At 39.4% G+C, this 130,948-nt stretch overlaps 1 protein-coding gene across 3 annotated transcripts; it reads right to left on the bottom strand.

Annotated features, from left to right (window-relative positions):
- Window positions 1-50,249: 50,249 nt before the first annotated feature.
- Window positions 50,250-101,104, bottom strand: LOC126457846 (translational activator of cytochrome c oxidase 1). 3 transcript variants are annotated; one of them, XM_050094487.1, is made up of 5 exons: window positions 101,063-101,104; window positions 94,948-95,060; window positions 89,355-89,488; window positions 63,971-64,124; window positions 50,250-50,519 (listed from the first exon to the last, which is right to left on the bottom strand). In XM_050094487.1, exons 1-5 carry the CDS (start codon window positions 101,082-101,084, stop codon window positions 50,319-50,321), a joined length of 624 nt encoding a protein of 207 aa, XP_049950444.1. In that variant the 5' UTR covers window positions 101,085-101,104; the 3' UTR covers window positions 50,250-50,318. The 3 variants fall into 3 exon arrangements, with proteins under 3 accessions (XP_049950444.1, XP_049950442.1, XP_049950443.1); XM_050094485.1 differs by lacking the exon at window positions 101,063-101,104 and adding an exon at window positions 100,617-100,866; XM_050094486.1 differs by lacking the exon at window positions 101,063-101,104 and adding an exon at window positions 97,593-97,656.
- Between the last annotated feature and the right edge of the window lie 29,844 nt (window positions 101,105-130,948).

Raw genomic sequence — 130,948 nt, forward strand, 5'->3', positions numbered from 1 at the left:
TGTGTGTAAAATCTTATGGGACTTAACTGCTAAGGTCATCAGTCCCTAAGCTTACACACTACTTAACCTAAATTATCCTAAAGACAAACACACGCACCCATGCCCGAGGGAGGACTCGAACCTCCGCCGGGACCAGCCGCACAGGAAGGAGTCGAGAAAGATGGCGGTCGAATTTAGGTTTGTTCTGCGCGACTACGTCACGCGTTCTCCGGTAGCCAATGAGCGTTCAGTAGCGTTCTGAGTGCTCTGCTATGAATGTTGTAAGCAATGAAAGCATTACACGCGATTGTTACATTTGTTGCGGGTTGTCATGGCTGATGGTGGTGGTGGACGACAAATTCTACACAAGCAAGCGTGGGACATGATTTGCGGCTTACTCGCTTTCATCAAGCGCAAAGCAAGTGTACGCGCATACCGGAACTGTCTCTTGGAACCGACAGCAATGCAATCCCCGTCCTTGTGTCACCTACGCGAACCGCCATCATTCGTGGATCGGACTAAATATTAATAACAAATGTGTCCTCCTTTTACTTTAATGAGCTTCTGAACACGTTGTGGCACAGATTCGACCAGATTGTATAAAATATTTCGTGGTTCGTCGTCATAAAACCACACTTTTACCACATTTATCATCATGCATTCTTATGTTGAACAGTCCATTTTACCAAGACGACTTTGCGCAATACCCCACAAATTCTCGATGGGTTTTAAGTCAGGTGAATTACCAGCCCACTGAGAAACATTAATGTAATTTTCTCCATGAATGTCTTGACTTCTTTAGAAGTGTGGTAAGGGGACAGATCATGTTGAAACGCTCCTCTACCATCTGCAAAGGTGTAGGAATGGTACAATTCTGTGCCTAAGGATTTCCATATATTTGGTTGAATTCATCATTCCATCGACCGGAAGTAAGGCCCCATGGCCACTTGTAGTGAAGAAGCCGCAAAACATTTTTTGGGAGGGTATTTTACAGTCTGTTCAAGGTACTCAGCTCTCATACCTTCATGGACTCTTCGTCTGACAATCCTTGCTCGGTATCTTTCGTTTTTTCCTCGTGGTAGGTATTAACAAAAGCTTCTTCTGGCCACCTGGATCCTCCTGGCCACAACCAAGAAACCTACGCTGTACTGTTGAAAAGTCAGTTTCAACCCCAGTAACCAACACAACTCTCTGAAGGTCCTTGGTTGTCTTGTGAGGATGAATTCTACTATTTGTAAGTAGAAGTTTGTCAGTCTAGGGGCGATTTTTCGCTTTTGTCTACATCTGCCGTTTCTGTTTGGAGACAATGAGGCAGTATAATAAGGGGAAGGTGGAGTAGTATCTGACGGCAGGCTATAGTCGACAAGTGATGCTTCTAATTTTTGCTATGTGTAGCAGCACCAGTCAAGGTCATTGCAGTCTTGTCTGTGAAGACAAAGGGGAGGTTACGCCATCTTGTACCGTGCCGACTTTGTGTATGGAAGTAACGGCGCATTTTCTGTTTTGTGAGTCTTTTTTGTGACGAAGATAACTTTAGAGTGCTATACCCAGATTGAAAGTATTACAAGGTCATTAGTATCAATAAGAGGTATTGTGCTATATATTTTAGGCAGTAAATATGTTTAGACTTATTAGTAAGCACGCGACAGTCGAACTGTGTTCTCATGTCGGTCTGGTTGTATCGGATATAAACATTGAGGGTTGTATTGGACAACAATCATAGCCAACTAAAACTAAGTTTTGAAGGATCTGTTTCATTTTACAGGCGAAACGGGGAAAGTGGGGCATACTTAGAGAGAAGAAAATATGAAGACGGCTATAGAAAAAGTTCATTTAAAGGAAATGACAATTTAAGAAGCTAGTGAGCGTTTTTCAGTCCCAAAAAGTACACTTGGTGACCTGCTTAAGAACTTTCCGGACGGGAAGGAGGTAGAACTGAAACTGAAACTAGGAAACTCAAAAGATTTTCCTACAACTTTCAGTGATGAGCAGGAGCAAGTACTCTAAGCCCACATTAAAACTCTAGACAGTCAGCTAATGCTACTAAGCAAGGAAGAGTTTTTGAAGCTTGCTTATTAATTTGCTGAGAAAATGAAAGTAAAACATTGGTTCAATAAATCAACAAGTTTACAGAGAGCAACAAGTTTTAACAAAGAACAAGTTGACCGATTTTTCTACAGAATTTCTGAGTTGATGGACAAGTATTAAGTTCAGCTTCTCCAAGGTTTTTAACGCCGACGAAACTGGCGTAACGTCTGTTCATACCAACAGACTGGAAGTAATGTCAGTTAAAGGTAAAAAGCAAGTTCGAAGACTGACCTCAGGTGAGAGAGGCATGAATGTCACGATTCTTCTCTCAATTAATGCTGCAGGAGATGTGTTTATCCCACCGCTGTTTGTCCTCCCCTATGTTCGAATGGACAATGATCTGAAGAAGAGTAGGAAGTATTTCTGATGCCCAACCAAGTGGCTGGATCACTAAGGATGGTTTCCGCAAGTGGCTTGTTTTGTTTGCAGAACGAGTAAATCCAACTGAGAAAACCCTTGCATTACTAATTGTGGATGTCCACTCAAGCCATAAGGACTTGGACGTCATAACTTTTACAAAGAAACACTACATTCACATGTTAAGCCTACCTCCACACACTTCCCACAAACTACAGCCACTGACAGAACTGTTATGAAACCTTTCAAAAATGCTTATCATGAAGCATGCTCGTACTGGATGTGACAATATTCTAACATTAAGGTAATCTTGAAGGACATAGCAGGTTTAGTGAGCTCAGCTTCCTCAAGGATTTTCGGGATGGAGTTGGCAAAGTCTGGCTTTGAATGCATATGCATTTCTCCCCTGAAGCGAAATATTTTCAGTGACTTGGATTACACTCCTTCACTAAACAAGAACAACGAATCAACTGGTACCTCATCCACCAGTTCTGGAACTGACTCCTCCTCTGCCATGTATTTACCATGCCCATCTTCTGTCATGTCTTTACCAGGCTCCTCATCAGCTACCATGTCTTTACCAGGCCCCTCATCTGCCATATTTGCACCAGCCCCCTCACCTGCCATATCTTTACCATGATTTTACCAGGCTCTTCATCTGCTGCCATGTCTTTACCAGGTCCCTAATCTGCCATATCTTCTTCACCAGCCCCCTCGCCTGCCATACCTTTACCACACCCATCTTCTGTCATGCTTTTACCAGGCTCCTCATCTGCCGTAGGCCTGTCTTCACCAGCCTCTTCGTCTGCCCATCATTACCTGAATCCTCGCTCCTTGCCTGCATTACCAGAGTCCTCTAATCACGACCCAGCAATTGAGTCCCCTAAGACATCTCAGTCTCAACGAATTTTAGTGGTAATTTCCCATCTCCCCTGTCATTCTTCTAGTAGATTTGTATCAAGGTAGAATCGTGGAGAAAAGAGTGAAATTTTGACTTCAATTCCATACAAAAAAAAAACTGGAAGTAAAGAAAGAAGGACAGGAAGAGAGAAAAGAATCAGCTGAAGCTAAGTGCAAATTTAGGGGAGAAAAACGTTAATTGAAAAAATAAAAGGAAAAAGAACAAACCTCAAAAAAGCCTATAGGCCTATCTAGAGCCAAACTTTTGACCAAAAGAAAAATTGGATGGTGTAACAGGAAGGATAGTTCTATAACAGAAATGGAAAAATCCAGCGAAAATGCTAAGAAAAAACTAAAATTTGACGATGAAAACACAAGAAGTGATGGCGTTACTCACTGCATTATTTGTGACGAAACTTTTGAAGATGACTGGATCCAGTGTTGACTGTGTAACGGATGGGCCCACGAAAACTGCGCAGATAGTGAAAGCAGCGCTCTGTACTGTGAATGCGATGGCTGTTCCTTGAAGAAAAAATAAAAATCGTGTTCAAGATGAAGTAAAATTAATTGTTAAGTGTGTAAAATGGCAGAATTATTATTTTTTTATCATTTAGTGACTATTTGTGAACCTAAAATTATTAAAATCACTCAATTCAATAAACGTTTACCATTTGCCTTGTATTAATACCAATAAACAAATGTTTTGTGTGAAATATTTGCTTATTTTCTGTAATTTACATCCTGTCTGATACAACCCTCGAACCTTTCTCCTTAGTTAAAATTCAGATAAATTTTAGAAACCAATAGATAATAGCAGTTATCCTCTCTAAGAGTAAATTTTACGATGTTTGTTTTATGACTTATGATAGTACATTATGGTGGTTATTGTTTTCATATTAATCCATTAATGCATTCAAAATTTGAAAAAAAGCTTAACCGTTCGATACTACCCGACCTTCCGCTACATGCTCTAATAAGTCCTGAAACACTTGAATTTCCTGCAGCAACAACAGAGGCAATGTCTCTTGTAGTCATACATGTGCTTCCATGAAGAGCAACCATTTTGGCCACTTCTTAGGGGAAATGCCAATTTCATCACTAGCATAAAGTTTTTCTGTCGATAACACAGAAATAATGCAAGCTGTTGCTTCACATAACTCAACAAATAGTTGTTCAGAGTCAACAATAGGCCGCCAAGCGTCCAACAAATGGGCGAATAAAAATGGTTACAGCTAACGAGCTTCAATTCCTTGTAAACTATGAGATTGTCCAATTAATTTGCACACTACTGTACATGCTTGGCTAGTACTTCGCCGCATCTGCACAAAGAAGGTATGAGTAATGGCACCTACAGTTTGTACATATTCAAAATCCACATTTAGATGTTTGGTGTTCGGGAAAAGATCATGTTAAGTTTCGTGTAAGACGGAGAAACATCTACATAACGTGTCGGAACTCATCAGCTGCAGGACTGTAGCCTACTGAAACCCAAGTTTATCGTTCAGCTATAATGCCGCTGGAGGTGACTGGGATTCCACTGCTGTCGTGTGAATACGGAAACTCGACGTCATGCAGAACGTCATCGGTCCCACGCGGCTGTAAAGGACAGACATATTGTTCGCTCGACCGTGCAGAACCAGATAGCCATGACACGTACATAGTCCGTCCAAAAAATTCCGAGATTGATTTTACTCCCGGCCTGCAAACGACGCCAGTGCAGTTAACTATGCTGGCAATTTGAATTAACATCTGTAAACAAGAAACGTGCATTCGACCAGTCAAATATGCGCAAGCAGTGTTAAGTAGTGGACGTGCGACCGCAGTGTGTCAACGTTGTTGCGTCACAAATCGAAATGCAGCAACTTCTCTAAATCAAGTGTTCAAGACATTCTCCAGAATTTTTTGAAGAAGAAAAAAGTGTGTGCAAAGTTTGATCCACACATCTTCACTATTGAACAAAAATGACCGTGCGTCGATGCCTGCAGTGACTTGGTTGAAATGCAACACGCGGACAGTTCTTTCCTGGGAAAAGATCATAACACGTGACAAGCTTAGTGTTATCAACATGAAACTATCGCAAGAGGACACAGCGCATTAATTCACGTGAAGGATCAATTCTTTGACGACGTAACCGACATTCAAGCCAATGTGATGCACGTGTTGCACAACATTCCAAAGGAATTCCAACACAATTACTTTCCAACAGCTTCGCGTGGTTGTATGAACGTTCCGCGCGTTGTATTCAAGTGGGGGGAGGGGGGGGGCGACTATTTAGAAAGCCACCGTCTTAACTTTTCTCTCTTTTTGGAATCCCATCTCGAGAGTTTTTGGAGTAACCGCGTACTTTGTGTCCAGAAATGGGTTTGTTTGCTGCAAGACAAAACAGTTAATTTTCCACGTGGGCAGTGTGACGACGGGTGGAACACCTAGGACCGGTTCGAGAATATTGTACCTCACAGGCGAGCTATCAGTTGGTGTCTTCGTACACTTTCACCCATGCCAGTTTTCGCTACTAATTGTGATACGCACTGCGTAGATATCTTTCACTTGGGAGCTCCTAGCACCCCTCTCAATGGCGACTTGTGTTGCTTGGGCCTCAAACTGGCCCTGGCAACACCAAGGACCGTCGCCACGGTCACAACTGCAACTTCCATTGACGTGGTCGTAAAACAATGGTGCGCCCAACTATAACAGTGGATACAGGATACGGTCGCAGGTTCGAATCCTGCCTCGGGCATGGATGTGTGTGATGTCCTTAGATTAGTTAGGTTTAATTAGTTCTAAGTTCCAGGCGACTGATGACCTCAGAAGTTAAGTCGCATAGTGCTCAGAGCCATTTGAACCATTTTTTAAACTCATAGTAATTTTCTCCACATAGTACGTATCGGTAATATGCGTAACAAATCAGGCGAAATTACAGCAGGGCTTCAAGAGAAACTCCGAAATAAACGGACATGCATTCGTTTAAATCTACTCGTAATTGCAACTCTCCGCACGAGTTATGCATTATTTCCGCCTCTGAACAACAGAATTAATTGATATCTGACGTTGTCTGACACAATCATTCTGAACCAGACCGAGGTTGCACTCGGCAACAGCACATATTAAATCCACTTCCCGTAAAATTCGAACTGCAACCTCCGCTGTAGGAGTAGCGGATGTTTCCCAGCGGCTTTTACTCATATTTGCGGGGCACCCGTAGAGTTTGTTGCCACTTCCCGTATCATTTAGTCCCTAATTAAGTTCATTATTTTCATCACAAGTTGTTTGCAGTATTTTATCCATTTGCATTTTCACAATCATTTTTTAAAGTTAAAGGAACATTTTGTTCCGTAATTCTTTGTACTTGTTGTGGCAAATACACTCCTGGAAATGGAAAAAAGAACACATTGACATCGGTGTGTCAGACCCACCATACTTGCTCCGGACACTGCGAGAGGGCTGTACAAGCAATGATCACACGCACGGCACAGCGGACACACCAGCAACCGCGGTGTTGGCCGTCGAATGGCGCTAGCTGCGCAGCATTTGTGCACCGCCGCCGTCAGTGTCAGCCAGTTTGCCGTGGCATACGGAGCTCCATCGCAGTCTTTAACACTGGTAGCATGCCGCGACAGCGTGGACGTGAACCGTATGTGCAGTTGACGGACTTTGAGCGAGGGCGTATAGTGGGCATGCGGGAGGCCGGGTGCACGTACATCCGAATTGCTCAACACGTGGGGCGTGAGGTCTCCACAGTACATCGATGTTGTCGCCAGTGGTCGGCGGAAGGTGCACGTGCCCGTCGACCTGGGACCGGACCGCAGCGACGCACGGATGCACGCCAAGACCGTAGGATCCTACGCAGTGCCGTAGGGGACCGCACCGCCACTTCCCAGCAAATTAGGGACACTGTTGCTCCTGGGGTATCGGCGAGGACCATTCGCAACCGTCTCCATGAAGCTGGGCTACGGTCCCGCACACCGTTAGGCCGTCTTCCGCTCACGCCCCAACATCGTGCAGCCCGCCTCCAGTGGTGTCGCGACAGGCGTGAATGGAGGGACGAATGGAGACGTGTCGTCTTCAGCGATGAGAGTCGCTTCTGCCTTGGTGCCAATGATGGTCGTATGCGTGTTTGGCGCCGTGCAGGTGAGCGCCACAATCAGGACTGCATACGACCGAGGCATACAGGGCCAACACCCGGCATCATGGTGTGGGGAGCGATCTCCTACACTGGCCGTACATCACTGGTGATCGTCGAGGGGACACTGAATAGTGCACGGTACATCCAAATCGTCATCGAATCCATCGTTCTACCATTCCTAGACCGGCAAGGGAACTTGCTGTTCCAACAGGACAATGCACGTCCGCATGTATCCCGTGCCACCCAACGTGCTCTAGAAGGTGTAAGTCAACTACCCTGGCCAGCAAGATCTCCGGATCTGTCCCCCATTGAGTATGTTTGGGACTGGATGAAGCGTCGTCTCACGCGGTCTGCACGTCCAGCACGAACGCTGGTCCAACTGAGGCGCCAGGTGGAAATGGCATGGCAAGCCGTTCCACAGGACTACATCCAGCATCTCTACGATCGTCTCCATGGGAGAATAGCAGCCTGCATTGCTGCGAAAGGTGGATATACACTGTACTAGTGCCGACATTGTGCGTGCTCTGTTGCCTGTGTCTATGTGCCTGTGTTTCTGTCAGTGTTATCATGTGATGTATCTGACCCCAGGAATGTGTCAATAAAGTTTCCCCTTCCTGGGACAATGAATTCACGGTGTTCTTATTTCAATTTCCAGGAGTGTATATTGTATGTTTTAATATATATTTCAGTTCAGTCTTCTAATTCATTTAACAAACGAAGAAATCAGTGATGTTGCCTTAATTCCTGTGATAAAAGCCTACAGCCACTAAATAGGAGCAAATATAAATCTGAGGACCGAAAACTTTCGTCTCATTTCGGTCAACGGAAAAGAATAACAAATCAAGAACTGAGAAGCGAGAACGTAGAAACAAGAACCATGGAGTGAGAACTTGCAAACGAGAACTGAGCAGCGAGACCCGAATACCCAGAACTTAGAAGCGAGAACTGAGAAGCGGGAACTACGAAATGAGAACGGAAAGCTGACAAATCGTAAGGTGATTGTCATACGAATATTTAAATATAAATTCTTGTCGCATTCTGGACAAAATAACGCAAGAGAAGATTTAAACTAAGGAAAGGGTTGTGATCAGAAATTAAAAAGGTATTTTTAAATCAATCAAGTGAATAAAAATAACGATAAAAGCCATTTCGATAAATATTAAAAAATAAAAATTTTAATGCACTCAGTGCAATTCAAACCCATGACTGTTAACACGAATTCAATCTAATCCCCTACACTGCGGTACAGTCTTTGGTTACTTTATTAAATTTAGTCTATAAACACAATGCATAGCTAAATGGCGCATTACCTGTGATTGCACCAGCGGTAGGAGTATAAACATTTGTGTCAGCAATTTTCTGAGACTACAAAGCGCGAACTGAAAACTGAAGTCGGATCTTTAGAACAAAAAGAACTGTCTGGAATAGAGAACTTTGCTGTTCTCAGTTACCGCTTCGCCCATCATTACACTGGTGGACGTTCCAGCTGCCACGGTGGGCGGTAGGCAGTAGGGATTTTAAAAACATTTTCATTACATTTTCATAAAATTTTGACATGAAGTATTTGATAAGCTTTAACCTGCTCTAACTCTACAAACGACAATTACTTTGGAACTAATGTGCGGTTAGAAAATCTTACTACTAACAGCGAGGCAAAACACGGCTCTTGGGAAAAACGGTTGACTACCCCTGCCTTACTCCATAACGATAGAGGTAACCGTGTGAGAAGACTCGTCATCGCCAAATGCGCTCAGCATCAGCGCGATTGGTATCGAGTGTCACTGAGTACACAATACTATTACCTCTGGTTCGGATAGCTGGTGATTTGTACACTAGACGGCACATTTCTGACGCTTTAAGACTGGTGGCTGTTCCCAATCTTCGACGTCTCCGTGATGTAGTCTTTCAACAAGACTGAAGGCCATATTTTGGGCATGCTGACCTCAGCACCTCGATACAGTGGGTGTTCGACTGTTGGCCTGGCGAGCACGCTCTCGCACCCACTGATCATGGACTGCCAACAGATTGACAAGCCTGCACCCGCCTTGTACTGCCAATGAGATGCATGCTGTGGCACAGAGTTGAAGCGGTATGGTAAGGCACACCTGCATCTGTAACAGTCATTGGATCTCGACCAACGCGAGCAGCAATGTCGCGATACGATAAATCGCAATCACGATCACTTTGAGTCGATTCCCAGCTAGCTCTTTAGGTCAGAGTCATTGTCACTGCCAGAGGTGGCAGCTCAACGCAGGAAAATTTCGTACTACTTATGTCAGCAAATCACTAAAATTTAATCACGTATTGTTCCTCCTATACTATGTGAGCAAAACAAGTTAAATTTTGTTATTTGGCTCCTTCCTGGTTTACAATTTTAAATGCTAGCAGTATACTTGTGCTAAGCTCTACAATTTTCAGTGTTACGTACCTCAATCGGTAAAAAAGAACCCTTGTAGGATAACTTTGTTGTCCATATGTCCGACTGTTAAAAACGGTTTACCGAAGGAATGCATACACCTATTAAATTGAAATTTAAGTCAAGTACTCAGGTTTACAGTCCTTTGGCGGTGTACAAAGTTGAACCATCAAAGTCATTGCATCCAAATGATACGGTCATTTATGTCAGTCACATATTTTGATACCCGAACACGCCGGCCGTGGTGGCGAGCAGTTCTAGGCGCTCAGTCCGGAACCGCGCGACTGCTACGGTCGCAGGTTCGAATCCTGCCTCGGGCATGGATGTGTGTGATGTCCTTAAGTTAGTTAGGTTTAAGTAGTTCTAAGTTCTAGGGGACTGATGACCACAGTGCTCAGAGCCATACCCGAAAACTTACTCAACAAAACCTAGGATACTTATCCTTGATCTAGAATCATCAAATTTGGCAGGAAGGAAGGTTTCACAGTACAACCAAAGGAAAACAGTGAGAATTTTTTTAATTTATAATTACATCGCACGAAAAATTTTTTTGTCTTTTGTTATTTGACTTGCCCGTCCGTCTGTTAAGCCCCCTTTATCTTAGGAACGGGTAGACATATTAGATTGAAATTCATGTCACTTACCGAGGTCTATGGTCCTTTGATTGTGTAAAAACGTTAATCTTCTAAGTCAAGGCAATCATAAGATACGGACATTTATGTCACAAATTTTGATAGTCGAGAAACTCACTTATTAAGACCTGTAGGGTTCTTTCCGTTGACGTAGAATGATGAAATTTGGAAAGATGCCTCTGAGCACTATGGGACTTAACATCTATGGTCATCAGTCCCCTAGAACTTAGAACTACTTAAACCTAACTAAGCTAAGGACATCACACAACACCCAGTCATCACGAGGCAGAGAAAATCCCTGCCCCGCCGGGAATCGAACCCGGGAACCCGGGCGCGGGAAGCGAGAACGCTACCGCACGACCAAAATTTGGAAAGAAGCGAGGTTTAAAAGCACAAGTAAAGGGAAAAAGTCAGAAAATTGTTAATTTAGAATTATATCACTCGACAAAAATATTTTTTTGTCACGGCCTTGCCGCAGTGGATACACCGGTTCCCGTGAGATCACCGAAGTTAAGCGCTGTCGGGCGTGGTCGGCACTTGGATGGGTGACCATACAGGTCGCCATGCGCTGTTGCCATTTTTCGGGCTGCACTCAGCCTCGTGATGCCAGTTGAGGAGCTACTCGACCGAATAGTAGCGGCTTCGGTTAAGAATACCATCTCACGACCGGGAGAGCGGTGTGCTGACCCCAGGCCCCTCCTATCCGCATCCTCCACCGAGGCTGACACGGCGGTCGGATGGTCCCGGTAGGCCACTCGTGGCCTGAAGACGGAGTGCATTTGTTACACGTTGTCAAACTTGAAATCAAAACACTCTCGAGTCTTGGAATCCCTGAGCCCGTATCTTGCCAGTACCAATGTCGATAACACGCAAAAATAGTCGAGTTTCTCGATTTCTGGAATGAATGAACTGTCTATATACACGATTAAATTTATACGGAAGCCTCAGTCCACCAGCGCCACTCGCATCTGGCCAATTTACTTGCTGTCATCTCATCCTTGGTATAAACACACTTTATATTGTGGACAACTACAGTTGAGAGAATGCATTTTTGTTAAACAAAACCGCAGAAGCTATTTAATAATCCTTTATTCTTGCGAAAGCACCATGAAGATAAAATTAGAGGGAATCGAGCCCACACAGGTGCTTACCAGCAATCGTTCTTCCCACGAACCATACGCGACTGGAACAGGAAAAAGGGCGAAGTGAAACTGGTACACAAAGTACCCTCCGCCACACACCGTAAGATGGCTTGCGGAGTGTAAATATAGTTGTAGACGTAGATTAGTAAAACCAACTTCGCAACCTAAAGTTTCATCATCAGATACACCTAAACAGAAAAAGCAGAAATGGAGGAAAAATAAAATTTTTTGACAAAAGGTCTATGAAAATAATGTGTAACTTCAACGATGGTTAGATACTAAATATACGAAATAAACAATAACCCTCGAGAGAATCGGCTACGCAATAAACAGTATACTCCTACTCAAATTATTTACAGCGAAACGTAGAGATTATTGGACGCCGCCATCACACTGTCAGGTTGTATTTTAACGTTCTTAAAAGGAACAGAAGACAAAATGAAATGTGCAATGAAGGAGACAGACATCGTAAATGCCTCAACTTATAAAAAGAAACATGGAGGGTAATAAAGTAAAACTATGTCAAAAGGACCAAGAAATGAATTAAACCCGCAAAAGCTTGTTTTGTATCATGCTCATCCAGGTAATATAACCATATTATCGTGTAGGGCCTTGATTCCAATGGGTGACCATGATACAACACACCTGTACCCTATCAGTTTTATCCACCCTTGCTTCGCAACTCGCAGGTCTACCGCGTTTCTTCTTTGATGTGGAGTCCATTGCCATACACGCTTTGGCCATCTTGTGTCTGACATACGCTGTAAGTGACCATAACAGGGTAGGCGCTTCCTTATGTAGTCTAAGACTGTGCTTTCGACGTCCATAACCTCTCTGAACCTGTCATATGATCAGGCCTGGAATATCCACAACTCCGTCTCCAGAAATCCATCTCGACAGCCAGCAGGCGATCTTTCTGCCTGTGAGTTAGTTCCTACAACTCTGCACCATATGTTGTCATACTTTCAATAATTGTGTGGTAGATGGTATGTTTTGTTCTGCACGTTATGTTTTTGTTCCAGAGAATACCATTTAGTTGTTTTATGGCTCGCTTGCCCTGGCCAGTTTTATTGTTTATACCATCTGTACTTATACCATTGGACGACAGTGTCACTCCCAGGTACTTAAAATTATGACACCCTTTAACAGTATCAGCACTGAGTTGTAATTCTTAACAGTATTTTCTCCCACTTTCAGATATTCTGTTTTAGATACGTTTATGACAAGGCCCCATTTTTCATATTCTTCTTTTAATTTGCGGAACATGTAATTTGCATCTTCCTCATGTCCAGTTGCTAACACTTGGTCGTCAGTAAAAAATGAAGTGAAAAAGATCTCATCGTCTATGTGGATATCCATCCCTCCGCATTTCCTTTACCAGGTTTTTAGTGCCTCCTCTAGGTATATCTTAAAGAGTGTCGGGGCGAGTGTGCATCCCCGGCGTAGTCCCCTTGTCACCTCAGACTCTTGAGATAGTTGATTTCTCACTTTTACCATTGCCGTGCAACCTTGGCAGAGGAGTCTGACAGCTTTCACATAGCTCGGTGACACGCCTTTATCAATTAGACTTGTACATAGCTTGTTCTGTGGAACTGTGTCATAAGCTTTCTGGAGGTCTACAAGGACGAGGTGAGTCGTAAGGCCTCTTGCTGTCCTTTTCTCCACTAGGTTTTTAAGAGTACTGGAGCGACCAGATCTGAATCCATTTTGTTCTCCAGATTCAGTCATTTCTTCTTCTAACCTCTTTTTTAGGATACAGCTATAGACTCTCGCCATGGATGGCATCACACTAATACCACGATATTTTGCACGATTTCTCCCGTTGCCCTTCTTAAATATTGATGTAATTGTAGCCTTTTTCCACTCCTTGGGGACTATGTCACCTCTAAGGTATTTGTCAAAAATCACTGCCAATATCTCAAAGAGGTTTGACGATGCTGCTTTAACCAGTTCTATATAAATTAATCCTGGACCTGGCGACTTTCTGTTTTTCATGGCATTAACTGCATTTTGGACTTCCTTCGGTGTTATCGATGGTATATTATCATTCTGGCTTCAGTGTCTGGTGAGTTCCCTGTGAATGCCGCTCTGTGCTCAGTTAGTAGTCCTTGGTAGTGTTGTACCCGTTCCTGCATGCGAATGAGGTTTCTATCTGTTTTATCTTTATTCTATGTTCTCATTGTTTTTGATACCTTCCAGGCTTTATTTGCTCGTGTATTCCCCATGCTTTTTCTATCTCTTCACAGGTTTTCTGCCATGCTTTGTTTTTTGCCTTAATTATTGTTTTCTGTACATTTTTTTCCGCTCTCTGTATTCCCGCCATTCATTGTCTGATCTTGAGTTCAACCATTTATTATAAGCTATCTTCTTACTTTCTACCTTCTCTTGTACCGACTGGTTTCACCACACATCACATATTCTATTACTCTTTTGGGTTTCTTTTCTTTTCCCAGTGCTTCATAAGCTGTGTTATGGATGACGTCTTTAACCATCTCATACATCTTATCTGCAGAGGTTCCTTTATTCTGATCTTCATGAAATTTTGCACACTTTACCTTCAAAACAAGATTCAAGATAAGATTTTCTAATCTGACTTGCAGCATATACTGTATGTATGTATCATATGAAGGGAAAAGGTTGTTAACAAATATCTCCAAAAGTACTTGACCGTTTCACGTCAAAGTTATCGGCCGATTTAATTCAGATTTCTACGCGATCACCAAATGAACGTTTGGACCAACATAGGTTACATGTTTTGTTAATTGACACAATAAATAAATATATACATAAAATGTATGATGCAGAAACGTTGTTACCCAACATGTCGAAAAGTTCAAAATGGTTCAAATGGCTCTGAGTACTATGGGACTTAACATCTGAGGTCATCAGTCCCCAAGAACTTAGAACTACTTAAACCTAACTAACCTAAGGACATCACACACATCCTTGCCCGAGACAGGATTCGAACCTGCGACCGTAGCGGTCGCGCGGTTCCAGACTGAAGGGCCTAGAACCGCTCGGCCACGCCGGCCGGCTCTCGAAAAGTACTTGACCGTTTTATTTCAAAGTTCTTGGTCGATTCACTTCAAACTTCTTAATTCGAATGAAACACTGTTGGAAATTAATGAAAAATTAAATAACAAACAAACGAAATATATCGTGGTAAACTGACTGTAATTCCTATCGTGGGAGTAAATTACAACAGCAATACCCATCTAGGAGAGAGTGCCATCAGATGTCACTAGATCGCGTGTCGAGCGAAAGCTCGAGAATTCGACAGAAACATGACAGTAAAGTATTATTTATTGATTATTTGCCATTGTTACATATGACATATACCGTAGAAGATATTTTAGTCTGTGTTTTACAGTTAATTTTATTATTAAAATCCATAGGGTCAGTCACGTTGTGTGGCAGATATTAAACATCCCAGGCAACGCCAGACACTGCAGCTTGCTTACTATGTTATCCTCCGTGTTTCTTTCTAGAACTTGAGGCATGTAACATGTCCGTCTCCTTCATTCTGCAGTTCGTATTTTTGCTACTGTACGTTTTAAGAACGTTTTAACAAGATGATTGAGAGTTATGGCGGTGTCCAGCAATCTCTAAGTTTCCCTGTACAGTGATATGAATGTGGGTTAACTTTGTATTGTGTACCCGAGTTTCTTTAGTGCTATTGTTCATTTCGTATGTTTAGTATCTAAACGTCAATGAATTTGATATCGCTGAACCTTTAGTCCAAATTTTTTATTTTCCCTCCAACCTCTGTTTCTTCTCCTCAGATGTTCCTAATGATGCAACTTTAGTTTGCGAAACCTGTTGTACTAATAAAGGATTATTCAAGAGCTACTGCGGTTTTGCTTTTGGAATATTTGTACGAGTTTTCTTGTTTTTCACGACGACCAGTGTACTTTCCGTATTACCGTCATGCGGGCACTGAAGGTTAACTGCACTGCTTGGTAATATGTGAACTCGGTCTGTGCGTCTGTCAGGTCCTGCTACGGTCGCCAAGCCGTAAAGGTGTGTAGGCGGTTTTTGTTTTCCAAGCGCACTCGTTCGATGAAGCCGGAGATCAGGGCGTCGACGGGTCATGGGCCGGCGCCACAGAAAAGAGAAAAACAACTCTGGGGAAACGGACGCTGGCGGGTCGTGTGGGGAGCTTTCAGGAATTTTAATTGAATTCCGCGTGTGGACCAGCGATGCACGAATACTCGGCACTCGCCACCCAGCAACCAGTCGCGAGCGGTGCCACTACCTGTGGCTGACTCCGCTCCTATCGGCCGAAACAATGGCTTTCCTACCTTGCTCGATGAATGTCTCTCGTTTTTCTCCTGTCAGTCTGTTCAGAAAGAAAGAGAACTGAGAGATAATAAATTTGACTGGTGGCTAAAGTGAAAAGTCAGTCCATGTAATGAATGCCGGTACGGAAATTCTGCTCTGCAAAATAGTGTTTCCTGAAACGAACATTCTTGGCAAATTAAAATCTTTCTTTGCCAATAGCAACACCAAGGCAATGGTATTTTAGTAGAGGGGCCCCGGCAACGTACCCAGAACGCTGTGTTGGGAAAAGCGGGGGACTCCGTGAGACTTTTACGACACAGCTGTAGTATTTCCGAATTTCTTTCCATGAATTTTTCATTTATAATATGAAGATTACACTTTGCCACTGAGTGACTATCATTAGGGTGAGCCATTTCATTTGTACCGTGGTAGTTAACAGTCTCGGAACCGCAGCCTGCCTTCAAACGACCATTTACAACGCCTACATTAAGCCAGTGGATGCGAGTTGGGTACCGTATAGGAAACTGCTTGTACGGTAGCATAAGCAAAGGGGTGGGACGAAGACTTTTTTCTTTATCAAAGGTGTAGGCTACATATTAGGAGAAATGGTTATCATAGATGTATATATCATGGTACATTTGACAGTTTATTTAGAATGTTTACCACTATGAGCATCTTTGCATGTCTGAGCACTAGTGATACGTATTCTCTAGCTACAAATTGAGTAGAGCTCGAGCGAGCGAGGGAAGCAGTTGTCGGCCAAAGAGAGAGACAGTGTGTTGTGTCATAGCAGAGTAAGGACTTCTCGCACAGAGAATGGAATTTTATTGGAGATGCTCTATGATGTGCAATACGGGATTAAGCGTATAGAATCATTTGAAATGATTTTATAAACAGACTACACTTTTGAAAAAAGGTAGTTTACATTGAGTTTATTTCGATGCAAGCTCTAGTTGAGTAATTACTACACTCTGCAAACAACCATGAAGTGCATGGCAGAGGGTACGTCCCATTGTACCAGTTAGTTGGTTTCCATTCCGTTCCATTCACGTACGAAGTGCAGGAAGAATGATTGTTTGAATGCCTCTACGCCACTTCTTCAAACTTCCTTAATAGACGTTCTCCGGATAATTTACATTTATCTTCAAGAGTCTGCCAGTTTAGTTTCTTCAGTATCTCTGGGACACTTCCCCACGGATCAAACAACTTGTGACCATTCGCGCTGCCCCTCTCTATATACGTTCAATACACCCTATTAGCTCTATTTGGTACTGATCCCATACACTTGAGCGATATTCTAGAACCGATCGCACGAGTGACTTATAAGCAATCTCCTTTGTAGATTGACTGCACTTCCCCAGTATTCTACCAATAAACTGAAGTCTACCAACTGCTTTACCCACGACTGAGCCTATCTGCTCACTCAATTTCATATCCCTACAAAATATTACTCCCACGTATTTGTATGACTTAGCCAACTGTGGTTTATTGATATTATAGTCATAGGATAACACATTTTTTTTCGTTTTGTGAAGTGCACAGTTTTACACTCCTGAATATTTAAAGCAAGTTGCCAATCTTTGCACCACTTTAAAATCTTATCAAGGTCTGACTGATTACTTATGCAGCTACTTTCAGACGGTACTTCATTACAGATAACTTCATCATCTGGAAACAAGTATGAGATTACTGTTAATAGTGTCTGAAAGATCATTAAAGTACAATATAAGCAGCAATGACCCCAATACACTTCCCTGGGGCACTCCTGAAGTTACTTCTACATCTGACGATGACTTTCCGTCCAAGATACGCTGCGTCCTCACTTCCAAAAAGTCCTTAATTTCACTTGACATCCCATATGATCGTACTTTTAACAATAAACGTAGATGTGGAACTGAGTCAAATGACATTCGGAAATAAAGAAATACTGCATCCACCTGGCAGCCTTGATCCGAAGCTTTTAGTATGTCATGTGAGAAAACTGCGAGTTTGGTTTCATATATTCACATGATAGATGTTTTCGGAGTCCATGCTGGTTGGCATTGAGGAGGTCATTCTGTTCAAGACACCTCATTATGTATGAGCTCAGAATATGTTCTAAGATTCTACAACTTATCAATGTCAAGGATATTGGACGGTAGTTTTGTGGACCACATCTATTATCCTTCTTGCAGGCAGGTGTGATCCGTGCGTTTTCCCAAGAACTAGGCACGGTTTTTTGTTCGAGGGATCTACGACAGACGATAGTTAGAAAAGGGTCTAACTCAGCAGCAAATTCAGTGTAGAATATGAAGGGATTCCACCTGGACCTGGAGCTTTGTTCAGTTTTAACGTTTCAGCTGTTTCTCGATACCATTAACACTAATACTTATGTTATTCATGTTTACAGTGGTACGAGGATTAAATTGGGGCGATTCTCCTCGGTTTTCCTTTATAAAGGAACATTTGAAAATAGAGTTAAGCATTTCAGCTTTTGCTTTGCTATCCTGAGCTTCAGCTCCTGTCTCACTTGCTAGGCACTGGACACTAACTTTGGCGGTATTAACAGCCTTTACATACGACCAGAATTTCTTTGGGTGTTGTGAAATGTCGTCTGACAGTATTCTGCTACAGTAGTCATTGAAGACATCACACATTGCTCTCCTATCAACCAAACGCGTTTCATTCAGCATCTCTCTATCTGCAGTCCTATGCTTTGTTTTACTCCTATTGTGCTGTAATCTCTGTTTCTTTAGAAGCTTCTTTACACTGACTGGATACCACGGAGGTTTCCTCCCATTACTAAATGTTCTACTGGGTACATATCTATCCAGTGCATGGTCAACTATTCCTTTGAACATGAGCCAGAGTTCCTCTACATGCTCCTGCCCTCTGCTGAAAGTTTCAAGTTCCTCGTTGAGATACGACACTACCTTTTTTTTATCTAGTTTGCTGAACATGTATATCTTGCTCCTTGTTGTAGTTGTCCTTCGTACTTTGGTGATTATTGTTGCAACAGTCGCTTCATGGTCACTGATACGAGTTTCGACATGAACGTCATCAAAGCGGACAAATCTATTTGTTGCCATCAGATCCATTACATTTCCATCATGAATGGGGTTCCCAACTATCTGTTCTAGGTGGTTTTGAGAGATGGCATTTAGTAAAGTTTCTCAGGATGTCTTATCACACCCACCACTAACAAAACTGGAAATTTCTCAATTAATTGTAGGTTGTTGAAAGACTCCGCCAATGATTACAGTGTGACCGGGGAACTTACGCACAGGTGAACTGAGGTTTTCTCTAAAGTTTTCGGTTAAATTAGGATATCAGTCTGGTGGGCAACAGGAGGATACAATCAGCATTTTATGGCCACCTCTGATACTGAGTCTTGCCCAAACAGTTTCACATGCCGCTTCAACTTCTGTCTCGGTAGATTTGAGTTTTTTGTCTACTGCGACAAATACACCACCTCCATTTTCTGTTTGCATATTCTTTCGAAATACGCTTTAATTTTTCCCAAAAATCTCGCTGCTATCAATTTCAGGTTTCAATCAGTTTTCTGTAACTAGTATTATATGAGCTTCACTGCTTTTCAGGACCACTTCCAACTCTGACACATAGTTGCGAATGCTTCAGCGTTTACCATTAGGATTAAAAAAAAACAAAAACAAAAAAAAAAAAAAACTTGTGTGAACTTCAGTCCTATGGCGCAAGTCCAGAAAGTCGTAGCCTAGCTTGTCACAGAATCTTTGAAGTCAATGGTTCAGTCCTTCCGCTCGATCCATTCGATTCAGAACCAAAGGGCCACGATAAATTCTTGGGCCACTGCTGCAAATTGTCAGCTTCGTTGAAACACCATGCACAAGGCTGGTTTTCTCAACCTTCTCTGCCAGTCGCTGGAATGACCCAAGTGTGACATCGGAGCCCAGATGACAGACATCATTTGTTCCAACGTGCGCCACAATCTGCAGTTGGTTCCCTCAATGGCTGCTGGAATAGCCTCTTCAGCACGTTGAATGAGGACCACAGGTATTCACACTGAGTGCACCTGGTGTCCTTTCCTGTTCCTTGCCGTCATTTCCCTAATGGGTACCACTATTTGCGAAATATTTGAACTGCTGATGATTAACTGAGCCCTACTCTTTTGTGTTTACCTTCTCTTGACACTAGACAAAACAGATTTCTCCAGAACAGGTGAAGTGTGTCTCATTGGCTAAGTTTTAGTTTCAGTGAAAGACAGCACTTTTAAAACTGATTGGTTAGAGGGATCGATACAACACCCTGAGACCTTTCTGGTCCCTGTCCGCCCTGTAGAGGCCGCCTAGACCTACCATTGAGACACCGCTCGAAGTCAAGTAGGCGAGTAATGACAGATCTTGTACTTTCTGTAAAGGAGACCATAGGGGAGCATAGTACTTGACGTACCCCTGGTACCGGTATAACAGGTACACGACATTCGGAACTCTTCCATCACACCTATTTTCGGCAGCTACCAATCGTTTGACAGTAGACAGGGCACATTTCCAGGTGCTTACAAACGTCAACCAACTCATGTCGTATTCGAGAACAACATCCATAGTGGAGCTACATTTTGGCTGGGTGCAATGTCGTACAGGGCAGTGAACAAATAACTTTAAATTAAACCCGCTGATTATATTTTATCTTTTAATCTGTTGAACTAAAAACTTTTTAATTCCCAACAAATACACAAAACGAGATTTCTATTAAGGCAAAAATTTCTAATTTGCTAAAACGTTCTGAGGTTAATTACAGTTATTAGCAAACTAGAAACAAGAAAACACAGTTAATTTACGATAAATGTAGGTAATGTATAGGGCTAATCCTCTTTAAAGGAAAACTAAATGTAACGAAATATGTTAGTCAGAATACCTGCTACAGTAACTAAATCACAAACGCCGATTTACTACAGTTTACTCGAATAGATTATGCAAAGAACAATGATAGCTTCTGAAAATTCTCAAAAACGCAAGAACGTTTGCGTTGATATACAATGAAATTCAGGTGTGATGTGTTCTTTGGCAGTAACTGTAAACCACAAACGCTAAATTGCTACGAAATAAGTCACGTAGCTATCCAAAACACTCGTACCGGCCATCCACTTCAGGAGTTCTGGGAACTGGAGTGATGCAAAACTTTTTATGATGTGTGTGTATACTGAACACATGACTGATAATTCATCTTGGATTCTAACACGTCCTTCCACCATTGTTAATTAAAAGTATTTGATTTAAAAAGGTGAAGATAAATTTTACTTAATTTAAATTCTGCGTAAAAGCAATTTTTATGACAACGCTGAAATAAAGTTATTATTCATGCTAGACTGAGTTTCTTTGTGTCTCATTAAAAGGTTTCAATATAATTGCAGAATAATCTCCTTGCCATTTATGAATATTTCATGAAGGTTATCGTCACATATTAAGTGAAAGATAGAGTTTGCTTGGACAGTGAACCACGTTTTCGGAAAGAGCACAAAAGTTTAATTTGCTAATGCAGTCTGTCTTGGTGCGCTAATGTGGCACTGTTGTAAGTACATACGTATTACGTAGGATCATACGTATTACATAGGATGTTTTCCTTCGAATGTATTACATAGGGGCCGGCCGCGGTGGCCGAGCGGTTCTAGGCGCTTCCGTCCCGAACCGCGCGACTGCTACGGTCGCAGGTTCGAATACTGCCTCGGGCATGGATGTGTGTGATGTCCTTAGGTTAGTTAGGCTTAAGTGGTTCTAAGATCTAGGGGGCTGATGACCTCATATGTTAAGTCCAATAGTGCTCAGAGCCATTTGAACCATATTCCATAGGTTTTTTTCCTTCTTATGTAGTCTAGCTGAAGAAGCTGTTTTAATGCAACAAAACTGGTTCTGACAATAAAAAAATCACCAGTTACAGCTGTCTTGGGAATCATTGTACTTCCATTCATTATAAAATAAATTCGATAATGCAGTTTGCAGCGCAGTGATTTATTTCAGGTACTTGTAGTTCGGAATTTCACATTCTTGCTGTGTGCAGACAGAGTAGAGCCGCGTCATCCGTTACAAAGGTAAGAATCAGTTGTAGGGCCTAAAAGAATCTTTTCAGATGAAATTAGGAACTGTATTCATTAGCAAAATGTCATATAATTTCAGTAGATGTGTTTTCCTAACAGGACACTTTTTAATACGTAACAGCTACTGTGTGTGATTGCTTGATGAGGAAGCCACTCTGCTTATTATTGGTGACTATTCTTGATACTCGGCTCATTTACAGAGTTACGCGCAGTTTTTATTTATTAGTATCACACACATCAAAAGTAATTTGCACAAATACACTGGCCGAAAAGAAATCGCAACACCAAGAACGAGTTGTGCAACATAAACTAAAGTTGATAGGCGTGATTCTACATCTGAAAGATTATGTCTATTCAAATTTCACGCCAGTGGCATAAGAGTGATGATAGTAGCTCCATTACGAGGGTGCAAATCAGGTTTGCTTTAAATACACGTTGCAATGTTCGTGAGCGTTAGTTACTTTTGAGATTGGACGTGGTGAGTTGATGTTAGTCAAGAATGCCTTTAAGGCGACACACCACCTCACTGAGTTTGAACGAAGTCGTGTAATATTGCTACAAGAAGCTAGATATTCCTTGTGCGATATTGCAGAAAGGCTTGGCAGGAATGTAGCCACTGCAAATGACTGCTGGCAGCAGGGGTCAGGAGTCGCAAAAAGGCCGGGCTTCGGACGGCCAAGTGGCACTAAAGATGGTTCAAATGGCTCTGAGCATTATGGGACTCAACTGCTGAGGTCATTAGTCCCCTAGAACTTAGAACTAGTTAAACCTAACTAACCTAAGGACAACACAAACATCCATGCCCGAGGCAGGATTCGAACCTGCGACCGTAGCGGTCTCCAAGTGGCACTACCAAGAGGGAAGACCATCGTGTCCGACATATGCCTCTGGCGCATCGTACACATCTACAGTTGCCAGTTGCCACCACAATGACACAATGAATTGTTACAAATCGGTTACTTTAAGGACAGCTCAGAGCCACACGCTCTGTGGCGTGCATTCCACTGACGCCAAACCACGGCCATTTGCGACTTCATGACTTCAATGGTTTCAAGTGAGAGCTCATTGGAGGGCGAAGTGAAGGTCTGTTGTGTTTTCTGAGAAAAGCTGTTTCTATCTCGGTGCCAGTGATGGCCATGAATTGGTTAGCAGGAAGCCAGTTGAGCGCCTGCAAAGAATCTGTCTGCGTGCTAGACACACTGGACCTACACATGAAGTTATGGTCTGGGGTGCAATTTCATATGACAGCAGGAGCACTCTTGTGATTACCCCACGCACCCTGACTGCAAAATTGTATGTCAGTCTGGTGATTCGAAATGTTGTGCGTTGTTTTTACAATAATATTCTGACCTTTTTTGTGTAACATGGGGCATCAGCTCCGTCGTTTGTTAATTTATTTGGTATAAATCTCTCAGCCTGTGTCGATACTATTTCTTTGGATTCAAGCCACATCTAGTCTACACATACATTGTTAATTTGGAAGGAGTGGAGATTGTCTCCCAGGAAGGCGTCAAGCGAATTTTTATCTGCCTTTTTTAAACTCATATATTTTTCGTTTATTTTCTTCAACAAACTCCGAAGATCTTCCTGAACGTGGAGAGTCAGTAACCTAAAAACATCTTCTTAAACTGAGAAACCCAGTTTTTTGCCGTGCTCTGCGCAATGGCATTATCCCCATACATAGCGCAAACGTTTTTCTTCCGCTGCTGTCACCGCTCTACTGAACTCAACCAGAAGAATATGTCGGAAATGTTCCGATTTACCCACTTGGCACTCCACTTTCTAGCACCCACAGCTCCACTCACTATCTCTAGACGACAAAATAACAATAAGTAAACTCAGTTATAAATGGTGAATCACAAATAAAAAGGACAATCGATAAATAAACCCATAGGAACCTAAATACCAACATGCCAAACAAAAACGCCACGATCTTATGTACCAACCTAATAAAACTCGTATGGCGTAACCTGTGATGTAATGGAACAGAAAGGGCTTTGCTTTCACGGTAAATATTGTTTTCTCTGTACTTTTGAGAAGAGTGTTTGTGTCGCCGAGGAGGTAGGAGGAAATGTAAGAGGGGTGGTGATAAATTTTTAACTGTCACCTCGAAGCACTTGCTCGCGAAAGGCAAAGGTCCCGATTTCGAGTCTCGGTCCGGCACACAGTTTTAATCTGCTAGGAAGTTTCATATCAGCGCACACTCCGCTGCAGAGTGAAAATCTCATTCTGGAAACATCCCCCAGGCTGTGCATAAGCCATGTCTCCGCAAAATCCTTTCTTTCAGGAGTGTTAGTTCTGCACGGTTCGCAGGAGAGCTTCTGTAGAGTTTGGAAGGTAGGAGACGAGGTACTGGCAGAAGTAAAGCTGTGAGGACGGGGCGTGAGTCGTGCTTGGGTAGCTCAGTTGTCAGAGCACTTGCCCGCGAAAGGCAAAGGTCTTGAGTTCGAGTTTCGGTCCGGCACACAATTTTAATCTACCAGGAAGTTTCGTATCAGGACACACTGCCGCAGAGTGAAAATCTCATTCTGGAATTCTTCCATTCGCTTGCAGATTCTTGTCTGCAGTCCTCGAACACACTGAAATTGCCGTGTCACAGTACCACGGCAAGCCTCTAGAACCAAACAAAATCTCGTAGCACATTGATAATGTGGAGTCTCGTACCTAATTAGTCTTCTGGATCTAAGTGGAGACAACGCTGCAACGATCTATGCTAAGTTGGTGGAAGTGTACAGCAATAATAAACTATCATATGGTCAACCGTTAAGTGGTGCAGACGCTTGTAGTGAGGCCAAACAAGTCTGAATGATGAAGAACGAAGTGGCAGACTATCTCTCTGTGAATAATCAGGGACCACAAGAAAGTTGGAGCCCCCAGTGTTCGAAGACTGCACATTCAAGGCGACAGTTCAAAATGTGAAAACAAGCTGTGGATCACTTTTCAAAATCTTGCACATTATGGACATGGCAATGATCGCCGTCCGCAGAGTGCTGCGACTGCTCATAATCCATTTTAAAAGCTCACTGAATCACAGCAGCATCGGAAATGTTACAGCTCTGTCACGCCAGTCCAGATGACTTCTTTAGCCGACTTATCACCATGGACCAGTGTTGGGTGTGTCACTATGACTCCAAGATAAAGGAGTAAACCAAACTGTAAAAACATGTGACTCACCACCACTGAACTAGATGGACATCCAACCATCATTGAGCAAGGTGAGTTCTGAGTGTTTTTTGGAGCCTCCATAGTGTGATTTTAACAGATTGTGCTCATAAAGGGCAAATTTTCACAGAAATATCTTACCAAAATGTTCTGACGAGGTGCTGATCAAGCTCTGAACATGTAGAGCAGTGGCCGTCAAACTGCGGCCCACGGGTCGCGTGCATCCTGAATCAAGTATTCGAACAGCCCACAGTTCTCAGCCATGTTTTATAATAACAGGCATCTACCAACTATAAGTCGAGTCCAAAAGTCAACTAATGTTAAGAGCTTCACAAAAGAGTAGTTTGCCTGCTCAGTAAGAAACAAGAATACATATAGAGACAGTAATATTTTAAGATGTGCTTAATTTTAATTGACACTGGTGAATTCGGCCATGAGCTAAGTAAAGCTGGCTGCTTCCCACAGGGATATAGGGGTATGTAGCGTGACTATTGTGGGGATAGGGAATGTGACAGGAGGAATATTTTATTGTTTTGTCTTGTACTGCTGACAACTTATGGGCGTGCATGACTTGTGCCAATCACCTGCGACTCTAGTGGCTAGCGTTGCTACCTCTGGATCACAGGGTCCCAGGTTCGATTCCTGGTCAGGTTGGGGATTTTCTCCGCCCAGGTAGTGGGTGTTTGTGTTGTTCTCATCATTTCATCATCATCAAACGTGAAAGTGGGTAGATTGGATTGTGTAAAGATTGGGACTTTGTATGGACACTGATGACCACATAGTTGAGCGCCCCACAAACTAAACATCATCATCATCATCAACATCATCACCACCACCACCTGCGATGGTACAAATTTAGACATGGGATTCATGAATGCACATTAAGAGACCTTCATCTTCAAATACAGTACTTATTTGTAGCAAGAAACATCAAATTACCTAGGGTTGTTGTAATATAATGCAATGAGTAGAACAAAACTGGCAATTAAATGATGTACGAAACTTCTGTGGTGATTTCTCTTATTCTGTTGTGCACTGAAGTATAAGTAACAATACTATTATTAATCAAAGTCGCTCACACTCATAGTAAAACCAACAACACTTCACCACACAGTGATACTGTCATAACTGTTAGATCGCTGAGGTTGGCAACAATATGAAACAGACAGCAGTCAACAAGAAGTGTTCCACATGGTGGCGATTTCGACGTTCAGCACTTGGACCGGTGATGAACTTCTTGCACCCTTATTATAGCTAGCCTATTGGAGTTTTTTTTAACATACCAATATATGTAGGTACTGGTATTCAATTAATAATATTGGTACATATGCAGCGCTATGTGCCATCCTGTAATGTTAGTATTGGACCTGAGCAAAAAAGTTTGATGACTACTGATCAATAGCCTTAGCTCCCCTTCCAGAACCATTGTTAGTGCTAACAAAGGAAAACTATACTACATTACTAAGATACATCTGTATTTTACATTGATGATGTCCTTCAGCTTCTATTATTATTCCATACTTATTACTTTCAAATCTGTTGTATATCCTACATCACTGCTTCCAGCTATTCATGAATTTGAGCTTTTGGCTAGCCTAAAATAATTTACTGCTTGCTGAGGTTTTGGCTCTAACATAAACAAAGATGACAAAAGTCATAGGATACATTATAATATCATGTCGGACCTCTTTTTCCATGGCATAGTGTAACATCTCGAAGTGGCATGAACTCAGCAAGTTGTTGGAAGTCCACTTCATAAATACAGAGCAATGTCACCTCTATAGCTGTCTATAATTGCAAAAGTGCAGCGGTGCAAGATTTTGTCATGAACTGATCTCTCGACTGTGTCCCATAAATGTTCAATGGGATTCATGTTGGGTGATCAGAGTGGCCAAATAATTCACCTGAATTGTCCAGAATATTGAACAAACTATTTGCAAACAGTTGTGGCTCACTTATATAGCACACTGTCGTCTATAAAAATTCCATCGCTGTTGGGGAACATGAAGTACATGAATGACTGCAAATGGACTCCAAGTATCTGAACATAATATTTTCCAGTTCAGTTGGACCATAATACCCAGCCCATTCTAAGTAAACACGGCGTAAACCATTATGAGGCCACCACCAGCTAGCACAGTGCCTTGTTGACTACTTGGGTCCATAGCCTCATGGGGTCTGTGACACATGCAAACCCTACTATAAGTTCTTACCAACTGAAAATGGGATGCATCTGACCAGGCAACGTTTTCCAGTCATCCAGGGTCCAACCAAGGAGCCCAGGAGAGGTGCTGCAGGTGATGTCATCTGTTACCATAGTACATTAACACCCAGTTTTGCCGCACTGTTCTAATGGATATGTTCAGCATAAATCCCACATTCATTTCATCAGTTATTTCATGCAGTATCGCTTGTCTATTAGCAATGACAACTATACGCAAATGCCGATGCTCTCCATCATTAAGTGAATGTCATCGGCCACTGTGTTGTCCATGGTGAGAGGTAATGCCTGAAATTTGGTATTCTCGGCACACACTTGACACTGTGGATCTCAGAATATTGAATTCCATAATGATTTCTGAAACTGAATGTCCTGAGCTCTAGTTCCAACTACAATTCCGCATTCACAATCTGTTAATTCCTGTCATGCAACTATAATCACATCAGAAACCTTTTTACATGAATCACCTGAGAACAAATAACAGCTCTGCCTTGTTATACACTGTGTACACAATGCTACCACCACCTGTATATGTTCATATCACTGTCCCTTGACTTTTCTAGCTTCAGAGTGTTAACTGAAAATGAAAGTCCATGATGATTGTACTGGAGATCTGATGCCTTTCTAACAAGTTACATACAGGGTAAAATTCAGAGTTTTTTTTCCTCTCTTTTGGTTACATGTACAAATTGGCGTCAAAATCTCAGAGTTGGGGCCCCTGTCAGTTTTTGGAGTACTAGCCCATTTCGTTGAAAGAAATGTCTCTAAAAGTATTTGGTTCATTGATGGGACAGATGTGTGTTTCGTTCAAAACTTTAGGAGCCTAATGATAGGAGAAAATTAGGGAAGCCGTGAGGAAACCGATCAGTACCATTTCTCTGTGGTACATCTGGTTTTAAAACAGGCAAGAGAATGCAGAAATACAACTTGCTCATTTCCGAATTTTGTTTTCACATCAGTCAACATAATTTTCAGCTTTTACTTCTTTATTTTTTGTGTAAATATGTAATGTGAATTATTACTGTGTCTTGTTGAAAAATTTGTCAGCAAGGTTTCATTGTACATATCCTACCATCATTTTTCAATATTCCTCCAGTTCTTTTGAACTGCTACAACGTATTGCATCACTTTCAGTCAACTAAGTTCTTCAGTAATGCATTCATGTATTTCATAAATGAATGGTGTCTCTGTGTTTCTGTGGAACATTCTCTGCACAGAATTTACTCTGTTTATAGCATACATTTATTGTAGAAAAATCCACAACAAATCTCTACATAATCACCAAAGTGATGGACAGAGGAAAACCTTGGGAATCAATGGTACTTACAGAGATGCACAGGGGCCTAGACAACGCATATGTCAACACAGCTTTCAGAGAGCACTGAAAGAACTGTTGTACTTAGGTCAGCAACTGTGCTGCCAAAATACATAGCTTTTCATGGAACTGTTATCGCAGGCATATTAAAAGTGAAATAAATCATGGCTGCACTTCAATCAGCAAATAGAAGAAAAAAAACATTAAAAACCGTATGAGAAATGAGTTGCCTCAAACATTTTACATTGCGTTAAAAGACCTCTGACACACACAACAAAGCTGTAGTCCAATCCAATACATTTATTCAGAGAAAGCAAACACATTTGGGTGATGACCATCATTTAAGAACTGTTTTAATACTACACTCAGATCACAACAGAATGTTATATTGCAATCAGTGACAGTAAAATTGCTCTCAAGTAACACACCATGACTAATTATTCAGAAAACTGTGAAAAATACCTTCATAGTAGGATGTAAATTGAGTATTACAAAGAACTTCAACTGAAGAGTTTGGTTTTGTTAATACACTCCCTGACAAAAACAGTGAAGCACCCTGAAATGGAGGAGGAAAAGAAATGAAGCTTCATTATTTCAGTGATTACAAACTCGAGTCAAATTTACAAAGAAGTTGGCAGTATGAGCCCACGTTTTAGTATGAAGTTGGACCCCATTTGGCCTGGATGAACGCACTGATTTGGCTGGGAAGGATGTCATAAAGCTGTTGTATCCTCCCGTGGTGTGGGATGACATAGAATGTTACAAGGAGCCCACTATTTGTTTTCAGGTGGCATGTGCAGATTTGAAGGGCTTATGATATGTTTGGTGCACAATATGGCTTTCCTCCTTTTTGTTGATCACAGATACCCAAGCAGCATGAAGAACGCTAATGCACTCCGGTGGCCATCTGTCTGTGACAGAGAAATCAGTTCCAATAATATACATACCTACCAATGATGTGTACACATACAAAGTTATATTGACATCTGACAATGTCTCTTGGATGATTCACTTTTTTTGTCAGGTATTGTAATACCACCTACTGTCCTCAGCAGCAAAACTCCCTCACTGTAGTACATGAGAGATATCAGTGTACTACCTTCAGAATATTGGTTCTTGCAAAAAGAGGGTTATACTTACAAACGAAAGTGCTTAACTTCATTATAGGGTTACATAGCCCAAACTGGAATCCCATTCTGAAGTTGTTTTCTAGAAGAACAGCATAGCAGATTAGAGTTCACACCACATGACTGGACAGTACTCTGAGAGACTAGTGTGGTGAGATGTACTGCATATTAGATCTCTGAGTGTATAATTTGTTGCTTGATAGCTAACGGCAGCACAAAAACCAAGGTCAGGCAGCTGAACACCTCACTCTGAGCTGAGTGCGGTCACTGTATGTATGAACCAGGACATTTATGACTGTCTCTGCTCTTTTAGAGGATGTGAATTTGCCAATATCATGGCCAGATAATTCTATGGCTTCGCTGAGTACTCACTGTGATGGAGACTACAATGGTGATGGGAAACTGGAGAATCCAGTGATCAAGCAGAGACAGGACCTTGGTATATTTTAACATGGACCCAAGATAATAAGGGGCTTAAGACATTATTGGATAATCTATTTTGCCAATGAAACAGTCTAATGCCTTTTCTGTGTCATATGGGTTGGTTTTGGTTTGAAGTGATCATAGACAGACTAATTAATGTATTCGCTGCCATCTTCAACATGCGAGCATCACCACCTACTTTGTTCGGTCTACAGACCTTGTCATCTTACATTAAAATCGAAATAAAGAGAGGAGTTATGTGACTCAAACTGAGCAACAATTACTGCTATCAGAAACAAATGGGAATTTCACAAAGGAATGGTTCAGTTCTGCAAAGCAAACATAGAATATCATTGGAGGAATATCTTTAGGTCTGAGTTCTTCTGTGAAGCATGCACACATTACGAGAAGCTTTCCTCTAAGTAGAGTTAAATAGAATAGCTACTGCTGTTCACTGTCTGGGACCAATGGACAATTAATTAATTAAGAGCAATTAGTATCAGAAAAGGTTGGCAGCAGAGCAATAAATGTAAGATGAATATACGAAATATGAAATAGACAAGAAGGTATCAGAATAAAAGATACAATAGGTCAATCAAACCAGCAAAATCGGTCCAATAATTTTAGAAGAATCCTTGGAAATGTAGAATGTAAGGTTTTAAAAAATGATGTGTTGATGATGGACTTATGTTACAGATGCCTGAAGGAAGTCTTCTGATATACCCTCCAGTCTGATTTGTCTGCTGGTGTATGCTGAAAGTCAGATGTCAGAAGTCTGATGCCTTGCGAATCAGCTACTAATTCTGTAGTCACCGAACAGCTGCACCTGCTAATCTTCAGTTTCAGATGGTCCTAGGCCATCACAAAGTTAAATGTTGAAGTCACCGGCTGATGATTATTGTATCCCTGTGAGCAAGAGGTGCAGTCAGCATATCTACCGTAAGCTGACTATTCAACCCAGGTGCAACAAAGGGCCATCGTGTTTTATCCTCATGCAAGAGGAATTCTGCAGACAACTTGGCCCATAACCAAGGTAGTCAGATGACATGTTACACTGTAATGGGGCATGTTTAATTAATAAATAATAGAAAAGGTGCTCAGATGCCAGCATATCACAATACTGTGTACACTGCCATATTAACTAATAATTGGGTCAATTGACTTCAAGCTAGAAGTATCATGTGTGGACACATAGCTTACCTGTACCATATCTTGTTTAATGAACTTCACGCAATAAATGTAGGAATGCATTTGTTAATTAACTGATCTCTTTAATATACTACCACTCCAGTTACACAGAAACAGGCTCAGAAAGTGATAGCAAAAGTCAGGGCCAGTTCAAGACCACATTTCCATGCTAGTGACCATTTGGTGCCCCTCCTCCCCACCCCCTCCCACCCAACAGATTTTAGTTGCCTTTCCTTGGGCTCTTGGAAAGGTCTTTAAAAATTTTGCACATGGATGCCCCTAATGCCTCTCTTAGCTTGGTGGCACAAGTAGCCACTAGTGTCGTTTGGCCCTTAAACTGGCCCTCCCGATAGTATCTGTGTAGCACACTGGAAGAAGATGCCAGCCGAGACTCCAGAAGTTTAGTTTGTTGTCCATCCTTTCTGAGATGCAAATGTGTGTAGTAGCTCGTAGGCAAGGCCATGGCCAGTGGTCAACTAACCAGCACGATAACTGAATTGCGTTCCTACCTTTTTGTTCAATCTCCAATACACTGATTTGGAAATTCAGCTACTACTTCGCTTGCTGGACCTGGATTCACGAACTCTGGTAGTGTGTGTTACTGTTTAAGATTTTTCATGTGACTCAAAGGGCAGGTGCAAATGCTTAAATTGGATGGCACTTTGGCAAATTGTGCGTCTGGGATCTACCCTATGTGATCAAAAGTATCCAGACACCTGGCTGAAAATGACTCACAAGTTCGTGGTGCCCTCCATTGGTAATGCTGGAATTCAATATGGTGTTGGCCCACCCTTAGCCTCAATGATAGCTTCCACTCTCACAGGCATACATTCAATCAGAGGGGAGAGGTATTGATTTCAGTCAGTGAGGCCTAGCACGAAGTCGGCATTCCAAAACATACCAAAGGTGTTCTATAGGATTCAGGTCAAGCCTCTGTGCAGGCCAGTCCATTACAGGAATATTATTGTCACGCAACCACTCCACTACAGGTTGTGCATTATGAACAGGTGCTCGATCGTGCTGAAAGATGCAATCACCATCCCCAAATTGCTCTTCAACAGTAGGAAGCAAGAATGTGCTTAAAACATCAATGTAGGCCTGTGCTGTGATAGTGCCATGCAAAACAACAAGGGTGCAAGCCCCCTCAATAAAAAACACAACCACACCATAACACCATCAGCTCTGAATTTTACTGTTGGCACTACACCCACTGGCAGATGACATTCACCGGGCATTCGCCAAACCCACACATTGCCACATTGAATACCATGATTCATCACTCTGCACATCATTTTTCCCTTTCCAGTCGTCCAGTGTTTATGTTCCTTATGCCAAACAAGGCATCATTTGCCATTTACAGGTTTGATGTGTGGCTTATGAGCAGTCGCTTGACCATGAAATCCAAGTTTTCTCACCTCCCGCCTAACTATCATAGAACCTGCAGTGGATCCTGATGCAGTTTGGGATTCCTGTGTGATGGTCTGGATAGATGTCTGCCTATTACACATTATGACCCTCTTCCACTGTCGGCGGTCTCTGTCAGTCAGTGGGCGAGGTCAGCCTGTATGCTTTTGTGCTGTACATGACCCTTCATGTTTCCACTTCACTATCACATCAGAAACAGTGGGCCTAGGGATGTTTAGGAGTGTGGAAATCTCACGTACAGACATATGACACAAGTGACACCCAATCACCTGGCCATATTCGAGGTCCGTGAGTTTCACGGAGCCCCCAATTCTGCTCTCTCACAATGTCTAATGATTACTGAGGTCACTGATATGGAGTACCCAGCAGTAGGTGGCAGCACAATGCACCTAATATGAAAAACATATGTTTTTGGGGGTGTCCGGATACTTTTGATCACATAGTGTACCTCAGTTATTCGACAGGGGAAAGGGGACCTACAGTTTAACATGGAATCCAAACCACATGTCACTCCTGGTGACACTTCATGTCAGGCTGTGACCTCTCAGTTTCCAGCCTGTGCTTTACCACTAGATGACCAGGCCTGTCACACTGGCTCTCTCTGTTCAAAGGTACTGATTTTGAACTCACTCTTTACCATATTTTTGGCAATTGAATAGGTACATTGTTCTTGGTATCCAAGTGCTACATGGTTCACGGCAGATAGCTGGCTTGTCCGTGTCAGGATATGACATGAAAGTGGTGTCCAACAACTCAAACCCTTGCTTGTAACTAGTTTATTTATTTATTAGTGCATTGCAGATGCAAAGTTTATTGAAGTGTTGCAGCAGCAGCAACAGCAACAACAACAAATCTACATACAGTTTGAGATATTGCAGAAACAGCAAGGTGACGTGTTGAATTGCATAGAAGAGCAAGACAATGTTCTTTTAACAGCAACAACACAAACGGTATCTACCTATGCCAGCAGCACCTCTGTTATCAGGATTTGAGTATTTGAAAGAAATGCTGTGTTTTACTATGAATACTTTAATAACAACATTTATAATGTTCATGTGCAAATGTGAATGATTAGAAAAACAAAAAATAGAACATCAAAGCCAATGAATAAAAATGAAATCACAAAATAAACATGAGTTAGCAATTACATTACAATGCGTTATGACATTGCATGTAGTGCTAATGGTACTTTCTACTGGAATGGACTAATGTTGTGCTGTGCATATGCTGTACAATATTATGAAAATTCCTGTATCATAACAGTGATGTAAAGGATGATAAACTAAACACTCTGCTGCTCCTTATGTAGACTGATTAACCTCCTACTGTCATTAACTATGCTTCCTCCAGAAATACAGTTCCTACTTCAGGTGTTCCCACCCAGCTGTTTATGTCACCAAAAACTGTCATTCCGTCTTACTCATTTAGTGCTTCCATCATGTCCTCCATATTATAAAAAAGGATTCCTTCACTTCAATAAGTGCATTTACATTTATTGCATAGTCTCCAATGATAGTCATCTTCTCATCATGTAAATTTAATTCCAGTTTCATTATCTTCTCACATATTTGTTCTGTGTTGATTATACACCTCATCCATTTATTGTGTATTAGTATCAACACTTCTTCTCTAGCACATTGGGATTTTGGTACCTCATTCCACATATAACAACTCTCCAGAATCTCTTCTCCAGAGCCTTCTTCTTAGTTTCGATTGGAATTATTACATCCAGCTCTAACTTACTTATTTCAGGTAAATCTGCTTTTATCTCAAACTTTGAGTATTCCAAGTACCAATACAAATTATCCTTTTGCAGAGCTGGAGTCATTGTCTTTTAATCCTACATTTGGGAGTGAATACAACCAGAGAATGCGGTGCATGTCAGTTGCTCCATCCCCCTTCCAGGAGGACCAGGTACTTTTTTCCAGGAGTATCCTCCCTTATATTGACTGTCTTTCTAGACTTCTGAGTTCTACCTACCCCTATATTGCTAGTTTTGGTCCACTCTGAGTATTTAACTTCCTTGCTACCACCCATATCCCAATACCCATACCCATGGAGCATTGCCCTACCCACCACCTGAGGAGGTGTCTGAAGGAGGCAGCAACTCCACAACGGCCTTTTTCTTAACCTCAGCATTGTGTGATTGTTGCAGAATGTGCCAAAACCACAAACTATGGAAAACTAATGCTCTATACAGTCATGTTTCACTCTAGTAATCAATAAGTACAATACTCCCAACATTTCTTACATCACTGAAGATCACTAATGATAGCTCACAGGTGTCGAAAATATTTTCCATAATAGTAGGAGACATGCTGTTCTTCTTAAATTCACAGGTGACCAATCTTCCTAAAATCTTCTTAAAACATTCTCTCTGTTCTCTCTGCTTTTAAGATTTAATCACATGTGCTTCTTAGTGAAGCCATATCATCTGTGGAGTATCTTCAATTAAAGATATACAGTTCACCAATTCAATAAAATTACTTTCAACATTTTTTCCAGCTTCTGCAGTGAAAGTAACTGTGCAGTTGTTCTCGCATTTTGGATCACATGGCCAGTAATATTCTAGTACACCTCTAAAAAAAGATACGTAATTGAAAGATCAACATTCTGATGATATAGCAAATCATTTATTAACTTGTTTATCATGGTTGTACCATCTGGGAAAATGAATCATTCATCTAGTGATATATCAGCAATTCCTACAAATGGGACACATCTAAGAATACCCACACTAAACTATCACACTCTGTACAATTTAAGGTTTTTTCTCCTTTTTACGAATATTTGGCCCTCATGTTGTGAGAAGCAGCTTAAATAAGCAGTCAAGCGCCTTCTGGTTCTTTTTATTATTCTTTCTAAGAACTTGCTTGTCAATGTCGTGTCAGAGTTGTAATATACTGGCTGTTTCAACATCATGAATAAGCTGTAGACCATCACCTGAAGTAACACAACAGCATATGATTTATAACTTATTCAACTATCAATGTTAATTTTATCAAAGGTAAGAGCAAATACCTCCTTGAAGGTTTTAAAAAATTCTGCTTCGACTCTTGTCGTAACCTGATGTGGGTTGCAACACACTTTCTTAGAAGCTTACACTCAGATCAGAGGTGATGGAGTATTTGAGGCTGTCCACTTCTAACAATAGAATGAGGTTTGTGGTGGCAAAGGTAGATAATGATTATATAGTTCATAATACTTGTACTCACAGAGATTATATTACATGGTTCACACACAAAACAGGAATTAGTAGTCGAAAATAGTCCACACCTCATAGACAGCGAGGACAAAGATGAAACAAAGAGCGAGATAATCAACATGACAACACTACCACTTAATCTGGTGACAATTTCAACTTATGGACAAGATATATGTGTTGCTCTCTAGTGAGTGGTTTGGTTAACATGTCAACAGGCATTTTCTTAATGACAATCTCACTTCTTTTTGCATATTGTCTAATGACATGACCTTTAGCACAAACAAGTTGCAATCTAGAATGCAACACAGTATTTTGTGACAGTCTATCAGAACTCTGGTTGTCATGGAAAATGATTACAGAATTTTTATACTCATAATTTAACAATTCTCCTATCAGCCATATCAAATACATTGCCTCTTTGACTACAGAACTGAAGCTGCATGTTTAGCTTCAGTAGTTGAGATTGCAACGTACTTCAGTTTCTTGCTCTCCCAGGAAATTGTATTTGTCCTCAACAGGAGAGAACTTCCATATTGTGACAACCCTGTAGCTAAATCATCTGCAAAATTTGAGTCAACAAAGCCAATTACATGCAGGTTAAAAAATGATGAAATTCCTCCAGCTGTATTAAGGCGTTGGTTTTATTGGCAACTGTTGTTACAACATCAACTTCAGGCCCATACTTGTTGACAGCAACCGTATGTATCTACCACTAGTAGTCAGTGGTGAGACAGGCGTGTTCCATGTGGACGGCAAGTAGTAACTCGTTTGAGTTACTACTTGCCTTCCGCATGGAACACGCCTATTTCACAACTGACTACTAGTGGTAGACACATATGGTTGCTGTCAACAAGTATGGGCCTGAAGATGATGATGTAACAACATCAAAACTAGTTGTCAATGAAACCAACACTTTAATACAGCTGGAGGAATTTCGTCATTTTTTTAACATATATTATACTAGCTGACGTCCCAAGTCGTCCATTTCAATTGTGGATATACAAAAATTACATGCAGACCTTTGAAATATCCTCCATGGAACATAATGCCATAGTTCATAGTATCCTTGAGATAATGAAGAACTCTTTTTGCTGATTTCCAATGCACATTAGTAACTGTAAAATTATGTTGGCTTAAAGCACTATCTGCATAAGATAGGTCTTGTACTAGTACTGATACACAGCAAACTTCCCACAAGTTCTTGATACAGCACTTGATCTTTATCACCCTCCACATTCCACAGTTTTAATCCAGTTTCCACTGGTGTTCCAACAGGAGTGCATCAAACATATCAAAGTGTTTTAGCGCATCTGCAACATAGCTCTTCTGGTCAAGTTTTAAACTACCTTCCTCCCAGTTTCTAGTTGTACACATGCCTAGACAGGACTTTGCTTCTCTTAGATCTTTAACTTCAAAACACTCAGATAATCCCCAAAACAATTTGTCATTCATCATTGTCATAACAAGAGACATAAAAATCATCCACACTCAAAGCAACAATTTTGCAAGATTTTTACCTGACCTTTTAATGAACTCTCGAATTTCACCAGTATTTGCAACACAACATAGATCTAAGAGCACATCTTCTGCTTTTTCATTCAACTGTCTAATTGACTGATTTAAACCATAAATGACCCTAGATAGTTTGTACACTTTACCTTCATTCCCTTTTGGTACAAAACCCTTTGGTTATTTCATGAGAATACTTTTCTCCAAGTCCCCATACAGAAAAGCAGGCTTAGTATCAAAATGATAAATTTGATCTTAATATTTACTGCTAAACTAATGAGAACTCTTAAGAGTACAATGTCTCACAATAGGTGAAATGGTTTCACAATAATCTATACCAAACTTCTGTGTATACCCCTCAGCAACAAGTCTAGCACAGTAGAGTGCTGTGCCATCTGCATTCCTTTTCAGTTTAAATACCCACCTGTTACGTACAATAGTTTTACTCTTTGGCAGGTCCACAAGTTCCCAAATGCTATTGTTTGGAAACCCTTTACTTCCTCTTTCATGGTATTTAACCAGTTTTCTCTGCCAATCCTCGACACAGCATACTCCAAGGTTACATTGACTTCTTCCGAACTGGAAAAATCACTTACCAAATAGGTGACATAATCTGGGTACTCCTTGGGCTTAGGTACACTGACTGACCTTCCGCCTGGGTTGGACCTTTTCTGGAGCATCAGTGTCTGTTGGTTGCATCTCAGTCCCTTTTATGTCTGCCGCTGACTGAGCAACCAGGATGTAGTGTGGGTCTTGATTGATGTCAGCTCTGTCACACCCAGCACCACTGACTTGCAACAGTTCCTCTGGCTCTCCCTGTTCAACATACTGTTTATTTGGCCATAACATACAGTAATCTTCATTATTTACAGCTGGTGCCCTGGTGTGTCAGTCGTGCACTCACTCTCCAGAAAAATAACACTACTGCATTTCAAAAACTTCCTTGGGGTTCTGTGGATCAATTGGTCTGCAACCTTTGGTCATTTCATTGTAACCAACAAAAACAAGTTCTTTAGCTTTGGCATCCCACTTTCTTCTATTTTGATCTGATATATGGAGAAGGGCTCAACAACCAAACACCTTTAAATGGTTCAAACAAGATACTTTTCCCTTCCAAACTCCTGTGAAATCTTTACCATTAAGTACTCTGTGAGGAACGTGGTTCTTTACGCAAACAGCTGTATTGCATGTCTCTGCTAAATATTGCTTGGGGAGACCAGATTCAAAAATAACATGCACCATGCCATCTTATCTCACAAATTGATTTGTTCATCCTCTCCACTGCACCATTCTGTTCTGGACTATAGGGCACACTAAGCTCATGCTCTATTCCATTCCCTCTGAGAAGTGAATTAAACTTAAGAGTTCACAAATTCACTACCATTGTCTGATCTAACTGCTTTGATCTTTGCACCAACTCTACTTTCTGCCCAAGTTTTAAACATATAAAAAAATTCAAATGTTTGATCTGTACTCTTTGGAGACTAACATAATAGCCTTCTGGAACAATCATCCACAAGTATGTACAGAAAATAGCCATAACATGTGATACTTGCTCCATGTGGCCACATAAATCCGTATGCACAAGGTCAAGCAACTCAGTTGCACATTGTCCTACAGTCTTAGGGAATGGGAATTTTGACATCTTACTAAGTACACTTGTCAGGAGGTTCGGATTCACAACACTTCAACTTTATGCAACCACACTGTAAACATTACTTAATTCCAGTGTAAACTCTACCATGACCAAGTCTACAATACCATAAATCTTCCATATTACTAACTCTTTTAACAGCAAGAGCATACTTATCTGACAACACAGGTTCAGCATTTTTTTAGTTTATAAATACCATTTGACTGTAACCCAGACCAAAGTAGCTCATCACTTTTGAGTATTTTACATCCATATTTGTCAGAAACAAAATTTATACCTTACTTAACCAAAGAAGAGACTGACAACAAATTAATGGCTAAGCCAGGGACAAAAACAACATTCCTGATTGAACAAACATCTGGTGAATTGACATCATCATTTCCTTTCCCTTCACTTACTAATTCAACATTTTCAGTACACATCACAGTTTTTTGTTTGCAGTTTTCTGAACAAAATCCTGAAGTCATTCCTTTCTTGAAGTAACGTGTGATGATGCTCCCGAATGAATGATCCACTCATTCTGGTTGAAATCCGACATACCAAGTGCATAAAATGATGATTTGTCTGCCCCCTTGGAAATCTTCTTTGACAATTCTTGTTTCTGGGAACAGTTGGATTTTAAATGACCATATTTCCAACAATAGAAACACATTATTTTCTTCTTTTGGTGCTTGTCTTTGGAGGAAGCCTGTTGTGATTTCTTACATTGCTTTGTGACTAAGGCATTATCACCCCCATCTTTGTCCAGCTTGAGATAGTCTTACACAGCTCCATTAAGCAACTTTGCTTTGATGTTTTCTGACTTGAAATTGTTGTTCATTGTACTGGACTCTATACCCATCCGGTAAGGCAAACAAACTTTTGGTAAACTTCTAAGCATAATGAGTGCAATTAGCTGGTTTGTCCACACTCAGCAGTTTGTTGGCTGCATCTGGAATACGTGTAATGTAACTCTGAACATTTCTTTCAAATTTGGATAATGTAGCATCCAATAGGACATCCCAGAACTTCAACTACCTAGTTTTATTCTTACTGGCATGCAAGTTTTCCAGGCTATCCAAGCTTTCTTTGCCTTTGCTGTGTTCTCCACGTGCACAGAGATTTATCCATGTGCAAAAGAATAAGTGTCCAAGCATCTATATCTTTCTCTACATTTGTAGCAGTACTTGCACCTACAGCACAATGCCATAATTTTTTATGCATTAAATGAGTTTCGTTCCAAACTTCCACATCTTGTAATCATCTTTGTTTCTCAGTTTGTCATAACTGGAGTGGCGGTTTTGCTCAAACTTAGATTTGAAACCATTTTTGAAAACCTGAATTCACAGACACTAAACCATGTAACTGATTTCTTTCAAAAACGAAGAGTTCAAATGCTGAAGACTTTGACAGAACACAAATTGAAACAAGTATCACTCACAAAATGGTAACATAAGCTGAAATGTTTGTTCAGTTATTTATCTTCCTACATGCACAATGTTCATAGTTCACTGCATAGATTTACTGTTCAAGGCCCAGATTCTGTTAGCAGAGTGAGGTTTGTGGTAGTAAAGATAAATAATGATTCCATTGTTCATAATACTTGTATTGACAGAGAATGTACACTGAGGTGACAAAAGTCAAAGGGCAGCAATATGCACAAATACAAATGGCAGTAGTATTGCGTACACAAGGTATAAAAGGACAGTTCATCAATGGAGCTGTCATTTGTACTCAGGAGAGCCATGCGAAAAGGTTTCTGATGCCATTATGACCACATGGTCATAATGATGCGTGGAACATTCCACTTTGAAAATCGCTAGGGAATTCAATTTCCTGAGATCCATAGTGTCAAAAGTGTGCTGTGAATACCAAATTTCAGGTGTTACCTCTCACCATGGGCAACACAATGGCTGACAGCCTTCATTTAACGACTGAGAGCAGCAGCGTTTGTGTAGAGTTGTCAGAAATAATATACAAGCAACATTGTGTGAAATATCTGTAAAAATCAATGTGGGACGTACGGCAAAATTTGGCATTAATCGGCTATGACAGCAGATGATCTACACGAGCACTTTTGCTAACAGCACATCGCCTGCAGTCCCTCTCCTGAGCACGTGAGCACATCGTATGGATCCTAAATTACTGGAAAACCATGGCCTGATCAGATGAATCCAAATTTCAGTTGGTAGGAGCTGATGGTAGGGTTTGAGTGTGGTGCAGACCCAACAAAACCATGAACCTAGGATATCAACAGTGCACTGTGCAAGCTGGTGGTGACTCCATAATGTTGTGGGCTGCATATACATGGAATGGACTAGGTCTTCTAGTTCAACTGAATCAATCTTTTACTGGAAATGGTTGCGTTTGGCTAACTGGAGACCTTTTGCAGCCATTCATGGACTCCAATTAAGGATGACAATTCACCATGTCACAGGGTCACAATTGTTCGCAACTGGTTTGAAGAACATTCTGGACAATTTGAACGAATGGTTTGGTCACCCAGATCACCCAATATTAATCACTGGCAGAGGTCAGTTCATGTACAAAATATGACACCAGCAACAATTTCGCAATTATGGATGGCTAAGGAGGAACTTGGCTCAATAATTCTGTGGGAGACTTCCAACAACTTGTTGAGTTTACGCCATGTCAAGTTGCTGCACTATGCTGGGCAAAAGGAGATCCTACATTATATTAGGAGGTATTCCATGACTTTCATCACCTCAGTGTATTAGATGATACTCACACAAAACAGGACCTACTGCACAAAGCTAGTCTACACCTCACAGACAGCGAGGACAAGAAGAGAGCCAGACTACCAGCATAACAGTTTATTGGTCCATGAGCACCTGTGTACAGCAGTGAAAGGGCAATGGGCTCAAGCTGAGATGGTTCCAGTCTCTATGGCTCATATGTTAAGCTAAGGAGGCAACTAATGTGGTAATGAGAAAATGAGGCTCTGGATGACTTACTGGTTTGGTTTTTATTGTTTCTTCATGTGTTAGCAATGAACATGCAGACAATAGTTTATAACTTCAGTAAGTATAAAACGTAGAAGAGGCTCACTAGATTCTCCAATTAGTTACCTGAATAAATGAGCAATTGTTAAGATTCAGGTGCACACAGTTATGTATGGGTCTACAGACCATGAACCATGGAAGTGCCAGATTCTATTGCTCTAATCGAATCCTTAAATTCAAGTACTCATCACAATGCTTTTCGCCTCCAATTCATGGTCAATGAGCACAAAATCAGTGGTTTCCCAATGTGCATGACCTCTTGATGGACTGACGAAAGCAGCTTGCACTGTATGTCTCTACCTAAGTTACAAGACTCACTGCTAATTTTCATACTTAGATGATTTTTCTTTTTTCTGGCAAACTTTCATGGTTTGGTCATTACTCTCCAGTGATGTTTGTTACCTCTTTTAAGAATCTCAGAGTACACTCAAGTTGCTTCAGCCTTGTTTGGGGCATTGAATGGCAGGACAAATGATACTTCCATCTCATCAGATAATTATATTTTTTGTTAAACAGCTCTTAATGTGAGTACCTTTGCAGAAAAGATCGAAACTGTGTACCAAAATATTCTTTCCTGTCAGTTATGCATGAAACCAGGAGCAAATTTAATTACTAAATCATGTTTTAACATTGCCAAAGACAGAAGTAAAAGGAGCTTGCTTCTAAATGTTGACTTTAACAGTTCAACTACTCCTACTGAAGATGTGGTGCACAGGACATTGACTTACCTTCAGGTGTGAGAGCACTGACAATTCACTGAGAGGTCAAAGAGGTCAAACAGAAAATTGTTAGCCTACTGCAAATGAAACTGTGCAGCACGGCTGGATTGCGATGATTTCCAAAAAGTGGCCTTGTATCTCCATTGCCTGCATGGCTGTCTAAATTTTTGGTGTCCAAGCACATTTTCACAACTTTCCAGAGAGAAAGAATTTTAAAGTCCAATAAGGTGATGGAAATAGATACATCCATGATATATCCTACATGCAGCAAGTAAAGACCAGCTCTCAACTGAGTCTCTTTTAGGATCTGCAAGTTAAACATCCAGCACTAAGATCGTTTAAGACAATGCCAACATTATTTAATAAGCTTATGCAATAAATCTGACATGAAACTTTACTGTGCTGAAGTTTGTACTAATCTCAATTTGATAATTATTTTAAGAAGTAAACATACGCAACTGCAAGGTACTTGAATGTGTTTGAACAATGTTCTACTAATTTGAGCAGCCCCACTCTATTTTTAGCGCTGTAACTATATACTTCAGCTTGACTGATTTAGAATAGCAGTTGTTTTAAAATGTACCAGATTTAAAAAGTGTGATTGTTTATGATCAGTACGAGGAATATACCTAGTAACAACATACAGGTCATTGATTACCACAACAGAAAATTTAAGTTTGCAGCCCTGCTGTCTCTGCCACACAATGCTGAACGATCACGGTGTATTAGCTGATTAACTGGAACTCGTCAACTATTAAATTTCTAACTATTTTGGTCTGAGCCACCATCATCAATTCCTGAAGGAAATTACGAGATAAAATTCAGGGTGGTGGGAGGGGCACTGAGACTTCCAGGTATTTCCAGGAAAGTATTACAAATATCCGTGTGAAAAAATTGATTTCTTTCTCATATATCATAACTGAAGAAATTAATAAGTAATGGCCCTCGCCTACAAGCGAATAGAATTTTATAGCATAAAAATAGTTTAAAATGTTGTGTGTAGCTACAGTTTAGGATAAAACAGACTATAATAGGATGTCTATAATAAAATGGTTAAAATAGCTGATAAAGACAATTTAAAATGAAAATTACTAAATCAACAGAATTTCTGCTGTTGTTACAACAACTTTTAACACAACTTCTTCAAGTCTGCATGGACGAATTGCTGTTGAAGGTAATACAGGTACTTTCAATTCTGTAGAAGATAATACTGAAGTGCGTGGCTAAGAAGTAATAAGTGACAGGGCAGCAGATGACTTTCACGGCTGAAAAAACACATGAAGTTACAATGATGATCTCTTACTTAAAGCACATTATGTATGCTTTTATCCCTTCATGTGGCCAGAAAGCACATGATGTCCTATGTTACTTAATGATATTTTTTTTCTGTTCTCTGTCTCTGTCAATCTAAAACTCCACCCAAACATGCCATGAAGGCCCAATGGTACCAACCAACCGCTGTATCATCCTCAGCCCACAGGTGTCACTGAATGCGGATGTGGAGGGGCATGTGGTCAGCACACCATTCTCCTGGCCACATGTAAGTTTACGAGATCAGAGCCGCTACTTCCCAATCAAGTAGCTCCTCAGCTTGCCTCACAAGGGTTGAGTACACCCCACTTGCCAACAGCACTCAGCAGACCGAATGGTCGCCCATCCAAGTACTAGCCCAGCCCGACAGCACTCAACTTTTGTGATTTGATGGGAACTGGTGCTATCATGGCAGCAAGGCCATTGGCCTCTGTCTCTGTGCATACTGGTGACAAGCATTTCTTGCAGTGTATTCGGATCATCTGTAACAGTATTTGCCATACAGTTTTCATATCATCTGCTATGTCATGTCTAGTGACATGGAAACTGTAATGATATGACATGCTGCATTATTAATAGTCAAAGAAGGTTCACACAACAAAATGAAAGGCGTCATTTGTGTCAGTGGATGAAAACATACTACAGAAGAATTGGCAGTAACAATTTACTATTGGTGCTTAATATGGAAGATGGCTCTGGCTTTGGTAACGCCACTCACATGTCATCCACTGATTTTTAATTTCTAGCAAATGTGGTAGCACCATTTGTTAAAAATAAAAACAAAAAACTCAAATTTCAGGAAAGCAATTATGGTCAACAAAAGACTTGCTGTTACTCTTTTTTTTTTTTGGCAATGGGAGATTTATTTCAGAACCATGCACACTTATTTCACATTTTGAAGCGAGTTATATCTCACATAGTACCTGAAGATTGTGGAGCACTTGTGGAAGTCCTGAAGGTAATTGCATGAAAAACATTGTTAAATATGCAGACGATCAAATTTTTATTCAGTTGGTATGATTCCACATAAATCATCAAAAATTACTGCCTTAAGAGGGGCAACAGTTTCTGGGTTGCCTATGAATGTGACAGGGGAACAAACACTACTTCTTGTACTTCTTTGTCCACAGGATCTAGTTTCCTTTGGCTTGCAAACATCATCAGAAAATTGTGGAAGTGGATAGTTGAACCATTTTAGGCTGTACAACAGGATCCGCATCACTGTCTGATGTTATGCTGTTTACCACCTTCCTCTTTTCCCATCGATACTGAATGACATGCAACCTTTCTATTCAACAGAGTCATTGCTAGTATCAAATGTAGCAGCAGTCTGGTTCATGGATAAAACTCAAGCTCAGCAGCCTGCTGCCTTGTCTACTACAATTTTTTCAGAAAAACTCATTACAAGAAGCAAAAAGACAACACAAAACAACTCTGTAGTACACCAGACACTATGTGGCACATAAACATGCACTACGTCATGCAGTGGTGCAATGCAATAGCTGATCTGAAACACTGCTTCCTTTGATCTGTACCAAAATTGCTAGGGATAGTTGTTTCCATGTCTCAAAACATATGTCCAAACAGTGTCCACAAGTAGCAAACAGAAACATGTATTGAAAACACGTTTAAAGCTCAGTTTGTATGCAATTTTACGACCATTACGACCTAGATCTCTATTTACATTGTTGGGGCTAACATGTGCACCTGGCCTTACAACTCAATAATTTATTTGGAATAATATTCATGTAAGTAGTACACTATGATACATTAAGTATTTTGTAACTTGGGATTTATAAAGCTCAATAAAATTAAATTACAATGCTACGTTGTTGTTGTTGTGGTCTTCAGTCCTGAGACTGGTTTGATGCAGCTCTCCATGCTACTCCATCCTGTGCAAGCTTCTTCATCTCCCAGTACGTACTGCAACCATCATCCTTCTGAATCTGCTTGGTGTATTCATCTCTTGGTCTCCCTCTACGATTTTTACCCTCAACGCTGCCCTCCAATACTAAATTGGTGATCCCTTGATGCCTGGGAAGAACATGTCCTACCAATCGATCCCTTCTTCTAGTCAGGTTGTGCCACAAACTTCTCTTCTCCCCAATCCTATTCAATACCTCCTCATTAGTTAAGTGGTCTACCCATCTAATCTTCAACATTCTTCTGTAGCACCACATTTCGAAAGCTTCTATTCTCTTCTTGTCTAAACTATTTATCGTCCATGTTTCACTTCCATACGTGGCTACACTCATACAAATACTTTCAGAAACAACTTCCTGAAATTTAAATTTATACTCCATGTTAACAAATTTCTCTTCTTCAGAAACGCTTTCCTTGCAATTGCCAGTCTACAATTTATATCCTCTCTACTTCGACCATCATCAGTTATTTTGCTCCCCAAATAGCAAAACTCCTTTACTACTTTAAGTGTCTCATTTCCTAATCTAATACCTTCAGCATCACCCGACTTAATTTGACTACATTCCATTATCCTCATTTTGCTTTTATTGATGTTCATCTTATATCCTCCTTTCAAGACACTATCAATTCCGCTCAACTGCTCTTCCAGGTCCTTTGCTGTCTCTGACAGAATTACAATGTCATCGGCGAACCTCAAAGTTTTTATTTCGTCTCCATGGATTTTAATACCTACTCCAAATTTTTCTTTTGTTTTCTTTACTGCTTGCTCAATATACAGATTGAATAACATCAGGGAGAGGCTACAACCCTGTCTCACTCCCTTCCCAACCACTGCTTCCCTTTCATGTCCCTCAACTCTTATAACTGCCATTTGGTTTCTATACAAATTGTAAATAACCTTTCGCTCCCTGTACTTTACCCGTGCCACCTTCAGAATCTGAAAGAGAGTATTCCAGTCAACATTGTCAAAAGCTTTCTCTAAGTCTACAAATGCTAGAAACGTAGGTTTGCCTTTTCTTAATCTATCTTCTAAGATAAGTCGTAGGGTCAGTATTGCCTCACGTGTTCCAATATTTCTACGGAATCCAAACTGATCTTCCCCGAGGTCGGCTTCTATCAGTTTTTCCATTCGTCTGTATAGAATTCGTGTTAATATTTTGCAGCTGTGACTTATTAAACTGATAGTTCGGTAATTTACACATCTGTCAACACCTGCTTTCTTTGGGATTGGAATTATTATATTCTTCTTGAAGTCTGAGGTTATTTCACCTGCCTCATACATCTTGCTCACCAGATGGTAGAGTTTTGTCAGGACTGCCTCTCCCAAGGCTGTCAGTAGTTATAATGGAATGTTGTCAACTCCCGGGGCCTTGTTTCGGCTTAGGTCTTTCAGTGCTCTGTCAAACTCTTCACGCAGTATCGAATTTCCCATTTCATCTTCATCTACATCCTCTTCCATTTCCCTAATATTGTCCTCAAGTACGTCGCCCTTGTATAGGCCCTCTATATACTCCTTCCACCTTTCTGCTTTTCCTTCTTTGCTTAGAACTGGGTTTCCATCTGAGTTCTTGATATTCATGCAAGTGGTTCCCCTTTCTCCTAAGGTCTCTTTAATTTTCCTGTAGGCAGTATCTATCTTACCCTTTGTGAGATAAGCCTCTACATCCTTACATTTGTCCTCTAGCCAGCCCTGCTTAGTCATTTTGCAGTTCCTGTCGATCTCATTTTTGAGACGTTTGTATTCCTTTCTGCCTGCTTCATTTACTGTGTTTTTATATTTTCTCCTTTCATCAATTAAATTCAATATTTCTTCTGTTACCCAAGGATTTCTACTAGCCCTCGTCTTTTTACCTACTTGATCCTCTGCTGCCTTCAATATTTCATCCCTCAGAGCTACCCATTCTTCTTCTACTGTATTTCTTTCCCCCTTTCCTGTCAATTGTTCCCTTATGCTCTCCCTGAAACTCTGTACAACCTCTGTTTTAGTCAGTTTATCCAGGTCCCATCTCCTTAAATTCCCCCCTTTTTGCAGTTTCTTCAGTTTTAATCTATAGTTCATAACCAATAGACTGTGGTCAGAGTCCACGTCTGCCCCTGGAAATATCTTACAATTTAAAACCTGGTTCCTAAATCTCTGTCTTACCGTTATATAATCTATCTGAAACCTGTTGGTATCTCCAGGGGTCTTCCATGTATACAACCTTCTTTTATGATTCTTGAACCAAGTGTTAGCTATGATTATGTTGTGCTCTGTGCAAAATTCTACCAGACGGCTTCCTCTTTCATTTCTTACCCCCAATCCATATTCAGCTATTACGTTTCCTTCTTTCCCTCTTCCTACTACCGAATTCCAGTCACCCATGACTATTAAATTTTCGTCTCCCTTCACTATCTGAATAATTTCTTTTATTTCATCATACATTTCTTCAATTTCTTCGTCATCAGCAGAGCTAGTTGGCATATAAACTTGTACTACTGTAGTAGGCATGGGTTTCGTGTCTATCTTGGCCACAATAATGTGTTCACTATGCTGTTTGTAGTAGCTTACCCGCATTCCTATTTTCCTATTCATTATTAAACCTACTCCTGCATTACCCCTATTTGACTTTGTATTTATAACCCTGTATTCGCCTGACCAAAGGTCTTGTTTCTCCTGCCACCGAACTTCACTAATGCCCACTGTATCTAACTTTAACCTACCCATTTCCCTTTTTAAATTTTCTAACCTACCTACCCGATTACGGGATCTGACATTCCACGCTCCGATCCGTAGAGTGCCAGTTTCCTTTCTCCTAATAACGACATCCTCTGGAGTAGTCCCCGCCCGAAGATCCGAATGGAGGACTACTTTACCTCCGGAATATTTTACCCAAGAAGACGCCATCATCATTAACCATACAGTAAAGCTGCATGCCCTCGGGAAAAATTACAGCTGTAGTTTCCCCTTGCTTTCAACCGTTCGCATTACCAGCACAGCAAGGCCGTTTTGGTTAGTGTTACAAGGCCAGATCAGTCAATCATCCAGACTGTTGCCTCTACAACTACTGAAAAGGCTGCTGCCCCTCTTCAGGAACCACACGTTTGTCTGGCCTCTCAACAGATACCCCTCTGTTGTGGTTGCACCTTCGGTACGGCTATCTGTATTGCTGAGGCACGCAAGCCTCCCCACCAACGGCAAGGTCCGTGGTTCATGCTACGTTAAAAACACAGAATTCCATGGGTTTTATGAAATTCATCCGTTATGTTGCTCAACCTGCCAGTCCACCATTTGTTTCATGGTGGTTTAACAGCACCAAACAGCACAAATCTCGATGAATATGCTGCTTGTATATTAAAAATTTCTGAAAAATATCAAACTCTAGTCTACTTTTTTAAAATGTAGTTTGTGTTGAAAAAAGTAAAAAAGAGTATTTTTCAATTTACTTTTTCTAATTATCTATAATATATTGAGAACATACTGAACTAGGCCTCTCAATAACATTCAGCAGTGAATTAGAAAACTCTGTTAATATTTGCTTCATTAAAACATAATACTCTTCCACACTCATGAGAGTATTTGCTAGTTAAGCTGTACTCTGACATATTTGCTTTCTAAGTTCAGCTTTGTCACAGCAGTGATGAAAATATAATTTATGGTTCCTGATACATTTGCTGTTTGTAAATCTTGTTTCTTCCCCATTGTGCCTTATACTGAAAATCTCTCAAGGGCTTCTGTTCTAAGTAATGTCTGTTATCTTTGCAAGTTGTGATTAACTTTTGTCATTTGGCTGCATTTGAAGAAACTTAATTAAATTGAACCACAAAAAGATAAGAACAGTAATCAAATGTACCTTTTAATAAAATTGACAAAAAATTGAAAGCAAAACATATCTCTTGAATTACTGCTCCTTCTTTATGGCAACATGGGACACTTGTAGAAGATAATGATAGAAAATATATAATATGCTGTATCTTATGCAATAATATAAACAAATACAGCTGTGAATGTTAATCTTCATTACACAGTACAAGTACAAGTTGTCTACGTATCTTAAATATACTTAAGGAGATAGGCAGGTGTTGGTAATTGGTACAGTTACTTAATGATATAAACAAGGCTGTTGTCTTTTTTGTATTGATGGCAATATTTACAACATTCTTCAAAAGCATCATAATTAATTTCCTTCATCATGCAATATTATCATATATCCTAACAACATCTGGATGCTGTTCTAGCTTCAGATAAACAGAAGACAGTTCATCCAAAATATCATCACTCGGTGTCACTTGGCTCTTTGGAATGTATTCTTGTTCTGCATATCTAATATCATACAGTCTTGTCTGCAGACCCTTTTTGACAGCATAGAACTGTTCAGCTGCACATATAAACTGAAACAAAAGAAGAGAATGGATAGGATTTCAGTCTTTGAGACAAAGTCACAAAACAAATAAGCAACCAGACTTAAGGTAAATAAAAATTACAAATAAAATTTACAGAGCCAAGTTCATTATAGAATAAAATTGAGCTGCGCAAAATCTGAGCACAAGAAACAAAAAAATTCAATGTTTTAGGAGCACTTCAATGGATAACTGGAAAATATCGAGCAAGTTCGAAGACAATTTTAGCCAAATTTAAGATTACTTAAAATTAAAGCTGGCAGTAATCCAAAGGAACTATTTGGATCAGGTGAACAACATTTTGTGCTCTACACATTACAAAAATTTCAAGGCTGTGCTATTTTCACGATACAGGATGTCAAAATTACCTGCTTCTATGATGAAATCATGCTTCTCACTCAGTTTGAGTTCCTGAAAAAGCACTGCTTCAATCCTTTGCAAAAACATATCATGTCATTAAAAGAGCTAATGTGGTCTAGATAAAGCAAGAGCAGGTGCATTAAATATCTTCAACAATGTGAATGTTTATCGGGTAGCCAAGAAACTTTCTGCTCTTCCGTTCTCCTCAACAGCTTCACATGCTGATGGTCATAAAGAATGGGAACTGCAGAAAGAGTCAACTGAAGTTTGTCAAATCTTGGATACACCCACCTAAATTGTCAAAGTCTAGAAATTAGATTCACAGCACTACATAAAGCTCAGAACTGCCATGCACAAAGTGAAAATTTGTATGCAAAGCACAATTTCTGATGAGTGTAAGCCACCACATATACTTGTACAGCAAAATTTTAGTGATCAACATATACTGCATCAATTGTGCCTGATGAACTACCAAATGCTATGAAGCAAAAAATTTAAGTTTCTGCAAATCTTTAAATCCGCAAATTTTTTACTGTAGGTTGGATAAGGAGTACACATGCTGTGTGTGGATGCAAGAGGAGCTCACTGTAGCTCATGAAACACTGAAGATACTGTCAGCCATAGTCAGCCGTCTGCTGTCTCGAGGTGTGGTGCTGGTAGAGAAACAGGTACGTCGCATGAGATGCGCCAGGGTCACTTGTTTTCCCCTCACACACTGCTGTGAAGCACCTTCCAGTGTACCCAATGCAGGACAATTGTGCTCACCACAAGAGTGATTGGCAGGTTGTAACGCATTCATGTCGCTCGATGTGGAGGGTCAATGTGAGGACTGGCCGCCTGGTCTCACCCATTCGCCCTGTATGTGGACAAGTGGCTGCTCCTTCAGCAGGGGCTGAGGAGTCGGTTGGGGGAGGGGGGGTAGGGGGGGGGGGAGAGGAGACTGGGAGATTTGGCAGGTTTGATAGTTATCAATGAGATGTGCTAGGGAGCCTCTTAGAAAAATAGCGTCCAACGCTGGAAAAAATATGTCTGCCAAAAAGCCTCATTGGAACATGTAGATACTTTCATTCGAGGTAATCAATGGTTCACAATCTAACAACTCAGCGTTCAACTGGATAACTCTGTTGGTTGTACTGACACATTCATCCACCAGTTAGGGGAACTCAAAGGTGTGTGGCCACTGGGTTTTTCAACTCCTGACAGAAGATCATAAAAAGCAATGGAAGACTATCTGTGCAGAATTGCTTGTATGTTACAAGGCTGACTGTGGAAACTGTTTGTTGAACTTCATCACAGGTGATGAAACATGGGATCTTCACTTTGAACCAGGCAATCCATGGAGTGGTGCCACACCACCTCTTCTCCAAAAAAAAAGAAAAAAGTTCAAACCTGCACCCTCATACAGTAAAGTCATGGCAATGGTCTTCTGGGACTCTGAAGGAGTTGTCCTGTTTGATGTCCACCGTCATTACTTAAGGAAAAGGATTCTATCCATCATTCACTTGTTGACCAGTCTGGTGGGGCAACAGAAGACAGCAAAAGGAAAGCTGAAATTCTCAATTTCACATTTTAAAAATCGTTCATGGAGGAGGATCATACTGACACCCCATTGTTTGACCCTCGCACAGACTCCCATATGGAGGACATAGTAATAGATATCCCTGGTGTACAAAATCAATGGAAAGAGTTGAAAACATATAAGGTGCCAGGTCCAGATGGAACCCCAATTCAGTTTTGCAGAGAGTACTCTTAGGCATTGACCCCTTACTTGTTGTTGTTTGTTGTTGTTGTGGTCTTCAGTCCTGAGACTGGTTTGATGCAGCTCTCCATGCTACTCTATCCTGTGCAAGCTTCTTCATCTCCCAGTACCTACTGCAGCCTACATCCTTCTGAATCTGCTTAGTGTATTCATCTCTTGGTCTCCCTCTACGATTTTTACCCTCCACGCTGCCGTCCAACACTAAATTGGTGATCCCTTGATGCCTCAGAACATGTCCTACCAACCGATCCCTTCTTCTGGTCAAGTTGTGTCACAAACTTCTCTTCTCCCCAATCCTATTCAATACTTCCTGATTAGTTATGTGATCTACCCATCTAATCTTCAGCATTCTTCTGTAGCACCACATTTCGAAAGCTTCTATTCTCTTCTTGTCCAAACTATTTATTGTCCATGTTTCACTTCCACACATGGCTACACTCATACAAATACTTTCAGAAATGACTTCCTGACACTTAAATCTATACTCGATGTTCTCTTCTTCAGAAACGCTTTCCTTGCCATTGCAAGTCTACATTTTATGTCCTCTCTACTTCGACCATCATCAGTTATTTTGCTCCTCAAATAGCAAAACTCCTTTACTACTTTAAGTGTCTCATTTCCTAATCTAATTCCCTCCGCATCACCCGACTTAATTCGACTACATTCCATTATCCTCGTTTTGCTTTTGTTGATGTTCATCTTATATCCTCCTTTCAAGACACTGTCCATTCCATTCAACTGCTCTTCCAAGTCCTTTGCTGTCTCTGACAGAATTACAATGTCATCAGAAAACTCAAAGTTTTTATTTCTTCTCCATGGATTTTAATACCTACTCCAAATTTTTCTTTTGTTTCCTTTACTGCTTGCTCAATATACAGATTGAACAACATCGGGGAGAGGCTACAACCCTGTCTTACTCCCTTCCCAACCACTGCTTCCCTTTCATGTCCCTCGACTCTTATAACTGCTATCTGGTTTCTGTACAAATTGTAAATAGCCTTTCGCTCCCTGTATTTTACCCCTGCCACCTTTAGAATTTGAAAGAGAGTATTCCAGTCAACATTGTCAAAAGCTTTCTCTAAGTCTACAAATGCTAAAAACGTAGGTTTGCCTTTCCTTAATCTTTCTTCTAAGATAAGTCGTAAGGTCAGTATTGCCTCACGTGTTCCAGTGTTTCTACGGAATCCAAACTGATCTTCCCCGAGGTTGGCTTCTACTAGTTTTTCCATTCGTCTGTAGAGAATTCGTGTTAGTATTTTGCAGCTGTGACTTATTAAACTGATAGTTCGGTAATTTTCACATCTGCCAACACCTGCTTTCTTTGGGATTGGAATTATTATATTCTTCTTGAAGTCTGAGGGTATTTCACCTGTTTCATACATCTTGCTCACCAGATGGTAGAGTTTTGTCAGGACTGCCTCTCCCAAGGCCATCAGTAGTTCCAATGGAATGTTGTCTACTCCGGGGGCCTTGTTTCGACTCAGGTCTTTCAGTGCTCTGTCAAACGCTTCATGCAGTATCGTATCTCCCATTTCATCTTCATCTACATCCTCTTCCATTTCCATAATATTGTCCTCAAGTACGTCGCCCTTGTATAGACCCTCTATATACTCCTTCCACCTTTCTGCTTTCCCTTCTTTGCTTAGAACTGGGTTTCCATCTGAGCTCTTGATATTCATACAAGTCGTTCTCTTATCTCCAAAGGTCTCTTTAATTTTCCTGTAGGCAGTATCTATCTTACCCCTAGTGAGATAAGCCTCCACATCCTTACATTTGTCCTCTAGCCATCCCTGCTTAGCCATTTTGCACTTCTTGTCGATTTCATTTTTGAGATGTTTGTATTCCTTTTTGCCTGATCCATTTACTGCATTTTTATATTTTCTCCTTTCATCAATTAAATTCAATATTTCTTCTGTTACCCAAGGATTTCTACTAGCCCTCGTCTTTTTACCTACTTGATCCTCTGCTGCCTTCACTACTTCATACCTCAAAGCTACCCATTCTTTTTCTACTGTATTTCTTTCCCCCATTCCTGTCAATTGTTCCCTTATGCTCTCCCTGAAACTCTCTACAACCTCTGGTTTAGTCAGTTTATCCAGGTCCCATCTCCTTAAATTCCCACCTTTTTGCAATTTCTTCAGTTTTAATCTACAGGTCATAACCAATAGATTGTGGTCAGAGTCCACATCTGCCCCTAGAAATGTCTTACAATTTAAAACCTGGTTCCTAAATCTCTGTCTTACCATTATATAATCTATCTGATACCTTTTAGTATCTCCAGGGTTCTTCCATGTATACAACCTTCTTTCATGATTCTTGAACCAAGTGTTAGCTATGATTATGTTGTGCTCTGTGCAAAATTCTACCAGGCGGCTTCCTCTTTCATTTCTTAGCCCCAATCCATATTCACCTATTACGTTTCCTTCTCTCCCTTTTCCTACACTCGAATTCCAGTCACCCATGACTATTAAATTTTTGTTTCCCTTCACTATCTGAATAATTTCTTTTATTTCATCATACATTTCTTCAATTTCTTCATCATCTGCAAAGCTAGTTGGCATATAAACTTGTACTACTGTAGTAGGTGTGGGCTTTGTATCTATCTTGGCCACAATAATGCGTTCACTATGCTGTTTGTAGTAGCTTACCCGCATTCCTATTTTCCTATTCATTATTAAACCTACTCCTGCATTACCCCTATTTGATTCTGTGTTTATAACCCTGTGGTCACCTGACCTGAAGTCTTGTTCCTCCTGCCACTGAACTTCACTAATTCCCACCATATCTAACTTTAACCTATCCATTTCCCTTTTTAAATTTTCTAACCTACCTGCCCGATTAAGGGATCTGACATTCCACGCTCCGATCCGTAGAACGCCAGTTTTCTTTCTCCTGATAACGACGTCCTCTTGAGTAGTCCCCGCCCGGAGATCCGAATGGGGGACTATTTTACCTCCGGAATATTTTACCCAAGAGGATGCCATCATCATTTAATCATACAGTAAAGCTGCATGCCCTCGGGAAAAATTACGGCTGTAGTTTCCCCTTGCTTTCAGCCATTCACAGTACCAGCATAGCAAGGCCGTTTTGGTTATTGTTACAAGGCCAGATCAGTCAATCATCCAGACTGTTGCCCTTGCAACTACTGAAAAGGCTGCTGCCCCTCTTCAGGAACCACACGTTTGTCTGGCCTCTCACAGATGTGTGTTGCACCTACGGTATGGCTATCTGTATCGCTGAGGCACGCAAGCCTCCCCACCAACGGCAAGGTCCATGGTTCATGGGGTGGGGGACCCCCTACATAGTTTGCATTTATTGTGGATCTCTCACCCAGCATGAAGTCCCAAGTAAAAGGAAGATGCACAGGTGATCCCCATATTCAGGAAGGGAAGAATGGCCAACAACATTGCAGATAAATATTATCAGCACTGGTTTGTTGCATAATTCTTAAGGATATTCTAAGTTCGAAAATAATAAATCTTCTTTATCCTAAAAACAATGCACAAAGGGCAACAGGCAGCTTCCATATTCCTGGATTTCTGGTCAAGTGTTTGATACAGTGTCCACTGCAGACTGTTAATGTAGGTTTAAGCTAAGAAATGTACATGTTTCTTCGCTGTCATATGTTAGGCCCCATGGCTGAGTACTATGTTGCATAACATGTCATGTATCTTAACTAAACCATTCAACAGCCCACAATTGGCATGGCACCAGATCACTGAGCGCATTGATACATCATCGTGTATGTACACTTTTTATTTTGCAAACATATTTTTACGCACATTATCGTTCCAAACTGGGCTTCACCAGATTCTGTCCAACACCAGTAACTGAAAATAAAGCTATTTCAAACCATCTCTGATAAAATAGTTCATCTGGATACAATCTGCTATCAAATTGTGACTATTTAGTAATTTCGCGTTTTAGCACTTTGGGGCAGAATTCACACCTATTTCGCATTTATCACAAAATGCGAATTTTTCCAGACCCTAGATATGACGGACAGGGTGAGCAGTAAACTGCAACTATTTGTTGATGATGTTGTAGTGAACAGAGAAGTGTTGACGTTGTGTGACTGTAAGGGAACACAGGCTGAATTATGCGAGATTTATATTAGGTGTGATGAATAACGGCTTGTCCTAATTCGGAAAAAAAATTAATGTCAATTAAAACAGATGATAAGGGAAAATAACTTTCTAATGTTCAAACACAGTATCAGTGATGTGCTACTTGACACACTCATGACAATTCAGTATCTAGGCGTAACAATGAAAAAGCAAAATTAAGTGGAACTAACACGTTAAGGTCGGTAGGACAAATGGAAGACTATGGTTTATTGGGAGAATATTAGGAAGTGTAGCTCATCTATAGAGGTGATTGTATATAAAACACTACAACAACCTGTTCTTGAGTACTGTTCTAGTGTGTAAGGCCCCCACCAGGTTTGATTAAAAGACAGCGAAGCAATTCAGATAGTTGCTACTCACCATATAGTGGAGAGGCTGACTCACAGATAAGCACAACAAAAAGAGTGTCACAAAATAAGCCTTCGGCCAACAAGGCCTTTCTCAAAAACACACACACACACACACACACACACACACACACACACACACACAAGACACTCACAAACACGACTGCAGTCTCTGGCAGCTGAAGCTAATCCATCTGGCTTCAAATGCCAGAGACTGCAGTTGTGTGTATGGTGAGTTGTGTTTGCATGTGCGCGCGTGCGTGTGGTGTGTGTGTGTGTGTGTGTGTGTGTGTGTGTGTGTGTGTGTGTGTGTCACATCTGTTTTTGACAAAGGCCTTATTGGCCAAAAGCTTATTTTGTGACAGTCCTTTTGTTGTGCCTGCAACTCAATATCTCCACTATATAACGAGTAGCAACTACTCTTTTCATAGTACTGTGACATTCCATCCTGGATTTTCCATTGTTTGAAGCATTTCAGAGTTGTTCTGCTAGATTTTTAGTGGCAAGTTCAATCACTGTGCGATTATTACAGAGTATTCTTTTCACAAAACACTACTGAAAAATTTAGAGCACAGGCATTTGCAGCTAACTGCAGAACAACTCTACTGCCAACAATATAAATTTTTTGTAAGGACTGCAAAGACAGGATAAGAGAAATTAGGACTCATACAGAGGAGCACAGGTAGTCATTTTTCCTGTGCTCCATTTGCGAGTGGAACATGAAAGGGAATGACTAGTAGTGCAATGCACCAATGCTCCTTGTGGAGTATGTATGTAGATGTAGAGGTACATGTAAACAAGACTGGTCAATACCACAAGTGGCTTAATAATTTACAGTTTCACACAGAATGTTAAAAAAACTAGAAAGCTTCCACAGTAGATGGTTATATATAAATATGTCTGGCAAAAAGGAAGTAAAAATGCTTTCTGCTGAGACACAAAGTAAGTTATTAGCTTACCTCAAGGGTGGCAAATTTAGCCTAGAATTAAAATGCATTCAATGGACTGTTATGTGCAAAAACATGAAAACATTTTGTAAAAGTTGTACTTCATGTTCAGATTAAATCTGTAACTACTATACAAATAATTTAGGTCTCTTATACAAAACACATGTTAAATGATAGTCTGCACATGTTTCACAGTTGTATTTTCAAGCTCCTTTTTTAAACTCACCCAGAGGAACTCCAAGACAAACATAACCTTTTGTGGCACAGAAATATCTGCTGTTTCTAATTAACTAAAAAATTAAGAAAATATGTGGTGACAATTTACATATGTGTAATATACATCAAAGTATGCACAAATTTGATACAAAAAAATTTGATGCCATGTTTATGTTCCATTTAACTTTTAGAATACTTACAAATAACTGCTTCAATCTGGCAATCTGAGAGCTAGTAACTTCTCTGTAGGACTACTAAAGGGCACTCAACAAATTCTGATAGTTCAAAAGTTGTTGTAAACATAAAATGACTGGAAACCTGTTATGCCCAATTTATCCAAAGCTTATGTAGCACAAGAATGGTGGTGCCATAGTCTTGAGATTCTAGAAGTGTGTTGAGCATAAAACTGTGCATCTGATCCAAATATTTACTTTTGATTAGTACTAGCATCAATTTTAAGTTGTCTTAGGCCAAAACTGTTGTATAGCTCACATGACATTTTGCATCCTCCTGCTGAAATCCTTCTAAAAACCATGAGCTGTTATTATTGTGAGATTAAATTTTGCACAGCTTAGTTTTGTTTTATAAGAAACACCTCTGCACAACTACATTCAAACTGAACATGGTTGGGTGAAGACCACTAGTCCACTTAATGTCATGTCCTGGGAGTCATGAGCTTAAACCCAAACATTGAAAAGAAAACGAAAGAAACTGATAAATGTATTTTTGGTTGGACATTACAAAGAAGCAAAAAAGTGGAAACATCGGAATATTTTCATAATGTTAGTAATTTCAATTTGTTGACTTCTAGAAGCAACTGTTCCCTTAGGTCTCAACAGCACAACTTTTCATTTAACAAAACTTAGTTAAAACTATTGTAATCACTGAAAACAAATATCAAGTCAGTAAATGGAACCCAACTATGCTCGAAATAGAAAATAAAATTACTTAAAAATAAATGCAATTCACTTACCAAATACAAACCAAAAAAAAAGTTTGGCGCATGGGTACAATAAGGCAATAAAATAAAGTGAGTCGAGGTAAAGTCACAAATTGTGTAGGCCTTGGCATTTCACAAAAGAAAAGTTATGATATTTCCAAATGACCAAAAGAAAAAAAAGAGACAACAGAACTTCAGACAAAGTTAATATGAGATGAATATGTGGTGCAGAAAATGATTTGTAGAAAGTGAGAAAGTCAGGATGCCTGATTATGCTCACATCTGACTTTGACAACTTGTACAGTTTTCTGTATCATTGTAGGTACACATATTTTATGGGAAAATAAGTGTCGAAGACACTCAGCATAAATGGTTAAACAAGCATGTAGAGAAAATACTAGAAAACACATTCTAACTTCTTAAGCTTCCACAAATAAAGTTACACCACTTTTACGTTCCCTGAATTAACATTTTCCCATTATTTACAACACTTTTTATTGATCTCCTTAAATGTCCTATGTTCACAATGCTAATTTATATCTCCTTTTGCATTAATATATCTATAATTTTTGCTTCGGTTTTCACTTAATGAAATGGTGTTCATGGAGAAAAAATAGGTAGCCTTTCACGTAAAATGATTTGGCTTTCAAGTAATGGTAACAAACATTACACCCTGAGCTCTTTACTCTCTAGATCTTAATTGGTATTAGTTATTATAAGTCAGAACAATTTGTGGAATTAGTAGTCACTGCCAACCTAGCAATTTCTATTAATTGTTCACACCAAGAAAATTCTTCGCGTGGTGGCTGACATGAATAACTGTTTCAAAAGAGATCGGGAGATATTATACGAGTTCAAGACATAGCTTGCAGACACTGAGTTAGTTTTGTATCATGTGGATCACCTGCATGATAAATCATAATGATGTGGAACATCAAAAATTAATTTGTAAGAATGGCTACATGCTGACCATTTACAAGACTACTTTTCCCCAGATGACAGTGAATAACTTCTGCCCACTGCCTTTTACACATTACTACAAAAATAGAAATTCTTCTGGGGAATAGAAGGAGTTTAATAAAAAGGATTTTTTAGTTTATTTTCAAATTTTAATTTGCTTTCTGTCACACATTTATATAACTGGGTATGTGAACGAAAACTTTGGTGCAAAATTGTGCACTCCTTTTTGTGCTAAAGACAACCTCAATGTGGGGTAATAAATAATATTGTGATAATGTACATCACTGTTCCTTTTCAGCTGCAGTGGATTATTTACATCAACCTTCATGAGGGAGGAAATATACTGTCAAGCAGGAGTCAAAATGCCTAGCTCTTTAAACAAGATTATTATGGTGAGCACAACATATTATTCTTGTAGCACATTTTTGAGCAATGAGTACTTTCTCTCTTAAAGATAAGTTACCCTAGAACATTATTCCATATTACATTATTGAATGAAAATATACTGATCTGCCTCTCCACGAGATTAGCAATCATTCTAAGAGCAAATGTGGCTGAACAAAGTTGTTTTCGGGGTTTCAAAATGTGTTTTTCCAATTAAAATTCTCATCTATATGGGCACTAAAATTTTTTTGAAGTTTCCACCCTATTTGTTATTGTTGTCTTCTAGTTACGGTTAAGCTGGTTGGTTGCAGTGAGAAAGTTTTTGATACCTATCAGCACCATTTGATTTCAACTGATACAGCTACTCCTATAATACACCATGCAAAGTCTTAATTATGTACTGTTGCTCATAACTATCATGTTTGTGAATGGACTGTTGTGTTGTTAGATTTTCTTTTAAGTAGAATTACAGTGTGTTTCTGGCACAGTTTTAAGATGGAGAATATTACAAAGAGAGACATGAAGATTTTTTTCAGTGGAAGAGAAAGCAAAAGTTCTCGATAAAGTTGAGGTGCATCATGGAATGTGTGTTACAAGTTTAAGTATTCCTGTTTCCACACATTAAATAATACCATCATGAAAACCAAGGATTTGATTTTGGAAAGTTCAAACAACAGTGAACTAAATGCAAAAAAGGAAAAACAATATGCCAGTACTCAAAAATGCAGAAGTGGAAAGAATTACAAGGAATTGGTTTCAGACAACACATGCATCCGACAACCTGGTGAATGGTGTGATGTTACAGTACAAAGCACTGATGATGTGTCTGTAGGTTGGACTAATTGATTCAATAAGAGCTATAATGTGATCTACAAAGCTGTATGTGGGGAAGAAAAATTGCATAAACGTAAAAACTGTTAGTGAGTGGCTGACTGGTAAGTTAAAAGAACTTACACAGCACTATGAACCAAAGGACATCTTAAACATCCATAAAGCAGGACTCTTGTAAACTGTACTTCCAAATCTACATCTACATCTACATTTATACTCCGCAAGCCACCCAACGGTGTGTGGCGGAGGGCACTTTACGTGCCACTGTCATTACCTCCCTTTTCTGTTCCAGCCACGTATGGTTTGCGGGAAGAACGACTGTCTGAAAGCCTCCGTGCGCGCTCGAATCTCTCTAATTTTACATTCGTGATCTCCTTGGGAGGTATAAGTAGGGGGAAGCAATATATTTGATACCTCATCCAGAAACGCACCCTCTCGAAACCTGGCAAGCAAGCTACACCGCGATGCAGAGCACCTCTCTTGCAGTGTCTGCCACTCGAGTTTGCTAAACATCTCCGTAATGCTATCACGGTTACCAAATAACCCTGTGACGAAACGTGCCACTCTTCTTTGGATCTTCTCTATCTCCTCCGTCAACCCGATCTGGTACGGATCCCACACTGATGAGCAATACTCAAGTACAGGTCGAATGAGTGTTTTGTAAGCCACCTCCTTTGTTGATGGACTGCATTTTCTAAGAACTCTCCCAATGAATCTCAACCTGGACCCGCCTTACCAACAATTAATTTTATATGATCATTCCACTTCAAATCGTTCCGCACACATACTCCCAGATATTTTACAGAAGTAACTGCTACCAGTGTTTGTTCTGCTATCATATAATCATACAATAAAGGATCCTTCTTTCTATGTATTCGCAATACATTACATCTATCAATGTTAAGGGTCAGTTGCCACTCCCTGCACCAAGTGTCTATCCGCTGCAGATCTTCCTTTCCCTTCCCTTCAAAAGTGAAAATTGCAATGGTGGGAAACTTAGCAGAGTCCATCTTACAGTAATGGTAGGTACCAAGGCTGATGGTTTTGAAAAACTGAAATCCTTTGTGATTGGAAAATCAAGCAACCACAATGTTTTAAAAATGTGATACCTCTGCCCACAAACTACAGTGCCAGTCACAAAGCATGGATGACATCAGAACTTTTTGAAGAAAAACTGTATAGCCTGGACACAAAATTGGCAGCGCACAACAGAAAAATTCCCCTACTTGTTGACTGCTGCCCTGCACACCAGATAAATGTAAATTTGATAAACATGCTACCAAATTACAGAACATGTTGCAGCCCTTGGATTTAGGCATTATCCATGCTTTTAAACCACACTGTAAAAGATCCAAAAATCCATGGTGATAAGGCTTTAACTTTGATGAAAGCTCAAAAGAATCTTAGCTGCTTTATAGTCTTGATTTTGCAAGCACTGCATTACATAACAAAGGTGTGCATGGAGGTAACAGTGTCCATCTCCAACTCCTCGAAAGCTAGATATGAAAGATATGAATCTGATCTACCATATGAGGATGATTGTGAAAGTCTTATTGCTTCATCATGGGAAAAGCTACAATTAGATCATCCAGTCCAAGACATCTTCCATGTTGATGAAAGGTTGTGACTGTTGACAGTGGGTCAGTTCTCATATACAAGAAAAATGTGACAGCATAGGATGTGAAAGTAATAGGACAAAAGTGGGGCGCCTTGTAGCACAGACGTAAATGCAATAGTGAAGACGATAAACAAATATATTTCTGCTGCAGTAGTGGATAGCAAAGCTTTCCACTTTATTTATGAAATCAAAACACATACAGAAAAAAATTCGCCATAAAAAGTTAAAACAGACTACAAATCTGAATTTTATGTTCAAAAATGTATGTTTGTCTAGAAAATAGCTACAAATGTGTTCATATGCCAGATTTTTGTAAGATTGCTGGTTCCCAATTACAGGTCAGCACAAATTTAAAAAAATGATTTATTTATGTTTAATCAAGTATATGCTTAAAAAGTAATTTCACACCTTCTACATTTTCCTCCATTTTACACCTTTTTTTTTAAAGCCCCTTGAAAAGTGTAAAAGAGGTGCCTCACTTCAGATAACAAACCACCAGCAAAGGTAAAACAAAATGTGTATAAGCATCTCAATATTTACCAAGTAAATCTTGCACTGTACTCTTGACTTAAAAACAGAGGAGTTAATCTTCGCTATATCTATGAAAAAAATTTTACACAATACACAGATGAAGTGGTGAATCAGATAATAACCTGCATAAACAATCTGCAAGAGTTGAGACAATGTTACCAATAATTATTTTAGGCCTGCTCTAAAACACCAATTTCTTAGTTCCCAAGGAAAGTGAATTACACAGTTATTGTAAACTGAGTTTAAGATAGTAAAAAAAAAGAGAAGTTTTCATGTGCATTATACCTTTTCAACCATCTTAAATTAAAATCTATACTTTAATTCATTCATACACTTTAAACATTGAGTTTACTATACAGAAATCCTTCTGTACTACTACATACAAGGTCATCAATTTAACAAGTCAATGTGTCATAATTTACCTGCAAGACATCCCCATCTAACTGATGCACCTCTTCAGCTCCCACCTCAATTGCATGTTCCTCAGCAACATCAAAGCCAACTCCTGCTGGTGGTGTTACTTCAAACACTCCCTTGTGTTCAAACATTCGACCACCACCATCACTCACAGTAGCTCTGAAAATTTCTTGTTGGTTAATATATTATAGACCTGCAACTACAGTTGCTCTAAACTACTAATAAAAGTTCAAATATTAATGTCAACTGGTAAAGTTCTCTTGAGCTTCCAGCCATGTCAAGTGGTTCAAAACCCATGAGTTTTCGGCCAACTGCTCCTCAGCCATTGTGAAGTACTTTACTACTTTTTAACGATATGACATACATAGAAATTCAAGACAATTTTATCAGTAAATGTCCTGGTGAAATCTAGCATTCACACCTAAATATTAGCATATAAAATATTACCACATGTTCTGGTTGTTGTCTTGTCATTTACATAAGGGATGACTGCAAATAACAACTTCATCACAAGACCACCATTAAATATTTAGCACTGTGAAAATGCAGTCTTAACATATACATAAAATTAATCAAAAACTCATTTTTAATCAAATATGATATAGCCATGCTACTTTGTAACATTTAAGCACAGTACTTGTTATGTTTCAACTGAAAACAGTTGATCTATACCCATAACAAACATCATGACAAAGATGAAACGTAATCTTCAGACGATATTTCACAAGAACATGCTCCTAATAAGACATTTCCTTCATGTCGGGAAGGAACAGGCTTCTTCAATCTGTCTTTACTAGGAGTTGGGCATATTGTGATGAAACTCAAAACTGCATGAAGAAATTAAAAATCTACCAGAAAGTCCAACATTTTATTGGTCTAGAATTAAGAACTCTCAGTCACACAAAAAGTGGCATTATAAGCAAAAAAGAAGACTGTAGCCCAACATTTTGTTATTAGGGGTCCATACAAATCCACAAAATTAATCAGCAAGCTGAAGAATTAAACCAGATGCCAACAAAAATAAAAATTAGGTAATATTTGTTTTGAGATTTTGTACATCAATATTTACTTGTATAAAACTCACAGAGGTAAATTGCATTGAATCTGGCCAGTATATCTGAAGTACCATTAATGGTTTCAGACAATGAGATAGGTCTGGCTACTTCTATACCTGCACTTTGTTACAAAAAGATTTGCTAAACAGACAATAATATGGGCCTCAGAAACAAGACTGCTTCTACAGCTTTTTACTTAGGGCCAATAAATTAAATTGCAGAACTCCAGGATGTACAGACAGATTAGCCAAGTTGAAAGAGGGATTAAAAAAGATAAAATGGATGTAGTACAATTATCATCAGAACTGCAGTGAAAAAATGAAGGTCGAATATAATTCAAATCTGGCCATGTGTTTTATTACAGAGAAGGTTACACAAAACAGAGGAATTGATATGTAGGCATTATTGTAAGAAGTGAATTAAAAACAACAGTATAGATCCCTATGGAATTTTGAAGAGAATAGCAAGACCTTTTTGAAAAATAAACAAAAGATATTCCACAGAAATCATATAGCTCTATGCAGCAATATGTTCACATTCTATTATAATGTAGAAGACTTCTAGGCTGAGCTTCAGAAGTTCATAAGTGACAGGAAATACATGATAAAATGATGATCAGGGATTTAAGGTGAAAGTTGGACGAATACTAAAGTTTATGTCTACAGTGTGGAATGTTGAATATAACGCTAGAAATGATAAGTCATTACGTTAGTACAATTTTCCGAGGACAAAATATCTGTCCTTAATACATTTCTCTAGAAAACAATAAACAAAAAATGAACCTCACAAATGGGGCTAAGACGTGCAAGATGTGACAATCCTTAATAAGTCAAAACTGCAAGTGATCACAGGCTCTTCAAATGAAGAGTAAAAACCTGATGCAACATTGAAAAGAAATGGACTCATCAGGCAGGAAGTCGAAAACAGCAAATGATTATTTAAGAATCATTAATTAAGCCATGTTAAATTAAGCAACAAATTCAGTATCTTAAAAATTAAAGTTATAAAATTATAGAGAAATGGGCAATAGTTTACATTTCATTAAATTGGTTGTAAATTCACAGAGCCCACGAAAATGATTTCTGCAATGTGGAAAGAAGTCAAAGGCGTACATATTGTTTGATAAAGGAACTTATACAAACAGCTAAATAATTTACAGGCACAACGAAAGCAAAAGAAAATCAAATGGAACAACATAACAGACATTAAAGAGAAGGAAATGATTATAGGTACAAAACAGAATAATCAGATTAATGTTTTCAAGACATGTGAGGGGGGAGAATGAAAATTTGATACACTAAAAAACTACAAAAAATAGAAGTATAAAGAAGACAAATCAGACACTTATACTTTATCACATTTCAAAAGATAAGATGGCAAGAAGAAAATTATACAGTCTTTCCCTAATCTTTTAAAATGCTTGTATAGCTCAGGTAATGAGTCAGAAACATAGATACATAGTAGAGAGATTATGATGATGTAATAAAAATGATTCCAGATGAAGGAACAGCTATACAAAAGGAAATTACAAAGTGACTGGAATAATGCCGTAATTATTCTCCTCCACAAGAAAGAGGACATGACATAAAAGAACTATAGTGACATCAACGACGACATAGAACAAACATTAGATTTTAACTGTTTCCTGTTAAATAAAGACCACAGTCCTGCTATATTTTAGAAATGGCACCATTTTCTTCTACCTGATTTGCCATTCTCAAGTAACAGCTGTAAAAACATAAGTAATTAAAGACCAGTTCAATGTTAGCTAAGCTGTCTAACAACCAAAGTGTTAACAATGTAGGTACACACAACTTACATAATATTTTATGCTACTGTTTGTTTTAAAGAAGGTTTTTAAATATTGCTGTATAATTTTTTTACGTAACAAATCATCTGAATTTGACACTGATAGTTGTTAGCACCATATTACAGTAGTGAGATAAAATCATGCCACAAACAAAAATACATTATACAAAAGATTGTATTAGCACATGCCATTAGTGCTACTTCTCACAGAATGTATGTGTTATAACAAATGCCAGCCGGGGTGGTCGAGCGGTTCTAGGCGCTACAGTCTGGAACCGCGCGACTGCTACGGTCGCAGGTTCGAATCCTGCCTCGGGCATGGATGTGTGTGATGTCCTTAGGTTAGTTAGGTTTAAGTAGATCTACGTTCTAGGGGACTGATGATCTCAGCAGTTTAGTCCCATAGTGCTCAGAGCAATTTGAACCATTTTGTTATAACAAATAAAGATAATTTTTCCTCCTCCCTCACAGATACAACAATTTTAAAGGAATTTTAAGTTTTTATTTACATGTAAACTACATTTAATGGCTGTCCACCATGAAAGTATTGTCGTTTCTAAAATCGTATCTTAATTAATCAAGTAAGTAACCTGGCTTTATAAGAGGGCATGGCACAACAGATCACCATGCACATTCTGAACAAAATTATAGAACAGAGCAATGTATTTAAATCCCATTGGGGATTCATTGAAGTCTTGAGAAAGATTTTGAGACAAACGCAAATGAGAAAAACAAGGAATTAATTTTATCTATGTTACAACACTGAAAAATACATGTGTCATCACTAAAGCTTCCATTTGACTTCATCAGGATATGAAAAGAATCAAAAATGAAAAGAAAACAAATAGGAAATTTTCATATCGCCAGAACTGGTCTCAGCAATAGCAGGGTACATTTTCAAATCCTTAAACTGTGGAAATGAAGTAATCTGTGTTACTGGAACACACCTGAACCACCTTCCCTTGCTGATGACATTAGGGGCTCTTGCACGGACACTCCTAGCCACGTAGTTTAGAACAATCACACTCCCCTGCACGCAAGAATGTAGTTCCATGAAGCAGTGCCAGTCAGATGTGCCCCACACTCGAATGCCAGCACATTTAGGCATACAGAGTACACAACAGGAATGTGGCAGCATGTGGAGTGAAGGTTTGGTGATTATTCATGCACAACAGCAATGTTATCAGCAACTTGGGAGTATAACACTCTCCTCTACATTCTTTTCAGTTGCCTTCAGTAAGCCACACAATTATTGTGTGCTCTCTAACAGACTCTTGTCTGTCACGCACACATGTTTCTTCTACAACTCGAGAAAGGAATTCCATTCTGAAAGCTATCAAAGTAAAGCTCTGTACCTTTTGTGTGTCTGTCTGTTGACGACACAGCTTTTCTGCCTTTAGATGTTTCTTGGAAGTACAGATAAAATAGTGAAAACTCTAGACCATTCTAATTCTGCCATTTGGGCAGCCATGATTTGAGCCTTTCAAAATTGTTGGAGACAGTGGGAACAGAATCTTGTTTCCAGAGTAGTGGTCAGCTATGCTAATCTCTACACTGTAGGGATGAGCACACGCAGCGTCTGAAATTGAAAATAAAAATTCCTCTACTGAAGAAATCAGGCATAATGTAGAAGCGTACACATTTTGTGAATCATAACATCTGCTTTTAAATTACTGTCTACATAAATGACTCATTTCTCAGTCTCATTTTAAGAACAGTTTAAAAGTAAAGAACTCATTTTGAGGAAAAATTATAAATCAGCAGATTTACTTACAAAAAAGTCACTTGTACACGAGTTCAAGTCTTCTTTCTTGGGACAAACACAAGAATTTCTCTATTACGCTGTCAAAAACTGGGTATTGCTCCTCTGAGTGGTAAGGGTATGCTTCTCTATTGAAAGTAGATTTAAGTCACTCAGTCTTTCCTGTGACTATGTGCTTCTTAGACATGTGTTGATTCTTTTCAGAGCTGAGAAATACTGTTCCACTGTTGATGTAGTACACGAAATTGTCAATATCAAATTCGAAAATTTATACAGTTCACTGAATCCTGAGATCAGTCCATGCTCGTTCATTAGTGAAACTACCTCGTATACATTCTTTGAAGAGAATTCAGATGAACTGTTTAGTAGAATGAGTTCATTCTTCAAAGCAACATAATCTAAGAGCGGTCCATAAATTGATGACAATTTATGTAAAAGATGGTCAGGAAATTTTAGTTTGTAATTTTCATAGTTCTGAGAGTAAAGCAGGTGAAAAAATTCCAGCTTATCAAAAGAAGAGAACCTTGTTTTATCTCACACATAACGTAATTTACTATTTCAAAATACAGTTGACGATAAACGTCCATTTCTGTTTCATCTATGTTTAGAATTTGTATAACATTTTTGAGCCACAGAGAACATCCAAAAACTTTTGAAAGTGTGTTCCGTGTCAAATTGCAGCTGTTCTGAAAGCTCTTTAATCTTCTTGCTGTAATAAATGACATAATAGTTTTTCATTTTCAGTATGTTATACAAGACATCTGTGTAACTGAACAACTTAGAAAAAATTTTGAATAAGAAAAGTGACTGAGAGTTGTTCAGAAAAGCTAATGAAACCTCAAGAATTCACCATTGTTGTCTCAATTATCACTATTTTCCAGAACACTGCCACAGTTTTTCACTGTGTTCTTTCACTGTGTTGACTAATCTGGATGAGAACTTCTACCTAGTTGAGACAGGTGATGGCAACTTCCTATGAACAAATTCCTGTAACTTGTATTTTGTGTTAGAAGATTTGGAAAAAAATGAAGAAAGATTGCTCAGAGTTTGGAAAAATATTTGACACTCCTTTATATTAGAGATGCTTTGTTGCAAAGCCAAATTTAATACTTGGGCATAGCAGTGACTATAGAGAGTCTTGGGATACTGTGACAAACCATACTCTGTTGGCCATTAATATGACCACTCATTACTGATGCTCCATCATACGTCTGGCCAACCAACTTCTTTGCGATGGAAAATTCTTAAACCATGCGCTCAACATGAGCAAACAAACCATTAGCAGTTCTGTCTGCACTGATGTCAGCAAAACCAATGGATCTGCCTCTCACATCACCTTCATGAATGTAGCACAGAACTGTGGACAGTTGCAATTTACACCGTATGTCTGAAGTTTCATCAAGCATAGTGGCTAAAAAGTCTGCTGTTTGTATTTCCTTTTTCAGTGATCCCTTGACTATCTCAGAAATAGCTTTAATAATGTCATTTTGTATACTTGCAGAAGTTCCTCAAAATACTGTAGAAGTACCCAAGTGCACTTCTAACAAGGAGTCGTGGTTTTTCAAAACATTCAGTAATTCCAGGTAACTTCCTTTGTTAGCAGAAGCATTTGACTCATTATGCCCTCGAAATGGGAGCTCTTGTTTAGCTAAATAAGACACTGTATGGATGAGTCTCTTCAAAATTTACCCGTTCCTTTTAACTTGTTCGTTTTGCTGGCTAATATTACTTCAGTGTTGCTCGTTTAATAAGATGTCAAAACTACCCTGCCCAAACATTTTTAACTGAAATGACTGAATGACTGAATATAATTTTGTGATTTTGAATGTATTTGTTGGCTGAGCAACAGGAGATTTAAATCTGAAAAGTCGTGATTATTCCACACTGATTTTTCTCAGGAAGACAGCAAACACAGCTAACAGAAAAGTTTATTTGAATCGGGACAGCCTGTCACAAACAGTCAACACTTTCATACCGTGGAACAGAAAAATGTATGGTGTAGTGTTCTTTTTTGCTCTTATGGTCTGAAACTAAGTTAGGTAATGGTGGCTTCTGCTTACCTTTTTTAACTACTTCCAGTTTCTCTTGAAGTGTTCTTGTGGAAAACGGTTTTTCAAGCAGGTGTTTCACAGCTGTATTTACTTCTGTTGTCATTTTGAAATGGAATAAAAACTCTAAGAACTATTTTAGTTTTTGAAATAAAATACTTCACTGAATTTTAGATTATTACAGACATCTGCAGTTAAAAAGAAAAACCACAAACACCTCTGGGAATGTGTCTAGATAATGCCAATACCGAGGTGCGGACTGTGAAACTGTCCTTGCCAGATGAAGCAAACAGTGTGGTCCCTTCACAGCACATATTCAGTGACATCAAGTTGTATCCCCTCCTGAAAACTGCATGCGCGCACACCTTTCTATCTTTCCCCTCCTGCCCACATTTTCTCAACAATGTGTGTGGCCTCACCACAGAACGCTTCCCTTGCAAAAGGCTTAGCTTTCCTGCTGGCTGGCAACATTTCCCCTGTTCCTGGCGTTTCCTCCGTTCCCTTTTAAACCCCAGTCTGTTCACAAGAGCACAGCCACCACTCAGCATGCAGAATGCCACAGGTCGCAATTAGTCATTCTCATGTTCAGCAAAAGAGCAGAATTAAGTGCTGTTCTCTGCCTGTCCACTAACTATATTCTAAAGATTTCAAAATAGAAGTACTGTATTCATTAAATGGACTAATTTTTGCAGGGCATGAGGCGCACATCTAGCACACATTGAATATACACACCTTTAATTACCTCATGCTCTTTAATCAAAGGAGTATGACTGTGAGGGCACCTATATTTCTTAGCCCCAGCGCAACATTTTCTTTGATATATGTTCGAATTGATAGCTACAATACCTACTGCTGTAATAGCGATAATAATACATGTTCAATACGTTTTCATATGGAACATGACTGCATCTAATGTATTCACAGTGCACACACCATGAAGATTTTAGAACAGACAAAAATCAGCAAGCCATGCATTTGCATGTACTTGCGCACAGGTTTTACCACTTATTTGCAGACTCTTTCATGTGGCACTCCTAAACACCAAGTTGTGCGTGGAAATCAATGTGCTCCTAAATTTCTTCCCACGTACTGAAGCACCACAGTTTTGTTTGCATTCCCACACACAGACCTGCCACATTCAGTCTCACTGTTACAGCTGTTACAGTACTGTTTGCCTCAAGTGCAAGTAAACTACAAAACTGAACGGCAGGAAACAGTACAGCAAGTTTGAAAGTAGGCTGAAAATCAATTACAAGAAGATAAAAATAATAGTGATGAACACAGGGAGAAGACAGTAGTCCAAGTAAATAATGAAGTCTTAAACCAGTTTGCAAGTTTCTCTATGAGGGTAGATGAAGACAATGGCTGGATGGACAGTAAAAGAAACAAACAGAAGAGTAAAAGTGATCTGGAACACTTTTTGCAGACTAAATAGAGTCTCCAAAACAAGGTTTCCAATTTGCCTGAAAAAAGAAACCTACAGTCAGTTTGTTGTTAATAATCCAACCCAGTTCAAAAGTAATAGCAGTGTGCATAGCTATAACACGAGGAGAAAGGATGATCTTCACTATGCAGGGTTAAATCTGACTTTGGCACAGAAAGGGGTAAATTATGCTGCCACAAAAGTCTTTGGTCACCTACCAAACAGCATCAAAAGCCTGACAGATAGCCAACTAACATTTAAAAATAAATTAAAAGAATTTCTAGATGACAACTCCTTCTACTCATTGGCTGAATTTTCAGATATAAATTAAGGGGGAAAAAACCAACAACAACAACTTAAACATTAGTGTCATGAAATATTTTGTGTAATGTAATATCTTGTACAGACATCTTTTATAACCTGACACGTTCCACATCATTACGAAGTGTCGTATTCATGATCTATGGAACAAGTATTAATCTAATCTAATCTAATCATTGCCAATTTTGACTTGCGGAAGTGAGACAAGGACTTTTAATGTGAAAACTAGCCACAAACTGAAGATTGCTCAGCAAGCAACAGATATATATATCTTGAGAATTATTGGGAGAGGCAGGAAAAGAAACAAATAGATCAGCGAATACACTAGAGAGGACAATGTACGTATGGCCACAATGGTGTGCAGGACATGTAGTCATGAACACAGAAAAAAGATGGGCCAAGGACACTCTCTACTGGATTCCCAAGAGACAAGCAAAGATTGAGATGATACCCTAATCGAAGATGGGTAGATACAATCAGGGAACATGTACGAGCAACATGGGTACACGTACATGAAGACTTAGTAATGGAAAAGGCTAAAGGACATCTTTTTCCAACAACGAATGTCAAATGGTTCATGATGGTGAAGATAACTGTAAGTTTGAAGACAGAGAATATTTACCAAAAAAGTATACTTATGTAAGTTTATTCTGATGAAGAGTATTAACACTAATAATGCCAATCACACTTGAGCTGTTACATACTATTGTTTACTTTAAGCAATATTTGAGAATAATGGAGCATCTACTTACCATTCACTGAAATGCAGACTAAAACAAGACTAATAGTTATGTCAATTACCGTACTAGCTATATTTCTCCCCTGCAGCAGTTTTACAGTAGCCAATAAAAGGGAGCATAATAATGCATAAAAACTTGAAGGAAGAAAACTCCATTCCACATCCTTCATTTAGAAGTGACACAAGCAAAAAAAACATATAACAGCTCTCTTCCTGTACTAAGCATCTCGTACACAGTCTGGAGTGACCTTTTTTTATCTTCAGTTTTTATATATTTTATCACCTTTCTCTTCGCGTATAATGATCAGTACCGTCATCATAGCAATCCTGTGCACTGTCGTACAATGATGGTACACCTGTCATTGTGCTGTAGGCGCCACTAGCGACTCTTCTGTACCTTGATGCCTTCTGTAATAGTTCCAAAGCCACACCAATAGATGGCACTAGTTGTAGGTTTGTGAAATTGAGGCATTAATTTGAGCTTACACGAATTCAGTCTGTGTTTTGTGAGCTCAGTGAATGCTACATGCCTAACCTCCACTAAACAGAAGCAGCGAGAATTTGGCACTTTTTGGAAGAAAGTGACTTTAGTGATTTGAGTAATAGTGCAGACTATGACACTCTGGGCAATATATCAAGTGATGAAAACAATAGCATTTTGAATGACAAGGAAATAGGAAGTCCACAACAAAGCATGGTGATGCAAGGAACATGTGCCAAGGAGAACAACTAACTGTGCTGCGGACTATTCATAGGCAACTCACTGGGACTGGGGCAGTGTAGCTAATCGTCCTAAAACTAGTATCTACACTGTGACATATGAAATAGAGTCAACAGTTCTACAGTGTCTGGGACAATATACTACAGAAAGCCAAGTCATAAATGAATTTCTAACAAAACAGTTTTTTTAGTCCATTGCAATAAAAGCAAATGGTTTCTCCTAACAGTTGATGAAATGAAGCTGTACTTTGTTCTCTGCATCCATATGTCACAGGTATGAAAACCTTCTATAAGAGACAAATGGCCAAAAAGAAAAATAACGACCTATAAAAGAACGTATTAATATAAAAGGAGTAATGCAGTACTTTTATACAGTCTGGAGAAGCCACAAACATGATAATAACCAAGCCTTAAAATTCAGCATAAGTTATCTTCCTTACTTACATATACATTAACAGTACGTATTACATTGCATGCAATGTGGCACACAAATTAAATTGCCAATCGACATGTGAAGCCACACATGAAACACTCCTTATGCAGTATAACTTAAGGATGAAAATACCATCCTTTCACTACAAGACCTCATATAATGGGGGAACCACAAATACTCAAAATGCAGACTGAGATTGTAATCAGCTGTTGTAATTTTGAACATTCAAAGAAAATTTAGGAGTCTATTGAAAATGTATGCCCGTGCATATTATATAGTCTGCTGGAGTGCCAATTAGTGATAGTTAAATCTTACATTATATGTAACATCTCTTCTGATATCAAAATGGTACACATCCCATTATACCATATGGACAGTATTCATATGCAGTGAAAAAAATGTTATATATGTACATTTCTGTTAAGCAACCTAAATTCTGAACTGTTCCAAGCATGACACACCACATCTATATTATAAAGTGTGCATCATACTAGTCTAGGTAAGGTTGAGATAGAAACATACATGAAGAGCAGAAAGTTACACTTACAAAAGTTGATGATATCAACATTGGCAAAAAAGACCTACCATATTACATAACTGATTACTTTACAAATGCTTGACAAACATTTAGCTCAAAATTCAACACACCGAGACAAACCCAGGTTTTAGATACCAGCATACAGCACGGTGTTTGTTCCAACTAGTGAGAATGAAGTAGTAAAAGTGATTAAAAGCCTCAAAGACAAAATGTCAGCTAGTGTAGATGATGTATCAATGTCACTTATAATCAATACTGCTCACAAACCACTAAGCTCTTGGCTCACATTGTTAATTTATCATTAACAGAGGGGGTGTTCCCACAGAGATCAAAACTACTGAAAGTGATACCTTCATTCAAGGGTGGGAATAGGTGCAAAGTTTAAAATCACTGATCCATTTCACTCCTCTCAACATTCTCTACAGTAACTGAGATATTAACAAAACAACGAATTGCCATGTACTTAGACAATCACAGTCACAGCCTACTGAATGATAATCAGCATGGCTTTCAAACAGATAGCAGTACAGAAACAGTGATAAATGATTAAACTGACGAAATTGTTAGTATTGGATAACAACAATAAAGTTGTAGAACAGCTGCCAGAGACTTTTTGTTGTGCCTATCTGTGACTCCGTATCTCCGCTATATGGTCAGTAGCAACTATCCTTTTCATAATATTGTTGTAGAACTCAATTTAGATCTTTCTAAAGCATTTGATGCAGTTAGTCTGAAATTCTTTTAAATAAGTTGGAAGCAATGGGGACAACAGGAACAGAAAACAAGTTGTTTCAATCACATCTGCAAAATAGATCACAAGTTTTGGAGCTCACGTCAGCTCATGCTAATCATAAAATTAGATTAGCAACTGATGCCAGGAAAGTCGAAGTAGGTGTAACCCCAGGGTAGTGTGTTAGGCCCCCTTCTTTTCCTTATTTATGCAAATGACATACACACCACAGAATATGCAACCAAGACCATTATGTTTGCAGATGACACTAGTGTAACAGTCAGTGATGACAAGGAATCTATGTCCGCTACTACAGATCAAGTCCCCAAGTCCTTGCATTCATGGTTCAAAGCCAATAGACTGACACTTAATGTGAAGAAAACAAACTATTTACAATTTGGAACGATGAAACAAAAGCAGGATCTCCATCTGGTACTGGGAAGAGATGTGTTAGGAAGGGTACACTGCACAAAACTTTTCGGAATGTATGTTGACCAAGACTAACTGGAAAGACCATGTAACTAAACTCTCCCAGAGATTCAGTTCTGCATGCTTTGCTCTGAGAATTATTTCTGAATTTTGTTGCCCAAATGGCACTAGAATGGTTTATTTTGGTTACATCCAGTCCTTTGTAGCTTGTGGAATAGTTTTCTGGGGTAAAATTAATAGTCGATTAAATGACATTTTTGCATTACAGAAGGTGGCCATTACCTTGTACACATACAAATGTGTAAATAATAAGAGCAAACCAACTCCACACCACAGATATAATACTTGCAATTGTGAGTCCCTCCATATAGAAAAAGTTAGAACACCCCATACTCAAATACATGTGATCTTGGTGCAACCAGTTGGCTGTATTATACAAATCACATGGGAGCCACCTTGGTATCATTCTTTATAATGCACTGCCAACATACATAATGAGGCTGGAGATGGAAATTGCTTTTAGAGCAGAATTAAAATTATTTCTTGTTGCGAAGTTCTCTACAATGTAAATGAATATGTTATCTTATGGGATTACTAGGCCTCAATTGTAGTTAATTCTTTTGATTCTGTTAACTGATGTACCACCTATGCTGTGTTTGTCTTTGCAAACCATTTTTCTGCTGTTGGTTTTTTGTTCTCTGTGTTTCATATGCAGTATAATACTTCATATGCAGTGCAACACACCTCCTCTGAGAACGGATCTTTTGTGATAGATACAATGTCGACATGTTTTTATGTGTTCATGCATCATACTTTTCAACAGTGCTATCTAATGTGTTGATTTGTTTTTACTTTTACTAAGGTGTTTTATATCAGTTTCATGGTTTACCTACAGTACTGATTTACTTATTGTGCATGTTTTACTTTTCAGCAGTGTTATGAAATGTCTTCTCACTTTTTCAGTAGTGTTTCCATTTTCAGAATTTCTTGTTCACTGATTTACTTCTTGTGCATGTTGCATCACAATTTAGATTATGTATTTGTGATTCCCCTTCCAATCATATACAGAGCGAGGTGACTACACCAGTCTTAATGTACTGGACTTGCATTCGGGAGGACTGCCGTTTATTCCGCATCTGGCCATCCTGTCTTGGGTTTTCCTACCCTACTATGTTGGTGATTTATATGTATTTATACACTATTTCTGTAACGTAGCTGACACATCCAATACAATTGTGCTAAATGGTCTATGGCCGAATAAGTAAATAATAAAAAATAAAAAAATCAGGTGGGATTAGACATTATCAAATTGCTTGCTCCAATTACAATACGTATATCACTGGCACAGGGAGATACCAGCATAGTCCTAAAAATCTGAATGTCAGTTGCATCTCTTGCAAATGCTTTCATATCTATGAAGTACAGTTATGAAAGTAACCTATAACTGAAAGTATAATAGCGTGCATCCCAAATGTTGCAAGGAATGTGCTACATACACAATATATCAAGTGATGAAAACAATAGCATTTTGAATGACAAGGAAATAGGAAGTCCACAACAAAGCATGGTGATGCAAGGAACATGTGCCAAGGTGACAACTAACTGTGCTGCGGACTATTCATAGGCAACTCACTGGGACTGGGGCAGTGTAGCTAATCGTCCTAAAACTAGTATCTACACTGTGACAAATGAAATGTTGTTGTTGTTGTTGTGGTCTTCAGTCCTGAGACTGGTTTGATGCAGCTCTCCATGCTACTCTATCCTGTGCAAGCTTCTTCATCTCCCAGTACTTACTGCAGCCTACATACTTCTGAATCTGCTTAGTGTATTCATCTCTTGGTCTCCCTCTACGATTTTTACCCTCCACGCTGCCCTCCAATACTAAATTGGTGATCCCTCGATGTCTAAGAACATGTCCTACCAACCGATCCCTTCTTCTAGTCAAGTTGTGCCACAAGCTCATCTTCTCCCCAATTCTATTCAATACCTCCTCATTAGTTATGTGATCTACCCATCTAATCTTTGGCATTCTTCTGTAGCACCACATTTTGAAAGCTTCTATTCTCTTCTTGTCTAAAGTACTTATCGTCCACGTTTCACTTCCATACATGGCTACACTCCATATAAATACTTTCAGAAACGACTTCCTGACATTTAAATCTATACACGATGTTAACTTTTTCTTCTTCAGAAACGCTTTCCTGCCCTTGCCAGTCTACATTTTATATCCTCTCTACTTCGACCATCGCCAGTTATTTTGCTCCCCAAATAGCAAAACTCCTTTACCACTTTAACTGTCTCATTTCCTAATCTAATTCCCTCAGCATCACCCGACTTAATTCGACTACATTCTATTATCCTTGTTTTGCTTTTGTTGATGTTCATCTTATACCCTCCTTTCAAGACACTGTCCATTCCGTTCAGCTGCTCTTCCAAGTCCTTTGCTGTCTCTGACAGAATTACACTGTCATCGGCGAACCTCAAAGTTTTTATTTCTTCTCCATGGATTTTAATACCTACTCCGAACTTTTCTTTTGTTTCCTTTATTGCTTACTCAATATACAGATTGAATAACATTGGGGATAGGCTACAACCCTGTCTCACTCCCTTCCCAACCACTGCTTTCCTTTCATGCCCCTCGATTCTTATAACTGCCATCTGGTTTCTGTACAAATTGTAAACAGCCTTTCGCTTCCTGTATTTTACCCCTGCCACCTTCAGAATTTGAAAGAGAGTATTCCAATCAACATTGTCAAAAGCTTTCTCTAAGTCTACATATGCTGGAAATGTAGGTTTGCCTTTCCTTAATCTATCTTCTAAGATAAGTCGTAGGGTCAGTATTTCCTCATGTGTTCCAACATTTCTACGGAATCCAAACTGATCTTCCCCGAGGTCCGCTTCTACCAGTTTTTCCATTCGTCTGTAAAGAATTCGCGTTAGTATTTTGCAGCTGTGACTTATTAAACTGATAGTTCGGTAATTTTCACATCTGTCAACACCTGCTTTCTTTGGGATTGGAATTATTATATTCTTCTTGAAGTCTGAGGGTATTTCGCCTGTCTCATACATCTTGCTCACCAGATGGTAGAGTTTTGTCAGGACTGGCTCTCCCAAGCCTGTCAGTAGTTCTAATGGGATGTTGTCTACTCCCGGGGCCTTATTTCGACTCAGGTCTTTCAGTGGTCTGTCAAACTCTTTACGCAGTATCATATCTCCCATTTCATTTTCATCTACATCCTCTTCCATTTCCATAATATTGTCCTCAGGTACGTCGCCCTTGTATAGACCCTCTATATACTCCTTCCACCTTTCTGCTTTCCCTTATTTGCTTAGAACTGGGTTTCCATCAAAGCTCTTGATATTCATGCAAGTGGTTCCCCTTTCTCCAAAGGTCTCTTTAATTTTCCTGTAAGCAGTATCTATTTTACCCTAGTGAGATAAGCCTCTATATCCTTACATTTGTCCTCTACCCATGCCTGCTTAGCCATTTTGCACTTCCTGTCAATCTCATTTTTGAGACGTTTGTATTCCTTTTTGCCTGCTTGATTTACTGAATTTTTATATTTTCTCCTTTCATCAATTAAATTCAATATTTCATCTGTTACCCAAGGGTTTCTACTAGCCCTCGTCTTTTTACCTATTTGATCCTCTGCTTCCTTCACTATTTCATCCCTCAATGCTACCCATTCTTCTTCTACTGTATTTCTTTCCGCCATTCCTGTCAATTGTTCCCTTATGCTCTCCCTGAAACTCTCTACAACCTCTGGTTCTTTCAGTTTATCCAGGTCTCATCTCCTTTCCCACCTTTTTGCAGTTTCTTCAGTTTTAATCTACAGTTCATAACCAATAGATTGTGGTCAGAGTCCACATCTGCCCCTGGAAATGTCTTACAATTTAAGACCTGGTTCCTAAATCTGTGTCTTACTATTATATAATCTATCTGATATCTTTTACTATCTCTGGGGTTCTTCCATGTATACAACCTTCTTTCATGATTCTTGAACCAAGTGTTAGCTATGATTAAGATATGCTCTGCGCAAAATTCTACCAGACGGCTTCCTCTTTCATTTCTTAGCCCCAATCCGTATTCACCAACTGTGTTTCCTGCTCTCCCTTTTCCTACTGACGAATTCCAGTCACCCATGACTATTAAATTTTTGTCTCCCTTCACTACCTGAATAATTTCTTTTATCTCATCATACATTTCATCAATTTCTTCATCATCTGCAGAGCTAGTTGGCATATAAACTTGTACTACTGTAGTAGGCGTGGGCTTTGTGTCTATCTTGGCCACAATAATGCGTTCACTATGCTGTTTGTAGTAGCTTACCCACACTCCTATTTTTTTATTCATTATTAAACCTTCACCTGCATTACTCCTATTTGCTTTTGTATTTATAACTCTGTATTCACCTGACCAAAAGTCTTGCTCCTCCTGCCACCGAACTTCACTAATTCTCACTATATCTAACTTTAACTTATCCATTTCCCTTTTTAAATTTTCTAACCTTCCTGCGCTATTAAGGGACCTGACATTCCATGCTCCGATCCGTAGAATGCCAGTTTTCTTTCTCCTGATAACGACATCCTCTTTAGTCCCTGCCCGGAGATCCGAATGGGGGACTATTTTACCTCCGGAATATTTTACCCAAGAGGACACCATCATCATTTAATCATACAGTAAAGCTGTATGCCCTCGGGAAAAATTACGGCTGTAGTTTCCCCTTGCTTTCAGCTGTTCGCAGTACCAGAACAGCAAGGCCATTTTGATTAGTGTTACAAGGCCAGATCAGTCAATCATCCAGACTGTTGCCCCTGCAACTACTGAAAAGGCTGCTGCCCCTCTTCAGGAACCACACGTTTGTCTGGCCTCTCAACAGATATCCCTCCGTTGTGGTTGCACCTACGGTACGGCTATCTGTATCGTTGAGGCACGCAAGCCTCCCCACCAACGGCAAGGTCCATGGTTCATGGGGGGAGGCCTACATACATATGGAAGAGAATTTCAGGCACAGTCACCAGTAATATTATCATAAAAATATTTTCCAAGTATCACACATGCAATGTAAATATTAATACTTTTGGATTAAAGGAGACCACTCACAGAAAAGCAAAAGCATCCCCCCACACACACACGTGCACATATGCCCTTCCATGGTGCCAGCTGGACTAACAGTGCCAACATTGTAATTTGGCAGGTTGACTGTTTGTGGTGAGGGTAGTTTTTGGTGGGGTGGGTAGAGGTAAATGGAGGTGGGAGGCAGGAAGAGTGACTGGGGTTAGGTGGTTAGCAGCTCAGAGAGGCAGATGGTTTGGCGGCTAGGAATGTGAGAGTGAGCAGTGGCAGGTATATAGGTCAGATACAGAATGCACAATTGTAGGGGCCAGTGGGGAGCATCACATGCTGAAATCAATGTAGGGACATGAGTTGAGAGGGTGTAACATGAGGAAGAGGACACTGCTGGGTGAACGGTGAAGAAACAGTGCATCGCCTTAGGCTGCAGCTGGGTCAATTACAGGAACAGAGAATGTGTTTTTAAGGATAACTTCCATCTGTGTAGTTCAAAGAAGCTGGAAGTGGAGGGAAGGACCCAGATGACCCAGGTCATGAAGCAGCCATTGGAATGTGGAAGTTTTTTCAGCTGGATATTGTGCCATGAGGCACAGTTTGTTCTTGGCAACAGTTTAAAAGTGGTCATCTAGGTGGTAGTCATACTGACATAAAAATCTGTGCGAGGTTTGCTGCAGAATTAGTATATGCCATGGCTGCTTTCTCAGCTGACCCTGTATCTTATGGGGTAGGATAAGCCTGCAACAGGCCAGGAGTAGGAGAGTCTAATTTGGGCAGACTGGGCAGGTCTTTCACCTTGGTCTGACATATGGATATTGTCTTTGTGTCATGGATTGAGTGTCAGAGTGGCATAAGAATGGACTAGGGTGTTGTGTAGGATGGAACACAACTTTAGGTGGGGTGCGAAGGATCTTGGGTAGGATGTCTCTCATTTTAGGGCAGGATGAGAAATAAAGCCTTGGCGAAGAATATGGTTCAGTTGTTCTAGTCCAGAATAATACTAGGTGATGAGGGGGAATTCCTTTGTAGCTGGTTCTTATATGTAGCAGAACAATTTTCAAAAAAAAATGTTTTCTGGAGGGTGGAGTGGGGTGTGCGGGGTTATGTTGTGGGAAATCTTTGTGGATTAGGTTTCGGGGGTATTGGCTGCGAGTGAAGGCTTTCATGAGGCCTTGGGCATATTGGGCAAGGGAGTTCTCACGACTGCAAATATTTACTCCACGGGTTGCTGGGTTGTATGGGAGGGATTTTTTGTTGTGACAGCCTAGCCACTTGTGTATGACTTATATGCAGTGACAGGAACTCCCTTGCTCAGTATACCGAAGGCCTCAAGAAGGCCTTCACAGACAGGCAATACCCCACAAACCTAGTCCACAAACTGATTTCCCATGCCACATCCTCACACACCTCCAATCCTCCCACCGCACCCAAGAATTAGCAACAATGGAGTGCCCCCTCGTCACCTAATATCACTTTTGAGTTGAACAACTGAACCATGTTCTTCACCAGAGCTTTGATTATCTCTCATCCTGCCCTGAAATGAGGGACAGCCCGCCCAGAATCCTTCCCAACCCTCCTAAATTGCTTTTCCATCATCCAACCAACCTACACATCATCCTAGTCCATCTCTATGTCACTCTCACTCCCAACCCCTTGTCACAGGGATAATATCCCTACATCACGCCAAGTGCAATAACTGCCCAATCCATCCACCCAGAACCTCATACTCCTGTTCTGTGGCAGTGTTATCCTGGGCCACCATAGGCCAAGCCACCTGAGAAAGAAGCCATCAAATACCAAGTCTGCTGTAAACACTACACAGCTTTTTATGTCAGTATGATTACCAACAAGCTGTCCATCAGGATGAATGATCACTGAAAAACTGTTGCCAAGAACAAAGCTGAAATCCCCTCACCCCCTCGCAATTCACGTCGCCATGTCACCTTCAGCTTGCGCCACTACCCACCGGCCCCTGCAATCATACATTACATAGTAGCACATATACCTCCCACCACCTGCACCAGAATTCCTAGCCGGTAAACTGGCTGCCTCCCTCCAAGCTGCTACCCACCCATGCCCAGCCATCTCCCTCTGTCCATGCCACCTGACAACCAGTCCACCTGCTAAAATACAGCATCGGCATTGTAGTCCAGCTGGCACCAAAGCACAGCGTGTGTGTGTGTGTGTGTGTGTGTGTGTGTGTGAATGTGTGTGTGTGTGTGTGTGTGTGTGTGTGTGTGTGTGTGTGTGTGTGTGTGTGTGTCTACAATCTCAAGTAGTGCCTACTTCTACAAATATCATTACAAACACATTGGCAATACAAGACATGTTAGGGCATCAGGTGACTGAAGAATATTTATTGAACAGAAATGAACTGTCATTATAATATGATAATGGCCTTATAGTGAATGGATAGTGTTTCCATCCTTGAGTTCTACTGTATATAGACTATTTCATGTGTGGCATCACATGTCGACTGATAATTTAATTTGTATGCCACAGTGCCTGCAACATAGTCTACACTGTTAAGTATATGTAAGTATAGAAGATAACTTATGTCTAATTTAAGTCATTGTTATTATTATGTTTGTGAGCTCTATCAGCAATATATAAGCAATGTAGTACTCTTCTATTTTGGTGTGTTCTTTTATAGGAGCTTAATAATGACCTGATCATCGAAAGTGGTCAATTGTGTGCTACATAAATGATATCAAGATACAGCCTACAATGGACAAGATTTTCTTTTAGAATAAAAACTAACTGAGACCTCAATATTTGCTGAAACAATGCCACTCATAAGATTCAAGGCTACCTCCACATATTTACGCTTTGCTACTAATTCACTAAAAACACAACATTATAAACTGAGAAAGGTAAGACCAGTCATTTCACAACAGCTCGATATATTTCGAAGAGTATTTGTTCCAGGCAACAACACTAACAATGGCAACAGCCTGTAGAAGTTTAGTGGTACACTTTCCTATCTTCAATACAATCAACCAAAGAGAGCCGGATTTGGCATAAAGACATATAAAGTCTGCTTTTCAGAGAATGGAGACAGAGAGAGCTAACATTCGTATTGTAAAACAATATTGTTACAGTGAAATGGGCTGATAGGTAAAATATTCCCCTCTTGTCAATGCTTCATGACAGACCAAAGTATGTGTAGGTACATAAACATGAAGAAATGAAGCTGAGACCGATTGTTTTATTGATTACAACAACGGAATGGATGGAGTTGATATACACAAATAGTGTCTGTTCTCATATCCACTTATGAGGATATATGCCAAGGGGTAGAGGAAGATATACAGTATTTCTATCACCTGGATATACTGATGCATAATGCAAGTGTAACATATCACGTACTGAACCCAGCACTTATGTCATCAACAATGTTCTGGATCAATGTGGCAGAGCAGCTCTTGAAGAAAGTAACTTTCGCTGTATACACCTTTAAGGGACAACCAAGGAAAGCAGAATATACACAGAACACTGGTCCCCCTAGAAGATTATGATATCTGTTTTGAATATAACATGTGTAAAGTTACCTGTGGACAAACATATCAAGATATACCATACACAACTAAACTGTTTGTGAGTATTAATGACAAATTAAAAACGATTCATGGTGTACCATAAACCCTGGGACTATGTCTGTATGATTATAATTTTATATTTTCTTAACGAGTACAATTTCTTCATATTTCATATATAATCATGTATACCTTGAAGAACAAAAACATACAGTAAAAACATAGTATCCCTATGACAAATGTATTCTAAAAAAAATAAAAACTATGGGAATTGGTTAAAACTTACGAAACCCAGAAGCTGTAACATCTGAACATCATTATTCCCCCACGAAACAGGGTTAGGACTATGTATCCTAACTTTCCGGCACTAAAAAATTTAATTGTTCTTCAAAGTTCCTAGCTTTAAACTCCCTTAAAAAATTTAAAAAAAAATTAAAATCTTCAGGAGCCCCCCCCCCCTCTCTCTCTCTCTCTCTCTCTCACTCTCTCTCTCTTTTTGTGGGGGGGGGGGGGGGGTGGGGGGGGGGGGGGCAGTGGAATCTGGAGGATGCGTATGCATGTTTGACTGTTTTATTGTTTCTTTAAGTATAACCTGGGTTTTCGACCTTTTAGGCTATTTTCAAATATTTGCTAAAAACAAGAACTGCATGCAGTAAGACCACCCAAAATTTCAAAAGATGTAAAATGCCTTAAACAATGAATGTAAATTGGTGTATAATTATGAAATATGTACTTACATTTATGTCTTTAACATATATTGCGGGACACATAATATGTTGCCAAGCTCAAAGTTGGCTACTAATTAAGAAAAATATTGGTTCCCCATGAAATGCCAGATGTAAAAGCACCACCTAGTAACAAGTACGTAACCATGGGAGCATGTGATATTTAGTAAAAACAGGCTTACATTGGTAAGTAAAAGGTTAGCACCTGTCCTGAAAACATAATGATAGTGAAATCAAAGAGTATGAGCAGTAGAGCAATTAAATACTAAAATGACACAGCATCATAGATATATGACTATTAATGTTAAATATCTTCAGACTATACATAACAATCTAACTGTCCATGATGGCCAACTTTGAGCCTGATAAGATGTTAAGTGTCCTGCAATATATGTTAAAGGCAGAAAATGTAAGTACATATTTGGTAATTACTCCAATTTTCATTTATTGTTTAAGACATTTTACATCTTTTGAAATTTTAAGTGGTCTTACTGTACACAATTTTTGCTTTTAGTGAATATTTGAAAATAACATAAAAGGCCTAAATCTGGGTTGTACTTAACAAACAATAAAACATTCAAATGGTGGTGTGTTCCTTTAAAAAAATATTGTACGACTGTTGCTCAAAACATCAAAAACTGCTTACTTTCCATTTTCTCTTGTCATCTACCTGTAATTACCTCTGCACTTGACAAATTTATAATAACTCTGCTGCTTTCCCACTGGTTCCCTCACTATAAGATTTACCAATACAACAAGGTCTTTCACAATTCTAAAGTTATTCCTGTGTAGAGCCCAAGTACCCAAATGGAATTTCACAATTACACATCCAGTTTGATGTACTGATACACAGCTACAATATTTAACAGATCACTGACTAATATACAATGAAGTGCCAAAGAAACTGGTATAGGCAAGCACATTCAAATACAGAGATGTATAAACAGGCAGAGTGCAGGGCTGTGGACGGCAATGCCCATATGAGGCAACAAATCTGGCACAGTTGTTACAGCACTTGCTGCTGCTACAATGGCAGTTAATCAAGACTTCAGTGAGTTTGAACATGGTGTTATAGTCGGGGCACGAGCGACTGGACACAACATCTCTGAGATAGCGATGAAGTGGCAATTTTCCCCTACGACCATTTCACGAGTGTACCATGAATATCTGGAATCTGGTAAAACATCAAACCTCCAACATCGCTGCAGCCGGAAAAGATCCTGCAAGAATGGGACCAATGACGACTGAAGAGAATCATTCAACATTGCAGAAGTGCAACCCTTCCGCAAATTGCTGCAGATTTCAATGCTGGGCCATCAACAAGTGTCAGTATGTGAACCATTCAATGAAACATAATTGATATGGGCTTTCAGAGTTAAAGAGCCACTCTTTTACCCTTGATGACTCCATGACACAAAGCTTTATGCCTCACCTGGGCTCGTCAACACCAACAATGGACTGTTGATGACTGGGAAAGTGTTGCCTGCTTGGATGAGTCTCGTTTCAAATTGTATCGAGCGGATGGATGTGTATGGGTATGGAGACAAACCTCATGAATCCATGAACACTGCATGTCAGCAGGGGACTGTTCAAGCTCCTGGAGACTCTATAATGGGGTGGGACGTGTGCAGTTGGAGTGATATGAGGCCCCTGATCGCGTCTAGATACGATTATTGACAGGTGACAGATAAACATCTGGTCTGATCGCCTGCATCCATTCATGTCCATTGTGCATTCTGACGGACTTGGGCAATTCCACTGGGACACTGCGACACCCCATATGTCAGAATTGCTACAGAGTGGCTCCAGGAACACTCCTCTGAGTTTAAACATTGTCTTTGGCCAAAAAAACTCCCCAGATATGAACAAAATTGAGCATGTCTGGGATGCCTTTCAACGTGCTGTTCAGAAGAGATCTCCACACCCTCGTACTCTTATGGATTCATGGTATCATTTCCCTCCAGCACTACTTCAGACATTAATTGAGTCCATGCCACATCATGTTGCGGCACTTCTGTGGGCTCGCACGGGCCCCTACACAGTATTAGGCAGGTGTACCAGTTTCTTTGACTCTTCAGTGTATATGAATCACATTTCTAAGTGCTTATTTTTTTCATTGCAAGTAGCAATGTCTGCATGTCTCCCAGTAAACTACAAATGAATTTAATATTCATTAGTCTTTGCATGTACCTCACAGAATATACAAAACACAGAAACCTTAGTCTCAATACATCTCCCAAAATTACAATAAAATACGAGCAATCAAGTGAGAGAAAGAAATCTCATATTTATGAGTGTATAATGCAATTAATGAATTCATACTTTCCAACAATAAAAGTGTAACTCACAAGTCACATACCAGTTTCCCAATGAGTGACTCTCCAACAAGAAGAATTTTGGCTGCCAAACAGTACAGCGAGGAGGTGCAAGCCGCCAAAGTGGCATCAAATCAAAACACTTGCACCAGACTGGCATTCACACGACATTTAGCTGATGTATTTAGACCACAGAGCAGCAAGTGTATCACCAACTGAGGAGGGAGACAGATGTGTAAAGCACAACAAAACACTCACACATATATATTACAGAGAAAAACATATTAGCAGCTTTGAAACTGGGAAGGAGGAGGAAATGAGTGCGGTAAACTAAGCCTTCAAATGTGAAAAGAAAAACAACAAATAAGTATGAGAGCTGAGAGTTTTAAAATTGAAGAGAATACAGAAGAATGTAGACCAGAAAAATATGATACTGGGAAATGTTTGGTCAGGTACACGTTCTTTAAAACTATATCCTCGTCAACAACTAGCTACAGAAGAATCAAGAATTATCTTTTCCTACTTCCATTTATTTCAGAAGCATATATAATAACATATTTTATACCATCAGTTTAAATAGCAACTGATCTACTACTAGCTACAGCTAAAATAGGCAAAGTTGTCATCATCTTGAAGGTTGATTAGAACAGCCTTACTAGGCAAGGTCCTATTAGAGATGGTGTCCACTCCTGGTAGCTGAATGGTCAGAGTGACGGAATGTCATACCTAACAGCCCAGGTTCGATTCCTGGCTGGGTCAGAGATTTTCTCCGCTCAGGAACTGGGTTTGTGTTGTCCCTATCATCATCATTTCATCCCCATTGACACGCAAGTCACTGAAGTGGTGTCAACTCGAAAGACTTGCACCAGGCGAATGGTCTACCCACTGGGAGGCCCTAGCCATATGGCATTTCCATTAGAGATGGTATGCTGTTGTCTTCTTCCAACCTTTGACCTGACTTACCCAGGCAGTTATAGGGAATCTACATTTTAATCAGTATTCTGAACCAGGTTGCAACTCAGTATTTTTCATATTAACAAACTTTGCAACAGATGAAAGCATTGGCAAGTGTCAGGCAAAAGTTCTAAGACCGACTGATACTTTCTTAAAACTTATGATTTACGAAAAGCAATAAATTTGAGGTACACAGAAAACTTCCCTTGAAGTAACCTGATATCTAGGACTTATCCAACACAAATTAAACCCCCTGACAATGACCAAAATGCTAAAAAAGTTTGTTTACCACCTAATGTACTATGGTGCAACACACTGACAATCCAACAGCATAAGAAAAGCTGAAAAAGTAATAATTCAAAAATATTTCTAGTGGTGTGATGTTTCTTACAAATATCTACAGAAAGATGTGGAACTTTTTTCTTTATTTAGTAACGGAAAGCTATGTTGTCATGGCAGTTACACTTTATAAACAGGTGGTATTGTGTTGCTCCTGGAGACACGCCGCAATTTAAGAATTCCTGGTGTTGTTTTTCACTCTGTGTATCATATCTCACATTGAGAACATAAAATCATGCTGTAGAGAGTACTTAAGTTAAACTGTCTGCCAAAATGAGGCACTTATTACAAAAAAAATTTAAAAATAATCCAGACACACAGCAGTTATCAAAACTTTTTAGGTTATTGATTTTCCCTACTTAACTTTATCACACATCACATTAAAACACAGAAAAAGACAACATGTGCCAGAATGAAAGTACATCAAGATTTAATAACTAACCTTGTCTTCTTTATGATTGTCAGTAATTCTGTTCTTGTTTTTGCCAAGTTATCAGTTAACACTGAGACAAGCATCAGTGAGCCTGCAGGACCCTTCAACTCTATGAGACCAGGTTTGCTAGCCACTTTTGAATTCTGCAAACACAGAGGCAAATTACACATATACATTTACCAACTTGAAATACAAATTCTGCAAATTAATCAAACAGTTGTGTTTGGCAGCTTTTGCAATCAAACAGTGCATATAGTCTGTACTGAGTTTCAGTGAAAAAAGGGTTTATTTTGCATAATCAGGCAATGCGAATGGAAGCATCCGATTACATCCATCTGCTTTGACCCATGACTTGGATGTGCTGTGTTACATGACATCACTGTGGCATGGTGTTTTTGAGTCAGGATGTGTTTGTAGATGTGTTGTAGTGTTTGGTGGGTGCTCTTGTGAAGTTGGTTGTGTTACAAGTGGTATTTGATCATTTGACTTTGCATAACAATTCTGTGAATTAGTTGTTGGAAGAATTTCCTGTCTAGCCAGTGAGTTATTCCAATTTATTGTTTTATGGTTTACACATCCTTGTTTCCTTTAGGTACGATAAATGTCATGTTTTTGCTATGGACTGAATTTTAATACATTCTTTTTTTTTCTAAGTGATGGATATGACGGGAAAGTTTAACATTTATTTGCTCCAGAAAGTGCTGGGCAATGATATGATGATGACTATAAGATTGTTGCAGGGGTTTGGCTTGACTGCTGACTACTTGACATGTAAAGTGATCACAAAGCTGACTAGCATTCCAGCTCGGACCAGGAACCTGTTATGTGGTGGTGTCACCTTTGGCAGTCTAACTGATGAGGGATCTATGTCTACATCTATACTCTGCAAACAACTGTGAGGTGCTTAGAAGAGGGTACATCCCACTGTACCAGTTATTAGGGTTTCTTCCTGTTCCTTTCATATAGGGAGTGCAGGAAGAATGAATGATTGAATATCTCTGTGTGTGCAGTAATTGTTCTAATCTTATCCACACAATCCCTGTGTGGGCGATTCATAGGGGATTGTAGCATATTCCTAGAGTTACTATTTAAAGCCATTCTTGACACTTTGTTAATAGACTTTCTCGGGATAGTTTATCTTCAAGAGTCTTCCAGTTTAGTTCCTTCAGTATCTCTGTAACACTCTCCCAAGGATCAAAGTAACCTGTGACCAATCATGCTGGCCTTCTCTGTACACGTTCAATACCCCTGTTAGTCCCATTTGGTATGGTCCCACACACTTGCAGCAATATTCTAGGGCAGGTCGCATGACTAATTTGTAAGCAATCTCCTTTTTAGACTGAGTGCACTTCCCCAGTATTCTACCAATAAACCAAAGTCTGCCACCTGCTTTAATCGCGATTGAGCCTATGTGATTATTCCACTTCATATTCCTACAAAGTGTTACACCCAGGTATTTGAATGAGTTTCAATTCCAACAGTGACTCATTGATGTTACAGTCATAGAATACTATGTTTTTTCTTGTTTTGTTTTGCAAAGCAGACAGTTTTACATTTCTGAACATTTAGAGCAATTTATCAATATTTGCATCACCTTGAAATCTTATCAAAATCTGACTGCATATTTATGCAGATTCTTTCAGATACTACTTCATTATAGATAACTGCATCATCTGCAAAAAAACCTTGATGTTAATATTAATACTGTCTGCAAAGTCAATAATATACAACATGAACAGCAACATTCCTAACACACTTCCCTGGAGCACACCTGAATTTATTTCTACACCTGACAAGGATTCTCCATCCAAGATAACATGCTGCATCCACCTTATCAAAAAGTTTTCAACTCAGTCACAAATGTCACTTGATATCCTATATAATCAAATTTATTGACAATAAGGGTAGATAGGGTAATGAGTCAAATGCTTTTTGGAAATCAAGAAATACTGCATCTACCTGACTGCCCTGATCCAAAGCCTTCAGTATGTCACATGAGAAAAGTGGAAGTTGGGTTTCACATGATCTATGTTTTCGGAATCCACCCTGGATGGCAATGAGGAGATCATTCTGCTCAAGATACCTCATTGTGTTTGAGCTCAGAATATAATCCAAGATTCTACAATAAATCATCGTCAAGGTGGACAGTAATTTTGTGGATCCCTTCTACTATCCTGGTTCGAGCTATCTACGTTGGCCATCAGCAAGATTGCTGTACTTACATATTATTTCTGTTATCATTCATCTTTACATTTTTGTGGGCATGAGACAGGAGTGACTGTGTAAAGCATTTTGGATTGGGTTTCTTTTTGTAGAAAAGTGTGCACTGACTATGGATTGGGTGGGGTTGGGTTGTTTGGGGGAGAAGACCAGAAAGTGAGGTCATAGGTTTCATCGGCTTAGGGAAGGACAGGGAAGGAAGTTGGACGTGCCCTTTCAAAGGAACCACCCCAGCATTTGCCTGGAGTGATTTAGGGAAATCACAGAAAACCTAAATCAGGATGGCCGGACGCGGGACTGAACCGTTGTCCTTCCAAATGCGAGTCCAGTGTGCTAGCGACTATGCCACCTCGCTCGGTCACTGAGTATGTGAAGTACAGGAGGAAGCTGGGAGGGTGGTGGTGGAGTGGTTTGTGTGGTGAGGAGGAGGGCTGGGGGGGGGGGGGGGGGGGGGGGGGGGGGGTTGACGCCCCGTGGTGCCAGCGGAGATCAATGAGTCACTGTGTGTGTGTGTGTGTGTGTGTGTGTGTGTGTGTGTGTGTGTGTGTTGGGGCCGGAGGGGGGGGGGGGGGGGGTGCGCTTTAGAGGATGGGCAACACGGCGACCTAGTGCTACTTGTCAATGACATTTTGAGTTTTGGTATTGTTGGCTTCATTTTCTAGGTATTGATGGTTTCGTTTAAGCTACATAGGTCAAGTGAAATCTGTGGTACCACACTTTGGAGTTGTGTCTGGTATCAAGGGGCTACATCTGAACTAAATAGGTGTGTGAAATGTAAGAATCCTGTGGTTTTCGTGTTTGTAGTGTTATGCCATATGTTGAGAATTTTTTATTTCATTTTGAGGATAATATTTTTTTGCGATGGTGCTATTTTGCATATTGCATATATTTAGCTTGTGCCCACCCTAAACCCCCAGCTTCCTGTGGTTTTCCTACTAGTTTCATTATTCTCATGTTGTTTTGATTTTTGTTCACATGTGTATGTATTGACATTAGGGTCGCCACATGTATATGCTGGAAATATGGGTGTCCACCATCTTGATGACATCATGTGGGGTGGAATCAGATGGGTGGAACCTGACATTTTTGTATGGAACCTGACATTTTTGTAATGCCATATTGTGAAAAGTAAATAAGCAAACAATTGCCGAAGAGGTCTTGAATTCTTACACTAATTTCCCAATATGTTTACACGTTTTTAGTATTTAAAGTCAATAATAAGGTAAATTTCAGATTAACTGTTATTTACACAACCAAGAGACGAAAGCAATTTTTATGTTGGTATTGCCTTTTTGTCTAATGTTCACAGTGGGGCTGTCCTTTGTGTTACAAAGATTTTCAACAGACTGCTGGCAGGTATAATGCAAGGAATTAGGACTCTTCACAATTCAAAAAAAATTAATGACTTACCCAAAAGCCAACAAACTCTTGACAAAATAATGTCATGTAACAATATTGGTTGTAAAAGAGGAATTACATTATTACAGCATACGGAGAATCATTATAGTCTGACAATTGTGACTTAATATTAAGCAAGCATCTGTAAATCAACAAAAGCTTTTTGGAATAAATCAGGAAGCAGTTACAGGTTTGTTTCCTCCTCTAAAGTAGCAGCTTCCCAGCTTGTTTCACTTTGTTCACTTAGAGCCTCTGTGAGTAAAAACCCATCAAGGGCATACAATGAGTCAGACAACTGAAATATTAAGAGGTGGGGTTCAAATTCCCATCCGGTCATTTAGCTTTAGATTTTGCATTATAGGGGAAAACTCAGATCGATCCTTTGAAAAGAGGCTGGCCTACTTTATTCCCAATCTTTGTCACACCTGAGCTTCTAACTCATCTCTAATGTCTTCACCATTCTCATGGAATTATATCCTAAACTACCTTTTCTCTAAGTATAATAATATAAAGTAATTAATTGTTACTACTGATTGAAGAATGAGTTGTCACCAGCTGATTCTCTCTATTGATGTACCCCTTTACTCACTAGACGTCTTTAAAGATTTTCCTTCAATATACAATGGAAAAAAATGATCAATCAAGTAATGATCTAAAAATACTGTGTACAATCCACTGACAAAAAAGTGAGCAATAAACAAATTGTTGAACTGCAAAGAAAATGAAAGTGCTGTTTCATACTTACTACAGCTTATGGACTGTTAACCTTAACTTATCAACACTCTATACTCAATGATTGTATTTTTTAATAAATCTGGAAGAACAGTTAGGGCTAAAACACAGCCCCACCACAAGACTCATTTTGTTCTGTATACGCCAAGGATTTTATAATTAATCCAACAAAAGAAGCAATGGTACTAAGCCACACGACGAAAATATAATTAAAAAGGAAACTAAAGCAAAATTTATATTTAAATATACTAATCTAGTTAAAAAGGCATCTGTAAAAAATATGCTGTCCTTGACTTACCACAAAGGATGCATTGCATTTGTTGGCCTCTTTTAGACACTGTACTATGGCCTGAAGAGAATGTACACAGATGAATTTGGTTACAGTGACTCAAAATGCAGTGACCGCTACTTGCATAACACAGTTGGACAATGTCAGGAAATACATGTACAATCTTATTGTTAAAATGTGGTATTTCTTGTGGAACAAGTAATTACATACAGTAAATGTTTTTTTAACAATCACAGCACAAGACCTATGATAATGCTGAATGGACAGGTAATCCCATTGACGAATTATATTCTGAATGAAATATTTGAGTCTTGGGTGAGTATTTCTGAACTGGCACTCTTTAGGAAAACTGTAAACCAGAACTAGATCTGAATATCGGCATGTGCCATAAATGTACAGTTTTTATCCATCTCCATCATTCATTTCATTAAATGTCTGCTATTAATCACTGTTGCTACAAACCTAAAGTGTCAGTCCCCTACATACATGTCCTCGAGCATTGTAGTAATGACTCCAAGGAATGAAGAACTAATGGAGATATGAAGAGACAGATTAAAGTTCTGTGTTGGTTCATGAAACCCATTTCATTTGTCAATTATGTCCTGCTTGTGGATGGTTGAGCTCAATGTGTAAACCCCAATACATACATCACTCTTTGACAAAACAAAAGTATCAATGAACCACAAAAATACAGGGTATGAGAGATGGTCCGAGGGCGAGCGAAAGAAAGAAGGAACTATAGGCAGAAAAAGAAAGAGGGGATTAGAGGATTGATAGGGAGGAGGGAACTGGTTTAAGTGCACATGAGGAATGATAAACAAGCATACATAATTAACATTATAATAATGCATGCAATACCCTAAACACAGATGAGTATAGCAACACACACTAAACAAGTAATAGTTTAACTGGTTTCATAAACAAATGGAGGAATTAAATTATGTAATCAAGATGATATATTACCTGTGCTGCTTTTATGGCATTTTCAATAGATGCTACAGGCATGTTGTTCTTTCGAGCTCTTTCAACTACTTGCGCTAACTGGACGTTGTGCTCTGGATCTGCACTTTTACCCTCTGCAAACACAAACAATAATTATTAGTGAAATATTTGTCAATAATATTAAAATGTCAAAATTAATGTATGTAAATTAATATTAGGCCAGAAGGTAAGATAAAGAATTTAGAATGGATTACCTATATGTTAGTAATATCAATTTTCCACTTACAGTTTTACAGTCATGAATATTATATGTCAAATTATTTTAATTTGTTCACTGAAACACCAACTTTGTATTCAATATTCAGTAACTATATTAGCATGCACACTAAATGCTAGTTTTTCACAAATAATTATGTTTAACTAGAACAAACTAGACACACATTCAACACATGGTTTCTATTTTAGAGACATATTTCAGCACAAAATATTATCACGCCATTTTTCAGGCCCATTGCTAACTCCTAAATCTATTCCAAATAGGGCATTTGTATTTTACAGACACACTTTCCACACACAGCAATTAGTGCACTTTTACAGTCTCTGTCGCCTGTCTGTTGCAAGATGGTAGTAGAGTGCACTTCATCAATGAGCTGCTTCACCATATAAGAGAATGAGTAATGGTGACTTGTTTTTGTCCTAGCTGGTAACATTTTCAAAAACTTCTGGCATGCTGGAAAAATTTAAAGAATTTGCTGGCCGTCAAATTTCTTCCTTGGTTTATGGACAGGACAACACAGAGTGTGAACAGAGGATTGTTTTTACTGCTTTAGTGGAGATGCTCTAAATGAAATAAAATATGTACTTTATACATACAGCAGCAGCAGTTCAGATTACCAGAGCGTAAGTTGTTCTGATAGGTAGTAGCCTCTGTCCACTCCACTATTCTCTCTCCACAACACTTATAGGTGAAATAAGTTTACAACTATTACAAACTCCAAATTCCGACAGAAGAGTGGTTTCTAAGTTGATTTTTCACCAAAATCGTAGCCTAAGCCATTAATGAAATCTCTCTCTGACAGCATCTCTCCAAAGCACGTAAGCCCACCAAATTCGTAGCCTATGCCATTAATGAAATCTCTCTCTGATAGCATCTCTTCCAAGCATGTAAGCTCCGAGTGTGTGGGCAAAATTAAATCCTGTGAGGTATGTTCATGTACAAAAGGCAACACGACAGGGTCTTATCGCGATAATCATATTTTTCTGTTTTTGATTCTGCATGTCCTCATGACACAGTTTAATCACCACAATCGCATTTTTCTGGTTTGGATTCAGAATGTCTTTCTTTATTGATTCACAAATACATTAAAAAGTACTCATAACGGAATTGTCACCTCTCTGGTAGGCAGTGGAGCCTCCTCACGCTATGATTTTTCATACACAAATGTCTTCCAGTTTCTGTCTCTGTCTCATTTACGTCTCCATCTACCATCCAGAATGTTGAAACATTTGTCCAAATCTGTTGAATTGATTGTAATGAAACTGGATACTGAATGGCAAAGACATCATCTTCTACCAACTTCTGTTCATTCACAGTATGATCTTCATCCACACGTTTCTGTGGCACGAAATCACTGTAATTACAGGAGCATTCAATTTCCAATCTATCATGTGAATTCTCTAAAACATACTGCGTACCTCTATCTATGGTCACATTTCCCATGGTGTCTTGAACATCTTTTTCATACAAATAAATTCATCAAAAAACTAAACATAAATTATCAACAACTTAAATATCCACTCAGCATCAAGAGATACCAATGCATGTTTTAAGTCTGTGTAGCTTACTAATAATTCTATACTGATGCACCTGGAGCACAAGTTACAGTGAAATATTTGGTTTCACTCTGTTTCTATATGTTTATTGCACAAAATTTTCATGCTGACACTAAACTCATAAAATAACGGAAATACCTGTACACCACTGAAACAATGACAAAATATAATGCACTTTTAAATAGTTAAAAAGATTTCCTGCAATTGTACTCAAAATGTTGTCAAGGCTTCCATTGTTAGAGTCTTAAGTAAAATGAGCAACCATACTCCTCTTCTAGGGTTGCCACAAGCTTCCCCAAGTGGAATTCCCTGATATTTCCCTTATCTCCAGACCAGTTGACAATCTGTCTTTGCAGCTATCATACAAGAAACAATAGTGCAAACAAGGAAATATCTAAAAAAAAGGCTTGCATGCAGATGGTGTTTCCTGATGTGGGCAAAACTATTAAGTAGTAACACAAAATCTTTTCTAATGAACTGTTTGTAGATGGAGAATGCAAGCCAAATGGTATATGTGTTTCATTAAGACCACTGACATTATTTTAGTTCGATAAAATGAAACACATTCACTATAAAAATTTGCATTTCCTTGGAGTCGTAAGACAGATTTAAAATACCTTCACTGATTTCATAAATAATCACAGGAAAAAGGTAGGCCTCTTGAAAGAAGTGTCTAACGCAAGGAAGAATTGTATAAACCAACACTGTAGGTGACCGCCAATAAAATGTTGGTTCTACTACGTTCGTTATTGTCGGATATTACCCACTGTGTTATATTTATTATTTTACAGGCATTGTGTGAATTTTCTTTCAAGAAATATATGAGTACATACCATACAAACTGCTAGTGACTGACACAATTTTCTTCTTCTTACTGTCCATACTTTCTGACATGTAAACTACTTTTGAAGTGCCAAAATGTACTAGAACAAATAAAATGTCTATAAAATGCCACACTGCACAATGCACTTGTTGTGAGACATCGCTATTCCTGGAATCCATTGTCCATGGCCTCTGGCCTGCTGAGGAGCACCACAGTCCTAGATCCAGGGATAAACCACGAAAATCCACAGCATTACGCCATACACAAACAGATCTGGCATGCGGGCAGATCGGTGTGATGGGCAGGGCCTGCACATTAGTAGGAAACGAAAGGATTCAGATCGGCAGGCCCAATCCATTGCAGATACCCTTAGAAACGCCTTGCGGTTTTGGCCTGTCACAGAAATTCAATCATGTGGCCAGCTATTACCAAGCCAGAGGCAGCATGTTGATAAAATGAGACTATGGTGATCAATCCACGCAACAGATATGTTGTTCAAATACTCTGAGAGTCACTAATGACGAGGATAGATATCAACTCACCATAAAGATGATTGCTGAGCTGCAGAGAGCCACATGGAAAACACAAATACACTGTGACAAATACATTTTCAGCCATAGCTTTTGTCAGAAAACACGAGCACACACACATTCACACACTCACTTAGACACAACTCATGCACACATGACCCCTGTCTCTGGCCACTGCGTCGAAAGTCTCTGAAAATCAGAATCAAACAAACCACTCCTAATGCCTCCCTGCGTCACATAGGCAGCTGGTAGGCTTGCAGCAAGAAGTGATGGCAGCACTGACTGAAAGCTGAGGGCAGTGGTAAGAAGGGGAGAAACAGTAGTAATGAGGGGAGTGGGGAAGCGGTGAACGTAGTCAGCTGCACCCAGCAAGAGACGATGCGTAACACCTCAGTAAACAAACCATTTCATCTACTGAGACAAAAACAAGATTTTCCAGTGGTTTTCTTTCCAAATTTCCCTAACGTGTTTGAAATTTCCTGTATTTCCTGATTTACAGAACCTATTGCAACCCTGTCTTCTCAGCAAATTGCAAGAGATTAGATTGGATTAGATTAATACTAGTTCCATGGATCATGAATACGATATTTCGTAATGATGTGGAACGAGTCAAATTTTCCAATACATGACATAATTAAGTTAATTTAACAACATACTTTAACAACTTTTTTATTTTTTGTGTTCTTTTTATTTTTTAAAATATTTTTTGTTTTTTTTTTTCTTTTTTTCTTAATTTATATCTAAAAATTCCTCTATGGAGTAGAAGGAGTTGTCATTCAGAAATTCTTTTAATTTCTTCTTAAATACTTGTTGGTTATCTGTCAGACTTTTGATACTATTTGGTAAGTGACCAAAGACTTTAGTGCCAGTATAATTCACCCCTTTCTGTGCCAAAGTTAGATTTAATCTTGAATAGTGAAGATCATCCTTTCTCCTAGTATTATAGTTATGCACACTGCTATTACTTTTGAATTAGGTTCCGTTGTTAATAACAAGTTTCATAAGAGAGTATATATGCTGAGAAGCTACTGTGAAGATCCCTAGATCCTTAAATAAATGTCTGCAGGATGATCTTGGGTGGACTCCAGCTATTATTCTGATTACACGCTTTTGGGCAATAAATACTTCATTCCTCAGTGTTGAATTACCCCAAAATATGATGCCATATGAAAGCAATGAGTGAAAATAGGCGTAGTAAGTTAATTTACTAAGATGTTTATCACCAAAATTTGCAATGATCCTTATTGCATAAGTAGCTGAACTCAAACGTTTCAGCAGATCATCAATGCGTTTCCTCCAATTTAATCTCTCATCAATGGACACACCTAAAAATTTGAAATATTCTACCTTAGCTATATGCTTTTGATTAAGGTCTATATTTATTAATGGCGTCATACCATTCACTGTACGGAACTGTATGTACTGTGCCTTATCAAAATTCAGTGAGAGTCCGTTTACAAGGAACAACTTGGTAATTTTCTGAAAGACAGTATTGACAATTTCATCAGTTAATTCTTGTTTGTCAGGTGTGATTACTATACTTGTATCATCAGCAAAGAGAACTAACTTTGCCTCTTCATGAATATAGAATGGCAAGTCATTAATACATATTAAGAACAACAAAGGACCCAAGACTGACCCTTGTGGAACCCCATTCTTGATAGTTCCCCAGTTTGAGGAATGTGCTGATCTTTGCATATTATGAGAACTACTTATTTCAACTTTCTGCACTCTTCCAGTTAGATACGAATTAAACCATTTGTGCACTGTCCTACTCATGCCACAATACTTGAGCTTGTCTAGCAGAATTTCATGATTTACACAATCAAAAGCCTTTGAGAGATCACAAAAAATCCCAATGGGTGGTGTTCGGTTATTCAGATCATTCAAAATTTGATTGGTGAAAGCATATATGGCATTTTCTGTTGAAAAACCTTTCTGGAAACCAAACTGACATTTTGTTAGTACTTCATTTTTACAGATATGTGAAGCTACTCTTGAGTACATTATTTTCTCAAAAATTTTGGATAAAGCTGTTAGAAGGGAGATTGGACGGTAATTGTTGACATCAGAGTGGAGTTATGAGTGAAAACAGTTCAATTGCTGTCTTCAAAGAATACAATATTATCACAATGAAATTGTTGGTGACTTAACTACAAATAGAAGCTAAGATACATGCTTTTTCAATATTTGACAATCAATACACAATATGACACAACCAACTTCGATTACTACAAACACGGGTGAACTAACATGTTCAGTTCTCCTCATAACACACATTTTTTCAATATCTGACAATACGGTACACAATATGACACAACCAAGTTCGATTACCATTTACACAGACGGGCAGCGATGTAAATTCGAACAAACTTTGTATTCAGTATCTCAGTAACGTATTAACCAACACCAAACAAAAACTGTGCGAATACGGCCCATCTTGTGTCTATACATACTACTTGTGGAAGACCATAGATCAAGTTAAAACAAGCAACCTCACTTTCCTTGTACGGCCACGCGTATTAAACGTGACATTTTCGTGAAGACAGCGGATTTCTGTGAATCTTTCAAAGCCTTTATGTGCTTAATGTTTTGCCATTTGCTATGGCCAGCATTTCGCCGCCAGTTATCCCAAATCGCTTTTTTTGTATTAGCATTCAACACTACACACCTACAAATACTGTACATTTTGTTTGTAAACAACTACAAAACAGCACAAAGATCTTAACATGTCTGTTACAGATGTCAACAGTCATGTATGCACATGCACTAGAATCGTGCACCAACATAACCTAAACTGCAAACACCATCACTGTCGTGCCAGCTGGTATAATGGACGAAAAAATTGAAAGTCGTATAACTTAAAGAGGACCATGTAGTAGTGACACTGAGAGGTTGTGCAATAATATTGAGAACATAAAAAACTTTATAAATATAGTTAATTAGTTACGTGTTCCGTTGATCAATCTCATGGTAACCGTTATGCTGTGGAACGTACCAAGGGCATAATAAATTCACACAAGAATGAAGGTTTTTTTTTAAGCTTAAAAGTTTTATTACCTACCCCATTATATTAAATGGCACAAAATGTGTATATTATACGCATAGATTTACAAATTCCTATTCAAGACTTCATCTATGGCATAGAAGGAGTTGTCAAGGAGATATCATTTCAATTTATCTTTGAAACTATTACCGCCGTTTGTCAAACATTTTATTTCATCTGGTAATTTACCGAAAAGCTTTACAGCAGCTTATTTTACCCATTTCGGTGCCAAAGATAGATTATGTAAAGGATAGTAAAAGTTTTTCCTTCTTCTGGTATTATAATCAAAAATGTCAGTGTTTTTTTAAATTGCTCCACGTTGTTGAGAACTAATGTCATTACTGAGTAAATATACTGTGAGGATGTCGTAAGAATTCCTAACCTCTAATAACAGATGCCTACAAGATGTGCAGCTATGAGCCCCACACATTATTCTAACTACTTTCTTGTGAGCAGTGAATTCTCTTGCCTAAGCGTTGAGTTACCCAAAAATATTATTCTGTATGTCATCAGAGAATGGAAGTATGCAACGTATATTACCTTACTAATTTTTATATCCTCAGAATGGCAGTTATTCTGATTGCAAAAGCTGCTGAATTAGTTGTTTTGGTAGATCCAAAATACGAAATTTCCAATTAAGATTCAAATCGATACGTACATGCAAAAACTTATTATGCTCTACCCTGGCTACTGACCTCAGTTGATGTGTTATATTTATTGAAAGGACTGAACTCCCCGCATCAGAAAATTGGATGTACCGGTAGTGTGTTTTTTCAAAGTTCAGAGTGAGCCTATTCGCAGAAAACCTATTAATAACTTTTCCAAAGACGTTATTTGTATCGTTTTCTATTGGAGTTTCTTTTTCTGGATTAATAATGATGCTCCTATCATCAGAAAACAGTGTCAGTTTAGTTTCTTGTTTCAGATAAAAAGGGAGATCATTCTCATACATCAAGGACTGTGGACCACCTAATGTAATTTCATCCCAGTTAGATGAAGTGGCAAACTTCCTGAAATCACTTATACCACATAAAGAAACTTTTTGCTTCCTGTTCTGTAGATATGACTTAAACCACTCATATGCTGTTCCATTTATACCATAGAATTTTAAGTTCTGTAACGTAATGACATGGTTCGCGACATTAAGTGGTTTGGGTAAGTCACAGGAAATTCCTATTGGTGACATTTTACCAATTAAAGACTCTATTATGTGGGCAGTGAAACTGTATATTGCTGTCTCAGTGGAACAGCATTTTCGAAATCTGAACTGTGACTTACAAACAATCCCATTACTGTCGAGATGGCTAACCAATCTTGCATACATTACTTTCTCAACGTTTTGTGAAAACGATGTAAGCAAGATACTGACTGGTAATTATTGACATCTGTGATGTCCCCTTTTTTGTAGAGAGGCTTGACTATTGTGTATTTAACCTGTTTGGGAAAATACCTTGAGTTAGTGATGCATTACATATGCGACACACAACATCAGCTGTAACTGCTCCACATTGTTTTAATATCTTGTTAGAAATGTCATCTGCTCCAACAGAATATTCATTTTTCAAATATTTAATGATTTTCCTTTTCCACAAGAGGTTGTCAGGCGGAAATTAATCTGCTAAGGTTTCTCCAAACTGACTCTTCCATGTATTGCTTGGCTTTTTATTTTAAACTATTCTTACCAATTTTTTCACCTACACTTAAGAAATGGTTTTTAAATATATTAGCTACTTAACTGTTGGTTAAGATGGTCTCATTTTCATTAATAGTAATACTACCTACCCAAGTGGTTACTTCTCCTGTCACCCTTCTAGCAAAAGTCCATATTCATTTGATTTTCTGACAACTTTTATCAATATGTTATAATAATTTTTATGGTGTAAAATTATTAATTCTTGCTGTCTCATACAGTTTTCTTTTTCTTTTTGAAGACACTTTAGTACCCATAATAATCCAAGATTTCTTTGAAAACTGTTTGTTGTTACATTTAGTATTTTTTTGGGTCAATAGTGTTTTAAAAGGAATATAAATTCATCAAGAAATATGATGCATTTATCATTAGCATTTGGTTCATTATATACATCTACCCAATTAACCTTTCTTAAACTTTCTTTGAAGTGCTCTATAGATACTCAGTTGAGCAACCTTACACTTTTACTATATGGTACTGAACTGTACACTCTTCTTGGTTTTGTAAGTGAATTAACTGTGCATCATGGTCCATTTATCACAGGGAAAGCATGTCTTAGTTCTACATCCTCTTTCTGCACAAATAGTTTGTCTATTAGAGTGCTACCGTCTTGAGCTATACATGAAGGGAAATTGATCATTGATATAACCAATTATTTTAATTACACACACACACACACACACACACACACACACATATATATATATATATATATATAATTGGGTAGAAAGTTTGCACTGCAATTATCACAGATTAATAACTTCTTCTTTTTGTCTGGCAGACTGCATAATAGGGAGTCAAACCAAATTATGAATGGCTCCCAATCTCCTAATGGAGACATGTACACTGTTGCTAATATCAACACAGCTTTATCTAGCTGTAGTTCACATGCACAAACTCAAAGTGCTGTTCAACACAAAATTTGCTTACTTCTACAGTTATGTATTGATATCTTGTTTTGTATAAATGGCAACTCCTCCATTACCCATGCTAGATCTGCAAGTGCAATGTGCTAAATTACATCTATTTATACAGACACTTTCCATCCCCACAGCTACAGACATACAAATTATATCTATCTCATTCATATTTTTGAGATCATCTAAACACACTAACAGCTCATCTACTTTGTTTTTTATTCCCCTGATACTTTGATGCTATCCTAGGAAGTACTGTGCCATTTGTGTGCCAATTGAAGATATCCAAAAAGGCGGCCTCACAAGTGACTACATGCTTATCGTGTGCTTGCCAAAGTATACTTGAGAGTGTGTAGGATAAATTTGCCCAGGCATCAGGGCTCTACAAGCAGCTTGATGCTTGATTTAATTTTGGTAATGCATGCTTGTGCATGCGTTCAAATGTGTGTATGCTTGAGCATGTGTACCAAGAATAGGGAGGCCTGCACAAGCATGTGGAGGTGATATGATTTGTTTAGTTTTTGTTTGCTGATGTCAAATTAATTCTGTACAAAGATTGTATTTAAGTGTAAATCAAGTCAAAGAATATAACATTAAATGGAGGAAAAGAAGAAAAATCAACAGTACTATGTGATAAGGCCAATTCACACTGTCCATCACATTGCGTCATGTCCGATCCTGCCCATTCAAAATATTCTGCAACATCTTTCAAGTGGCGGCATCCACACTGGCCATCTGTCACGTCATGTCACATCACAGCACTGTCAAAGTTTCTCTGGAGGAAAATTTTGATGACTCATGTCATCTGTCTCTTGCTGATCACATGACCCACAAATCATTTCCTCCCAATACATGTCCATGTGCAAACCTTCATATTTTGTTTTGTCATAGTTTTCGTGGTTAATATTAGTTGTTCGTTTTAGTTATTTGCTACAAATTATTTCATTTTGTCTTTTCTTGTGTTAAAATTTGTAATAAATGACAATGGATTAACTGAAGCAGTGAGACAGCAGTTTGAATTGTACGAAATGAGCATACTAAATTATTTGCTCATTACTACATTTATAAAGTGGATTTTTTATAGATACCAGTTCCATATTTAATATTTTACTACGAAATTGATTGCAATGTGGCTGCAACTTGAAGCAAAAAAAGTACTGTGGGTAGAAACAGATTGATTAGTAGGTGGAATTTATTTGTATTTCGTCAGGCACTTGTAGTGTTAAAAAATAAATGAACTGAAACCTTCAGACACTGCAAGTTGTTTGTGTAAATATGTATTTGTGGCAGGCCTATTTATTGCTCAGCAGCTCTCCAAATTGTGTATGAAAAAGTTTTATAAGCATCAGCAGTCGATATTTTTGTGGTTTCGCTAGGTAACCCTTGTACACTCATAAGGCACTTGAACTGCTAAAAACCAAATATAATATGTAAAGAAAACACATATCTTCAAGGGAAATGTATTGAGGGAGTTATGACTAATGCACATAAATTTGCATTGGACCTTAAGCAAACTAGTTATTCACAGGAGATGATGGCAGCTTGTAACTATTCCCTACAGTAATTCTGGGGAGAAAAAAATTGATGCTACGACTTTCCAAAATATAAAATGCCGATTCCTCGTCCTCAGACTCCTTGCATGATGTACAAAATTCCCCATCTGTACCACATAATGACATTTTTTCTGACCCGTTCGCTTTCTTTGTGTAGTTTTGCACTTCTGTCTCGCTTCTCTAATATAGAAGCTATCCTTGCAAGCTCCAAATCATTTGACTCCAACAAATGTCATTTTTGTTCAAATATGAACTCTAGCATCCACGAATATAAGCTACAGCGTTTGTATGTGCACTTCACGCATAAAAGCAGTTAAAAATCAACTTGCGAAGATCACAGTTTCCGCGAAAGAATAGTTGAGGACACCAATGTGAGTTGACATTGATGTGCCATGTAGTTACATGACGGACAGTGTAAATACACCTTGGCATGACAGTGCCATGATGCAACGGTGCTGTAATGGACAGTTTGAATTGGACTATAGTTTCCACAGCGTGTCTACCATGAATAGCTAATATAGGAATGATACTTTCGTTTCTATAACAACTCTTTACTTCATACATCATGTTTAATCTTTTGGTTTTTTTTTTTCATTACACAAGCAAAAGGTTGCCGAAGGCCAGTTCAAACTGCCCATCATGACACTGTCACGTTACGGCACTGTCACGTCAAGGTGCATCCCTCAAGTCACAGAACGTCAAGTCAGTCAAGTCACGTGATCTGAACTCACGTGGCTGTCCTCAAATGTTTTTTCGCGTGAATTGTGATCTTTGCAAGATGATTTTCAGCTGTTTTAGGCGCGAAGTGCAGCTAGCAGGAACAGCTTATACAGTATATTACAGAAGGAAGACAGAAGTAGAACACAACACAAAAAACTGTGAGTCCAAAAGATGCAATTATGAGGTACAGAAGGGGAATTTCACACAGTACGCAAAGAGCTCAAGGAAGAGGTATCTGTATTTTAGGAACTCTGAGCATCAGTTGTTTCTCTTTTTTTATGTCAAATAACAGACATAATCACTATAAAGAAATTACTATAAAGAACACAGTTTTACCAGCTGCCATCACATCCTGTGAAAATTTGGTTTGTTTAAGTTTAAGTTTAGCTGCCAATCCAGTGCAAATTTTTGTGCAGTAGTCATTTCTTCCTCAATACATTTTCCTTCAAGATATATAGGCTTTTTTACGTCTTGTATTTGGCTTTTAATAGTTCATTTACCTCATTTTTAATGAGATTAGCTAGTGAAATCACATAAATATTGACCACTGATGCTTGCAGAACTGTTTCACACAAGTCCAGAGAGCTACTTAACGATAAAAACACACATTTCAACAAACAACTGTAGTAATTTTCTTCACAAAAGAAGTGTTATACTACAGTCGTAGTGCCTGAACGTTTCCGTCCAATTCTATATGAAACATCACAACTATCTGACAACATACTAATAAATTCCACTTACAGATCAGTCTGATTCTACCCACAGTACTTTTCTCACTTCAAGTTGCAACCATATTGTAATCTGTCCTGTTGTAAAACATTAAACACAGTGCTGGTATGTATAAAAATGAACTTTATAAGTGTAGTAGATGGCAAGTAATTTGGTACACTCATGTCATACAGTTCAGACTGCTGTCTCATTGCTTCAATTAATCTTTCATCATTTATCACAAATTATAATATTAACAAAAGAAATAATTAACAAAAAAGTTTATAACAAATAACCAATAACAGACAACTGATTTCAACCAAGAAAACCTAGACAAAACGAAATATGCAGATCTTGCATGGGGGCCTAATTATTTTTTGATGAAAATACTTTTTAAGTTTTTAGTTTGTAGCTGTCTGTCCGATTACGCAATCTCGTAAACGGTTGGCCCTGACTAGTATTATTACGCAATCTGACTGTATAGAACAAAAGAATGAAATGAAAATTTCCTGTTAACACAATTAATTAATTAAGTCCCCAGCAACTATAAAACCTACGAAAGCAAAGCACAAGTGTAACTGTTCTGTGTGTGGAAGTATGACTCAACGTACACATCTGGCACGGTTCTTCTCCAATAAGACAAGAAATTTTAAATATCATTTATACTGACGTGATAAAAAAATAGAAATACTATAATTGCGTAAGGAAAGCAGAATTACACTCTAATACAAGAACACAAGCCAGATGCTTTGTTGACTGAACCTGTAATGACACATTATTCAGGACATTGAAATAATGAAAAAAAAGAAAAGTAGTTTGTTACCTTAATTTATATTGATGAAAAGCACTCTAAACATTACAATCTCTCCACACCGACTCGCTACTACTACATCTCAACCAGAACTCTCCAATATCACATCCCAGCAAGCACTGCCTACTAACACATCTCAACAAACACTCTCTGCTACGAGTTCTTAACAAGCACTGACTACCACGAGTCCTCGACAGGCACTGACTACTACGAGCTCTCCCCAAGCACTGTGTAGGCGGCTTAATAATACTCTTTGGCGCAATCTCTGGCGCAGTGGCTCAGTGTAGCCACCTTTCATATGCCCCTCCTCCACAGGCCAGAATTTGATGGTATTTTTGCCAGCATTGGTGGTGAAAATACCACCAAATTCGTCCACAAAAATACAGACAAAAATAAAAGATAATATTAATACCTAAATATCACATAATTAGTTAAAATTTTGGCTTTGCACTGACCTTTCAATAACCTAATATATAAAATACAGTAGGCAATACAAATTCTTTCATACATGTGGCTTTACATAATAGTTTACACAATACACAAAAAATCAGTTTATACAAATGTTCACATAAAATGCTTTTAATTATTCAAAAAAAACAAATAGTTGATAATTCCAGCCCATCAATGGTCAACAGGTGCAAACACCAACAAGTGACATCATTTTAGTAAAAGTAGTTCCATCTGTGGCACCCAGTAGTGTTGAGCAGGTACACACAGCAACAAGTCACATTATTTCAGTAGAAGCAGTTCATCAGTAGCACCCAGTAAAGTTGAGCAGGTACACACAGCAACAAGTCACATTATTTCAGTAAGAAACAGTCCATCAGTGGCACCCAGTAATGTTGAGCAGGTGCAGACCGCAACAGTGACATTATTTCAGTAGAAGCAGTCCATCACTGGCACCCAGTGGAAATATGTTACCTGAAAAATAAACTCAATTAATAGTTACCTTTTTTAGTTTATTAGTTTCTTCTTCGAAATTACATTCTTCCTGAAAATTTCTCGATAGCAAGTCGTCTTAACGTCGGACACGCACAGAATTTACCTGAAGTTCTTAAATATTTTATAGAACCGTATCCTGAAAAATACTGAATGTTAATAACAATTCATCAAGTCACTATAGCTTTATACTGAATTTAGTCGGAGAAATTAGACTGTGTATTTGTTTACGGCTGTCAGTGCATTCGCACTGAGCGCTCGATCAGCTGTAGGTGCGTGACGTAGGAAGCAATTGTTTGCGGTCAACGACTGCCTTGTGCGGCGCGCAGACTTGACTGTTGCTTTGAGTATGTGCCGCCGCCAAAACACAGCGCGGTATCCTTGTATTCTCTGCATGTTTACATCTAGCTGTTAGTTTCTCTAAAGTATGTCATTCCACAAAAATTTTTCAAAAGTATATCATTCCACAAAAATTTTGGAAACTACGAACCTCACGTTTTGTGGTAGGAACAGCATAATTACGAATAACGTCTAGTTCCTCTGGATCAGGAAGAATACCTTCTGTAGAAATAATGTGACCGAGAAATTTCACCTGTGAACGACCAAATTCAGATTTTTCCAAGTTCACAGTAATGCCAACTCTTGCAAAGATACGTAATAATGAATCCAAAATTTTGTTGTGCTCACTCCAAGAATGTTTAGCAATAAGAATGTCGTCAACATATGAAGTAATATTGTCACGAACATAAACAGGTAAAATTTCATTTAAGCTACGAATGAATGCTGCTGAAGATACAGTAAGTCCAAACGGTAATTTCCGAAACTGGTAACAGTTACCAAAGGCTAAAAAGGCAGTATATTTTCTACAATCAGGGTGGAGTTCTATTTGTCAAAAACTTGCGCGCATATCAATCGTGGATAAAACTTTAATTCCATGGAAATTTTGAAGAAGTTCATCTAAATTTTGTGGGCGGTCAGTTTCAGGAATGATGATATTATTTATCTGTCTGGAATCCAGAACCAAACGAATTGACCCATCCTTTTTTAGAACAACGTGTAATGGGCTAGTATAAGGACTGACTGCAGGCTCAATAATGCCCTGATCTAACATGTACTGAAGTTCATTCTTAACCTTGTCTGTGTAAGCCAAAGGAATAGCGTACGTTTTCCCGTGAAATGGTGTGTGTTCTTTTACTTTAAATAAATATTGTAAGCCTTGTGTAGTTACTGTGTGATGACTAAATACTGTAGCATGTGAAGTCAAAATGTGGTGCAGCTCTTCTCTTGCAACGTCATCTGGCACTTCAGCTTTCTTAACCTTTTCATTAATTAATTCTTCGCTATTAATTATATCATCCATCGCGTCTCTCTATCTATTGTCATTGTCATGAATAAACACACTGTCGGCATAATGCTCAACGAAAACATCAGAAGTAAGAAACCTTAAACATGTTGTATCTGACTCAGATCTTGTTAAACACTCGAAAAATTTCAAACTTTTCGGCATTCCGGCAACAGTCAAATTCACACTTCCTTCTTTAAAGTTCAAAATTGCCTTATGTGCGTTAAGAAACTCCATACCTAATATAATTTGTGTACTGAGTAATGGAACAATAATAAAATTAGCAGAAAATTCGTACCCTTGACAAATGAAATTTAGGTTGGTCTGTTGTTTAAATTCCACACTTTTTCCAGAAATCGCTCCTCGAATTGTAGTTTTAGAAACAGGTAACACAGGACAAGCAATAGTTCTTACACATATACGAAAAACTGATTCACTAATGACATTCAATGGGCTCCCAGAATCTAATACTGCAGTGAACTTATTCTTACCCACATATACTTCAATAACAGGATGTAAAAATGCGTCTACATTATTTTCCTTTTCGTCTAACAAAATGTCTCTCATGTCTTCCAGGCGTACGTAGTGTAAAGTCGTAGTGTCACTACTTTCTGAACCGTCTATATTGCTGCCAGAAGCCGAAGCTACAAGTCATTGTCGATTGTTTGCGTCACGTCTTTGATTATTCGCGTCATTTCGCGGATCAATTTCTACTATTTGCACTTGTCTTTCTGAAGTTCTGTCACGTGGAGGATGCCAATTAGGTCCCTCCTGTCTGTTAGATGCAAATTCTTGGTTGTATCTGTTATAAAAATTTCTATTTTCCTGTCTGTCTGCATGACTACTCCTTGTATAATTTCTACTGTCACTTCTGAAATTATTGTTGTATCTACTACCCTGGTTATTTCTGTAGAAAGAATTTCTATTATTGTATGAATAATTTCTGTCTTGATGGTACCGATTACTGTTTCCGTATGATTGATCATTCCGGTAGGAATTACCGTTATTATAACTGTCTGTGTAATTTCTGTTAGAACGTCTGTTATTGTCATAAGGCTGGTATCTATTGTCCTGTCTGTTTCGTCTGTCATTCTCAAAGTTACCCATATAACGCCCGTTCCGATCACCATCCCTTTTCTCTGAAAATCTATTGTAATTACTGTTACTGAAAAAATTACAGGAAGTCCCGTCGTCATTGTCGTACTCGAGTTCTTGTAGCAAAGTCTTAAAAGTCTCAATATCGTCTTTACATCTTCCGGCTAAAGCAATTTGTCTTATGGATTGTGGCAGCTTAGTTAAACAAATGCGAATTAATTCAGTCGGGCTGTAAGGGTTGGAAAGGAACTGATTCTTTCGAATCATGTCTTCAAAATATTCTGCAGGCGTGCGGAACTCCGACTGTTTGAAATTACGCTGCATAATAAGACTGTGTTTGACTCTGTCTTGCGTGTTTTCGGACCAATATGCCGATAGAAATGCATGATAAAAATCATTCAGATTATTACAATCTCTAATGAGTGCGCGCATCCGCGTCGCCGGTTCGTTTTCTAAATATCCACACATAAATTCCAGTTTGCGACTTAGTGGCCAATTTGGTGGGAGTGCGTACATAAATTGATCTAAGCATGCACATGGATGTATATCATTCTTAGAATTGCGGAAGATCTTAAATTTCCGAACAGTCAAAAAGTGTTTATAGTCAAAGTTTTCGCCTCGTGGCGACAAAGACCTACCGCGTCTGTCCCAGTCCGAATGTCGATTATTGTCAAGTTCGCGCGCCTGGCGCTCTCTTGTTGCTTCTCGTAAATGAAATAAATTACTTTCTTCATACCCCTCTGCTATCTGTGATTCTAAGTTTCTTCTACTGTCTTTTCCTACTATTTCGCCTTCAATTTGTTTGACTTGCTTTCGTAATGCCTCAAATTCCCTTTTGACGCGTTCATTAAATTTTCCCTGATTTTCAACATGTTTATTTATGTTCTGGTACTCTTCGGTTTCTGCGAATGGTAATGGAGCTGTATCATCCGAATCTCTGTCCCCATGTAAACTAAGATTTGTCAATTTATCTGATATCTCCTCAACTCTTTCCGCTAAATCACCTATTTTTTCTTTCTGTTTATTTACGTCTTCCGTAAGTGTCGCGACTCGGGTTTCAGTATTGACACATTTGGTAGTTAACTGTTCATATTGTTGTGTTAGATTATTTATTCTGTCATTTGGTACGGATTCCTCGATTCTCTCAAATATTTCTTTCTTATCGTGTGCACGTTGTAAATTTAACTCTGAAAATTTTTGTACTATCACGCGATCTCTTTCTTCCTGTTCTCTATCCTGTTCCCTTTGTCTAATCTCTACTGCAATTAATCTATTATTGTGAGAATTCAAAATCGGTTGTACTTCTTCTCTGATTTCTTTCTTTAACTCATCTTTCATATTTTTGAAACATGTCCCTACTCGTGAGTCTAACCGTGTTTCCAGTGTTCCCATATCAGTTTTTAATTCAGATCCCAAAGTTCCCATCTCGGTTTTAATTGTTCCTATCTCTGTTTTAATTGTTCCTATTTGTGATCCCAATGAGTCTAACCATGTTTCCATTGTTCCCATCTGCGTTTTTAATTCAGATCTAAACTGTGTTTCCATTGTTCTATCTGTTTTTAATTCAGATCATAAATTTAATATTGCATTCATGAATTGCTCCGTACTAACTTGTTCGAAATTCTTTTCGCCCCTAACATTTCCCACAAAACCAACTTCCTTTGTCATAGCTGTAAGGCTATCTGTGTTCGATACTATTTCAGAATCTTCTATCGTTAATCTCGTATTCTGTGAATTTTCTGATTGAGAAAAATTTTTAAATGGTTCCGGACTGTCTTCCCGACTTATTAAATTGTTTTCAACTCCATTATTCATCATACTGTTGTCCTGTGTTGGCGAGTTCGCCATGTCAACAATTTCGTCATTCTCACTATTCATCATTTTTGCCTTTTTCATCGATCGCGTAATCATTTACAAAATATACAAAACTCGTCACTGTACGAAAATTATGCACAATGACTCTTTATCTCCAACAATACCATTTACATGAAATGTTTCCCTCAATCACGATTAATCGAACAATTAAAATAATTGCACTAAATTGTCAAACGCGTATACAAGACAACAGATCAAATTCTGAGACAAAAAATACCATTAGAAGAATAACAATTACCAAATCTACACATGCAAAATAGACTACAATTACTAAACTACAAATTACTACAACAATACTACTGTCTACTATTTTTACAGTCAGAAGATTCCAAGGGACGATCCGAAGCAGCGGCCGCCACGTGCATGGGGGCCTAATTATTTTTTGATGAAAATACTTTTTAAGTTTTTAGTTTGTAGCTGTCTGTCCGATTACGCAATCTCGTAAACGGTTGGCCCTGACTAGTATTATTACGCAATCTGACTGTATAGAACAAAAGAATGAAATGAAAATTTCCTGTTAACACAATTAATTAATTAAGTCCCCAGCAACTATAAAACCTACGAAACCAAAGCACAAGTGTAACTGTTCTGTGTGTGGAAGTATGACTCAACGTACACATCTGGCACGGTTCTTCTCCAATAAGACAAGAAATTTTAAATATCATTTATACTGACGTGATAAAAAAATAGAAATACTATAACTGCGTAAGGAAAGCAGAATTACACTCTAATACAAGAACACAAGCCAGATGCTTTGTTGGCTGAATCTGTAATGACACATTATTCAGGACATTGAAATAATGAAAAAAAAAGAAAAGTAGTTTGTTACCTTAATTTATATTGATGAAAAGCACTCTAAACATTACAGTCTCTCCACACCGACTCGCTACTACCACATCTCAACCAGAACTCTCCAATATCACATCTCAGCAAGCACTGCCTACTAGCACATCTCAACAAACACTCTCTGCTACGAGTTCTTAACAAGCACTGACTACCACGAGTCCTCGACAGGCACTGACTACTACGAGCTCTCCCCAAGCACTGTGTAGGCGGCTTAATAATACTCTTTGGCGCAATCTCTGGCGCAGTGGCTCAGTGTAGCCACCTTTCAATCTGCACATGGCTGTGTATTGGGTGGAAATGAGCTTCAGAGTTATGTGATCAACAACTAATGCTAGATGTCAGCTATCGAAAATTTCTTCCTGAGAAGCCTGGATGCACCTGTGGCGTGATGTGATGGGACAGTACAGGATGGCCAGCGTGGATGCCACTATTTGAAACGGAATTCAGGATGTTCTGATGTGATGTTACATGACTGACAGTGTGAACTGGCATTAGCCAGTACGTTGTCGTCTGATCTCGGCATTTTGTGTAAACAAACTATTGCTTGTACAAGCATGCTTAAACCACGTGTAGATGCAAGGAATTTGTGCATGCTTGCTCACGCTTACTTGTGCAAGCGTGCTTGTCAAGCATACAATTTCAAGTGTGGCTGCATGCACAGACCATGGAGATTAGGTTAGATTTGTTGTTGTTTAGAGAATGAGTTCAAAACAGGTCGAAAGAGCATTATTATTAGAGTGCACCGAAATGTATAAATGATTGCTGGCTTTGTGGCACATTAGGGCACATGAGTACAAAACCAGAAGTTTTAAGAACGATTTGTTGTTCCGAAGATACAGGGAACAGCCATGAAGGAAGAACCTCTTAAAAACTTAATTAACAAAGAATTACAGATAAAAGTATACAAGCTGGATCATCCAAAACTTACACTGCAAATATTGTGGAAATGAAAAGCGCTATTGATGTACAGATTTCACAGAATGAATTGGTAGTCATTGGCTCATTCTGTCAGACAATCAACAGACTGTAACAGCGATCCCTGGTAATGACACCAAGAATGTGTATATTTTTTTGCAAATATACACAATTTTCGACAGAAAAATACCTCTTGACTTTTTGTGTCATCAGTCTTCTGACTAGTTTGATGCAACCCACCAGGAATTTCTCTCCTGTGCCAACCTCTTCTTCTCAGAGTAGTGTTTGCAACCTATGTCCTCAATTACCTGCCGGATGTATTCCAATCTCTGTTTTTCTCTACAGTTTTTGCCCTCTGCAGCTGCCTCTAGTACCATGGAAGTCAGTCCCTGCTGTCTTAACAGATGTCCTATCATCCTGTCTTTTCTCCCTGTCAGTGTTTCCCACATATTCCTTTCCTCTCTGATTCTGCGCAGAACCTCCTCATTCCTTACCTCATCAGTCTACCTAATTTTAAACATTCGTCTGTAGCACCACATTTCAAATGCCTGGATTGTCTTCTGTTCCAGTTTTCTACACAATGCTGTGTTTCACTACCACACAATGCTGTGCTCCAAACGTATGTTCTCAGAAGTTTCTTCCTCAAGTTAAGGCCTATGTTTGATATTAGTAGACTTCTATTGCCAGTAATACCCTTTTTGCCAGTGTTAGTCTGCTTTTTATGTCCTCCTTGTTCCATCCATCATTGGTTATTTTGCTGTCTAGGTAGCAGAATTCCTTTATTTCATCTACCTTGTGACCGTCAATCCTGATGTTAAGTTTCTCGCTGTTCTCATTTCTGCTACTTCTCATTACTTTTGTTTCTTCAATTTACTCTCAATCCACATTCTGTACTCATTAGACTGTTCATTCCATTCAGCAGATCATGTAATTCCTCTTCACTTTCACTCAGGATAGCAATGGCATCAGCAAATTGTGTCATTAACACCCTTTCACCTTGAATTTTAATTCCACTCCTGAACCTTTCTTTTATTTCCATCATTGTTTCTTCAATGTGCAGATTTAAAAGTAGGGGCAAACGTCTGCATCCATGTCTTACACCTTTTTTAATCTGAGCACTTCGATCTTGGTCATCCACTCGTATTATTCCCTCTTGGCTGTTGTAAATATTGTATATTACCCGTATCTCCCTATAGTTTACCAATATTTTTCTCAGAATTTCGAACATCTTGTACTATTTTACACAGTCAAACACTTTTTCTAGGTCGACAAATTAAATGAACGTGTCTTGATTTTTCTTTAGCATTGTTTCCATTATCAACTGCAATGTGAGAATTGCCTCTTTGGTATCTTTACCTTTTCTAAAACTAAACTAGTCGTAATTTAGCACATCGTCTATTTTCTTTCCCATTGTTCTGTATGTTACTCTTCTCAGAAACTTGGATGCATGAGCTGTTAAGTTGAGTGTGCGATAATTCTCCCACTTTTCAGCAGTCTTCGGAATTGTGTGGACGGTATTTTTCCGAAAGTCAGATGGTATATCGCCAGACTCATACAGTCTACACATCAATGTGAATACTCGTTTTGTTGGCACTTCCCATAATGATTTTAGAAATTCTGATGTAATGTTATCGATCCCTGTTGCCTCATTTGATCTTAAGTCTTCCAAAGCTCTCTGAAATTCTGATTCTAACACTGGAACCCCTATATCTTCTAAATCGACTCCTGTTTCTTCTATCACATCAGAAAAATCTTCCCCCTCATACAGACCTTTAATGTACTCTTTCTATCTATCCGCTCTGTCCTCTATTTAACAATGGAATTCCGGCTGCACTCTTAAAGTTACCACCCTCGCTTCCAAGATGCTGTAAAATGAATGTGCGCAATGGAAAATAATAAACGCTAAAATGAAGATTTGGCCCTGTCTGACTACCCCCTGAAGCAGATCTTGGGATCTCTTAATGGACTTTAACATATAAATTACCACCTAAACATAAATGAATAATTAGGGCAACTAAGACTACTAAATGATAAACATTGTTCGTGCTTATATATTTATTGTAGATTTAAAAAAAAAACTTTTATATTACACAGTTTACATTTCCTAAGTAAAATTACTAATCAATTGCCCAACTCTGGCCCTTATTATGACTGCACGTTCTAATATCAATAACGTGAAATGACTGACGTCGTCTACGTACCAAACACTAGAAGACGCTACTTTCAAAGATGATCTTCAGTGGTGTGGAACCTCAATGGAAATAAACCAACGTGATCACAGTTGTTTAGCTTTCACTGTCCTAATAGGCCGAAGCAATTTGCGATATCACCGTATGTACACTGTCTGGTGCGTCGGCGTGCTGGTTCTAGTACACGTCTCCATCCGAAACATTAAAACTCCTTTATACACTAGGACGGCAGAAGGCGGTTCTCTGACTAATATACACTAATACTGTTTTCTCCTCTCTGTGTTCTACAGACAAGAAACGCGAACTCCCAGCCACAAGGACGGAGTTCACATAACGCCTCAATGTAAGTATAGGCAGAAGGAGAGCCCTCAATTACTGAACGCTGCGTACTCAAGGAAGACTTCCAACCTGGAGGTGAAGTCCAGAATCGTATAGATTTGCAACAGTACAGTACCTAACTGTTCTAACTATAAACTCTCCTGAGAGCAAAGTCCATCTGTACCAACAAAAGCTGATATTGTACGACCGTCACACACAGGTGCTCACAACGGGAGACCTCATCTCTCCTCTGCTGTCTTCCCAACAAGGCTCCAGACCATCGTCATTCTGAAAACGAATCATATTCCTGAAACCACGGAATATTCTCCCTCTCTGCAGATTCTTCCAAACGCCGACCAACCATATTTTAGTCTGTTGTCGTCCAGCGTGGAAAGTTTGCGTGGAAAAACCTATACTCGTACAATGGCACGCTTGTGAGTAAAAATCCTTGGAAATAGCACAGCCTGCATGGTTTCTGAGGTGCCGCTTCTTTGTTCCTCTCACCTGCTCCCAAGATATCCGTAGTTCCCGAAGTATAATCGTTTAGGTTCTGTTAACAACACCGGCCGGTCGCGACTCTATTGTGCTCCAGCACTTAGGTGTTAAGACGTCCATCCCCTACTTCATGTGTTTAAGCAGAACCAACACACCTATGTGGGCCTTCCACTCAGTGCTTGAGTTCCGTGTGCTGTTTCATTTCCACTGTCATTCCAACCACGTCGCGGGAAGATAGGACACTTGGCCTACCTCCACTAAACTAAGTTACCCGACCGCCAATTCATCCTACGAACTGGCGCCAAGTTTCAAGAAAGAAAGGACACTTGTACTAACCTCAGTCGACTCCTCCACCTAAGGATTCGTTGTAAAAAAGCACTTTTCTTTATTATTTAACCAATTTCAAGCAGGTGTGTTCGCCACTGCGTCTGGACTCCAACTGGCTTACATCAGATAGCCACCATCAGAGGGCGCTCTCAGGTCGTCAGGTGATGACGCAAGTACCATTACCCAAGATGGTGCCACCCAGTGTGTCCACCAAGAGGTCCAGAGCCCAACTGGCTTCGTTCATATCGTCGCCACCAGAAGGCGCTACCATAATGTTGGGTCATGATGCAAGTACCGTTATTCAAGATGGCTGCATACAGTTTCTTCAGCATGTGATCTAGGACACACAACCACTGCACGGTCCCATTACGTAACCCCAGACTGTCTGTTCTATCTGTCTCATGTCTGCGGCCCGGGAGCATGCGACAGCTGACGTCACAACCTCCAGCCTACATGTTCATATCCGCACAACAGATAGTCGTCTGCAAATATTCTAACTAATTTAACTGAACACACGTGACACCCATCGCTCATCTAATGTATCAATTAACTAAGTACTAAATTCCAATCCAATTTTAATTATATTCCATAAATGAATGTACTATTTCTATATTCAGTTATCAAATGAGAATTCTCACATTTTCCCAAAAGGAGCGCAATGCTCATTCATTCATCACGTAGCACCACCCCCCTACCCACCCCCCACCACTAGAATGCTGGACTCCTATTGGCTACTGCATTAGTCATGTGATTCTATGTCATAGAGCCCCAGATGGTGATCTGTAGGGGGGAAATGGCGCGAAAATGACTCAGGCTGTGCTAGGCTGCTGGGGAGAGTACAGAAGCAGTGCACTCTATTTATTTTTGAACATTTTATTTATCACACTTATGCAAAAGACATCCTGTGGCCCATCTCACACAGTCCACAGACCTGTAAACTACTTCTAAATCATGTTCTCCAGACACTCAAACAACTTCTAATTTTCCTAAATAATTTCATTACACACTTGCAGACTCCTAACTAATGCAGCACAGGAATGTGTAGACGCGCTCAGTACTCGTAAACCGTCCAAATAAACGCATAGCACAGCCTACAGGCCCGCTCCCACAATAAGAGAAATTCCTATCGCAAACCCATGTTCACCGAGACACGACCGGCCAGGGACGTGTGCGCTGTCACTGTCACGAGCCACCACCGAACATAGGTGATAGTTCCAGAATGAGATTTTCGCTCTGCAGCGAAGTGTGTCCTGATTTGAAACTTCCTGGCAGATTAAAACCGTATGCCGAGTTCGAGTCTCGGTCCGGCACACAGTTTTAATCTGCAAGGTGAAAGTTGCCCTGTGCGGCTGGTCCCCATGGAGGTTCGAATCCTCCCTCGGGCATGGGTGTGTGTGTTTGTCCTTAGGATAATTTAGGTTAAGTAGTGTGTAAGCTTAGGGACTGATGACCTTAGCAGTTAAGTCCCATAAGATTTAACACACATTTGAACAGTCCTCTCGAGAATTGTACAGTGTCCCAGAAATACACTACTGGCTACACCAAGAAGAAATGCAGATGATAAACGGGTATTCATTGGAGAAATATATTATACTAGAACTGACATGTAATTACATTTTCACGCTGTTTGGGTGCATAGATCCTGAGAAATCAGTACTCAGAACAACCACCTCTGGCCATAATAACGGCCTTGATATGTCTGGGCATTGAGTCATACAGAGCTTGGATGGCGTGTACAGATACAGCTGCCCATGTAGCTTCAGCACGATACCACAGTTCATCAAGAGTAGTGACTGGCGTATTGTGACGAGCCAGTTGCTCGGCCACCATTGACAAGATGTTTTCAATTGGTGAGAGATCTGGAGAATGTGCTGGCCAGGGCAGCAGTCTAACATTTTCTGTATCCAGAAAGGTCCGTACAGGACCTGCAACATGCGGTCGTGCATTATTCTGCTGAAATGTAGGGTTTTGCAGTGATGGAATGAAGGGTAGAGCCACTGGTCGTAACACATCTGAAATGTAACGACCACTGTTCAAAGTGTCGTCAATGCGAACAAGAGGTGACAGAGATGTACCATACCATCACTCCGGGTGATACGCCAGTATGGCGATGACGAATACACGCTTCCAATGTGCGTTCACCGTGATGTCGCTAAACACGGATGCGACCATCATGATGCTGTAAACAGAATCTGGATTCATCCGAAAAATGACGTTTTGCCATTCGTGCACCCAGGTTCGTTGTTGAGTACACCATCGCAGGCGCTCCTGTCTGTGATGCAGGGTCAAGGGTAACTGCAACCATGGTCTCCGAGCTGATGGTACATGCTGCTGCAAACGTCGTCGAACTGTTCGTGCAGATGGTTGTTGTCTTGCAAACGTCCCCATCTGTTGACTCAGGAATCGAGACGTGGCTGCACGATTCGTTACAGCCATGCGGATAAGATGCCTGTCATCTCGACTGCTAGAGATACGAGGCCGTTGGGATCCAGCACGGCGTTCCGTATTACCCTCCTGAACCCAGGGATTCCAAATTCTGCTAACAGTCATTGGATCTTGACCAACGTGAGCAGCAATGTCGCGATACGATAAACCGCAATCGCGATAGGCTACAATCCGACCTTTATCAAAGTCGGGAACGAGATGGTACGCATTTCTCCTCCTTACACGAGGCATCACAACAACGTTTCAACAGGCAACGCCGGTCAACTGCTGTTTGTGTATGAGAAACCAGTTGGAAACTTTCCTCATGTCAGCACGTTGTAGGTGTCGCCACCGGCGCCACCCTTGTGTGAATGCTCTGAAAAGCTAATCATTTGCATATCACAGCATCTTCTTCCTGTCGGTTAAATTTCACGTCTGTAGCACATCATCTTCGTGGTGTTGCAATTTTAATGGCCAGTAGTGTATGATATTGAAATTGGGGAAACTTGCTATAACATGATTGACCAGTGTTGAAGTTATTGTAAAATTCTTCACGCTATGAAATGTGATGTTTATTATTAGAGTACATCGATGGTGTCTTTTCCATACCATCCATGCACTGGTTACCACATAATGATTGACTGATATCGCTTGTTTGAGTTGTGGAACAAGTTTTGGTGGATGGGCAGCAACTTCTGGGGGGTTGCTAGCAACGAAACAATGATCGAGTACATGAGTGCAATATGAGGAATCAGTCGAAACGGAACGCAGAGTCGTCAGCTATTCCGTCAGTGTGAGATACGAGTCTAAATGCGTAACTCGTGAATCAACTTCGGACTGTAGTTTGGCCGTAAAACTGTCAACATTTGCTTATGTTGTAACTGTCTTTTATTTAAAGTTATCCAGTGTTATGCTATATGATTTACACTGTGCAAGGTCTAGTTTCCTACGAGAGGCTGTGGATCAGAACGTCTTAATGTCAGTTTAGAATCTGGCTCAGGTCTCGAAGTCGTGGCAGAAAAAAGGAAATGTTTGACATTTACAAAGGCGTGTTAGAAAACAGTGTTTGAAGCAAATAAACAGGACCAGAGGGAGCATCTCATACTATCATTCGCCTAGAGTACAGGTAATCAAACTTTAAAGTGGCGTCTGCGGTGCCTGTATATTTAATAGGTGGCAGGGGCAGTAGCAGTTTGAGATGATGGACTTGGTAAACAGTTAGGAATTAGTGGATGGCAGCAAGCTGCGATATTCTAGGAGAGCATTGCGAAATCTCTTTCTCCACATTGGAGCACCACCGCAGCTTTGCGTAATTTAGTCAGCATCGGTGTCTAGGTGTATTATATATGGGATGAGGTTAGTGGAGGTTCTATAGTTCTTAATTTTGCTCTTTTTGGGGGGAAGAGAATAAGGATGATAGCATGTTGGGCTGATTGACTTGAATGGATGCAGATCTGTAGTACTTGTATGTAGTTTGGGGATGTAGCACATTCCATGCAATTCTGTTGAATGGACAAAACATTGTCCGGTTGCACTAACTCAGGTCGTTCTGTTTGTTCACGGGTTCCAGAAGGTGCTGGGTATGGTTTTCTCGCCGGCGGTTGTGGCCGAGCGGTTCTAGGCGCTTCAGTCTGGAACCGCGAGACCGCTACGGTAGCAGGTTCGCATCTTGCCTCGGGCATGGATGTGTGTGATGTCCTTATGTTACTTAGGTTTAAGTAGTTCTAAGTTCTAGGGGACAGATGACCTCAGAAGTTAAGTCCCCGTGCTCAAAGCCATTTGAACCACTGTGGTTTTCTCCAATTTCTGCTCAGTTCCGACTTAAAATGTAACGATAACATGCACCAAGCTGTAGAAATAGGATCAGGTGAAAGATGTGTAGGGGCTAGCTAAAACACGTTGGAATTTTACTATAGCCGCTAGGTTCGAGGAAGGTGACTCTTTTCGAGATATGAGAGTGTGAGAAATATGACCCACTTGAAGGTGTGATCAGATGCAGGTATGTGCTTGAACAGAGAGACTTGAGTGTAGGAAGGGTATCATGTTCGGCGCGCTGGTAAGAGTGGAATGGATGTTATTTTCGTAAACAGGTTGTGTTAGGGTAATAATTTCCGTGCGTACAAGCTGAGACATATAGAAAGCGAGCGTTAACTATTTCTTGGACACTATACAATTCCTGAGAGGTGCCTCGTGTGGGCACATCTTGAAATTCACTGACGTCAGTATAAGCGTGAGTGTATACACAAAAATATGGGCAGGCAACTTTCACCTGCGTTCGGAGGCGCCTCGCGAGTGTGACAGAGTGCGTCCCTGGCTGGTCGCGCCAGAACATGTGTCTAGGTGAGACATGGGTTTGCGATAGGGGTTTCTCTTGTGTCAAGTATGAAAAAGGATGTGGCCATGCTTGCGGAACCCGAGCGGGGCCCTGTGCATGGTTTCACAGCTGACGGCTGAGCCCCTTAATTGGGGTTGTCTGTGCGCTCTGCTGGACAGGGGTTGGCGGAGGGTGCTTGTGCGTGTTGATTGCATTATTTTGGGAGTGGGCCTGTAGGCTGTGCTATGAGTTATTTGGACAGTTCACGAGTACTGAGCGTGTCTACACGTTCCTGTGCTGCGTTAGTTAGGAGGAGTCTGTGGACTGTGTGACATGGCCCAAAGGATGTCTATTGTATGAGTGTGATAAATAAAATGTTCAAAAATAAATAGAGTGCACTGGTTCCTTACTCTCTCCGGCAGCCCAGCACAGCCTGAGTCATTTTCGCTCCATTTTCCCCCTACAGATCACCATCTGGGGCTCTATGACGTAGAATCACATGGCTAATTTGGTAGCCAAGAGGAGCCCAGCATTCTAGGGGTGGGAGGGGGGGGGGGTGCTACGTGATGAATGAATGAGCATTGTGCTCCTATTGGGAGAATGTGAAAATTCTCATTTGATAATTGAGTACATTCATTTATGGAATATAATTACAATTTGATTGAAATTAAGTACTTAGTTAATTGATACATTAGATGAGCGATGGGTGTCACGTGTGTTCAGTTAAATTAGTTAGAATATTTGCAGAAGACTATCTGTTGTGTGGATATGAACATGTAGGCTGGAGGTTGTGACGTCAGCTGTCGTGTGCTCCCGGGCCGCAGACATGAGACAGATAGAACAGACTTAATTGATCCATTAGATGCATGATGTGGATGTCACATGTGTTCAGTTACATTCGTTTGGGTATTTGCAGAAGACTATCTGTGGCACGGATATGAAAGTGCAAGCTGGAGGTTGTGACGTCAGCGGTCTTGCACTTGCGGGCTGCAGATGCAAGAGAGATAGAACAGACGATCTGGGGTTACGTAATGGGACCTTGCAGTTGTTGTGTATCCTAGTTCACATGGTGAAGAAACTGTATGCAGCTATCTTGAAGAATGGTACTTCTGGCATGACCCGATGTCACGGTAGTGCCCTCTGGTGGCGACGATATGAACGAAGCCAGTTGGGCTCTGGACCTCTTAGTGGACACACTGGGTGGCGCCATCTTGGATAACGGTACTTGCGTCATCACCTGACGACCTGAGAGCACCCTCTGCTGGTGGCGATCTGAACTGAGCCAGTTGGAGTCTACACCCAGTGGCGAACACACTTGCCTAAAATTGGTTAAATAATAAAGAAAAGTGCTTTTTTACAACGAATCCTTAGGTGGAGGAGTCGACTGAGGTTAGTACAAGTGTCCTTTCTTTCACGCCAGCAGCGAAACCTCAAGTGACCAATGTTCCCACCAAAATTGAAACTTGGCACTATTTGGTACGAGGAATTGGCGGTCGGGTGACTTTGGTTAGTGGAGGTAGTCCAAGTGTCCTACCTTCAAGTGATTTTCTTTGCTTAGTAGAGATAAGCGTGGTGTGGTGCATTATACTGTTGGAATTTGAACTACGCGCCGTTTTTCTGGGGGAGGGGGGCTTGGTATTTTCCTGCCAAAATTCAACCTCCCCACCAAAATCCGCCATCTTGAATGGCGACACAGCCGCCATCTTGGATGACGTCATCGCCGCCATCTTGGATAACGGTACTTCGGGGCCGTCCCCCTGTGTTCCAATACTCCTACTAACTGTCATAGTACTTACAGTGGATCCTGATGCCGTTTGGGATTCCTGTGTGATGGTCTGGATTGACGTCTGCCTATTACACATTATGACCCTCTTCAATTGTCGGCGTTCTCTGTCAGTCAACGGAAGAGGTCTGCTATACTCTTTTGTGCTGGAAGTACCCCTTCATCTTTCCACTTCACTGTCACTGGTCGTCATTTTGAACACAACCCGCGTGGTGTGTTGTCTCGTTACTGGTCAGAATCCACATAACTAGAGTAAGCACTTGTGTTGTTCTTTAGTGAGTGCTACCACATTTATTGTACAAATGTCGGAGTGGGAACTTTTAAAAATATGGTATGTTGTAAACGACTCGCACTGGAATCCCACAACAAACACCACTGATATTGTAATTTACCCTATTTTTAGTTTGTGGTTGTTTGCACAAAATATATATTTTTAGTGTGTGCTTGTTTGCACAAAATAGACGCTTTATAAGTATTATTACTTTCTGTTGATTGGCTAACAATACGAGTCCCTGACTACCAATCCATTCTGCGAAAACTGCACGTCAATAGCACTTAAGTCAATGTTTGCAAAGTAACTCAAGAAAAATTTTGTCAACAAAAAAATGTTTAGCATTATTTTTGTCACAGGAAAGGTCAATATAAGATTCAGTGCAAAAGAGACTGTTCAAATTGTGAAAAGAATGTCTCAGAAATAAAAATTAAACTGGCTATTAATTGTCATAACGTTAAGCTTGTTGATTGTGTTACATCAAAAGATATGACTCTACACAAGGAATGGATTCCATCCTTTAAACAATTAAGGAAGTTCCTGTGCAGATATGTATAGGGATCACCCACTGCTGGGCTAGAACCACTACTGTTTTGTCAGTGTGAGGACTGAGAAACTGTGTGGCACCGTTAGAGGTAATAAAACAGTGTTCAAGATTATTCCATTTATTACTCAGAATACAAGTGATTGCCATGACTTGCACAAAAGCTGGTGGTTACGTAATCTGGAGAGAAATCTGCTGATTCCAATGGTGGAATCAAGTGTGCCGATGACGCTGCATCAGGTTGGAGGAGAAATCGAAGACATGTTGGTGGGGCAGCTTTCCATCTGTTGGCGAGGGAGGCACAACCTGTCGGTAGCCCTGTTTGGAGACAGCAGTCACCATGACGTGTGTATTTCATTGACATGCCCGTTCAGGAATTACTCAGTCCCTCCCAGTTCACTGCCCACATTCTCCCATCTGGTGGACTGTGATGGTGGATGCCATGATGCTATGCTGAATGCTGAACCTGGTCCACAGTATGGTAGGCATCAGACTCATGCAGTGCTGGAGTTTTAAGAAGCTTCTGCCGTGGACTGGAGCCATCTTGGTAGGCCTCTGGACTACCCATCAGTGCTGGCTGCTGTGCTAACTTCAGTACACTATACTGGAATTCATTATCCATGGTTAATGATGGTTGATCTTCCCATAAAACAGAAAGTGTAAGACCAATGTCAGAACAATCCCACATACAGGATATTACCATACTATAACCAGAGAAACGAATACAAATGACATGAGTGCCATTAATCTACTGATTGAGTGCCCTATGCTAGTGGGATTGGAAAATTTATGTCGCCCAGGAGAAGCTCTGCTCTATAATGGCATTCACAATGACCAAATCGTTTCTGCTGTTCTCAAGTTGTCAGTGGTCTTCACTTCCACTACATTTACTCAGTGAACTTGTTACAGTTTATTGCTTAGTCAAACCGCTGCTGTGTGATGTTCCATCCCACCTAGTGTCTCTTACCTTAAGAAAGGCAGTTCGGTCTGAACTCTTCTAATGATGTTTTGGTGAGCTTTCTTGCAGTCTCAGTCAAGAATGTCAAGATTGTTGTCTTTCTGAGTGAGTAAAGGCGCTGAAATATTTATGTTTCTCAAGTGGTCACTGCTGATACTTCTGCACGATTGCGTAATTCTGGGTGTTCGAAATCAGAAAATTTTACTCTCCTATTTCCATACTAATCTGTCACTTAAAATTTCCATCCAGTTTGATAAAATTCATCCTTTACAACTGCTAATTGCTTCACATGTTCACCCTGTGTCCCTATCTTTAGTTGCACTAAATCAAAAAGGCACACCATCTTTCGCCTGTTAACAACTTTACACAGTGAAAGATTGCCCCTCTGTGCATTTTTGAGTTGAACACAGTTACAACATAGCCTAAATAGACATCTCAGTCTAAATGTTGCCTATTCATGTAATCATCTAACATCTTGGCTATAATATGATGGGACTCATTCTGTATGACTGTAGGTTGTGGGTGGAACAGACTGATATGCAATTTATTTACTTTCAATAGACGACACAACTGTCCTACATATCAGACATTAGTTCCTGCTCTGTGACTATAGTTTCTGGAACATCAAATATAACTAACCAGTGGTGAGGCATGGCCAGAGCTATAGTGCTCATTTTGATCTGGTGTTGCTATCATTACAAGGTATATTAAAAAATCATCGATTATAATCAGTTCATACATATTACTAGCTAAACTTCTATTTGACGCTTCCAGGAAGCTTTTTCTATCATTTGTAAAGGTTTTTGTGATTCATAGTCCGTCAAGTTGTATCTTATGGTGATTTAAATCTGTTCGTTGAACACATGGAATGCATTTTTTTACGTGTTGCTCCACATCACCACACTGCGTTCTCCACCAAAATATTTCTGTGACTCGTCTGTCACTAGCTCTCCTACCTCTGTGTCCTGATAGTATATGGTCATGTGCTTCTTGTAACACTTCAGCTGGTAATATTGCAGAAATGACGATGTGTGGACCGCATTTAGTTGACTCATATAGCACACCTTCTTGCATAAGAAACTGTGGTCGTGTGCTATAGATTTGGCGTTGTGTATCCACTGTTTGTGCCGTTTTCAGAGTTACTAGGTTCAATCCCAATACTTGCAATCCCAATACTTGCAATTTTCGTACTGTGTGTATCTGCAGTTGTCTACTTGATACCATGCTAGTGAACTCTTTCGTATTGAAACTCACTCAATTTCATCTTATTAATCAATTTGAAGGGTCTTTTAATCCTAAGGATACATGACCATAACTATTTCAAATTTTCAGCGATATAGGTAGCAACAGTAATAGTAAATGCCACATATCAAACATAACATCTCCATTTCTGTAACAATATAATTGCACTCAGTCTTATTCTGCTAGTGAGACACATAAGCCACTTGATGTTCTTGTCCATCTACAGTTTCGCCTAAAATGATACTAACAGATGTACTGCTTGCATCACGTAATAATATAAATTCTATAGTAAAATCAGCAAAAATTAAGACAGGATCTGAAGTCAGTATCTCTTTCAAATTTTCATTCTGCTCAACTCACTGATGTCCACCGAAACATAACTCTTTTTTCAATAAATTAGCCAACGGCTGTGCAATTTCTGCAAAATAAAATATATAAATTCTTTAGTAAAATCAGCAAAAATTAACTCAGGATCTGAATTCAGTATCTCTTTCAAATTTTGAAATTCTGTTTGACTCACTGATGTCCACTGAAACATAACTCTTTTTTCAATAATTTAGCCAGTGGTTGTGCAATTTCTGCAAAGCTGCTGAGGACTCTTTGGTAACAATTTGCCAATTCAAGAAATGATTGTGTTTGCTCAACTGTTTATGGAACTGAAAAACCAAGTACAGCAGAAGTGTGCTGAGGATTCGTCCTCACTTCACCTTCTTTAATAATATGGCCAAAGTACAGCATCCTGTCGCCATAGTATTCTACCCCGCATAGCGTCTTCAGTATGTGTTCTCTGAGCCATTTTCAACACAGTCACCATTAGCACATCTGAGAACGTCTGCACACTTACTCAATGAACCGTACTCTGACATGCACCAACACACCTCTGCATATGTGGACTGCTGCCAGTGCCATAATGGCGGGTCATGGCCCATCGAACATAGGCCGGTGTGAGGTGGATGTTACACCATTAAGTTAAGTAACGGTTTAGACTTTGTACATATGTACTGTTTGTGTTCCCCTTTTTTCGTTTATAAATGTATAGCTATACTGTTCTTTTAAACATCGACAAAGGTCATCTTAGGCACTTGTGGGGTTTATATTTCTGAAGAAGGTGTAGTTATCTACGCCGAAACCTAGGTAAACACTAGGTGCTTTTTTCGCAGTCGAGGAGGGTTCCTAGATTTTTAATAATCTTTGTAGTGGTTTGGGAGCAGCATGAATTCCGAAATAACTTAAACTAACACAAATTATGAATGAAACGGTATATTAATTAAATGCGAGCATTTCAGTTATGCATAATCAATTTTTTTCGGCAAGAAATAAAATTTTTAAATGCTCTTTCACTTATGTGCGATTGTGTAAGCACTTCTTGTGCCACCCACTCAGCAGTAAGGTATCTTCTTGAATTAATTTTTTCGTCGCACTTCACACACTCACACTGATTTCAGCATGAAGTATTGATCAATTCACATCATTTTTTTGACCAAGTGCCTCAGAGAAATCGTGTCTGCCTCTAAATTCCAAGCTCCCTCATTTATTGTGACAAATTTGTCACAACGAAAACCAAAAGTATAGACCTGTCAACAACCCATTTCCCAAAACGAATCAGGATCCTGGATAAAGATTCCCTCCAGCGGGAAAAGATACTTTAGGAACAACGTCACACGGCAAACAAGAATGTGTGCATATACAATTACAATTTTAATACCCTTGAAACTGACCACTAAATTCCTCACCACACTCCTATACAAAGCATAAATCAATACATATTTTACTTAAATCCACGAAGTCACTGACCTCCACGCACCCTCGGTGCCTAAACTTCCACATTTTGTACAACTACAGTGCCACAATAAACTATCAAATTACTAATGAATCCCCAAATAAACATATAAATTATCCCTCCAAAATTACTACCACTAATTACAGATTACAACAGCTTTTGGCTTCTGCTCTTTCTCTTTATACCCTTAGTAATTTTAAACTTCTCTCGTTTCCACAAATGCAGCAGCAACGACTGTAATGTTCTACCGTACCAACGCCAATCAGTCTCACTAGAATCACACTCCTCCTTCATATACCAGTTTGTACAAACTTCATTACACAAACTATCCCCATCCACACTATTTACTTCGGCCCTCTCTAAATTTTCTGTTAGTTCTTCCACACATTTCGCCGATTCACTACCCACAGATGCACAACTTTACTGTTTTCCCTTCCAAAATATCGACACTTGCAGCTTCAACAAAATTACACATCAATTCACTGCTAAACACTTTATCTTCCTGAAATAATACATCGATGTCTAAGCCATTATCACCACAAATAGTCATCTCAGCAACGTTACCTGCTGATACACCATTTAAATCACTACATAAATTCACATCAGAACCCTTACTTTCCTTGGTAGACAAATTAACATGAATCGTACAAAACTTTATCCGCCGTCGCTACATTATACAAATTGCTGCTACCTTTTCGTACAATTTTGGGACTTCCAGACTTGTTACATTCCGCTGTGACCGGACAAAAATCATCACACACTGCCATTTATACACACTTTTCATCCAGATTAACCCCTGATCCTACTTTACATACATTCTCACCTTCACACTTTGACAGTACAGGTGTAAAAATCATATTCAACAACAAGAAGATAGAGGTTCATAGTCAGAGGCCAGTGGCAACTAGTATAAAAGCAGAAAATCAGTATCACAGAATTTTGTTTTCTATGGAAAACACTAAACAATCAAACTTTGTATTGTCTGACTTAGCTCTGTTATGATTCAAGAGGTTAAGACACGCAAATTTCGAAAATTTGAAGAAAATAGCTGCCTGTAGTTTGATTCCAAATTTAAAACCAAACACTTTAGCGTAATTTTTGTGTATCATGGCGGTATGTCAAACTGAGAGGGATTTAGATCAATATTGCCAAGTCTTGTCTGTACTCTGGGGAATCTGTTCATCTTTCTGTGGAAAGATGTAACTCACATCATTATGTGGAGCCAATTATTTTGTTGTTTTTAAAGATGATTGTAATACATATAGATCTGAATATTTTGTTAAGAGCAAGGGATGTTGCTTCCTTTTTTTAGAGTTCCAACAGTTGGTGAAAAGGCAGACAGGGAATAGGCTTAAAGTTATCAGAACTGACAATGGAACAGAATTTCTTAATGATCAAACTACATAATCATTTTAAGAAGACTGGTATCATCCATACACACCAGAGTAGAATGGTAACGGTATTTTGGTCTTCCAGAGACACATTGGGCTGAAGTTGTCAACATGGGAGATAATAGATTAAACTGTTGTCCAATTAAGTCTACTTTTGAAAAAATATCTTATGAGAAAAATATTTGGAAAGAAAACATCATTGAAGCATATGAGGAGGTCTGAAGCCAAATGTTTCATGCGTGCTCTCAAACAGTTTCTATCCAAATTTCAAAGAAAAGGAAACAAGAGGGTAATAGTTGATTACAGTGGTGCAACATAACAAAGAAAATAACTACTTCATTGG

This window comes from Schistocerca serialis, chromosome 2 (assembly GCF_023864345.2).
Source record: "Schistocerca serialis cubense isolate TAMUIC-IGC-003099 chromosome 2, iqSchSeri2.2, whole genome shotgun sequence".
Lineage (NCBI taxonomy): Eukaryota > Metazoa > Arthropoda > Insecta > Orthoptera > Acrididae > Schistocerca > Schistocerca serialis.

Excerpts from the sequence above, each read along its gene's own strand:
- LOC126457846 (XM_050094485.1), bottom strand. The coding sequence starts at position 100,800 with ATGTACAGTATTTGTAGGTGTGTAGTGTTGAATGCTAATACAAAAAAA. Across the intron at positions 95,061-100,616 it reads AATACGCGTGGCCGTACAAG|AGGGTAAAAGTGCAGATCCA; the intron begins GAAAGTGAGGTT and ends TTGTGTTTGCAG. Across the intron at positions 89,489-94,947 it reads ATGCCATAAAAGCAGCACAG|AATTCAAAAGTGGCTAGCAA; the intron begins GTAATATATCAT and ends CTGTGTTTGCAG.